This window comes from Armigeres subalbatus, unplaced genomic scaffold, assembly GCF_024139115.2.
Source record: "Armigeres subalbatus isolate Guangzhou_Male unplaced genomic scaffold, GZ_Asu_2 Contig1118, whole genome shotgun sequence".
In the NCBI taxonomy this organism is placed as follows: domain Eukaryota; kingdom Metazoa; phylum Arthropoda; class Insecta; order Diptera; family Culicidae; genus Armigeres; species Armigeres subalbatus.
In genome coordinates, this window is record NW_026941867.1 from 1 (window position 1) to 141,609 (window position 141,609).

Below are 141,609 nucleotides of genomic sequence, written 5' to 3' on the forward strand. Positions count from 1 at the left end.
TCTTCGGAAAGTTCTTCAGAAACTCATTTGTGAATTCCTCCCGAAATATTTCGGGAGCTGCTCCAGGAGTTCCAAATAATTTTCAAAAAAGTCCTCCAGTAATCCCATTAAACATTCTGCCGAGGACACCTTCGGAAAAGCCTTTGTAATTTTTTTCAAAAGTTTCTTTGACAATTTCTACGGGAGGTCCTCTGTATGTTCCAAAAAATCCAAATAAAGTTCTAGGGAAAATTCCGAAAGAATGATTAGAAGTTCTTCTTTGAACTTTCGACGGAATATCTGGAGGAAATTCCCAAAGAATTTTCTGGATTTATTTTTGAAGTAATTTCTGAGAATTTTCTAAAGAAATCCGTGGAAGTTCCGAAAGAATTCTTGGATGAATATCCAGAAAGGACATTCAGAAGAAATTTAAAAATTTCGAAAGTTCTTTTACAAAATTCTTTGGAAATTATTTTTGTTATCCGTTCGGACATTCCTAGAGTTACGTCCTAGAATTTCTGGAGAAAGTTCCAGACGAAGTACTGGATAAATTTCCGAAGAAATGGAATTTTCACTGTAGCGATTTTCCTGGGAATTGATGAAATTATTTGTGAACGAATTAAATACAGTAGGAGTTTATAAAAAAATATTACTAAAGGAATCTTTGAAAGATTTCCCCTAAAAGAATTTCTGAACGAATTTCCTGAAGATTTCCTTACTAAGCTTTTCCTATAGAAATTTCCAAAGGAATTTGTCGGAAGTTAGCGAAATTCGATAGAAACTCCTTTAGAAACTCTGCATTAATAAATAACGTCAAAATTCCTGGTGAACCAACGTTACCACAACTCTGGCACCCCCCAGTGCCAAGATACAAGATACAAGGGTCCATGATCTCCTAAGTGATGATAACTTTATCATTTGTCTAATCTGAAAAGAGATCTGCATGAATTTGAGCGAACTAAACATCAGTGACGAAGCTCAACTGGATTCTCTCCAACAGGTGCAATCAGTAGAAAGGATCCAGATTTTTTTATCTGTACAGTCTCACTCCATACCCCCTTGTGAAGCAATCCAATTTAGGCATTGCGTTCGACTCGGTCCAACGCTATCCTTGCTTATTTCGTAGTGACTGATTGTCATCGGAAAATTTCCGTCTTTAAAATAGGAAAACTTTTCTCGGGATTGTTCCCATGTAGGGTCATTATTTAAGAATGCTCCAAACTATTTGAAAAATAGGAAGTCCATAATATTAAACTGAATGTTGAATCAATAAAAGTTCAATAAATAAAATGCAAAAATGGTAGTATCAGAAAAATTTTTGGAAACAGTTAGCGTCAAAAAAATGTATAGTAACTGCCATTATGACGAATGTAGAAAACTGTATAGGGCACTGTGCCTATGAATCTCTTTCTTTTTGGATTTTTATGAAAGTTAGGATATAACAAGACCAGTAACTATAAATTTTGACGGTTAGTGATCTTGTTGTTATCTTATTTCTATGCATTGAGAAAAGTTAGAGATCTGTCGTGTAATGTCCTGTATACTAGGTTTTGTAAATGAGCGCCGTAATAGGACCAGCCAATATTATTGGGTTAATCTATGGAACCGATGTTGAAGCAATCTGACATCGCTGCCCAGTCTGATCTTTTGGAAATCAGTTCTACGGTTAATTATTTAGAGATTGGGTAAAAGAATAAAGGAGTAAAATAACATCAATTTCAACAACAAAACCTCAGTGCGTTCTAGCAAAACTAAATTATTTTAGTTTTCATTTAAATATTTCTCTCGAACGCTATAGACGGTAAGCGATTGAGTCAATAATTTGTTTATTCAAGAGGCATTTGCATTTCCCCTTATTGAATAACAATTAGTCGACTTATAATGAAATTGTTTCCCAGAATGATATAATCTGAACACAACAACACAGTGACAATGAAAAAGATCAGAAGCACTCAACTCCCACCTGAAGTGCTTTGCAGCGTCTTTGGAGTATGGCTTGGGGAAATACAATTTCCCTGCTGGCAATTATCCGAAGTCCCCCTGACTATGGAGCCGCAGTCGGAGTGCATTTGTTCCCTTTGCTATCATCGTTATCGTCGTCGATGTTGCCAAAGATAGGCATCAGCGCAAATATTATTATGATGTTGCATCGGATGCATCCTGCAGCATAGGCAGATGCAGTCAGCTGGTCTATTTTTGTGCGCCTTTATTGCACTTGTTCTCTGCTTCCGAGGCGAAGGAAGGGCAGCCATCGACAGGGCTCAGTGCAAGGCAGATTTGATTACACTGATATTGCTTTGCGCTTGGGGAAGTTTTTCTTTTATTTGTTCATATTGCATCTCTTTGCAATAGGAAATTCCGAGAGTACTGTGGGTTTCCTGATAGCTTCTGTAGAAGGTGAACAATTTCTATGGTAATTATTAATTTATTTATTTCGCTTACAATGTCCCTTAAAATTTTCAGACTAATTTTTCTACTATTTATATTTTCTTCTAACTATTCATGAAGTCGAAGCAAAATTCTTCACACAAACAATGACAGTTCTTTATGGGTTTTAGCAGTAGAGCAACAGAGAGGAGGAGATGGCGGCCATGTTTCACTCAGACTCTGACAGATAGCAATGGGATTTCCCATAGGAGGGAAGAGCAGAATATGCTTCGACTTCGCGAATGCTTTTTAACCTCGACATCGAACACAATTTAGCTTCATGATTTTAAATAGTAATGAAAATCTTTTCATTTTCGGAGAACTTGAGATATTTTTTTTAAAACGTCGACACGAAAATATGGACTCATGAAAGAAGTCTATGAGTGCCGATTACCATTTCCATCCTGTGACAGAACTACTATCCCGTTGAAAACGCTACACGTGGCTCCATGGTGCAATCAGTGAGCCAGAAGCTGTAGTTCAGATTATCAAGGTCACTGCTCTGCGGTGTTTTCTATTCGTATGCCAGATAGTTGCCTTCATATCCATAGTTGGAACTGTTCCCAAGGACAAACGGCATGTTCGAGCAGTGAGTGTTTTATTAGATTTCGTTGCTTTCATTGCGTTCCATTATTTGGCTCTCTGCGGGAAGTGTGATGGCAGTTTCTGATGGGAAACAACAGACGGCCCTGCGTGCCTCCCCACAAAAAATGTTTTTGTAATGAACATATAGCCTTTTCGTTACAACTAGGTGTACGACAAAGGCCAATACCTATCTCGCATTTTTCATTGTTTCAATCCCATCCCTCTAATATTAAAAATCATCTTATTCTGTCCATCGCATTTTGTAAAGTTAGCCTCTCACATCAGGATATTGGACTCCATGTGTATTGAACGAGGCTAGATTTTTGATACTTTTAATATGATGACGCTGATTTATTATACAAGAATGTATAGATAGTTTAACTTGCAACTCCATATCGTACCTCTTCATGCATTCACCTATTGAAAACTCATTGTCTTTTTTGTTTCTCTATCCTTCCGCAGCACTACCGTGGATCGCTAAAATCGCTCAACACCGGCATCGTTACGTTGCTGAACTACGGCAAGCACGTTCCTCCGGCCGTTTCACATGTGACCTTGGCGCACGAAATCGGCCACAACTTTGGCTCACCGGTAAGTATAGTATAAAATTAGTGCTTCAGCATTGGTCACTGCTGGTCACCGGTAATGAGTAATGACAGAGTGGAAACAGTTTTGAACTTCGATACAAGGAAGATACTGAGAACATTGGCAAATTACTTATTACTAGGCGACCCGACGAACTTCGTTTCGCCTTAAGTTGATTTATTCACTGATTAGCTCTCGAGTTGAAATTGTTAGCATTTGTATAAGTTTCTTCCAAAGAGGAAGGGTTCTTGAACCATCTTAAGAACCTTCCCCGACCTAAACCTCTGCATATAATTTTCACGGCCATCGGTTCAGTAGTTTCCGAGTCTATAAGGTTCAGACAGACAGAAATTCATTTTTATGTATATAGATAAAAATGAATTTCTATCTGTCTGAACCTTATAGACTCCGAAACTACTGAACCAATCGGCGTAAAAATTTATAGGCAGAAGTTTTTGGGGTCGGGGAAGGTTCTAAGATGTTTCAAGACCTCTTCCTCTTGGAAAGGGGCTGCCATACAAATGAAAGCGAAATTTCTGCATAACTCGAGAACTAATCAATTTTAGGCGAAACGAAGTTCATCAGGTCTGCTAGTATACAATAGAAAAAGAAGATTTGTATCACACAAACAGCTTCATGTACAAAGTGTATGGTATCTATTCTGCTCTTCTTCCTGTTTTTTTTTTCAAGGTTCTCTCAAACAAAATTTGTGGGTAGTTAGACGTCTCATTACTCACTTTGCGCTTTTCACTTTTTACTGTGAGAATTAAGACGTCTCACTACTCTTCTTCTACACACTTCTCACTGCCCACTACTCACTTTTCACAGTGAGAAGTGGGGAAATGAGTAACGAGAAGTGAAACGTTTAACATTTCACAGCTCGTTTGTCACTTTTTAAATGACTTATTCCACATGGGCTACTGCGACCAGATTTAGTCACATTGAAGTTTCTTCAACCATTTTGTCTGACTTGTGCTGATCGGGTATTCAAGCCAAATGATCTGTATGGCCAAATAACCTATTCGACCAAATGTCGTATTCAGTAGACTTGTGCGCCGCCGCGTCATGCCACCGCCGCCACCGTCAAAAATGAGTCGGCATTCCGCCGCATGAAAATCTTCCACGTCACCGAATATGTTTTACCACGACGATGGTTATAATTCATGGAGGAATTTCCGAAGGAATTCCTGGAAGAAATTCCGGAGGAATTAATGGTAGAACTTCCGGAGGAAGCCGTCGGTAAAATCTCAATCAGTGCACAGGTATAGTATTCGGCCCAATGATCTTTCGGCCAAACGAACTTTTCGGCCAATGACCTTTGCGGCCGGACTACCTGTTCGGCCAGATGGATTTCGTCCTAATGGTTTGTTCGGTTTAGTGACATTCGGCACAACATTTATAAAAGCCAATTGTTGAGCCGAAAAAAATGTTCTGTAAAGTGCAAATCATAATCGCTTGGCGACAGCAAAAATTTGGCGTCGTTAGCTGAATCACAAGCGCTCGCCAGGGGTAAAAAGCTGGAAAAATGTATTTGCATCGATGATGTCCATAGCGTATCAACGGAAAGTTATCGCTTTGCTGCTTTTATTTATAGGAAAGATACATTATAGCTTAGCTTAGCTTAGACTGACTGTACATATCAATGGTTGCTACTGGAGCTGGTGCGAATTGCACTTCAATCCAAGTGAATAGTGGTCGGATTTACCATCTATTCTCGAAGTGCACGTTCCAGCAGCTCTCGCATGTTTATCAAAACCGGCGCAGGCCAAATCCTTACAGTCATCTCCAAAATCTCTCCAAAATTACCACGGAAAGTATTTGTGTTAGTTGGACGCGATAATCAGAAACATAGATCGGGATTCACCATATAAAGCGATGTGATCTATGCAACTTCTATTTTACCAATTAGTACGAATATTTTTATATATAACAGTATTAGCATTTTCTTATCAGATTTTTTAGAATACGCGTTGAATTGTTCATCCATCGTGAGGATAATAAATCAATCACTCAAAGTGAGCGATTGTTCATTTGAATGTAGACTAAAACGTCAACGCCATCGTTATTGTTTTCACACGAGTATATAGGAGCATCCTCCTTGCGAACCAGAAGATTCAAAAAGAGAAATTATCATAAAAAGGAGAATAACATAGACAAAAGAAATACGCAAGAAAAAGCGAGATATAATATGAAAATAAAACTCCCACTTATCATCTGACCGGCTGGTATGTAACATCGGACCAAAGACTAATTATCGGACGACGCCACCCACGCAACCAGTTGAACAATCACTTATGCGAGAAGGGATCCTTGTTCGATCAACAGGATCACCCTCAGAATCGAATCTTCAAACTTCAAACACCAACGAGATTTAATAATTTAACACACGCGCATGCGAAGACCTGACTGAAATCTAAGAAAAAATTAAATTTTCCACGCAAACTACGAGCTGTCACTCCGAAAAATAAATACACCGCCGGAAACGCGTCGTGCCGTAAAAATCACGCACACTAGGATCCCAGATTTCCGGGGCCGCAACCTGACGAAATAAACAAAAAGCACAGGATAAAATTCGTGTGGACGAAACTTGTTGACGTCCACCCTCGCGAACGGTTACTACGATCCTTCTTTATTTATAGGAAAGCACATTAGGGTGGCTGTGCCAGTAATAGTGGTGTGCCAGTAATATAAACACGATTTTCGCTTGATGTAGTGCATTTTAATTTTTACAAATTACTTCATACAATAGTGCTTGCTCAAAACAGGTGAATGTGTGCGAAAAAGTTTACAAATTTTGCGGAAAAACATCGGAAAACATAATTTTTCCTTATCTTTTTGGCTCCCTTGCACCAATAATAGTAAGGCGTTCCTATAATAGTGAATCCCATAAGAAACCAATGGGATTCACTATTCTAGGAACAAAAGTTAGTTAGTACCACTATTACTTGTCCATGTGCCAGTTAATGGAGGAAGTGATTTTGAAAGGAAAACAATATTTTGAAATATCTACAATATTTTTCCTGAAAACAGCTTTCTGCCAATATATTTACATCACAGTAAATATATTCCTATCAATAGATATGAATTAAAACCATTTGGACCTGTCACTAATACCACTATTACCGATACACCGACCCTATCTTCTTCTTCTTCTACATAATAAAAATGAAATGGTCTGTGTTCGTATCCGCATAACGCGAAAACGGCCGGATGGATTATCTTATATGATATTTCCTTATTCGAAAATCACGAATAAAGTTGAGAAAATCATCAAAAACTAAAATTTAGATGCGTATGGAAACTTCGCATGGGAAGTTTACAGCGCCCTTTTTCGCCTACTATGCAGGACAACGTCTGCCCGGTCAAAAGGACACAATGGTGACATGGTAGTAAACTCAAATGTATGTTTGTTATACATTACACAGTTCAGAAACATTGGAAAATTGGGGGGAATATATATATATATACTATAGTTGCCACTGCCCGTCAAGCGGGAAAATAGGCAACAACTAAAATAAATGAAAGATTTTTAAAAATTAGGTTTTATGTAAAACCAAGGCACGTTACATTTTTGGTGAAGAGTCCTATAGGACTATAGTCGGAAAACGCATTATAAGTGAAAAACAAATTTTTTGCGCTTTTGTTCATAAGAGGGGACCCTTGGGAAAAAACACAATTTCGTCAAAAAATCTAAAACCAATTATACAGAAAGGCAAAGCTTTTTTCACGCTAATCACGTAATAATCTAACACATGAGATTCAAAATAATTAATACCAACGGGAAAAATATATCTTTGTCGTTTTTTTAATGAATTATAACTGAAAATCTTTTTTCCACTCGAAACATACGATCTGTTCGAATCGTAATCGTAAGAACAGTTTCTCAAATTGACATTTCAATTTTTTTATGGCTCAAATTCATCTGGGGTGTTACTAGGAAGCAAATAAAGCCACTACATGGGAAATAATAAGTAGATCTCTTTTTAATAAATAGAAAAAAATAATTTGTTGGTGGCAATATAGTTGCCAATGCCTTATAAAGGGTTAAGTCAAAACAGATCGTGCAACACCTCAAATTTCATGATTTCCCAAAGCAATGATGGGAATGATATTTTTAGGGTTCCTGACCCACCCGGATCCATTCCGGTTACACCCCGGAGGACCTACGGAATGACCATCCAATCCGGCCACAATCCGGAGGACCTACGGAACGGCCATTTTCTAAATTGATTCAAAATAGGTCGTGTGACACCTCAAGCTTCATGATTTTACAGAGCAATGATCGAAATGATACAAGGGCGTAGCCAGAGGGGGCAGGTTGGGTCAAACAACTTGAAAAGTTTCGGGCTCAAGAATTCTCATTGAAATCCTTCTAGAAGCTCCCCTGGGAACTTCTAAATTTTCTCGGAAAATTATTCAAAAATTCCTCTGAAAATCGTTCGAAAATCTTTCTCATGTAATGGTAATTTCTTCTTATCTAGAAACCCCTCACTTAATTTGTTTTTTTTAGGAAATTCATGAGGCAATTCCTTGAAGATTTCTTTTTATCTCCAATTTTTCCTTCTAGACATTTCTTTGGCTATTCTTCTAGAAAATTCTCCGGCATTTCCTTCAGGAATACATTCGAGAGTTGCTTCAGGAATACAAACGGAATTTCCTCCCAGAATTCCGCTGGAAGTTTCTTCAGAAATTTATGACGGAAATCCTCCGATTTCGCTCCATTATTTCGCTTGTAAATCTATAAGAAATCCCTTCGAAAATTCTTCTAGGAACTTCTCCGGACATTCCTCCAGGAACTCTTTCTTTAATTCCTCCAGGATAACTTTCAGGAGTTTTCCGGGAATACCTTCATAAATTTAATAGCGAAATCCTCTAGGAATTCATTTTGGAATTCTTTCCGCTATTACTTCAGAATATCCTTCAAGAATTAATCTAAAATTTCTTTAGAAATTTCTCCAGGAATTCGTTCATATATTTCTTCGGAAATTCTTCCAGGTATTTTCCCGGGAATTGCTTCAGGTACTTCACCTCCAAGATATTTTTCAAGAGTTCGAGGAATTTCTTCAGAACTAACCTCCTGGAATTCATCCGGTAATTTCTTCAGCATTTTATCTGGAAATTTCTGCATTAATTCCTTCTGGTATTTTCCGGGAATTCCATCAGATATTTATCCAGAAATTCCTTCATGAACTTCTCCAAGAATTAGTTCAGGACTTCCTTGTGAGAATTCTTCCGGAAGTGCTTGTGGGAGTTCCTCCGGCAGTTCCTCCAGGAGTTTTTCCAAGAGTTCCTCCGGGAATCCCTCCAAGAGCTTCACAGGGAATTCCTGGAGCATAAAATGGCAGGAAATTCACAGGAAATGGGATTTCGGAAGTTCAATTCCGGGTATTCCAACGGCTGTTCCTCTGAAAATTCCTCCAAGAGTTCCAGCAGTAGCTCTTCCGGGAATTCATTCAGGCTTTTTTGGGAATTTATCCAAAAATCCTCCAGATCCTCCAATCCTCGGAAAAATTCTTGGATAGTTCATCTTATAGACAAATCTCTCGTCTAACTGACACCTTTCTAGGGTATGTAGCTGGATCATCATCAACTCCCGGAAAATTCCTTGATGATCTCCCAGAGAAATTCTCGGTGGAGCTTCTGGAGGAGTTTCTATATAAATTCCTGAAAAAGCCTAAATGAATTCCAGAAGGAAAGCTTGAATGAATTCCTGAAATTCTGGAGAAATTCCCGGAAGAATTTTCAGAGGAACCCCCGTAGGATCTGCCGATAGAACTACCGGAATAATTCTCGGAGATTCTTTCAGGAACTGCTGGTGAAATTCCCGGAGGAACTCCAAGAGAAAACATGGAAAATTGGGATCCATCCGGATGGAATGCAACTTGTTGCGAAAGAATCGGTCAAAAAATGCGGATTTTACAGCAGTTTAGATTTTTGAAAGCCCTTAAAATCAGACGTCGGGAACGGGAAGGTTAATAAAAAATCACATCCACCATTTAATAACCATTTCTCGTTGAACCCTGAGTGTGGAATTATTGTGACCCATAAACGGACCATTGTGATCACCGGATGATCTTCTGAAAAATCAAGAATACAGTAGCCGTTCAATAACTGCAAACTGTTTACGTTTCAGTTAACGAATGCCGTTCGATAGCTGCAGCGCATTCTCATTTATTTATTTCATCTTTGGTTCAAAACCACACAGACTACAGTATCTTAATCCTATTTTTGAAGACAAGCTTACTAACAATATAATCAAACATATCACATACATCGTTAAACAATCTACAACATCTGTCAAGTGGTTTGTTGTAACCGTAAGCAGTACGGTGCGCCGAGGTCCAAAGCAATTGGGGATTGCGTAATCGGCGGCAAGGTGCGTGGAAGTTGATTTCCCGGAGCGCGCTACTGCAGTCAATGTTATCACGGATCATGTAAAAAATAAAAAGTCGATGTAAATACGTTCGGCGTTTGGAGAGTATTTGCAAGCCAATGAGCGTACATCTGTGCTCATACGGTGGCAGGTTATCGGTCCATGGCAGCCGTCGCAGTGGCGTAGTCAGAAAATTGGTCTGGGGGGGGTTTTCTGAACATTATTTTTTTTCGAAAAAAAAATCCTTCTAAAAATGTTGTTTATGGGGGGGGGGTATGCCCAAAACCTCTCCCGAGGCTACGCCACTGAGCTGTCGTAATGCGAATCTGACGAAACGTTTCTGGATGCTTTCTATGCGTGATGCATGAATCGCATGGCAAGGAGCCCATATTTGAACTCCGTACTCAAGAATGCTTCGGACCAATGAGCAGTATAGTGTTTTCAAAGCATAAACATCATCGAATTGTGGAGAGTTGCGGAGCAGATGTGCTCGTTGAACCCAAGCTTATTGTCCAAGGTAAGGCCTAGATTTTTTATGGAGTTAATAAGCGGTAACTGGTCCATCGAATGGTCAAATCTGATTGGTGAGTGAACACAGGAAAAAGTAATGATTCTGAATTTGTTGGCATTGGCTTGCATTCCGTTTATCTGACACCGCGATGATAAGCGCACAATGTCGGCTTGAAGTGCACAGCAATCTAAAGCTAACTTTACGACTAGGTAAATTTTTGGGTCATGCGCAAAAAGCAGCTTGCACGAGTGTAGCTGATCGCAAACGTCGTTGATGAATAGTGCTAAAATTAAAGGTCCTAGATTACTCCCTTGTGGAACGCCAGACGGAATCTTGAATTCATCGGAAGTGGCGTCACGAACCTTGACGGAAGCTTTTCAAAAGTCAAGTACGAATGAATCCAGTTGACGATCCACGACGGTAGACCAAGACGGTTCAGTTTCAAAATAGCAAGATCATGTGGAACTTTATCAAATGCCTTCGAAAAGTCTATATACACAGCATCTACTTGTTGCCGCTTCTCGATGCATCCAATAACACTATTGGTGAAGCTCATGAAGTTAGAGACCGTCGAACGTTTCTGCATGAATTCATGCTGGAATTCTGATATCACGGATTTAACGGCTTGATAAAGCTTGTCATGCAACAGTCTTTCGAGTACTTTGGCCAAACAGTTCAGGATCGAAATGGGTCGATAATTTTCCACGCTATGTATGTTGCCGGATTTGAAGATCGGTGTAATTGATGCGTGCTTCCAGGCATCAGGGAACACGCCATCCGCGAGTGATCGGTTGAAAATTGTCAGGGCTGGGACAGCCAGCGAGGCTGCACAGTTTTTTATGAACGACGGTGAAATCTGATCTGGATCAGGTCCCTTCGAAACGTCAACTGCATTAAGAGCGTTAAAAACCGTGTCAAAACTGAGGTTTAGCTGCGGTAGATGGATGTTGAAGCTTCGTAACTCATCTAAATACTGTTGTGGCGGTGAATGGTAATCTGACTCAAACACACTGCGAAAGAACTCAGCAAAGAGATTTGCAGAAGTGTTATCGGCGGAAGAATTATGATTGCCATAGAAGACGTTATTCGGAATGCCAGCTGACCTTTTGCGAGTATTCACAAAAGACCAGAACGATGAAGGGTTCTTTTTGAGGTTCCGTTGCATTTGTTCAATGTACTCACGGAAACGAACTTCATGCACGCTGTTATACTCAGCTTCCGCAAGTTGAACAGCATACTTATTCTCAGTTGTCCTGGAACGAAAATAACGTTTACGGGCCTTGCGTAGACGGTTCCGTAGTCTGCGCAGCTGCGGGTTCCACCATGGTTGTTGGCATTTTGTAGACATTCTTCGGGTTTTCAGCGGGACATTGTCACGAATTACTTGGTAAACATTGTCATAAAAAACAGTCACAGCATCATCCACCGTTTCGAGGTTTGATAAACACGTCCAGTCCAATGCAGTTAATCTAGCGTTGATTACATCAAAGTCACATCGTGCGAAGTTATATTCGTTCCGTGCAGCTGAATTCGACTGCGGGAGTTGCAAGTCTTCAGAGGAACATTCGAGCGTCAAAACAAATGGGTTGTGGTAAGGATCGACTTTCAAAATGGCCTACCATTCGAATTAACCAAATCATTGATTTGAGAACTTTTGAGCGATCACCATCCTCAATGCCGCCTACAAAGTGATATCCCAGATCATCTTCCGTCGTCTGTCACCATTAGTGAATGAGTTCGTGGAAGTTATCAAGCCGGCTTCGTTGACGGCCGCTCGACAACGGACCAGATCTTTACTGTACGGCAGATCCTTCAAAATGCCGTGAATACCAGGTCCCAACGCACCATCTGTTCGTTGATTTCAAGGCGACATACGACAGTATAGACCGCGTTGAGCTATGGCAGGTTATGGACGGGAACAGCTTTCCTGAGAAGCTTACCAGACTGATCCAAGCAACGGTGGATAGCGTGCAAAACTGCGTGATGATCTCGGGCGAACACTCCAGTTCGCTCGAACCACGCCGGGGACTAAGACAAGGTGATGGACTATCGCGCCTGTCGTTCAACATTGCGCTAGAAGGTGTTATGCGGAGAGGCGGGCACGATTTTCAACAGATCCAGTCAATTTATTTGTTTCGCGGATGACATGGACATTGTCGGCCGAACATTTGCAAAGGTGGCAGAACTGTACACCCGCCTGAAACGTGAAGCAACAAAAGTTGGACTGGTGGTGAATGCGTCGAAGACAAAGTACATGCTTGTGGGCGGAACCGAGCGCGACAGGGCCCGCCTGGGAAGCAGTGTTACGATAGACGGGGATACCTCCGCGGTGGCCGAGGAATTCGACTACCTCGGGGCCTTGCAAACGGCTGACAACAACGTTAGTCGTGAAATCCGAAAGCGCATGATCTGTGGAAGTCGCGCCAACGACCGGCTCCAGAAGAAACTGCGGCCGAAAAGATTCGCCACCGCACCAAAATGTGTCATGTACAAGACGCTTATAAGACCGGTTGTCCTCTACGGACATAAAACATGGACAATGCTCGAGGAGGACTTGCAAGCACTCGGAGTATTCGAGAGACGGGTGCTTAGGACCATCTTTGGCGGTGTGCAAGAAGACGGTGTGTGGCGGCGAAGAATGAACCACGAGCTCGCTTAACTCTACGGCGAACCCAGTATCCCGAAGGTAGCTAAAGCCGGAAGGGTACGATGGGCAGGACATGTTGCAAGAATGCCAGACAGCAACCCTGCAAAGATGGTGTTCGCTTCCCGATCCGGCAGGTACAAGACGGCGTGGAGCGCCGCGAGCAAGATGGGCAGACCAGGTGCAAAACGACTTGGCGAGCGTGGGGCGCATTCGAGGATGGAGAGATGCGGCATCGAACCGTGTATTGTGGCGTTAAATTGTTGATTCAGTGTTAGGTTTCTGTTTAGATGTAAACTAAATAAATGAAATGAATGAAACGGTCCGATAACTGCAAAACTTTTGCAACTATCGAATTGCAGTTGAAAAGCATTGCAGTTAAATGACTTGCAGTTATCGAACGTCTACTGTATCTGTAAAAATCAGTAATTGGTAAGTTTCATCAAACCTATTATTATTGAACCATTGTGGCTATCCGAACATCCGAAACGGAAATGGAAAAATTGGTGTCGTTGCTGAGTTAGAAGGAGGTTTGTTCGTGATCCGTCAATACAAGGAGTCGGCATCTTTGGCGACATCGGCCAGCGAGTGCGTTCATGTTTGGCATCGGTGGTTTGGTCATAGAGATTGTGATGCTATCATGAAGCTCACGGATCTGGCCCAAGGAGTGCACGTGAAGGGATGCAGTTGCAAGGAGGTGCGTGAAGCATGTGTTCAAGGTAAAATGCAGTGAAAGCCGTTCCCGAATGTGTCCGACTCCAAGAGCTCGTGCAAGATTAGAACATATTTAATATGAATTCAGACAAAAAATGACAGGATCAATAAAGATGGATGGCTTTAAATTGTTTTTTTGGTTCTCGATGATACATATAAAGTTCTGTCAACACTCACTCACAGTAATAAAACCGACAACCGTGTATTCTAAAACCCATCGTCCCTGGGCACTGCACTGCTGCTATCTGTCTTGTAACAATTTATGATCGTGATTAGCGAGCGCTACACCGACCAAAACGATTCTTTTGTGTGTAAGTGCTGGGGCGTATCCTGATGGAGATAAAACATCACGTAGCTGGTGTCAGAAATAAACAGAAGGAATAAAAAAGAATCCACGAGCAAAGCACCAACCAGCACGAAACAAAACCAAATCGTGATCAGAAAAAGAGGAACCAGTTGAAAAAAGCAAAATTCCAGCGGGGGTGGTCAGTTGGAAATTTATTACAATCATTATTGAACCATAAATTGCTTGCTTACTGTGGAGTTTCGGTTGGAAGTGTTGTGTATTAAGCGAGACGTGGGTTAGGTGGCGTCGTTGTTTCGCGTACGCGCGCGAGGGCACGTGACGATGGCACGCCTAAATTTATACTTCATACGCTGCACTGAACTCGGCACTACTGGAGCAACAGAGGCCACCCGTTCTACGGATGTTACTGCACGTACGATTCTCTTTACCCTTCTACCGAAAAGTGCAGAGAGTAATTAATTAAATATTAATCCTGATAAATTGTCTAATAAAAAGTTTTCCGACGAAAAGTTTGCCTCCTGCAAGCCCGACGCGTCGCAAACAACAGAGCATGCAAGTTGCAGATTAGCACTGCTGTACACTAACTGGTTGACAGTTTGTAGTTTTGTAGTCCGTTGCTATCAACAACCAGCGGCGACTAGGATGATGACAGTTATTTACAAATCCCCCATCACAGGCAGATGCCGTTTGCCAATTTAGACGTTGCTTCGGTACGGCTCGCGGCCAGCGACCGGTTGACGAGAACTCCACATAACGAACCACCGCACTGGAGGCAATGTAGCACAGCTTCCATTCTGCGGAGAGCTTTAGTCCTTCCTGAAGGTCAATAGGTCATAAACCGCCTGAAGTATGATGGCGGCGACGACAGCAGCAGCAGCAGCAACAACAGTAGCACCGGTTTACGGCAAGTGATTAATTTCCGAACGAACCGACGCGTAATGATGCTGCTGGATGCTGGCTGCGATCGCTTTCGGCGGACCACATTTTCCGGAAGCAAAGTGGGAATTTTGATGCGACGCTCCCAGCCACTCGGTCGTAAAAGTATTTAACGGTGACCGGCATAAGTTGGGTTAGGGCATTTTGGCGAATCGGTGTATAGCTTCCAGACAAATGGGCCACCTGGGAGAGCTTGGGTAATTTACCGCGCGGCTTCGATCTAAATACTGCCGATGCGGGGGTTAATAAATGTGTTCAAATAAGTTATGTGAACCCAACTGAATACTGAAAAGATTCTCCATAAAGTTGAGTGATGAATTTGAATCACGTCTCCCATTAAAAAACGTGTTTGGTGCTCACCATATTGAGCAACATCCTGGTACAATCTAACTTATTCTTAGTATCTATTTTAAACAATAAATTAATATTGAAATAATCTAAACTGATGTCATTATTTTATTCGAGTTTAAAAAGTAAAATTATCACTTTGTAACTCATTTTGTAGTGGAGAAACTCAAGCTTATTATTAGAATATTTCTATAACTTATTAAAATTTGTTCCTGTTCAAGCAAGTCCATTCTCATCTTTTCGCCCAAAGATCAAAATCTACCGATAGTAATTTGTTGTAACTTGTTGCGGCTGCTTGACTTGCAGCACCGTAGGAAGAACCAACACGAATAAATCCCTTCAATTTGTTGCAATGAACTTCCACAAACGTCCAGTCCGCCGCCAACGGTGGCCATCTGATTCCGAACAAAAACCACCTCCATTCCGGTTAATCCATGTTAGTATTTCAATTTTACAGCTCGTTTTTACTTTTTTTCCCTCTCCTGTGGTGGGTGGTCACACAGGTAAGCTCGGTCCTAGGTTCTGTCCGGGTTCCGATTCTTTATTCACCCATATCAGCAGTAAATTATTTTGAGTAAAACCCACGTTGAGCATGGATTAAAATAAACACGAAGAGGACTCGCTGCACGGTCGGTGGTTTGTCTGGTTCCCTCTTCCAGGCGCCTGGCGTCCACCTCTGCGGGGACTGTTTGCTAAGCTTTTGCACTTTTCCACATTTCCCGATTGTCCCCATTTGTTTCTTTTTTCCTCGAAGTGTGTACACATAGATCGAGTGCCCTACAAAATAGCGATATTTCATTTTACTACATGCAGTTCCCTTCCTGAACTCGAGAGCCACAACTCGGACACGATGTGCTTAGAAGCACGGAAAGGAATCCGTGCAACCGCCCGTGGCCGCCCTTCTGGAGTGGTATCCACGCGACCGTGCATGCAAATGGGGCTGTAGTTTTTTACTGTCATCACGCCGGTAGAAGTCATTTATTTGTACGCTATTTCTGCTATTTCCGCCTCCATGATCCTCGGATGTGTGGTTTGAGGGACAGCGGTTTCAGATACGGATGAAGTTTAAGCTGGGCATATCAACTGCCATCGTCTTCAACTCGTAATAACAGCGTTGACACGGCCTTCATCGTATCGCTGTCGTGTCGTTTGCGGCCTTTCCGGTCCTGTTTATTTACTGTCCCATACGATCCCTTGCAATTTATGGGTAAAAGTTTACTATTTTACGCTAAATCCCGAGAACATATTCAAAATTTCTATTTTCGTTGCAATTGCTAATAAGAAGCATTGATATTTTGCGATACCTATCACACAAAAATAGATAATGTGACAGCGTGGGACTAAATTAGCTTCGACAAAAACATAGATCTGAGTCTTAAGACGAGGTAGTACAACTCGATTTGATTTCATCAAGTGGTTGAATCGCATACATTTCCACCTCGAGACCACCTCGAGATTCCGAAGGGAAATCCTGTCGGAATTCCGAAGGGAAATCCTGTCGGAATTCCGAAGGGAAATCCTGTCGGAATTCCGAAGGGGAATCCTTCCGGAATTCCGAAGGGAAATCCTTCCGGAATTCCGAAGGGGAATCCTTCCGGAATTCCGAAGGGGAATCCTTCCGGAATTTCGAAGGGGAATCCTTCCGGAATTCCGAAGGGGAATCCTGTCGGAATTCCGAAGGAAAATCCTGTCGGAATTCCGAAGGGAAATCCTGTCGGAATTCCGAAGGGAAATCCTGTCGGAACTCCGAAGGAAATCCTGTCGGAATCTGAAGGAAACCTGTCGGAATTCGAAGGAAATCCTGTCGGAATTCCGAAGGGAAATCCTGTCGGAGTTCCAAAGGAAATCCTGTCGGAATTCCGAAGGAAACTCTGTCGGAATTCCGTAGGAAATCCTGTCGGAATTCGAAGGAAATCCTGTCGGAATTCTGAAGGAAATCCTGTCGGAATTCCGAAGGAAATCCTGTCGAATTCCGAAGGAAATCCTGTCGGAATTCGAAGGAAATCCTGTCGGAATTCCGAAGGAAAATCCTGTCGGAATTCGAAGGAAATCCTGTCGGAATTCCGAAGGAAATCTATACGGAATTCGAAGGAAATCCTGTCGGAATTCGAAGGAAATCCTGTCGGAATTTCGAAGGAAATCCTGTCGGAATTCCGAAGGAAATCCCGTCGGAATTCCGAAGGGAACCTGTCGGAATTCTGAAGGAAATCCTGTTGAATTCCGAAGGAAATCCTGTCGGAATTCCGAAGGAAATCCTGTCGGAATTCTGAAGGAAATCCTGTCGGAATTTCGAAGGAAATCCTGTCGAATTCCGAAGGAAATCCTGTCGGAATTCTGAAGGAAATCCTGTCGGAATTCGAAGGAAATCCTGTCGGAATTCTGAAGGGAAATCCTGTCGGAATTCCGAAGGAAATCCTGTCGGAATTCGAAGGAAATCCTGTCGAATTCCGAAGGAAATCCCGTCGAATTCCGAAGGAAATCCTGTCGGAATTCGAATCTGAAAGGAAATACTGTCGGAATTCCGAAAGGAAATCCTGTCGGAATTCCGAAGGAAATCCTGTCGGAATTCGAAGGAAATACTGTCGGAATTCCGAAAGGAACCTGTCGGAATTCCGAAGGAAATCCTGTCGGAATTCTGAAAGGAAATCCTGTCGAATTCTGAAGGAAATCCTGTCGGAATTCCGAAGGAAATCCTGTCGGAATTCTGAAGGAAATCCTGTCGGAATTCGAAGGAAATCCTGTCGGAATTTCGAAGGAAATCCTGTCGGAATTCGAAGGAAATCCTGTCGAATTCGAAGGAAATCCTGTCGGAATTCGAAGGAAATCCTGTCGGAATTCCGAAGGAAATCCTGTCGGAATTCTGAAGAAATCCTGTCGGAATTCCGAAGGAAATCCTGTCGGAATTCGAAAGGAATCCTGTCGGAATTCTGAAGGAAATCCTGTCGGAATTCCGAAGGAAATCCTGTCGGAATTCTGAAGGAAATCCTGTCGGAATTCGAAGGAAACCTGTCGGAATTCCGAAGGAAATCCTGTCGGAATTCCGAAGGAAATCCTGTCGGAATTCCGAAGGAAATCCTGTCGGAATTCCGAAGGAAATCCTGTCGGAATTCTGAAGGAAATGCGGTCGGAATTCCGAAGGAAATCCGGTCAGAATTCCGAAGGATATCCTGTCGGAATCTGAAGGAAATCCTGTCGGAATTCCGAAGGAAACCTGTCGGGATTCCGAAGGAAATCCTGTCGGATTCCGAAGGAATCCTGTCGGATTCCGAAGGAATCCTGTCGGGATTCCGAAGGAATCCTGTCGGATTCCGAAGGGGAATCCTGTCCGGGATTCCGAAGGAATCCTGTCGGGATTCCGAAGGAATCCTGTCGGATTCCGAAGGGAATCCTGTCGGGATTCCGAAGGGAATCCTGTCGGATTCCGAAGGAATCCTGTCGGATTCCGAAGGAATCCTGTCGGGATTCCGAAGGAATCCTGTCGGGATTCCGAAGGGAATCCTGTCGGATTCCGAAGGAATCCTGTCGGATTCCGAAGAGAACTCCTGTCGGGATTCCGAAGGAGAATCCTGTCGGGATTCCGAAGGGAATCCTGTCGGGATTCCGAAGGAATCCTGTCGGATTCCGAAGGGAATCCTGTCGATTCCGAAGGGAATCCTGTCGGATTCCGAAGGAATCCTGTCGATTCCGAAGGAATCCTGTCGGGATTCCGAAGGAATCCTGTCGGATTCCGAAGGGAATCCTGTCGGGATTCCGAAGGGAATCCTGTCGGGATTCCGAAAGGGAATTTTGTCGGGATTCCGAAAGGGAATCCTGTCGGGATTCCGAAGGGAATCCTGTCGGGATTCCGAAGGGAATCCTGTCGGGATTCCGAAGGGAGTCCTGTCGGGATTCCAATGGGAATCCTGTAGGAATTCCGAAAGGAATTCTGCCAGTATTCCAAAGGAGATCCTGTCGGGATTCCGAGTGGAATCCTGTCGGGATTCCGAAGGGAATCCTGTCGGGATTCCGAAGCGAATCCTGTCGGGATTCCGAAGCGAATCCTGTCGGGATTCCGAAGCGAATCCTGTCGGGATTCCGAAGCGAATCCTGTCGGGATTCCGAAGCGAATCCTGTCGGGATTCCGAAGCGAATCCTGTCGGGATTCCGAAGCGAATCCTGTCGGGATTCCGAAGCGAATCCTGTCGGATTCCGAAGGGAATCCTGTCGGATTCCGAAGGAATCCTGTCGGATTCCGAAGGGAATCCTGTCGGATTCCGAAGGGAATCCTGTCGGATTCCGAAGGAATCCTGTCGGATTCCGAAGGGAATCCTGTCGGGATTCCGAAGGGAATCCTGTCGGATTCCGAAGGAATCCTGTCGGGATTCCGAAGGGAATCCTGTCGGGATTCCGAAGGGAATCCTGTCGGGATTCCGAAGGAATCCTGTCGGATTCCGAAGGGAATCCTGTCGGATTCCGAAGGAATCCTGTCGGGATTCCGAAGGGAACTCGTCGGGATTCCGAAGGAATCCTGTCGGGATTCCGAAGGGAATCCTGTCGATTCCGAAGGAATCCTGTCGATTCCGAAGGAATCCTGTCGGATTCCGAAGGAATCCTGTCGGATTCCGAAGGGAATCCTGTCGGATTCCGAAGGGAATCCTGTCGGGATTCCGAAGGAATCCTGTCGGGATTCCGAAGGAATCCTGTCGGATTCCGAAGGGAATCCTGTCGGATTCCGAAGGGAATCCTGTCGGATTCCGAAGGAATCCTGTCGGATTCCGAAGGGAATCCTGTCGGATTCCGAAGGAATCCTGTCGGGATTCCGAAGGAATCCTGTCGGGATTCCGAAGGAATCCTGTCGGGATTCCGAAGGAATCCTGTCGGATTCCGAAGGAATCCTGTCGGGATTCCGAAGGAATCCTGTCGGGATTCCGAAGGAAATCCTGCCGGGATTCCGAAGGAAATCCTGCCGGGATTCCGAAGGAAATCCTGCCGGGATTCCGAAGGAAATCCTGTCGGGATTCCGAAGGAAATCCTGCCGGGATTCCGAAGGAAATCCTGCCGGGATTCAGAAAAAAATCCTGCCGGGATTCAGAAAGAAATCCTGCCGGGATTCCGAAGGAAATCCTGCCGGGATTCCGAAGGAAATCCTGCCGGGATTCCGAAGGAAATCCTGCCGGGATTCCGAAGGAAATCCTGTCGGGATTCCGAAGGAAATCCTGTCGGGATTCCGAAGGAAATCCGGTCGGGATTCCGAAGGAAATCCGGTCGGGATTCCGAAGGAAATCCGGTCGGGATTCCGAAGGAAATCCGGTCGGGATTCCGAAGGAAATCCGGTCGGGATTCCGAAGGAAATCCGGTCGGGATTCCGAAGGAAATCCGGTCGGGATTCCGAAGGAAATCCGGTCGGGATTCCGAAGGAAATCCGGTCGGGATTCCGAAGGAAATCCGGTCGGGATTCCGAAGGAAATCCGGTTAGGATTCCGAATATCAAATAGATCATGTAATATAGGCAGCATACTGTGGGCCGATTTAGAATGGGCGCTAGCTGAGTGGCTCATGCTAGAAGCCAAAGGGCACGAGAAAACTATGGCGCTAATTTGGACTCAATCATCAAAGGTCTCAAAAATCGGATAGATCATTGAAGAGTTTTTCAACTCTGAAGTAATTCTGTTATGTGGTTCCAGAGTGAATTTTGGTTTGAGATTGTAGTAACTACAAAGCTCAAGGAGGGTTTAGTGGATAGGGTCAGTCACCACATTAGGAGTCTTACATTGTGGAGCACACGGTGTAATAGTTTGACATCTAAAACACTTGCGGCTGGGTCAGTGTATAAAGCATTGCTTGTTGTAATAAGAAACACACACTACGTTCTTCAAATGTTAAGTGCAGCTTTGACTAACGGCTGTGAATAATTATCGTTATAATTGAATTCGCTTCTTGCATTCTATGCAGGCCTATCATGAAAAACAATATCAAATGAACGTGTCATTAATTATTTTATGTACCACTGTTTGTAATTCTGAAAGACGGCTAACATCGCTTTTGTTAAGAAAGAAAAATCGTAAACTCTGAACAATGATCATTATTTATCGAGCCTTATACTGAAACTCTCACTTTTTTCCCGTTCGTTACAGCATGATCCAGAGCAATGCACACCGGGTGGCGAAGATGGTAACTTCATCATGTTTGCTCGGGCCACTTCCGGAGACAAGCGGAATAACAACCGGTTCAGCCCCTGTTCCTTGAAGGCCATCGAACCGGTTTTGAATGCGAAAGCCCGCAGCGCTAAGGGATGCTTCACAGGTAATGAAAATCCATCACGAGTTTCAGTTAAATATGTAACAATTCTTTTGCACATTTTCCGTAGAGCCACAAGCTTCCATCTGTGGCAACGGAGTGGTAGAACACGGCGAACAGTGCGACTGCGGTTGGGAAGAGGATTGCAAGGACTCATGTTGTTACCCTGATGTCCAGACATCCACGGTTCGATCAGAAGCCATGCACGCTGACACCTAAGTAAGTATTTTCTTTTTATTAATCTCTCACGTATCTAACACTTTATTCCGAATTCCAGAGCCCAGTGTAGCCCGTCGCAAGGGCCGTGTTGTACGCTGGAGTGTACCCTCAAAACCGGAGACAAGTGTCGGGACGACAACGGCTGTCGTGATCCGGCGTACTGCGATGGCAACATGCCCCTGTGTCCTCCGTCTGTGAACAAGCCGAACAAAACAATCTGCAACAAAGAGTACGTGTGCTACATGGGCGATTGTACCGGATCGATTTGCCTGGCGTATGGTCTCGAGTCGTGCCAGTGTGCCGTTGGACCGAACGATCCACCACTTCGAGCTTGCGAACTGTGCTGTAAGCTACCGGGCGAAGATAAACCATGTCTCAGTTCTTTCGACTGGAATGAACCACCGTTCGATGTTCCGGATATGTATGCCAAACCGGGAACTCCCTGCAACGACTACAACGGATACTGCGATGTATCGCAAAAGTGTCGTGAGGTAGACCCTTCGGGACCGTTGGCCACCCTGCGGAAACTACTACTGTCAGAAGAGAGTATAGCCAGTTTCAAGAAATGGGTGATCTCTAATTGGTATGCCGTGGCCCTGATCGTGGTGATTATCTTAGCGCTATTGGTAAGTTTCCTTCTACGGTGTTCATTTCAATCACATTTTGTATACCGTCTTTCGTTTATCGTCGATTCTCAGAAGATACGACATTCTGTACGCAATTGGAAGGAGATTCCTTTGGATATTGAGAGTTATCGTGAGTTCTGAAGGTTGTCTCTGAAAGCTTCACAACCCAACTCCCAGTATATTTATATTTGCTAGAAAATCCGCTAGAAATCCGATTGCTGTGAACTCGTGTCTATCTGGCGATCTTGTGCTAATGTCCGAATTATTTCTAATCCACAGATTCTGAGCGCGAAACTGCTGGGCAAGCGGACGAATCTGAAACTCAAAACGGTCACCATAATCCACAGTGCGACGACGGAGACGGTTCGCCTACCGGAAGACAACAACGGCGTCATAGTGCACACTGCCGTCCGCACCAAGGTACCGCTGAGGAAGAAAGTCCGGGGCGAACGATCCAAGTCCAAAACGGCTCCTCTCCCGCCGGGTCAATCCGTTCCGAAGCAGCTACTAGCGACAGCTACCGGCACTGGCGGAGTAGTGACCACTACAGCAGCGGCGGCAGCCGCAAACACAACCGCCATTCTTCCATCCAGCTCCAAGGACCGGTTCCATCTGTCCAGATCGTCAACGAGCAACCCCGCCACGGTGGTCATAAAGCAGGTCAAACGGCACGTTGGGAAAACGACTACAACCACTACAGTCGCTGGCGGTAAGACCGACAGTCCGAAGAAGCTCATAAAAAAGAAAAAGAAGCGTTCGAACGCCACCCCAGGGAATCCGTCCGACGAGTCCCCAGTAAAAGAACCGATCACCAAACAGAAAAAGAAAAAGACGAAATCCAAACACAAGGAAGTAATCGACTACTCATCTAGGAGTGATGCTCACAGTCATTCCAATACATTCGGAAAAGTTCACCGATGGCTTCTGGAGTCGCCAATCGTTACGAATGCCACAAATCAATTCGAACACGCCTCCAAAGTTACGAACATCATCAATAAAAGCCAGTCAACTCCTGAGCATTTAACTACAACTACTGCAGCGGTTACGTCCCAGCAGCAACCCCGGTCACCCAAGAAAACCAGATTGAAGACCAAATCCGTCGGAAACATCAACGAGAAGGTGCGTCTTCAGGTCGTGTACAAACCGCCCTTCAAGTTCAGTCTCAAACTATCCAAAAACGATCCCTCCGTTAAAACCCACGTAGTTGTGGGACCAGTCGGTAAGCGAAAGGGCCGCATGGTGGACCGGAAACGGGTAGCCGCAGCCATCCAGTCCGAAACGCAACGAGGGCGCACAGCCATCTTGGTCCGACCTGCGGACGAATCCATTCCCTTTGTTGGCCCTCTGTCGGAGCCTAACTACGAAACCCTCAATCCACGCAACCTGCCTGAGGCTCCACCGTCTCCATCGTCCGAAACGCACGTTTATGAAAACGTGACATTCCAAGGTGATGCCGGTGGTCCGACCGAACTGCCAAACTCAGTGCCTCCTCCCATCAATACAGCCACGTTCCGCATCAACCGTAGCGCTAGTGGTAGTAACATAATGAATCCAGTGGGGTCCCACTTCCGGAACCCATCGATCACATCGGTGAGCCAGATTCGGCCCACCTCATCCGGTCTCCGTGGCAGTTCCTCGACTTTAGCCGCCACTGCCGGAGGTAGTCATAGCAATAGTAACAGTCGAGAACGTGACAAGCACCGACGCTCCTACGGTGGAGTGCTCGGTGGCGAAAGCACTGAAAGCCTCACCCGTTCCAGTACAACGAATCTGGCCAAGTCGGCGAGCAGTAAAAGAAACAGCTTCGCCGAGAAGCGCCGCTCCAGCTCAACGAGCCTGCACCAGCGACACTCGGGTTCGGCATCCAATCTGCACTTGATGAAGCGGCATTCCGGTTCGTCCAGTCAGTACCTCAATCAGGAACCGTCACGATCCGCGATGCCGCACGAAGTGCCCCTTAGTCGGAGGCACAGCACCAGCGTTAGGCCAGTAGATAGTAGCGCCGGTGCAAGCAATAGTGTTAATAGTAATAGTATGCAGAAGCAGAAAATTTCCCGCACATCCAGTAGCACGAACCTCAGTGGCGGTGGCAGCGGAACTGCAACGAAACGACGCGGCAGTATAGGCAGCAGGCAGCCTCCCGGCCATCCGCACCATCATCTGTCCCGGCAACGTCCCTCAACGTACGGCCCCAAAAGCCGAACGGGTTCGATCGGGCCGAGGACCGACGGCCGCACACATCGTCCTGTGATGAACGGCATCCGCCCACGGCGGGATTCGAATGGCCACCCGCCGGTCTGAAGCGGCCCGGCCACGACGATGACCCACTGCCATCGGACCTGGAGGTTATGGTGTCGGATGCGGAAAATCTGGTGGGCGACAGATAACCACCGATGGTTCCGCCGTAAGGCCAGAATATAGTTAGTGCGATTTAGAATGTTAGTGTTCATATCAATTTTATTGTGGGGGATTGGTGGGAAACGAAGCACAGTCCGCGGACGGTGGAGAAATGTGATTTTAACCAAAAGGTTTTAAGGCTGGTGTCACGCCACTGGCCCAACCGGCTGCAGTTTAGTTTGATTTAGTATTCTTTTTCAAGTGCCAATGTGTGTGTTAGGAAGAATTCGGGAATTACGATGGACGAGGGTGAGATGTTTTCCTGCACTTGGGCAGAATTTAGGAAATGTGAAAAGTGACTATGTGTGGTATAGATAGAGATAGCGGTATCGTGTAACCTCGCTTCTTGCTTATTCATTTGAAAATAGAAAGAAAATGGAATGAAGGCACCCAAGTTAACTAACTTAGAATCAATTTTACATCAGACCAATGAGGCAGTGATTGCATAGGCGGCAACTGCGATGCTAAAGAAAATCAATATCAAATGGCAGCATATCAGAAAATTACGATCGTAGCTTTTTAGAACACGGAACGTTGTTTTTTATTCCACCAATACTTTATCATTAACAACTGTCCACACTACATTTGTTTCACTATAAACCAACAAAAATCGCCAGTCTTTTCGTTGGCTGTATAATCAAGTAATTGGCCCTTTTCCATGATTTTATTATTCTCTCAGGTGCCTCTAACTATGTTTAAAATTGGAATACTGCTACTGCGAGATCTGCTGCTCCTTAAGGTCACTCCTGACGGAATCCAATTTTCAGAGTACTCGCGTTTTCAAGGGCACACCATTCGATACGGAAGCAACGCACAACTGTCATTTTTTTTTAACGCATGCTGCGACGCAGTAAAACTAAATCAACAAAACAGTTAGTCAGCAATCGAATCCAACGGTAAAGGCCAAATGGTATCCAAAATGTTGTTAATTGGCTGCTTTTCCTTTCCAATACTACGCGCCAGAATCCTTTTCGAACATCTGCCGTCGAGAAAACTTTCGCCTTTCCAGTTCAGGTAAAATTTCATCAATAGGCCTTTTCATGTGACACTGTGTTGTAAACAGAAAGTGCAGTCTCGGCAGTGTCACATGAAAAGGCCTATAGTGGTGAACTGCAGATGGATGGACGCATTGCTGCTCTTTCCGCTTAACCAGCACGATGTTACTGACCCATTCGGTGTGTTGTTTCGACCAATCGCATTCCAGGACCCCCAACTCCTCCTTTAACTTTCCTCGCAATGCAATCGGCACTCTGCGAGGTGGTTGGATTTATGGTGGAACTTCAGGGCATGATTCCAAAGATACGGCTCCTGCTAATTTCCTGATTCCGTGGAAAACATCCTCATGCTGTTTGACGATATCCTGAGCTTTCAAATGATAAATATTCAGCAATCCTTGCTCAGTCTTCGGTCGAGTAAAATTCACCGTGTTACAGAATTTTACAAAGTCCAAGATGCGACAAACATTTGCCGGAAGAAGTGGGCCATGTTTTACGTCGACCTCTTGGAAAATAAGACTGTACTTACGGTCTTTCCTCCGACATGGAACTTTCGCCTCACCAAGCACGGGTATGTTTGCTGCCACCGAAACCCCGAAAGCGGTAAGCTGACGGTAGCAGTCCGATTGTGTCGCTTCCGATGATATTTTCCTACCTCTCACGCCCAACAAGACTAGTGTTGGCACCGGCATCTAGTTTACATCGTGCCGTTCGCCATTTTCCAGCGAGACGCAAGTCCAATTCCGCCGAAACATTTCCTCCAATGCCAGAGTTTTCAACAATTTGCCGATGGACACACTTTTACTATCGTCCGAATCCGGGTTTTCACTTTCACAATCGGAGTTACTGTCTTCTCCCACTTTCTTCACCCGATACTTTTTTTCAACGTCTTTACATTTTCGAAATGGTTCTTTCCACCGCATCGGTTGCACCGTTTGCCGACTGCACGACAGGCTCCTTTAGAAAAATCATGCCTGCCACCACAACATTTACACTTCATCTTCTTCACCATGTTTACTTCCGCACTGGGCTGACCGACGGTAACCGGATGCCTTTTCGTAATCTCTTCCGCGCGACGCAAGCCCATAGCATGTGCTTCCGTTGTTTTCGTTGTTATCAACTTAGAACGGAGCTTCATCCACCTGATCGATGTGGTTAGCTTGTCCTTTATCATGTCTTCTTCCAAGGCATCAAACTTGCACAATTTCGCAATCGATTTTTCGCGGCACAAATAATTGTCGATACCTTCCTCGACTTCTTGAATCACCAAAAGAAATCGAACTAATCAACAAACTTATTACGTTTGCGCACAACTTTTTGCTTTTATTGCCACCAACGCAAGATCCGGATCATCCTGCTGAGCATTGGTCCGTTCGAAGTTGAAATACTTTTTCAACGCTTGTTTTCCCTAGTACCGATAGCAAAATACTCGTTTTCTGCCTGTTTTGTGTCACTTGCCACGCATCCATGCAAACCGCACCGGCATAGGTTTTCCAATTGGACTGGAAAAATCAAAATTTTGTTCCATGTCACCTTCCAGTTCGAGTGGATGCGGTAGAGGAACCGACCAAGATGCATACACCACTAGGTGTTCCAATCTGCCAAATTCACGATTCAGCCATCTTGGATTTTAGTATGGGAGAGCCAGCCGGTTTGTTGTCGTTTTGCACTGAAAATGAATTTTTCACCCCGCCTTCTTCTCTTCCACAAACTGAGCACATTGCAACACCTAGCTGTGTATTCATCTTGGAACCGACGATGCTGCTGTATTTCCAACTGCCGGCGCTCCAGGCTGCTTACTGAACTAATCAGCGCCGTCATCGCCTACTTCTGCATTTCCAACTGGGCAAACTGTTCAGCATTCATCTATAATAAATCAAACTTCCGGGAAAACACTCAAATCAACACGAGATCGATAAAAATATAGTCGTAGACAGGATCAAACACGTTTGCTTTTCACCGCACAACTGTTTCGCGATCACCGCTACTAATGATCTCCTCGCCGCTCGGACCGAACTTTTCCTCAACAATACACTTCCGCGATATCTTAATGATGCCAGAAAACAATCTAGTTGGCAATCACTTCTGACACCATGTTTTATAAAATAACCTGCTTCGAAAATGTTTAATTGAATCGATTTTATTAATCGCACATCCACTCTGGTACATATTCAGAAACAGAATAAATAAGATGTGCGTGTGAATGAAACTGACGTTTAAAGGGTACATTCAAAACTACATATTCAGATTATGTTAATAAACTACGTAACGCAACAGGCTTTAAGACCATTTGGTTGTTGGGCACTATGGGCCGAATATGCCTGAGTCCCCGAGTAACACACATGTTACACATACATCGCAGTAACTTTTATGTGACCAGAATCAGTCACAATTAAGTTGCTGCAACCATATTCGCCTGATTTATCTTTCCTTTGGTCTTTTATTTGACTGAACTGAATATTGTAGATCCAGTTGAAAACCGAATTGAGTTCTCGCGACAATCGCATTTTCTCCCATTTCCGGATGTCGCGACTGCATCGCGAGTAGTGCGCATCTGCATATGCCATTGCCGTGCACCGATTGTCGCGAGAGTTCAGTTCGGCTTCTAACTGGATCTACAATATTAGATCATTAGATCGACATCAATTTGGCAGAAAAGATCATTTAGCCAAAAATATCGTTTGGTCGAACATGTCATTTGGCCGTAAAGCTGTTTAACAGAAAAATCAATTTGACTGAAAAGTGATTTGCCCGAACAGGTCATAAGACGGTAGATGTAGTTTAACCGAACACGTCATATGGCGTAGCCAAAAATGTCGTTTGGCCAACCAATCTTCTTTTTCATCATTGGCATTACATCCCCACTGGGATATTGCCGCCTCGCTGTTATTAACTACGAGGTTTCTAAGCCAAGTTACCATTTCTGCATTCGAATATCATGCGGCTAACACGCTGATACTTTCATGCCCAGGGAGTCGAGACCGGCACCGGGAATCGAACCCAGCCACCCTCAGCATGGTCTTGCTTTGTAGCCGCGCATATTTCTGCAAGGCTAAGGCGGGCCCCGTTTTGTGCAAATGTAATGAAAACTGTAAGCAGTGAGGCGGCACTGTCTCAGTGGTGGATGTAATGCCAAGACGAAGAAGAAGCACAAAGCGCACAATCTGGACCCAATGTATTGTCGGCGTAGCACCAAATTAGATTTCGGAAGTCGGAACTTCCAAACCGAACTTTCTTCCGAAGTTTTAATTGTCAAACTAATTGATGCGTTGATTACCCAAGCAACACCTCTTGTTTCTCAGTGAGTAACAACAACTGAGGTGTGACTTAAGCTTAACGCAATACAACGGAACGGCGACGGAAACGGCAAATTTGACAGAAAATATATGGGCTAACTGTCAAATTTTCCGTTTCCGTCGCCGTTCCGTTGTATTGCGTTTGGGGCTTTACTAGAGGTCTGACTTATGCACACTGCGTCGTATTTGGAACTCCTTTGTGACACAAAAAGCGCAAGAGGTGGAGCCTATTTGCAACATCTTGCGGCTACAATGAAAATAAAAACACAAAAACCAACCGGGAATCGAACCATGGACCTTGAGATTTGCAACCTTCTACTATAACCATCACACCATCAATTCTATTTTTAGATTCTGCTACAAGTGCACTACATAAACAACAAAGTCATTTGTAACTTCATTGTACCTTATACGGAACATGCAGGGGACTGTCAAAATAAAATACTGCTCAGCTGAGCTCAAAGTGATTTGCAACATATCAGAAACATTGTTGTAACAGCAATGAACCGGAGTGTTATTAATTCTGCAACTTATCTGTTTTGTTTCTGATATGAAACACCTCGAATTTTAAACCACCCAAGAAGTCAGATTGGTAGAATATTGCGACGCCACTTTAACGGAAATGAAACATTGTTTTTTTTTTTCTGAAACTGGGAAGTGGCATTAATGTGACTGGATGTATTGCCAGTGTCTTCAATGCAATTTATTAGGAACAAACACCTATTTGAAAGATGTTGCGCGTGCTACTTGGGTAGCGCATCTTTAGGCGAATCCAGCGCACTGCTTCCGAAGTTGGGAAAGTTGCCTGCATCTGGAGACAAATCAAACTTCGGTATAAAAAGCGTTATAAATATATTTCGGATAGACAATATTGTGCGCAGACCTTGTGCGATTTTGCATTTGCGTATGCGTAATTATGCCAATCAAGGTGAGTATACAAAGATGAACAGTTTTGCGTGCGGGATTTCCGTGAAAATTTTAAACAATGTTTGAGGCATGCCAAAATGAGATAAAAGATGGAAATGCTTAATTTCCTCTGAACACGATACCAACCTGTGCTTTTCAACTCGAGGTTATTTTTATTTGGAAAATCTTCGTTAAAAAAGGAAAGAAAAGAAAAATCACATGTCACTAGGTAATATTTTTTAATTGAGGAGAACAGTGAATCGTTGGTAAGAAGAAATTGAGGAAAGGAATATTTTGGTCAACATATTTTACGTAGTCCAACTGAAGTCGAAAGCTTCAACTTCAACCTAACCGTGCTTTAACAAAATATCCACAATAGGAAGTCATTGAACACCACACAAAAAGTCCTTCAGCATTACTGCGCATGAAAATCCAGAACGAAATTGAGCAAAATGGCTAAATTTACTCAAAATATCGATACAGACAGAAAAAAACCTGCCAAAATTTTACCATTTTTACATTACGGTTGTTTTCTAAACCCAGAGTGGTTTTGAAATTGAGAATTATTCACCATGTAGATTTTTTCATACCCATGTGCATTTGAATAAAAAAGGAGACGAAAATATGGTAGCAAAACGATACAAGAAGAAATAGTAATAAGTGGTAATAACATACTTTAGGAAAACTAATTTATTAACTGGAGGAAAATGAGCGACAAGCAAAGCAAAAAAAATCTATAAATAATCATGTAAATAGAAGGAAAACCATTAGCTATTACAATTATTCCCTAACAACAGGATTGTACTTAAATCATCGCTGGGACGAGTCAAAGCTGCTGAGTGAAGCTTTTATTGTGAATACAAGCTCTGGTAACTACAATCGCGATCGTCCATAACCTACAGACTCACAAGCACTAAAACGCGATAATGGACCGAAGAAAGATTTAATTTTATACATAAATTATTCTTAGCTTAGTAAGGCATCACCACGGCTAAGACGAAAACTTATACGAATAAGTTGAATGTGATTCTAATCTTTAAATAAATCAAATTTATAAGAAATATGTGCGAAACAACAGAGGAAATAGACAAAGAATTGCTTTTTATTTTAACTGATCTACATTTTAGCTATGAACTAAAGCGACAGAAATATTCTATATTTACGCAAATCTTCTACAGAAAAGCCTGCGACACTCACTCCTGCACAACCAATTTAGTTGACCGGCCGAATGTTAACCCAACAAATCCCGCAACACGTCAATAAGAAAAGATAATGTCACTAAGGCTTCCATCGATTCGAAAACTACACGTGAAGACGTTTACTCTTCATTCAATCATAGCGGGAACGAAAGCAAAGAAAAAAAGACTTTATTTTTCTATATGTACTTGTCTTTCGCTGAATCTTGTTACACTGTACGAGTTCCTTGAAGAAAAAAAACTGAATGGAAATAAATCATTCTCAGAAATATGTTGAGCTCAGTTCGCTGGTTAGACAACAATAAATAATGAATCTATAACAACATTTTTGAAAAAAAAAAACACAATGTTATAACAATAAACTGAAGAGGAAGATTATTGCTGGCGTTGCATTTGCCCTTATTCCTCTCCTGGGGTCTCCAGTAGCTTTGCGAGCAAAGGCGTAGGATTGCCAATCCGGAGATGGCGAGTTCGATTCTCGATACGGTCTATGATGTTTTCGACTTCCTGGGTATAGTGTATCCACAGATAACAGATATTTAGGCACAAATTTTATTGAAAATCATGTGTAAACTTTTGAATTGGTATATTTACGTTGACCCACTACTGCCATCTACTCAACTGATTGTGCGGCAGTACATACGAACGCAGCTGATTATCATCCGTTGAACGCAGCAAATATATTTGACAGCCGCATTTGGGCTGCGATTTTAATAACAATGATCCTTGCACCATCTCTAATCGATTGCCAAACATGGTCCCAATTAAAAATACATTTGAATTAACGGTTGAGGATGCCAGCCTCTATATCTGTTATCTGTGGTGTATCTATTGCATTTGCCACACAAGATACATACATATGCAATGGCGGGAAGCTATCAAATTATAACTGAGGAAATGCGGGTTGAAAAGCAGGTCAAAGTTCAAGTTGGAATGTGGAGTCATTGAAGAAGAAATTTAGCTCTCCTATAGTTACGACAGCATCAATCTTCTTCATTTGTTTATTATAATCTCTATTTTTGCTTTACATAATCCATCAACAGAGAACTAATTTTATATGACTACAAACAAAAGAAGCATTTATCATCTGGTCAATGGTCATTAAAACAACATTACAGAGAGATCGGAAATAAAATATTCTATTTTATGCAAATATCGGATCTTACATTTGACAACAAAACCACAGAGATAACAATTTACAATAAAAAAATCAACATCAACGTCAAATTTTGAGTTTAGCCGTCGATCTTGAATACACGTGCACCCCTAATTTTGGTTTGTAAATATGTAGTTTGAAGAAAAACGAAACCGAAATCAAAGTCAACTAACGTTCCGCAAAATTCCCAAATTAGGAAACAAACGGCTCAAGTCCATGCCGGTAACGAAACGGCCAGCTCGTGAATGACTACTACTAGCTGCAAAAGCTGTTACGCGGACATGAAATGTAATTCCTTTCAAATGAACCTACGGAGTAGAAGTGTAATTTGAAGAATTGATGGAAAGAAAACAAAAAGAAGAATAAAAACTAGTAAAAAAGAATATCGTGTTGATTTAATTAATGCTTCGAATTCCTATTGCATTAAAAGATATTTTAATTACAGGGTAAACATTGTCACTGTCGTCACAGTCCGGAACACCTTTTGCTGGCGAGGATAAGAGATCTAAATGTCAATGAAGGAAAAATACATGACATGTTTCGAACAGCAGAACAAAGGGAACCGAAGCGACAATCTTTATCTTGTAACTAAAATATTCTCAATCCAGTTGAAAACTCAATCCAGTTAATTTTGAAAAACATGTTGATTTTGTTTATTCAGTAGATGCATAAGTACTTACAACAGGGACTATGTCCAAGGGCTTGACGATCCCTCCCCAGGCCATCTGCGAGTTGTGGCGCCTGCCTAGGATGTGGTGGGGTTTGACAATGGGCCCTGTTAAACCTCTATAAAAAGCTGCATGAATCCGCAAGTAGGCTCCGCCAAAGCGACCGTGTATAAGCGCACAAGCCCAAGTCCTGGTGTTAGGTGGGACGCTAAACAGCCCTGACACGACGGCCTCCGACGAGACAGGAGGTTTGCGCAGGCCCAATAAGCCGCCTTTAAAACAACCATTACGAACGACATAGAAGATAATACAACTCGATACAATCGACAACGACCTAGGCGACGATTAAAGGATCACGATTGGAAGCTTGGAACATGGAACTGCAAGTCGTTAGGCTTCACAGTTTGCGACAGGATAATCTACGATGAATTACATCCCCGCAACTTCGACGTCGTAGCGCTGCAGGAAATCTGCTGGACAGGACAGAAAATGTGGAAAAGCGGGCATCGAGCGGCTACCTTCTACCAAAGCTGTGGCACCACCAACGAGCTGGGAACCGGCTTCATAGTGCTGGGAAAGATGCGCCAACACGTGATTGGGTGGCAGCCAATCAACGCAAGGATGTGCAAGCTGAGGATAAAAGGCCGTTTCTTCAACTATAGCATCATCAACGTGCACTGCCCACACGAAGGGAGATCCGACGACGAGAAAGAAGCGTTCTATGCGCAGCTGGAGCAGACATACGATGGATGCCCACTGCGGGACGTCAAAATCGTCATCGGTGACATGAACGCTCAGGTAGGAAGGAGGAAATGTATAGACCGGTCATCGGACCGGATAGTCTGCATACCGTATCGAACGACAACGGCCAACGATGCATAAACTTTGCAGCCTCCCGCGGAATGGTAGTCCGAAGCACTTTCTTCCCCGCAAGAATATCCACAAGGCCATATGGAAATCACCTAATCAAATAACGGAAAACCAAATCGACCACGTTCTAATCGACGGTAAATTCTTTTCCGACATCACGAACGTACGCACTTACTGCAGTGCGAATATTGAATCCGACCACTACCTCGTTGCAGTATGTCTGCGCTCAAAACTCTCGACGGTGATTAACACGCGTCGGAGGCGTCCGCCGCGGCTAAACATTGGGCGGCTACAAGACGGTAGACTATCAAAAAATGCCACTGAGCGCTAGTGTCGTTATGCACGCAAAAGCATACCAGCGCTCTCGTGTTGTCAAAACGAGATTGTGAGTTGCAATGTCGACGTCGATGGCGTTGAGGTTCGGTGTGTTTGTTTACACATGTTTTGCAAGAAATTTTGTTCGAGCCTCCATGTCTGTTCTCTGTGATAAGGGGAAAATTAAAATTCATATTTTTAGTTCAAAATATCTGTGATCCGAGTATTTCAGTGGTATTCTTTGCATTCAGCATGAAATCAATCACAAAGGACATCTACGTGCGAATAAAATGACCAAACATTTTTATCGGAAGCTTCGCCGGAGACTAAGTCCAGGTGAAATAGCTCTGTGAACTGTCAACCTACGTCATCATGCACTGGTCTATAAAATGTTCCCAAAACAATTGCAAGTATTGTTACATTAGAGAACTATGTTGACGTATCACACACACTTAGGGTCTGTCTCAATTGGATAATTAAACTGAAATTAAACTTAAAAGTGACATTTCAATAATTATCAAATAACCCTGCTCGCAGAGCAAGATTACTTTGACAGATATCGAATCATTTTCCATCGATGTCCTTATTGGAATTGCTGGGTAGCACCAGCCACTCTTGTAATGGGGTGATTTTTAATTTTTGAAGTCACTTTTAAGTTTAATTCTCCAAATGAGAAAGACCCTTAAAAGCCAGATTTTATTTCGGTAAAAGAATTTAACGAACATGTTCTGTAAAATCGCTTTTAACCGGAATGTCGTCAAAAAAAAAAGTTTTACCGAATTATTGTACATTTAATTACCAAGAATCAACTAAATAAACGTACTACTGAGATTCGGATATATGTTTTGCGATCTTCATCGGTAAGTATACTTGTCAAACGTCAAAACGTGACAAAAGCACGTGATAGAAAAAATGAAGAGAACATTCACTTGTTTGAACTAGACAATGGCCGCAGAAAAAAAAACTTCATGTAAGTTATAAAGTTACATTTTACCAGGCATTTTACTTTATCCCGTGCTTGAGCTTTTATTTTATAGAACATACCATCATGGAATATAATGGAGAGGACGGTTATTGTAACTCAATGAGTAATACCAGCTTGCAATGGGTGTGACTTCTCGTGACGGATTCTTGAATGTGGAAGAGTATTCCAGCTCGCCATATACTAAGTGCAGCCAGAGTAGTGTTATCATATCTTAGGCTTTCGAAATAGGTACACCCGATTCTGTTTTTATACGGATTTTTTTTACACGGCCGTGTAAAAAAATCCCATACAAAATTTTGGCAAAGTTGCTCCATTTTGCATGATTCGTCGAGAAATCCTAAAACTTTTTTTACACGAATTTTCAAATTTTGAACTGAAAACTGTTTTTACACGGAACGCATCCCCCGTATAAAAAAGAATCGGGTGTATAATGATATTGTCGACAATTTGACAATTTGAAATATTTCATTAGTAGTGCGCATCATGCACGCATTGATGTACTATCATGCGCACTAATCAGAAATGAGTTGCGACGCACATAGGGGTATTTCGCCATTCTAGCCGGAATAAAGTTAAATTTTCAAAATTGTCCTAGAGCAGTCTGAATATGTCTCAAACTTCTCTGAATAGTAGACGAGCCACTCCTAGTACTAGGTTTTCTATTTAGATTTAAAGTTTTACCACTACACTTCTAGAAAGTTAGAGGTTTTTCATTGAGGAAATTACCGGTTTTCTCTGTTGAATTTGATTACGTTCGGTATGTTTTATTGTGGTCAAATATTTGTCACAGTAATCCACAGATCAGTACATACCATGAAAAAGTAGACAAAATAGTATCATGTAAACGTGTTTTTGACAAGAATAAATGATTCTGAATAGAAATACAAAAGAGTAATTCGAGGTCCATTTTCGAGCAAAAACTAGTTAATGTTCCTCATATTTTCAACAAGCATAAAACACTTATTCGATGATATTCGGTAATATTTCAGTATAGAAAGGACGCATTTATGTCTATATTTCAGGATCCCGAAGAAAAATCTTGCGCAAATTTGCGCCATTTTGAAAGCGGATGATTTTAGTTTGGTACTGTATTTTAGGCATTTATGACCTATATCATACATCCAACATCCCTATGAAAAGAGGAAGAGTCATAGAGCAATTTCCATGAAACCATCTTTTAGCTCTATGTTTCCCCTTGCAAACACATATGGTTGAACTGATTTCGGTAGAAGCGATGACGAGAACGAATTAATTGAAATTATCAATGTTTTTCAGGGCTTTAAAGGGTAAAGCACATGGGTCAAAAAGTGAAAATTAAGAAAACTGATATTTCAGCTAAATTATCATCACAGTATCATAAAATAAGGTGAAATATAGCAGTTTGAGAGATAAAATAATTTATTCCGGCTAGATTGCGAAAATACCCCTATGTGCGACGTCTGATAACTGCAGATATTTCATTTTATTGAAAACAAATTTTCGATTTTCTACTATACACGGAATACTCTCGATAATGTCAAGCGTTATTCAATTTTGTAAAAAATCATTTTTTAAAATTCATTTCACATTTTCCATTTACAAAATGCTATTTGATGCTACCTCACGCTTTTGTTGATTTTATTATTTTCCACTGAAAAGTTAATCAAATTAAAATATGTATTTACATTATCTCGGTAATGCACTTCGTCGAGCACTTCGATAACGTATTACTGAACGGAACGGCAAATTGGGTCCTAAAATGAAGAATCGATATTTGATTTTCTTTCAGGGAACGATGGTGTTGATCATCCCACAGATAACAGATATTGAGACTGGCATCCGATACGTGTGTAAACATCGGCAACGGTTCATTCAAATGTATTTTAAATTGAGACCGCGTTTGGCAATCGATTAGAGATGGCGCAATGATCATTGTTATTGAAAACGCAGCCCGAATGCGGCTGTCAAATGCATTGGCTGCGTTCGACGATTGTTAATTAGCTGCGTCCGTGTGTACTGCCGCAATCAGTTGAGTAGATGGCAGTAGTGGGCCAACGTATATCAATTCAAAAGTTTACACAGGATTTTCAATAAAATTTGTTCTAGCCTAAATATCTGTTATCTGTGATCATCCTGAATGCGTAAGTTTTTCTTCCGACCCAAAAATCGTAAGGAACATTGTTTAATTTAAAATTTGAAAATAGATGAAAAATCCTTCCTCGGCATTTTCGGTCTCGTTTGACGTATGGAATAATATGATTCAAACGCAGTAGCTAAACACCGCAGGGCACTTGACTCAACCTTTGACAGTTAATATATGGGCCTGACGTTTCGGGCTGATGGTTGATCCGTTCTGAAATGTTGCACAGCCCAAAATTTACCTTAAAATGTCTTAAACACCAAAATTTTATTTTACTGGTTAAGACTACCCGCATGGAAGAATGTCTAAAAGCGAACAGGAATCTACCTCGAAAAGACGCAAACCACCTTAGTCAAGATTCATTTATACTTGGGCCCGTATAATAGTACTTTCGGCTATTTACAATTGTGTACCGGTGCACTCGTCGAAACGGTTCAAATGCCACGCGCCACGCCATTTTTTACTTCTATCATTCGCTTCGCACGCGCACCGTACACCTTTGAATATTTTTGTAAGTTCACCATTTTTTAAAAGTTAAAAAATAGTGCGACGACGTGACCGGAATCGGAAAGAAGCGCTGACGATTATCCGCGAGTTAGCTAACGGAATGGAACGGAAAAAACAAATATATTGTTAGTGCCTTTCTCGTGCGATAATAAAAGAAAGTTGCATTGAAGAAATGTCCAAAATAGCACTGTTGGATGTACAGTCCAATTTTTCACATTTCTCCAGGAATCTCTTTCAAAAGTATTGAGAAAGAGACTTCAAAAATTCAGGAATCACAACTCCGAAAATCCGAAAGTGTCTTATAGGAAAACTTTCAAACTGTACACGTCAGTCCCACTGCTAAAATTTATGTACATATTCGTCATTACATTCAAAGTTAATTGCCTATATGCCGGGTATTAAGCCACCCGGAGTGGAAATTAATTACTATGTCTGAAACTTGATTATGCATATGTACAACATGTGATAGATTTAGTTCGGAAAAGGTATTGGAGGGTAACCGCCCCTTCGGTGGGGTTTGATCCCACGACCCCAGTTCGCATTGTGAGGAGCGATGACTACCCCTGTCAACATGGTGCTTTCAGGCACCCCTAGTGAAGTACAACCGATAAACACATTGTCAAACCCCTATGTATGTTTGACATTTCTTTTTCATTCCAAAAGCACATTTCCCAAGTGCAGAAGTATTTTTCCACTCGAATTATATACATTAACAGTTAGCTCGCGTGTTTTTATTTCACCGTAACCAAATCCGAAACTGGCTTCGCTGATCCGTTGTGCTACTCCGCCTGGTCGTATTATCGTCAGGTTATGGTCCCAGGAAGCAGTAGGATTTGAGAAATCACGGAAGAAATAGTCCGGTCAGAAAGTAACGGAGTATCGCGAAGATTCGGCGGCGTTTGCGTGTGTTGGTGTGCTGCTGCTACAGAGTGTGGGGCTACCGCTGGGGGAAAATTTTCCTAACCTCGTTCGTTAAGCGTCGCGAGTGAGAAAAAGTACAGTTGTGTGTTTGTCGTGAAGATGGCTGATTCCCGTTTCGCTTTTGCCAAGTTGAATGGCACAAATTGGCAAACGTGGAAAATTCGCATCGAGATGTTGCTGCAGCGGGAAGACTTGTGGACCGTAGTGAGTGAACCCGTCCCGGATGAGGAAGACCGAGACGATGAGTGGGCGACTGCCGACCGAAAGGCAAAAGCCACTTTGGTGCTGCTGATTGAGGACAGCCAGCTGTCACTCATTAAAAACTGTGCAAGTGCTCACGCGGTGTTTAGTGCTTTGAAATCGTACCACCAAAAGACGACGCGTTCGGTACGAGTTTCATTATTGAAGAAACTATGTGCGGTTAACCTCCCCGAGCGCGGTAATTTGGAGGAACATTTGCGTGAAGTGGACGAATTGTTCGACCGTCTCGACGCGGCGGGAACGGAGCTGGACAAAGACACCAAAGTGTGTATGCTCCTGAGAAGTTTGCCTCCTTCGTTCGATGGCATTGTTACGGCTTTGGACAGCCGCGAAGACGATGATATCTCGCTGGATATCGTAAAATCCAAACTGACGGATGAATATCATCGTCGTTTAGAGCGCGAAGGTGCCGGTACCGGATCGAAAACGGATAAAGCAATGCGTTCAGTCGATAACAAACCGAAAGAGTCTCGCGTGTGTCACTTTTGTAAGCGTGTCGGTCATTTGCGTCGCGATTGCCGAAAATTTAAGGCACAGAAAGCAGAAAGTGGTTCTGGGAAAGACACCCCAAAAGCGAAAGCTGTTCAGAGCGAGGGAAGAAGTGTTGCCTTTACCGGTAGAGAGCAACAGTGCTCGTCAAAAAGTGCGTGGGTTATTGACAGTGGGGCGAGCGCCCACATGACAAACAATCGTGAGTTTTTCGACGCGTTGAGTGAATTTTCCGGTGGGTGGATCACGCTCGCTGACGGACAAAAGACGAAAATCCTCGGAGAAGGAAGTGGAGTGCTAAACGGCGTTGATGTTTCGGGTGACAAAGTGAAGATCGAGATGAAGAGTGTTAAGTTCGTCCCGGGATTGGCGACGAGCCTGATATCAGTGGCCAAGTTGGCGGAAAAGAAGCTTGCAGTAAGTTTCGATGGCGAAGGCTGTCGGATTGCTGATGTAGGAGGAGACATCGTTGCGACGGGCTACCGCTATGGTGGTTTGTACTACCTGCGAACGGAAGAGCTTTCCAATAAGGCTGTAGCAGGCGAACATCGGGAAAACTGCCAACACCAGTGGCATCGACGCCTCGGTCACAGGGACTGGGCAGCGGCCGAACGACTTTTTAAAGAAAACCTTGCAACTGGTATTAAGGTAGGTGATTGTGGCATGCGTCTTGTGTGTGAATGTTGCCTCGAGGGGAAGTCCGCTAGACAGCCGTTTCCCCCGGTCGCCGAACGTAAATCCAAGCGAATTCTCGACATCGTCCATACTGATTTGTGCGGACCGATGAAAACCACGACTCCAAGTGGTAATCGTTACGTCATGCACTTGATTGACGATTACAGCCGCTTCACGGTTACCTATTTATTGAAGCACAAATCAGAAGCGACAGAATTAATTAAGGATTACGTAAGATGGGTGCAAAATATTTTCGGCAGGAAACCTGGAGCCATTCGCTCCGATGGTGGAGGCGAATTTTGCAACAATGAGCTGAAGAGTTTTATCGTGCCGAGGAATCTCGCCGCAGTACACGACGCCATATACCCCTCAACAACACGGCGTGGCCGAGAGGAAGAATCGGGCCATTACGGAGATGGCCATATGTATGTTAATCGACTCTGGCATGGATAAGCGCTATTGGGGAGGGGCGGTTTTAACCGCAACCTATTTGCAAAACCGTTTGCCCTCGCGGAGTGTACCGCAAACGCCTTACGAATTATGGTGGAACCGCAAACCGGATTTGTCTCATCTTCGTATATTCGGTGCAGAGGCCTACGTACATGTGCCAGATCAGAAGCGCAGCAAGCTAGACAGTAAATCGAAGAAGCTCCGTTTTGTAGGTTACTCGATGGACCATAAAGCCTACCGGTTCGTGGATTGCGAAACTGACATCGTCACCGTCAGTCGGGACGCGCGCTTTGTTGAACTGGGGAACGGTAGCTCATCGGTCGAAATCCAGTTGAAACCTGGAGCCAGCGAAGAGCGGAAAGTAATGCTCGAGGAGAGAGATCCTCTAAAGCTTGATGATGACGAGAACTCCATCATGGATCGAGAAGCAGAAGATGACGAAGAACCAATTCAGGCGGAACCAGTTCGACGCTCGCAGCGCGTAACGCGTGGTGTAGTACCACGAAACCTGGATGATTACGTGCTTGGTAACATGGCCTGTGCTTCGGAGGAACCGATCAACGTTCGTGAAGCTTTGGAAGTTGAGGAATGGCGAAACGCGATGGAGGACGAGCTCGATTCTCATAGGCGAAACGGAACATGGGAGCTTGTTCCATTGCCAAAAGGACGAAAAGCTGTAGGATCACGATGGGTATATAAGCTGAAGCGAGACGAGCATGGGCACATTGTAAAACACAAAGCGAGAGTAGTTGCCCAAGGATTTTCTCAAAAATTCGGTGAAGATTTCGAGGATGTGTTTGCTCCGGTCACTAGGCACGCAACGTTTCGTGCACTGCTAGCTGTTGCATCTAGACGGAACATGGAGGTCAGACACCTTGACATCAAGACGGCGTACCTCTACGGAATCTTGGAAGAAGAGGTGTATATGCGCCAACCACCAGGGTACGCGGAACACGGTCCGCGAGGTGTTGGCACAAGCGACTCCATGGTGTGCTGACCAAGTTGCAGTTCAGGCAATCGTCTGCTGATCCTTGCATGTATGTGCGGGAATGCGGAGGCCATAAGGTAGTTCTGCTCGTATATGTCGATGACATGTTACTAACATCGGAGAGTTCCAGCGAACTAGATAAAGTTACGGAAGGTCTGAAGAACGAATTCGAAGTCTCATGCCTGGGGGATATTCGCCATTTCCTCGGCATGGAGATTCGGCGTGAAAGAAGTGTATACACTATTCGACTACAGAATTACATCTCCCGACTACTCGAAGAAAACGGTATGAGTGAAGCTAAACCAGCCAAGACGCCGATGGATCCGAATTATATCAAGACTGAAGAGAAAAGTGAGTTGTTAAAGGATGTGTCTAAATACAGGAGCGTTGTTGGGAGTATGCTGTATCTGTCTGTTGTGGCACGTCCGGATATCGCAAACAGCGCAGCTGTTCTTGGGCGGAAGTTTGCCGCACCCACGGAGCGCGACTGGGTGGCGGCGAAGAGAGTGATGAGGTATCTGAAGGGCACAATCGACTATGGTTTAAGTTTCGAGGTGAAGAACAGAAGTTGCTGGGGTTTTCGGACGCCGATTGGGCTGGCGACGTGACCAGTCGCAGATCAACATCGGGTTTTGCATTCGTTTTGGCGGAGGAACAATTTCGTGGGCAAGTCGTGGTCAAGCAAGCGTGACTCTTTCATCGATGGAGGCAGAATATGTTGCCCTCAGCGAGGCCTGCCAAGAAGTGGTTTGGCTGAGGCAACTGCTGTCGGATTTCGGCGAACGTCAAGAAGAAGCAACCATAATCCGTGAGGACAACCAGGGTTGTATAGCGTTCGTGAAGACGGAGTGGATCAATCGAAGATCTAAGCATATAGACACCAGACAGAAATTTGTTCAGGAGCTTTGTGTGACTGGGCAGGTTGCACTTGAATATTGTCCGATTATTTTGACGAGATTCTGGAAAGCGGAGGCTACTCATCGAGGAGGAGTGTGAGGAGCGATGACAACCCCTGTCAACACGGTGCTTTCGAGCACCCCTAGTGAGTACAACCGATAAACACATTGTTACACCCCTATGTATGTTTGACATTTCTTTTTCATTTCAAAAGCACATTTCCCAAGTGCAGAAGTATTTTTCCACTCGAATTATATTCATTAACAGTTAGCTCGCGTGTTTTTATTTCACCGTAACCAAATCCGAAACTGGCTTCGCTGATCCGTTGTGTTGTGCTACTCCGCCTGGTCGTATTATCGTCATGCATGACAGGTGCTTTCCCTACTAAGCTACGAAGGACCTCCATCGTCCACCGCAGCTTAGCGGGTACTGATGAAACCAAATTCCCAGCACCAGGTACCAGCCGATCTCTCGCAATACATTTTCAGAACTAACTCTCTCAAATGTATTTTTGTACACATCATGTCAACCAAGTAGGATGAGTATTTAGTATTGTCCGGCTCCTACACACTTGCTTCATCAGCAACGGCGCTCAATTCAAACCCCACCGAAGGGGCGGTTACCCTCCAATACCTTTTCCGAACTAAATCTATCACATGTTGTACATATGCATAATCAAGTTTCAGACATATTCGTCATGTTAAACCTCACTCATAACCTTCTTTTTTATTTGTAATCACAGGCAAGAAACCCCAGCCAAATATCGTAGCCGTACCTTGGAGTGGCCAGTTTGAACGACGGCGCCATCGCCTATTTACCGCCGAGGGGTTCTGTCTGCTGCGCCTCATCGATGTCATGCAGTCAAAGTAAACAGCTCTCGCAAAAATGTAAAAAAATACTAATAAAAGATATTCATTATAAAATTTATTAATTTATTAATATTATTAACAAAATGATTAAATAGTTTCCAAAGTAAACAAACCGAAAAAAAAACAAGAACAAAAAGAAGAAGAATTACTAGGTACCCATGTCTCTACCACATCTAGCAAAAATCTAGAAGAACTGTGGTACCCTTGTCTATTAGATATCTCTGCGTTATCTAAGAGAATCGATATGTCAAATCCCTTCCGGTTCAAACGGTCTACTCGTCTAAAATTTGAGGTAGACACCGGTTTAAACAGTTGTTGCATTTGAGGCGGATTTGAGGTCTGACAGATTCTAGAAATCGACCAAAATATCTAGGAGACTCATTTTTTGTCTCTGAGATATCACGGGAGATTTCTAGAAGACGTTTCCGAGCGGGATAGGAACCCTATAACCAGAGACCGGCGGAGTGAAAAACTGTCGAAATGGCAACTAGAGGCCTGAATAAGAGAAACGCGGATAGATATGTGCCGCCAATCGAACCGTCAAAAAAACAGCAGCCAATCGAGCAGGAGACCTGTCAAGCAGCCAAAATATTGGCTCAGATACTGAAAACGGCCAAATTCGATTTTATGACATTTTTAAATAAACAAAATTTAATTTATTTTACATTAGTTTGCAATAATATATGCAAGTCATTTATAGATTATGAAATGAAATTCCATTGTTTATTGGGTTCTAATGTTATGTGATGTGGACACATAAAATAGCAGATTGTGAGATTTTATCTACATAAACCATTTCTTTCTTTTCATGTGTTGTTCTTTGATGAAGAAGATTAAATGCAGTGTTGGCAGAGTCATATTTTCTATCCGCGTTTCTCTTATTCAGGCCTCTAATGGCAACGTATGAAAATGCATGAAATCGTGAAAATAATACTGGCGGCCCTTGAACTTTTTGCTTGCTTCTTATGGATGCAAAAAGTAAACAAATCGAAATGGAACCGTTTTTGACGGTTCGATTGGAAACAAGATGGCGTCTTTGCCGATCTCTTATTCTAGTATTTCTAGTGAAGACTTTTACCAGAATTTAAATATCATCGGTTCAAGTGTTCATGACCGATGCACTATGGTTTGCGACCATAAACGAGGTACACGCTTACTCCAGTTCACCTAAATATGGGTGAACAATACCTATAATCGCCAAAAAGTGCACATACGTATTTTTGGGTAAATCGTCATTTACCTATATATGAGTAAACCGACTTCCCCCGAGCTTCACCCATAAATAGGTACTTGAATGACAGCGGTTTATTGGTAAATTTCACCCATATTTGGGTAATTTTTCTTTGTTTTGCTTTTGCTTGGGACATTCAAAATATTGGATCAATTATTGTCGGATTAAGCAGAGTAAAAATGTATTTTTATTTAAATAGTATTTCAAATCGATACAGTACAAAATCCTTGATTTAAATCGTAAAAAAACTAAGTGGCACACCATATCGGAGCTACTGGTTACTGTTGGTCCGGAAAAAGCAGGAGCCGTACCTCATGGAGTAGCAGTATGCGTCAGATTTCCGGTTGCTGTATTGACGAAAGTTTAAGGATTACATATGCCCATTCTCGTCTCGACGACGATCGTGATGAGATAAATGTTAATGATCGTTGTAATTATTGAAATGGTGACTGTTTCTTCCGTGCGAATCAGAAATCTAAATCGTTTAGATCTCGGAGGTCTCGAACGCGCTATCGCGAATATTTCGCACTTTTTCTCAGTAATTGTGGCTATTATCTTGTGCAAGATAATCATTACTTTCCGGTGCATCCATATCTGGTCGGCAGTACCAAGACACATCCAGTGACCACTGCCAAAACGTCGTTCTCTGCCTCCAACGATGTATCGTTCAGTGCATAGCAGCCCTCCTCCGCAGTTCAAGATGCTCAAGGTACCAGTGTTGGCAATTGGAGCTAATTGCTTTTGGAATCCAATATCGAACGATCTACTTTGAGGCGGAAGAACAATCTCTTTAGGATTGTTTGGGCATATTCCCCCTAAACGATGTACTTCCATTCGACCGCTTCTGCTCGACACAGTATCCGCGGTTCCACCATCAGGTCCATTAGTATATACAACGGTGTACATAATTCTAGAGTGCTTTGAAAATAGGTCGTATGTGCAAAAGAGAGTCTCTCTTTGGATCTATTCTCTTTCGGTAATTACGAAACTATACAAAGTTAACTTCAAATTTCTTGGCAGAAATCCAAAGACAATAGTTTTGTCTATCATGCTGAAGTGGAAATGTAGCAAAACATGCAAAACTAGCCGAAATATTACCGAAAGAGAGCGTGATCAAAGAGAATCTCTCTTTTGCACATACGACCTATTCTCAAAGCAATCTAGAATTTATGGTGGTACCATTTCCACCTTCGTTGTCATCGTCGAATGCGGTGTCTGCAGTTATACCCATCGCCAGATTCCTTGGATATTGCCGAAGTAGATAGAAGCGCGCGATCCACGAAGATTGCAAGCACTATCTTGGGATGTGGGTATAATCTGGTTCTATGACTGTTTCCGTCCCTACAAGAAGACGGATATGAAGTTTCATGGTAAGGGTTAGAGGGGTTAGAGTCACGAATCATTACAACTTACATTTTGACAGAGTCGATCCGAAGGTTGTTGATGGGGTGGGTACCGCTGGCTTGCAAATCAGGTGGACCATACATTTTTGAGTACTCTTGAGCAGGATGTCATTTCGTTCCGGCGGACTATATTTCTGCAAGGTGGAAAAAGTAGTGTTTTGTGCACACGCTTAGATGAGATTACCTAAAAATAGATTTTTATTTTACCTAAAATTAGGTAGTGGATGTTTACTGAAAATGTCGATAAAAATTAACGATAATAATCGTTAGTTTTTACCGAATTTTGAGTATTTGACGATTTCAGATGATGACGTTAGTTTTTACCTAAAATTTGATAATGCTTGACTTTGTCAATAAAGTGTTTCTTTTTTCTGCTGTCTCTCTGTTGTGCTTGTGCCTATTTCCTGCAATCGCTACTTCCTGTTCCTGCTATGTACTGCATTCGCCAGACTAATTTATTTACGATCGAAAAATTTACGGTAAGTGATCCACTGTTAAGCGCCAATTTCCAAGGCCAATACAGGAACTTTTGTATATTCGCAGGAATCCGGAGAATGGTTTTCTGGCATCATGTTCCTCCTGGAACATTGAGGCGGCAGATCAGTGTAATATCCACACATATTTACTGGGTGGTTTAAACCAGCTGGCCATTCAAGCATGCACATCTAGCTGTGACCACAAAAAAACTAAGGCCTTGGAAAGTTTCCCACCCACAAAACTTTGAGATTGCATCAGGATTCGAACCCAATAAGGTCTGTTTTAAAAAGCGCGATTATCATCTATTTTTATTATACATCTAATACATTTCTACAGATAACACTGAATCAACAATTTGATGTCAAAATATTCGGCTCTCGGACGCATCCCTTTATCTTCGGCTGCCCACCACGCTCGCCAAGTTTTTTTGAATATTGTCTGCCCACTTAGATCGCTGCAGTTCCCTTTGTACCTCCCGGATCTGATGCGAACACCATCTATTCAAGATTGCTGCGTACAAAATTCTTGCAACATTCCCTGCGAGCTCGTCGTTTCATCGCTACACATCGTTCCCGAATAATACGAGTGCTTATCATTCTTCAATCTTCTAAAAGATTCTATCCGTGAAGGACTACAGAGTTTTTTGCTATATGGTACATTAATTTGATGTTTGTGAATCTCCTTTGCCCACAGTTGTGGAGCGCGAATAAGTTCCGAAGTATGGACAGCTTTTAGTGTAACAAATATATATATTTTTTAAACTATGTACCGCACTGGTACATCTCTAGCTCCCATATTCATCATATTTAAAAATAAAAGAAATGCTTGAAAGAACTGTTTTTCTTATTAACAAAACACCAAATAAAAACCTAATAATAGGTAATTTTTAACGTTTTCACGAAACCAAACAAACAATATTAACCTATTTTTCGGTAAAAAATAACGTCCGAAAATCGGTAATTTTTAACGATAGTTCTTGTTTACCTCCATTACCTAACTTTAGGTAATCGATGATTACCTAAATTTTAGGTATGTGCACTTTAGTTCGATTATCGGTATTTTTTACCGACTTTTAGATTATCCTACACAGTGAATTTCGATTACCGAACTCAGTAAAATTTTACTGGGTTTTTGAACAGCTGACTAAAGTCGGTAATTAGTTCAACTACTGAAAAATCGGTAATACAAAATGCTCCTGAATTGTCAAAAAATACCGATCAAACCAGTAATCGGCATTACTGAGTTCTTCGGTAAACTGTTTGTTTACTTTTTGTATGCTGAGTTTTCCAGTGAAAACTATTTTCAATATTACGATTCGAAATTAAAAAAAAAAAAGTTTTGAAAGTAAAGCCCCAAACGCAATATAACGGAACGGCGACGGAAACGACAAATTTGACAGAAAATATATGGGCTAACTGTCAATTTTTCCGTTTCCGTTCCGTTGTATTGCGTTTGGGGCTTAAGAATCTATGGAACATTTACGTCTGCGAATTGGACAATGCAATGCAACGAAATGATTGTGTCTTCCTAACCAAGGCCTCAAACATTTGGATTCAATTCGTTTTCCTGAGTTTTCAAAAATACTCGGTTTTTGCAATAGATAGTGGAATATATAGATTCTACTATCTATAGTTTTTACGTATACATATTTTATAGAGAAATGCTTCTGTATTATATGTTTAAAAATATGTTAGCCCCGGCACTTTTCATTTTTGTCAATAAGCAATAATTGATGTTGCGTCAAATTGGTATTAGGTTCTGGGCCCCAATCTGGAGTCCTGGGATAACGAAAAAGTACCTACTTCTAAAAATTTCTTCGAGACAATTTCACAGTGTGCTATTCTAGTAAGTTCCACAAGCACATCACTATTCCAGCTTTTTTGGTAAACGTGGCAAACAATGAACAGCGTATGAAAAGCCAAAAGCGCCTCAATTTGCTCCAGTTGCGTGGGATAAAATATGAGTCTCGATGCCGTCGTGACTTGACACCGCGCTAAAAGTGATTTGATTCAAGTTGTCATTCTTATTTGAAGAAAACTCAGTAAATCATTGTGAATACCGAAAACTCAGTGATAATTTTTACTGACTTTTGGTGCAATGCCGTAAACATCAAGCATTGCCGAAAACTCAGTACTAAAAATTACTGTAGACTGTAATTTATGAAAACAATCACAGGAGATCAGTAATTTCCAATGAAAATACTGATTTTCCCGGTAATTTTTACGGTTTACGGTACAAAACTGCAAAAGAAATTACCGAACAAGAGAATCGATAATAAGTGTGTACATAAGCGTGCATGTTAGAAGCATGCATAATAATTCAAACTTACCTGTTAACAGGGTGTGTGGTTTCTGGATCCCATAACAGGTGCAAGCTCTCCACTGCAGCTGAATTCGCTGAGATGATAAAGGAGAACTGCTGCACTGCTGGGTTGGGGTCCGTTGTGGATGCTCCACCGTCGCATATGACACTGTGGCACCACTCGCAAGAAAGGTTATTTGATACCTAGAATTTATAAAATAATAATGTGAAAAAGAAGATGTAATATTAATCTTCGGAATTATATGTTGACTTACATTTACTGGTCCACGAGCCGCCGGACCCGGAACGGAACAGTTTTCAGGTTTGATCTCGGAGTCTTGGATTATGTTTGAAACTTGACAACAAAAACAACAAACACAAAGACAGTTTTTTCACCCAAATATGAGTAATCTCATTCACTCATAAATGGGTAAGGTCGCTTTGTCAACAATATGAGTGAAATTTACCGATTTTCTCGGTATATTTTACTCATAATATGGGTGAAATGTGCAATACCCAAATATGGGTGAATCAAGTACTCATAAATAGGTAAATTGATCTAAGCGTGTACACGCATAGATAAGAGTATCTAAAAGTCGGTAAAAATACCGATAATCGAACTAAAGTCACAGAGAACAGACGTTGAAGCTGCACTCGCTATGTTGTGATAACTTTTTACTGTTCATTTTGAAATAACTTTGGAATGTCGCCGTTATCCCGTACATAATCGGCGCTAGCGTCATTAAAAAATGCCACTGTGCGCTAGTGTAGTCACAGAGAACAGACATGGATCCTCGAACAAATTTTCGGTAAAACGTGTGTAAAGATTTAAATCACACCTCAGCGCCGCCAATGCAGGCTGCCCGACATAAAAACTCAATCTCACTAAGTGATGGCAATGGCATACACTACATAAACAATGTAGTGCTGCCACCCAGGAGCGAGACTAGAGCAATTCGAAGTGAACACTAGCGCTGAAAAGTAAAACACGGCAAATTTTAACCATATTTATCAGCACACTAGCACCGCGCACCGGGGGCATAACGACATACTTCAAAATGACCAGTAAAAACTTTACACAAGCACGCGAATGAAGATGAACGTCTGTTCTCTGTGGTGTAGTTATGCATGCAAGAGTATAGCAGCGCCATCGTGTTGTCAAAATGAGATTGTGAGTTGCAATGTCGACGTCGTTGGCGTTTCGGTTCGGTTTGTTTGTTTACACATGTTTTGCAATAAATTTTGTTTGAGCCTCCATGTCTGTTCTCTGTGCTAAAGTGCACATACCTAAAATGTAGGTAATCATCGATTACCTAAAGTTAGGTAATGATGGTGAGCAAGAAATATCGTTAAAAATTACCGATCTCCGATCGTTACTTTTTACCGAAAAATAGGTTTTTTATGTTTGTTTTGGTTTTGCAAAAACGTTAAAAATTACCTACAATTAGGTTTTTATTTATTGTTTTGTTTAAAATAAAACTAAATTGTTCAGTTTACTATAATTTTTATTAGCAATAATATTGTAGCAAGAGCATATTTTCACCATGCAGTATCACGAGCAGTTAAGTATTCTTGACTGGAGCTCTTTATCAACATAGAATCAAAACCACAAGCAAAACCATTTATTCTGATCAAACTTCCCCATAATCATTTTCATCACAGCTAGATAATATACTATGACACTATGTAGTTAGCTCTTCCAACAGGAACTTGGCCTGCTTTTAACTTAGTGTTCTATAACCATTTTCACAACCATTAATTGGAAATTTACTATGCCTATGAATACATTTGGCTGAGGAAGCAGTGAACACTTCCTAAATACCCGAAAACAGATGTTCCGTTGCTCAGCGGTTTATGACGTACGCCGTAGACCATGCTGCAGATGACTGGGTCCGGATCCCGATCCGGTCCAAGATTTTTTTGGTTGCAGAATTTTCTCGACTATTTAATGGCTTGTATGTTCGTGCTAGCCGAAAACACGCAGCTACTGATACCTAAAGAGCACTGATCTGCGGGAATATTCCTGTTGAGGAAACGATACTAATAAATCAGGGTCCTCATTTCCAGATCACTGTAAATAGACAAAATATCCACAATAGTGCGCTTTAAATTGGCTCTAAACGAGCGAACACTTACCGTATTTTTTGTTAAATAATCCTGAAAACAAGGAAGAACAGGAAATTGTATGAAACAGAGCAACGCTTTTTTGACAAACACCAGAAATATCTACTTCTAGGTAAAAAATAACGACATCTTCTGAAAATACCAAATACCTAAAGTCGGTAAAATTAACGATAATTATCGCTAATTTATAACGATATTTGTAGATAAAATCCATTACCTAATTGTTACCGACGCCAATCCCAACCGAAGGAATTGAGGGAGCAGGGTAACTTTGTTGGAAATGAACGTAGGTAGGAGCCTTGGTGGGTATGATGTTCGAAGCAAGCTAACGTCTAATGACGGTAGCTGGTTTCAAACTTGTTCTGGTTCTTGCTTCCAGCTCAAGAATGCCCAAGTGCTACATGCCCGACTATGGAGGGGCAGTATGTCAATCTTGGAGAGAAACTTGAAGTGGTTGGCAAGTATTAGAACTTGACCCTGGTGAATAACTCAGGATTCAGGCTAAGAATGCCCAGGTGCTACTTGCCCGACTATGGAGGGGCAGTATGTCAATCCTGGAGAGAGACTTGTCCTGAATAGCTGAGCTATTCAATTGAGTTCCTTGAAGATGAATTTTCGGAAGGAATAATCATCCACGACTTGATCGTTTTCCAATCAAGAAACGAACTGATTTATTCTGGTCACATTTTTCTTATTTATAGTCAAAATCGAGATGGGTGCTCAGTATGTAAGTACAGTCTAAACTACCCACGCATAGGCCCTAAGCTCACCTTTCTCTTTTACACTTATAGCTTATTCTTGTCCTTTCATAAATTGGTGAGGTGAAACCTAACGTGTCCTGATTTCTAATGTGTGGGTCTGAGCACCTCATGTTATCTTATTTACACATATTTCCTAATTCTGAGCTGAGCCTTTCTAATACATTTCTTATCTCTATTTGCTCACATCCTAAGGATCAATGTAAATGCATAGGGCCTGTATAACTATTTCGAATAGCCGTCTTCTAATCACGATTCTGGTTGGTATTTAACACAATTTTACTACATCCGTCAAAAATGCCTACAAGCAACGTTCCCATCGAAGTGCATGTGCAATAAAAACTAACTTATCACGAGACGCCAAAAAACGTCGTATTGGTGTCTTACAATACGTTCCCAAGAACGACTGCACCATGCACCCGACCGAGCGCAAGCGTGAATTACTATATTGCACCCGGGTGCTTAGACCTGGTCCTTACGTTCTCCACGTTAGGACCATCACGCTGCTGCTGTGGAGATAAGGAATAGGCGATAGGACTCGTCTGTGGTACGGTGCATATTCTGAGCTAGAGTTGCGTGGCGAGGGCCAGCAATAAAAAGGAATTGGAAAATGACCCGAATCTGGGTGCTGCTTGATAGGCGCACGCTATGGTGCGGACTGCTCGTGGTGCGTAGAGCCTTTAATTTTAATTCAATGCTATACGAGCCTATGTTGCTTTTGTTTCAATTAGCATGTCCTTTTCGGAGAATTTAATTTTGCATAGAAAGGGCAATGACCTACGAGAACCGTTATAGAATTGTAAATAATTTGCAATGTTGCGTTCGTAACATTCCGGGCCCGGTAAATCGGTTAGATTTACCAAAATTCTTGAGATAAGCTACATTGCTACAAGTTTCCTGGCAATTTTTTTTTTTTTTATTTATTTATTTTTTTTATTATTTCGTTTTTGCCATTATAATTATTTCCAAATATTTTATTATATTTTTTTTTATCTAGCTTCTTTATTGGTAAATTATTCCTTTCTATCTTCATGTAATTTTATTTGTGTATAAATTCAATAAATTTTCGAAAATATATATATTTATATTACTATTTTATCTTATGTAATACAATTTGTTATTATTCACCATTATTCACTCTTATTATTATTATTATTCGCCGTGTTGATGTACACCTTCTGTTGAAACTCTATCTCGTCAGCTGGCTGTAGGAATTTTGATCTAACTTGATGATTTGGTTGATACAATTGTGATATGGTTACGTTGCACTGGAGTACTTAGTCTTGTTGATTCTACTTCTTAGCGATCGGGTCGACCACCTTTCGGAGCTGATGTTTTTGTGATAATTGTAATACATGAGTGCAGCATCTGATGACTCTTCTTGACAGATCGGTTGATTTGTAGTGAATTTGTTATCATATGACATAGCATTAAAACGTCTGGTCTCGTACATCCTCATGGTATATAGGTCCTTGTACCGCGAGCTCGGGCCGTTTCTAACGACCGCATCCTTCAGGTGTGTTGAGAGGTCCTTGGTAGTTTCTGGAACTTGTGATATAAGATTTCCTGGGTCCATGAATTGTTGAGAATACAGTTGGTGAGCACTACATTGCTTGGTGTTTGAGTGAATTGTGATATGATAGTTCATGGGTCCTCGAACTAGCGAACGTCTCCAACAGCGACGTCTTCGATGGTTGATAAGGACTCCCTTGTCCTTGGCAGCTTTTGAAATTGTGATATAATAGCTCATAGGTCCTCTGAGCAGGAACTGATGGCTGTCTCTAACAGCGGCGCCTTTGATGGTTGATTCGACTTCCTTAATCCTTGATTGTCATCGGAATTGCGATATGAGAGTTCTTTGGTCCCCGAACAGCTGGAAGAGGTGCCGCTTCCGTCAGCGGAGTTATTTCCAGAGGATCAGATTGATCTCCAGACGTCTTGGCATCATATGTTTTAGGCGCTGTTTTCACGATGTTCCGCAGGGTATTTCGATGAGTAAGGAATGTTGTCAGTGAATCCCAAAAGGAGCAAATTAGTTGCCAACTAAATCCATATATTTCGTACAATATTCGTCCATGCATCAAGGTATCTATGGCGAATTTTATGATTCTTCCAATCAAATACAAACCGATTGCGGTTGAAGTGATATTTCCTAGCCATGTTGACCAAGAGAGTAATTTATCCCAATATTTTGTAATCATATTGTCGATTATTTTTTCAGATACTAATGCGTCGAAGTGAAATCCTTGTATGCTGGGATTTTGTCCTGTTAATATTCTGTGTACTACATTCGATGCAATTCGGCGATTTCCTTGATCGTAAATCATAGACCTCATCTTTTTTAAGCTGTCCGCATCATAAACTCCACTCTCCATTAAACTCGGTAGTGGTGTGTAAGTCCATTTTGTTACTATATCCGTTGTCAACTTCTGAGGTGCGATAGTTTCTCGAATTTTTCCATCAAATGTATACCATCTGCCGTTGAACTGGAATTTCGCTGGTAATAACGGCGTGCATTCGATTTCGGTCCCTCTCATCTGAAGCGTGCGTGTTACGGGTGACAAAAACATAGTAATGTTTCCGTATCTTACTGGCAACTCTTGATAGCATATTTCGGAGGCAAATGGTTGAACATACACTGGTTTACATTCTAATACGTGTAATACTTCGCCTGCGACAACTGCTGAAAATCCGCTTCGCTTCATTATACTATTGACGAATTCCGTCGGATTAATTCTGGCCAATGTAAGCTTGGTCTCTAACAATGCCTTATCAATCTTGCACATTTCAGTCATTACTGAATTGTATACTTCATCCAATTTCTGTCCGACATAATTTTCGACGAGTGTTATTTTCGAGTTAAAGTACGTGAAAATATCATGATTTTTAGCAGTGGTTGGTTTTCTTGTGAACGGTGCTTTGAATTCTGCTGCCTCTAAGATAAATATTCTAGGGTGATCGGTACCATATCCATTGTAGCCACATATTTTTGCAGAATCCTTTGTGCGAATAGAAAACAAATGCGTATCCGAAATTGAAGTGTACACTGCTTTTCTCTTATCCTTAGAAACATCTAGGTTGATTGTTTTATTCACCTTCCTTCGAAAATCACTTCAAATTCTGTGTCTTCGCATCGTTGATTCATACTCACATCCCACGTCGAGTAGCCATCTTCGGAATCGAGGCATTTCCCATGAGAATAAGGACATATTAGTCCATGCCGTAACATGATCTGATCGTTTTCGGTGTCAACTGACGCTTCGTAATTGTATAGCGCAATTTCGTATTCGAAATACACTAGTGCATTTGTCCATGTATATTCTGGGGTTTTGAAAACTCCTCCGCTACAGGAACTAGATTGAACGCTCCCAATAACTAATGTTTCGCCTCTTGTAGTATGATTCCGTTTCAATTGATGAAGTCCGGTATTGAAGGTTAGAGGAATCGCACCCATTAGTTGTGTTTTTCTGCATTCTTCTGGGTAAAATCCTTTACTATATAAGAGTATCCATTTCGTAATCTGATGTATGAGAGTGCATTCCACAATGTCTTATGGATCTTTTTATTATCAATTTGCACTGGTACACCATTGCAGAGCTTTTCGCGTTCCGTTGTAGTACTTGTATGGGTACTTCGTTGATAGATAAATTTCTAACAGATGGTAAACATGATGTTACGTCTAACAACGAGTAGCTGGTCATATTCACATCTGGGTTTGCACAGTCATATGCAATTAATCCAGAAGTTTGTAGCCCAAGGGCTGACATTATCAGGAACATCATCATTAGAATTACCATATACCAAGGGGCGGTGATTATGGATTTTTTTACTGCCTTCTTTTTTTGTTGTTTAGTGTTCATTCTATCGCGTAATTCCTTTACCTTTTCGACATCGATTTTACATCTTTTGCCCCAGGACTCAAAGTTAATGTTCGCCTTCTGTCGCATGGTTATTTCAACTGACGCTGATGCCTTTGTTTTTGCACCTGACTGTGTAGTCACTGTGTTATCTTCACGTTGTTGAAAATGTGAGATCCTCTTTCTCCCTCTTGGCTGGCCATTAAAGTTTTCAATAATAACTTCACGATGGTGATTTATGTGATGAATTTCGTGATGCTGCTTGGATATCATGTTTTCAATGACCTTTGGTTTGAGATTTTGAGGTTTGGGAGTTCTTATTGATGTTGGTCTAGGACTTGTGGAATAGAGCTGCGATTTGTTGAGTGGATTTGTTATTTCATCTGTACTCTTTGAATGATTTCCTGTAAATTCATTCGTTATTTCTCCTTTACGTCTAAAATTGCTACCTTAGCTGCAGCCCGAGTATAGATTCCTTGTTTTGTTTTTATTTCAACTGATCTAACTTGACCATCTGATGCTTCGTTTACTTTCGTTACTCTTCCTTTTAACCACTTGCCCGGTGGCATGTCCTTATCAGTTATTATAACGATGTCATCCACTTTTATGGGTTCTATCTTCTTGGTCCATTTGTTTCTTTTTAATAATCGTCGGTAAATATTCCTTCTTCCATCTTTCCCAAAAATACTTTGCGTAATGTTGAATGCGTTTATAATGTTCCTTGCTTAACTCTCCTACATCGATAGAATATGGTGGAGCATATTCACCAGCGCGACCAATTAAAAAATGGAATGGAGTCAATGGTTCATCATCAATGCTGTCGATTGGAATGTGCGTTAGGGGTCGAGAATTGAGAATGAATTCTGCTTGAATTAAACTGGCTCTTAAATCTTCAACGGTCGGTTTATGATGTTGACGGGCTCTAGGGATTTCGTAGAGACATTTTTTAATTATTTGAATTAAACGCTCCCATGCTCCCCCGAAATGTGGGGCTACTGGTGGGTTAAAAGACCATTGTATACTCATCGAGGCAGCTATGCCCTTTCCCATTTTCTCATTTATTTCATTTATGGTTTGGCGCATTTCACGTTCGGCTCCTACAAAGTTCGTGCCGTTGTCGCTATATAAATGTTCAATTTTTCCCCGTCTATGTTGGAAATTCCGCAAACAAACTAAAAATGCATCAGTATCTAGACGCTCGGCGAGTTCTATATAGACGGCTCGGGTTGTCATACAAGTGAAGATTACTCCCCATCTTTTTTCAATCGATCGCTTCACTTGCACTTCCAAAGGTCCAAAATAGTCTACTCCAGTATGTGTGAATGGATTGGCGTACATATCAAGACGACACTTGGGTAGTGCTGCCATTTGGGGTGGAATTGGTGAAGCCCTTTTTATTTTGCAGTATTGACAGTTCGTCTTTACTTGTTGCAACACTTGCCGAGACCTGATAACCCAAAACCTTTGATAGACTGCTCCTAAAACCACATTATCTCCTTTTTGATGAAGGTATTTCTCATGATACATTCTGACGATAAGTCTTGTAATGTGTTGTTTATATGGTAAGATGATCGGTTGTCGCATAGAAAAGGGAACTATATTGGATTTTGGAGGCGACTACGTGAAATCATTACTCCATATTCATTAAGCCCAGGTATAAGGGAGCTGATTTCTGAAGATTTACTTAAATCTTAAATCTCCAATCGGAATAGCGTTGCTCTTGGATAAATTGAAATTCTTGTTCATTACTATGCAACAAAAGTGTGTTTTAATTTCCTCTTTAGTTTCCTTTGCATACTTAGATGTCGGCCATTCAATTTCATTTTTCCAAATAAAGGACGGACCCTTCAACCATTTTGCTTCTCCTTTAAACTGTTTCGTTGCTTCATCTGCTGGATTGTGCCCCGTGGGCACGTAACGCCACTGGTCCATTTTTGTTGTTTCTAATATTTCACCGATTCGATGTGCAACGAAGGTCGTATATTTACGATGATCTGAAAATATCCAAGATAATACAGCCTGTGCATCTGTCCAAAATGTAATTTTAACAGGGTGCTTGCGCAACTCTTGTTGAATCGTATTTGTTAACCTTGTACCCAGGATTGCTGCTTGTAATTCTAGTCTGTATTGATAATTTTCTAATTGGCGCCACCCTTGCTTTGGCGGCCATTAGCCTAATGCTTGTAGTTTGTCCTATCGTATCTATACCTCTTACATATACAGCGGCTGAAAAGGCTTGTTCGGACGCGTCGACAAAGGTATGTAACTCGAACTTCGATGCCTTGCTGGTCAACATCCATCTAGGAATTCTTATGTTCTCTGCTTCCTTGATAAGTTCGATCCATTGTTGCCATAAGTTGTAAGATTGTTCGGATATTTCTGAATCCCAGGAAGAAGTTTCTTTATGTAATTCTTGCATTAATACTTTGCCATGGATAGTTAAATTAGATATTAATCCCATTGGATCATAAATACTCATAACGAATGATAACACTTCTCGCATTGTAGGTCTTCTTTTTCCATTTCTGACATCGTTATGTAATCGATTAAATTTAAGTTCAAAGCTTATACAGTCAAGGTTTGTATTCCAAAATACGCCTAGTACCTTTTCGCTATTAGATTCCTTATCTTCGAACATCTTAACGCTGTTTTCTTGAATTCTATCTGTCGGTAGTGCAGCTAATACTTCCTTGCTGTTTGATACAAAATTTCTGATGAAGAATCCCGCCTTGTCATGAATTTGCATCACATCCTTAATTACACCAACGGCGTCTTTTGCTGAATCAAAACTATCAATATAATCGTCAACATAATGTTGTTTAACAATGGCTTCTGCGGCTATTGATTTCGTATCCTTAAAAAGACTTGCATTGTGATTTTTGACAACTTGAGCACATGCTGGGGAGCAAGTTGCACCGAAGATCATAACTTGCATTACATAAATGTCAGGATCCCGGTCTTCGTCAAAATTACGAAATAGGAAGCATTGTTTCTTCTGGTCAGAATCAATTATTCTAACTTGACTGAACATTTCCTTGATGTCTCCTGCTGTAGCAATAGGTCCTTCCCGAAACCTAGTGGTTACACCGAAGGAAGAGGTTGTTGCATCGGGTCCTGATATTAAAGCTGCATTCAGGGAGACTCCTCTTGATTTTGCTGCTGCGTCAAATACTAGCCGTGGCTTTGGGGGCGTTTTATTCTTGTTAATCACAATAAAATGTGGAAGATAATAGGCATCCTCCGCCCATTCCCTTATTTCTCTTGAGTTTAACTTTCGAGCGTAACCTTTCTGTATATAATCTTCTATGGTGCTATTTACCCATTCCTTCAATTTCTCATCTTTTTGAGTTTTCTCTAAACCCAATAATCTTTTGTAAGCTTAATTGTAGCTTTCGGGAAACTTAAAGTCATCTTCTTTCCATAGTAACCCAATTTCATATCGGTTATCGGTGTACTTTAATGTTTTTTTTATAATTTCCTCGGCTCGTGCTGCTTGTTTTGATTGAGGTAAATTTTGAGAAATCTTTACACCAAAATCTTCCGTAGAAAAATACTTTTGCATCATGGCATGTAAATCTTCGTCTTCTTGCAGTATAAACATATGTTCCTCTTCAACCACTTCCTTTATATTGCCAAATATTAACCAACCGAGTTTTGTTCTAATTGCGATGGGGTTATCCGCCTCCATTGATCGTCTCTCAAGGGGATACAACAGGTGACTATGATCCAATCCGATCAACAACTTTGGTTGGGCATTTTCAAAATTATCTATTGGTAAATTCTCAAGGAATGGATAATTCCTCTTCAAATTTGTATAATTTATCGTTTGGGTTGGTAGATGTAAATTTGCTGCAGTTCTTACATTTGATAATGTGTATTCAATGTTTGAATTTCCCTTTATTTTGATCATTACTCTTTTACTAGTTTTTTCTACCCTGGATACATTCTGAGTCCATTTGATTTTAAGTGGAGCTAGTTCTCCTTCTAATTGTAATTCTTCTGCTAACTCTTCATCTATCAGTGTTAACGATGAGCCTGGGTCCAGGAAGGCATACGTGTTTACTGAACAGGTTTTACTTCTTAAGGTTACTGGTATTATTTGATAAAATACCTTCGCCTTCTGTTCTTGATGTAGATTAGATGTTTCTTCCCTTATAACCGGGGATCCTTCAGATTCATTATTTTGATTCTCATTTCTCCAGTTAATCCTTTGACTTTCTAATGGTCGGTGTATGTGTAATAGTTTATGGTGATTTCCGACACAATTTCCTTGTCCACATTTCTTCGGGTATCTACATCTACCTACATGCTTATTCAGGCATATGAAGCATGCCCTAATTTTAGCCAGCTCCTTCATCCTATTGTTTGGAGCCAATCTTAAAAAATGTTTGCAGTCTACAATTTTATGAGCTCCTTTACACATTAGACATCGATTATATTCTTCCTGATGGAAGTTTATCCTATTTTTGCGCTCTTGGTGTTTCATCGGTGTGGTCAATTCTCGATGAATGTCAGCTTTAGGTTTGATCCATTTATACAAATCTTGTAAGGTTGGCATACTGTTTCCTTGTTTTACATTGCTATCAACAGTTTCCATCCATTTTATTTGAAGATCATACGGTAATTTATTAATAACTTCCTCCACTAATCGAGGATCTTGTAAGTATGCGGTCTGATGTGAAGCCGTTAGGTGAGCTACTAGCCCCTCCAGTGTATTTGAAATTTCTACTATTGCTAAATGGCCACCTGGTTTGATCCTCTCTAGATCTTCACGTATTTCTCTATAGACTCTTTTCGGTTGTCCAAACTGTTTTTCTAATCGTTCAATAATTAATGATACATTCTCTTGATCAAGCATTAATGACTGGACGCTTTTGGCTGCCAAACCTCCAAGTGCCTTTTGTAATCGAATAAGATTCTCCAGTTTGGAATACTTTCCAGATTCAGTTGTTGCTTCAAATATCTTTTTAAAGGCTGGCCATTCCTTGGCGTTTCCAAAAAATTGAGGTAGGCTTAATCCTTGTCTACGCATGTATAAAACCAAAGAATCCTCGGATGGATTTCTATCATCCTCGCTATCTGAATTTTCCAGTCTTGATTTATTTTGATTAGTTTCCGATTTGATCTTGTTCTCTTGAATTACTCTTGCAATATCCAGCAAGATGTCATGCTTATGACCTTCTTCTTCATCTTTTGCTTTTAATTCATCCTTGCATTGAGCAAGCTCTGCTGCCATAGTAAGTGCATGAATTTCTGCAGATTTTGTGCCAAAGCACGCGCATCGATCTCCGTTCTTAAACCTTCTATTTGGTGCTTCAATTTGTCGAGATCAGTTAATTGTTGTCTCATAGCCTGTTGTTCAAGCATAAATTTAGAGCATTTTATACATAACCAGTGGTCCTTTTTATCCGGTAGTTTGGGCAACCCGGCACATCCAAAATGAAACCAGCGATCACAGTGATCGCAGGAGACCATGTCTTGTACTTCATCTCCTTGAGTACATAGACGGCAATGTCCGTTTTTATTTTGTGTGAATTTAAATTCCATGGTGACGTAATTTTCTGCTCGAAATCGTTGACGAGATAATATTGCTAATTTTGTTCAATGTTCTGTTCGATCCGTTCAATCTCAATAAGTTTTTTCATATATTGTGGAATCGGTTTATTTTTTTGTTTTGTATATTTTGATATTGAATGAATAATTATCTCTTCTTTTGATGAATCCTTCCAAAGGATTAATGTAATTTTTTTAGATTGACTAATTTCCCCAGGTGGGAGAGGTTTCTTCAACCACCTTTTGTAACCCTTGGAAGCTTTTATAATTTCCAGCTGCCGATCAATTTCTTGAAATCTTTCTACAAGCGAATTGATTTCAAGTATTAAATCTTGCATTATAATTGAGAGTATTTTAGTTCCAATTACCTTTTACCTTGCTGCGTAACGAAGTGCATGTCCAATAAAACTAGCTTATCTCGAGACGCCATAAAACGTCGTATTGGTGTCTTACAATACGTTCCCAAGAACGACTGCACCATGCATCCGACCGAGCGCAAGCGTGAATTACTATATTGCACCTTTGGTGTGTACGCGGGTGCTTAGACCTGGTCCTTACGTTCTCAACGTTAGGACCATCACGCTGCTGCTGTAGAGATAAGGAATAGGCGATAGGACTCGTCTGTGGTACGGTGCATATTCTGAGCTAGAGTTGCGTGGCGAGGGCCAGCAATAAAAGGAATTGGAAAATGACCCGAATCTGGGTGCTGCTTGATAGGCGCACGCTATGGTGCAGACTGCTCGTGGTGCGTAGAGCCTTTAATTTTAATTCAATGCTATACGAGCCTATGTTGCTTTTGTTTCAATTAGCATGTCCTTTTCGGAGAATTTAATTTTGCATAGAAAGGGCAATGACCTACGAGAACCGTTATAGAATTGTAAATAATTTGCAATGTTGCGTTCGTAACACTAATTTTAGGTAAAAAAATAATGTAATTTTAGGTAATGCTATCTAAGAGTGTAGGGCTTTAGGACCCAATTGAACCCAACACGGTTAGATGATTTTACCCATTAATGGAGTACTGTTATTGTTGATATTATTCCCACCGTGAAAATTCACCCATTTTCTTCAAAAGCGCCACTACTCATTAAAATGGGTAGTGGCACTTTTACAAGAAAATGGGTGAATTTTCACGGTTGGAATAATATCAACAATAACACAGTACCCATTAATGGGTAAAAGTCATCTAACAGTGAATGGTAGAAAAACCGACGCTTGTCTGTGATGTGCTTGCACGCAAGCTTGCGTTCAAACAATCAAACGCAGAAATGCACGCTCGTTGGGATATGAATGAAATGTCTTCAAAGTATGCAGTCATTTACTGGAATGTAAACAAAATCTTCAAACTGTCGAAGCTGTCATACAAAGCGCGCTGTGTTCCCGCATCAGTTCCTGAAAAGCCGGTGAATTTCCTTCGTATCGGGTTGGACATTGCTCTCGGAAAACATAGTTAGTTTAAAATTATTCCCTAATCCATATGCTAAATTGGCATATGGCTATGCCAACGAAAGGTAAAATAATCACATCCAACTCTTGTAAGAGCAGATAATCTCCTTTCAGCGCGTCAAGAATGGCCACCGCCGTGGGTCCAGTACCATCGCGGGAGCTGGAAGGTCGCAAAATCTGCGTTGAACGGTTCATCTATGCTATCGTGTGCAGTGTCGGAGTGCAGTTTGTGCTGCTCACAATCTTCCTGCTGCTGGTAAATTTCAGTTTGCTCCACCCGATCGGTTGGATTGTGGGCTCATTCCGATTGGTGGTTTCATTGTCGACCTGGATGTGGATTTTGCCGTTGATCAGTGCGGTCATTGTGCATGGCATATGCTTGGCTAAGTCATACTTGGCCGGAATTCAGTACTGTCCAACGCGGTTCCAACAGATTTACAGGTGAGTTCAAAAGTAGCTTAATAGTAACAGGGCTGGGAGCGAACTGTATCTGCAGTTTCCTCCGATGTCGTTGTTTCACTATCTAATGAATCGCAAAAAATCACAGCAAAATCAATTGAACCAATTTCACTATTTTTCAGATCGATCATCACACAATCTGTCATGCTGGTGGTCAATTGCGTGGTTGGGTTTTTGACGGCTTGGTTCTACACACGTTTTCTACGGAATGATTATAGCGTATTGTTCCTACCGAAGGAAAACGGAATCTCAATTCTCAACGAGAAGTATCTGTTCCTTCTATTGGGTGGAACATTTGCAGGAGTTTACTATTTTGTGCGCATCCAGTCAAAGAAAACAAGTCTTAGCTTTCCCGTCGTCCAGCAGCCACGTTACCAACAGATCCGATCACATCTCTACAGCATCATTTACCGATCTTTGTTTAAATCATTCGTCCCAACGCTGGTTTATGTAAGCTTCTACTACACCTTCAACTGCTTTTACTTGCGCTATAAGTTGGCCAACATGTTCCATGGCGTGGTACTCGCTGAAGAATCTTCATTGGGAGCCCTCTATTCCGTGCTGATGGACATTCGATTGGTTCTGTACTGCTGGATTTTGTCATCGCAAATTCTCTCCAACATGAATCTAATGCAGGTACTGTTCCACATTTTTCTAACGGAATATCGGCAGTTCCCCGTTGAGAAGCAAGCAATGCTCAATGACTCCCAAATAACGCTTGTCGAAGGTCTGGCATGCGAGAAAATCCCCGTTATTCAGCAACTGGCCGCTCTAGATTTGTTCACAATCGCGGAAAGTTGCAACCCAAGTCGCCGGGCTCGTCTCTATGCTTTGTCCGTCCCGGGAGGTCATCCCTACAATTGGCGACTCGTTTCCGGCGAATGCATCCGGCTAATCAAAGACTACACCACCCAGCTGGCAAAATCGATCGAAGGTGCCACGCTCAAACCTGTACCGAACGTCGCAAAACTGCGTCCCACTGCTTCGATGGACGCCGAAAAACTTCTAATGAAGCAATACAACGAAAGCTTCGGCATCCGCAGTTTGTCCTCGTCAGTTCTGCCGACGGAAGCCCCACAACAGCCAGACGTTATTTCAAAAGCTGTCGATCGTCATCTGGATGCCATTCGTGAGTCCTTCCGGAATATTCCAGGAATTTACTACTTCTTTGGAGAACCAAAAACCGCCAGAACATGCCACCTGCTGACCACGCAGTCGCAGCAGATCGTTTGGATAGCCCAGGCGCTGGCTTCTTTGGCAGCGCACTCAATCCGGGAGGACCAATTCGGGGTGGTGCAAAACGATCTGCCGGCAGTCATTAGGACGCTGCTGCAATTGAAGCTGGTCGTCGATAAGGTGGGTTCGATCCAGCTGGACGTGAAGAAAATCGACCGCAATTATGTGGCACTGAAGACGGCCACCAAGCGAAGTCTATACCGGATTGCCACCGTATTTGCCGATTACTTGAATGACATCGTCCTGGAGCCGAGCGACGTGAAAGCACTGCAGGGATTCGTTAACTATAGGGAAGCTTAAAAAGAAGTTTTTGTAGTTTTGATGTTTTTCACGATTTTTTTGTTAACAATCATGCTCTAATAATAGGTTATCTCATTTCTTCAAATGGTAAATGAAACATCATTTGTTATATTGTTTTATCAAAGCATTTGTATTTAAAAACAGTCAGACTTTTCTATAAAAGTAGTTATACACACGGCGTCAGTAATTTTAGGTAAATTTATTTGAAAAAAAAATGAAATTTGTAACCACTCCTGTGTTTGCATTCTTTTCTTTATCCGAACCAGTCTCTATTATAGGAGTTATATAACGTTGCGCAGAGAAGAAGGGACTACGTCCAAGGGCTTGACGACTCCTCTCCAGGCCACTGCGTGTTTTGGGGGTTTGACAGTAGTGGGCTCTGCGGCTCTGCTAAACGATTCTATGACACTGCCCCGAATGTCACTAACCCGAACGCCAGTACCCCGAAAGGCTATTGCCCCGAATAACCCATTACCCCGAATGGTCACTACCCCGAATGACCATAACCCCGAATTTGTCAAAAATTTAAAAAAAAAACATGTACTCACTTTCTTGCTCACTTTATTACTTTATTAGATTGCGTTTCAATAATTGAAAATAGAAACTAATCAGTCAAAAATAACATATTCAAAATAATTAAAGTAGGAGCTATTTACTCACCCGCCTCATTGCGGGGTACCACGTAGTTTAAAAAAAGGAAACAAGGATGTTATCGATCATTCAGTAATCTGCGTTCGATCATTTAGTAGTTTCTCAATAACTTATTCCAGAGGCCTAATTTTAAAATGTGTTGTATGGTGGACTTTTAGTGCGAAGGTTTTTCTACAACTCTCCTTAACAGGTCGATGTTCGAATTCCACTATTAAAGGAGTTACGGTGCTAGTTGCTATACTTATACTAAATGATAACAAAATACGCAATCATTTAGTCTACGTTACTGCTACTAGCACAGAGAACAGACATGGATGCTCGAACAAAATTTCGTTAAAAACGTGTGTAAAGATTTAAATCGCACCTCAGCGCCGCCAACGCAGGCTGCCCGACATAAAAACTCAATCTCACTAAGTGATGGCGTTGGCATACACTACATAAACAATGTAGTGCTGCCATCTAAGAGCAAGCCTAGGAGCAATTCGGAATGAACACTAGCGCTAAAAAGTAAAACACGGTAAATTTTAACCATATTTATCAGCACACTAGCACCACAGAGAACAGACGTTGAAGCTGCACTCGCCATGTTGTGATAACTTTTTACTGTTCATTTTGAATAACTTTGGAATGTCGCCGTTATCCCGTGCATAATCAGCGCGAGCGTCATCAAAAAATGCCACTGTGCGCTAGTGTCGTTATGCACGCAAGAGCATACCAGCGCCATCGTGTTGTCAAAATGAGATTGTGAGTTGCAATGTCGACGTCGATGGCGTTGAGGTTCGGTGTGTTTGTTTACACATGTTTTGCAAGAAATTTTGTTCGAGCCTCCATGTCTGTTCTCTGTGCTAGCACCGCGCAACGGGGGCATAACGACATAAGGTACCCCGGGGCAAGTGGGACCTAAAAAAACGCTAGTTTAACAAAATTGTTAACGCATACTTAGAAAACAGGGTATTTCAGGCACAGAGAACAGACGTTCATCTTCATTCGCGTGCTTGTGTAAAGTTTGTACTGGTCATTTTGAAGTATGTCGTTATGCCCCCGTTGCGCGGTGCTAGTGTGCTGATAAATATGGTTGAAATTTGCCGTGTTTTACTTTTTAGCGCTAGTGTTCATTCCGAATTAATCCTAGGCTCGCTCCTAGGTGGCAGCACTACATTGTTTATGTAGTGTATGCCAACGCCATCACTTAGTGAGATTGAGTTTTTATGTCGGGCAGCCTGCGTTGGCGGCGTTGAGGTGCGATTTGAATCTTTACACACGTTTTTAACGAAATTTTGTTCGAGCATCCATGTCTGTTCTCTGTGTTTCAGGACATTAACCACGGATACATCATAATATGCTTCCGTTGTTGAAGTGTAGACGTGTTGTAAGCCATTTATTCGATTACAAAAATATTGGTAGTGAAAGAAATAAATTCACCTGTAGGACCCACTTACCCCTTCAAACGGGGCAAGTGGGACCTACTCTGTTCTATACTGTCGAACTAACCTCCTTAAAGGAATCTGCAATGTTCATGTTACTCCTGAGTCGTAGTATTTTCAGATCATTGAAGGAGGTTTGTTGCCTGTCGGATTTTTGTTTTTGCTACAAGGAAGGGATTATAATTTTAGCAAATATGAACACCAGACAACAGCCGATTTACTGTTTAATTGGTTCTTGTTTTGCTCTTCAATGGTTTACTTTTGTACCAAATGTTTTAGATGGAAAGGATAAGCAATTCTTTATTCACCATTCAGTGAATGTTTCTGTGTTTAAAGCACAGATTATTACATAAAACAGTACTTTAAAAGAAACGTTTTTATTCAGGCTATGCGCACTGCTATAAATTTGTAATAGAACGAAATTGCCAATTTATGTGTTGAGCACTTTATTTATCTGAAAATCTGTAAATTTGATGCGCAATTTGAAAATAACAAAACACAAGACAAATTTTGTTGACCTATCGTTGAACAAATAGATTATTTGCACTGTAAATGGAAAAATATCGCATTGTTATAACTATTGCGGGAGATAATTTTTAGAATGAATTTTGTATTATTGTTAATCAACTGTACAATCATTGACGAATTCGAATTCGAATTCGTCAATGGTACAATACTATTTAACAGCAGAAACCAACAATAAGCAAACTACATCTGATTCAGATCCATATGATATATGAGTGTCGAAGTTATTTATCACTAGACAACAATTTAAAAACAATTAAAAGGGCTCTATCGAAATTGTTGTTCAAATATGTCCCACTTGCCCCATGTATGTTAAAACTAAAGGGTAAGTGAAAATTGCAAATTTTGGCTTAAATCAAAACTTATAAATCATTTTCGATGTCACACAATTATTTGATTGCTCAAATTATTCACCTTCCACATCAATGAAAATTTTTTAAAACGACTATTATGGTGGAAATCCATTGAATTAAAATATAAGTAATAGATTTTCCCGGTAGTCTAAAGTCATGATCAAGCAATAGCATTAGCATGGTGCCTCAAATGGTTTTGATTCCAAATATTTTTTGTATGGGCTGTATTCGTTGATAGTCCTGCTTCATATTTCTAGAAGATTGTTACCACTAAAAACGTTTATCGATTGATCAGCAGCCATAGTACCCACTTACCCCGTATTTTCACTTGCCCCGGAGTACCTTACTTCAAAATGACCAGTACAAACTTTTACACAAGCACGCGAATGAAGATGAACGTCTGTTCTCTGTGGAAGAAAGTAATTTACTCTCTCGCCTTGTCCAGGTAAGTGCGTTTATTGTACCACAGATAACAGATATTTAGGCACCCATACAACCCATGTGTAAATTCTCGCAACTGTCATTTTAAATCAGATCCGCAATCGAACTCCAACTAGCAACAGTTTGCAGATGGAGCTGCAATCGATGGCTTGCAGCAGTAACTTATCTCTAGTTTGCTATTTAAAAATATCCTATATTTTAATTCAATTCCATAATCGAGAAAGTGCAACAGTAGGCGAATTTCAAATAATATAGCGTTATGCATCTAAACCTAAATTACTTATAGAACAATTTAAAATAAAACTTTTTTCCTATTTTCACGGTATTTGGCGTGCTAATAAATATATATCTATATTATTCATTCTATTTGCAGCCGATTGGATATCTTCTGGCTCACAATAGTCTTGGCAGTGAAATACAAATGAAATTTATCAAGAAAACTGTTAAAGCTATTCGTGAAACAAAACTAATTCCGATTGCCCTTGTGATGGACCAGTCCACGACCAACCAAAAATGGCACGTGAGGTAGGAGCAACAATGGACAATCCGATAATCAAAATTCACAACGAAAAATATTGCTATCATGTTTGACACACCACACCTATTGAAGAACGCTTGAAACGCCCTGTACAAATACAATGCAGTTTTCGACAATCAAATAGCATCGTTCAAACACATTAAATATCTTTATGAAATAGATGTGACATCAACGTTGCGTTTGGTACCAAAAATTCAACATAAAACTATCAATCTTCCGCCATTCACAAAAATGAATGTAGCAATGGCAACAAGAACTTTAAGCGAATCCACAGCAACTGCCATTAAGCATTACGTAGAAGCACAATCACTCCCGAACGAATCGTTGCAAACATCATCGTTTGCTTCTCTTCACGATAAGATCTTCGATACATTCAACTCGAAAGAACGTTATGCTAATTCAATTGGCAAGGTAAGTTAATAATATGAAATTTGGTTTAAATCCATTTTTAAGTTAACAGTCTATCAACTCCTTCAAATTTATGCGATCGCCTTAAGCTTAAGCCTTTGTATAAACTAATGGAACAATAAATTGCCGTTGTCAATCTCTTCGCCCCGAAGTATTATTGATTAGATTATACGATTCTTTACTCCATGCTTTTCGTGCAGAAAATTATATCTAATGATTGACCATTCCGCACAATTTCATCAGCATGATTTTCTTCCTATAGCCTTACAGAGCTCCGATCACGGATAGATCAATACATTTAAATTTCCTCGATGATACGCTGAAAATCTTCAAGACAATGTACTACACAACAAATACATGCTTCAACATAAAAAGGTAATACCACAGATAACAGATATTGAGGCTGGCATCCGATACGTGTGTAAACATTCGCAACCGTTAATTTAAATGTATTTTAAATTGGGACCGCGTTTGGCAATCGATTGGAGATGGCGCAAGGATCATTGTTATTGAAAACGCAGCCCGAATGCGGCTGTCAAATGCATTGGCTGCGTTCGACGGTTGTTAATCAGCTGCATCCTTATGTACTGCCGCAATCAGTTGAGTAGATGGCAGTAGTGGGCCAACGTATATCATTTCAAAAAGTTTACACAGGATTTTCAATAAAATTTGTTCTAGCTTCAATATCTGTTATCTGTGGTAATGAATTCAGTAAATGAAAGTATGACGAATTGTACAAAATGTGATTGACTTAATTTACATTTATTTTACAAAAAAATAATATCTTGAATTCCAAAGGTGTGCTGTGCAGTATGATATTTTACTAATTAACACTTTTTCCCTAATAGTATACATCATATCATGCGGTAATAGTAGTTTGTGCAACTAGTTGCAAAAAGATGATTTTTTCAGCACGAGTTGTACGTTTATCCAACGAGGCTTGCCGAGTTGGATAAATCACAGATAACAGATATTGAAGCTAGAACAAATTTTATTGAAAATCCTGTGTAAACTTTTGAAATGATATACGTTGGCCCACTACTGCCATCTACTCAACTGATTGCGGCAGTACATAAGGATGCAGCTGATTAACAACCGTCGAACGCAGCCAATGCATTTGACAGCCGCATTCGGGCTGCGTTTTCAATAACAATGATCCTTGCGCCATCTCCAATCGATTGCCAAACGCGGTCCCATTTAAAATACATTTAAATTAACGGTTGCGAATGTTTACACACATATCGGATGCCAGCCTCAATATCTGTTATCTGTGGATAAATACTACGAGTGCTGAAAAAATCGAGTTTTGCAACGAGTTGCACACGCTATTTTTTGCAATGACGAAAAATGGGCTTTAATATGATAAATCTATACCAAAATTGTACAATCGAGTTTACTCCACATGATCATTCATGTCAATAAATTATGTTGCGGCAGAGAACAATAAGATTCCATCTTATCATGCCAAATTCCATAGCTTGAAAAGCTATGAAGCGATGGATGCAATTGCCTTTGGAAAATTGTGATGTTATGTCCAACAAACCATTTCATTTATTACGAGACGCTTAGAGTACACTATTTAAACACTCACCCAAACTAATTCAGCTAAATGTAGTCAAGTAACTACTGTCCCAATGTAGGTTTTTCATTATAGCACCCAAATGAGTGCTATAATGAATATTATGCAACCCATTTGAGTTGCATAATGGTCATTAAAGCACCCATTCTGTTGGTATGGAAAAGTAGGCCGTTTTATCACTCAAATGACAACTGTAAACCAGGTATTATGATCAGGAATTGCAAAAATTCATTTTATTACCTACACGGAAGAAAAAAAGTACCCAAAATTGAGTATTTTTAAACTTACTTTTGAGTTATTTTTCTCTTCTCTTTCATCCACTCTTTCTTTTGTTGTCAAAACAAAAGAGCCAAACAATCCAACGACGCCAGTTCAATACGGGAAGCCAACTTTGAGTTTCATTACCTGAGGTCGAAATTGAGTGAATTAAACTTACATTTGGGTAAATGAATTTTCCGTTGGGTTCTTTTTTAACATGGGAGTAAAGGCAAACTACTTCGACCCTACTTACTCAATTTTGGCTTCCCGTACACGGACAGATAAATCAACCCAAACTTTGAGTTCAATATACGCACTATTGAGAATATCGCAGAAAAAAATTACCCAAATTTGGGTAGTTTTCCCTTTCTTTCCCATGATTGCTATCAAAACTAGAGCAAGATGCAAACACCTCACCGAGGTTGCTCAGCCCAATAACCCAAATTTGAGTAATTTCAATATTCTCTATTTTGGGTTGATCAAGGTCCGCTTTGAATAAATTAAACTCAGCTTTGGGTAAATTGTTTACATGGGATTAAAGGCAAACTACCTAGTGCCAGAAAAGTCATTTTACTCAAATTTGGGTTATTGGCCCAAACCACGGTTTTGAGTGCAAACAACCCACTTTTGGGTAGTTTTGGTTTTCAGTGTACGGATGTTCGAGGTTGGGTGAATTAAACTCACTATTGGGTAGTTTATTTCTTCCGTGTAGGTTTTTATTATTTTGGCAACAAACAAACGTTTGATGTGTGGATTTTTGGTCAAATATCCATAATAATCAGACTTCAAAACGAAGAATTAGGGTCTCGCCGACATTTCTCACCAACACGAACGCAGGTTCGTGGTTGCAAACAATCCCATTTGATTTTGCCGTGACAGTTGCTCGTGGTTGCAAACAAACCGAGTAAAAGTGTGAGTGAAACGTGCGTGTACGTACACGATCGCTGAAAGCCTAATTGAAACACATGTTGTGCCAATCGTTTGTTTGCGATTACGATTAATATAAAAGCGTATTGTCAATAATTGTATACCTTACTAACAGCGATCTTGATTATTTGCAGGCTAAAGAACAATCCAAGATGCTCACTGCAGCACAGCGACATCCTGCTTATTTGAAAGGATTCATTGGAAATATAACTGCTCTGCTTTGGATTTGGAACTTATTGAGAACCGAATACCTTTGCAATTATCTATGCACCAATCCTTTCTGTCAGGATTGCCTGGAAAATTTTTTTTCAGAGATCCGTCGTCGGTGTGGGTTCAACGATGCTCCAAACGTATTTCAATTCAGCAGCGCATTTAAATATGCCATGGTATCAGCTATTCATGATCCCAACAATACATTCAACGAAGGTGCAAATTGTCAAGACGACAAAGTGCCATTTCTTTTAAACGAAAATGATATTGAAAGTATTCAAACACAAAATTTGAAAACCCATTCGTTCGAATTTGAGTCATTGAATGTAGATGAACCCTTTAGGTTTCTTAAAAAGGATTTGAACGCGCTAGTATATGTCCTAGGATCAGCAGTACGTAAACTTGTCCATGAAAAATGTCGCTCGCGATTGAAGGCCAGCAAAAATGATGAATGCTTGCAAAATGAGGAGTACTCTTTTGTTAAGCTAAAAGCACAGGCATTGAATAATCATATTAACATTCCCAACAGTATACTGTATGATGTAGGAATAGTAGCATACGCAGTGTTCCAGAAATATTTTAAGAAATTTTTATTTGAAAATCGCAAAGATGTCAAAGCGCGTATGAAAGAGTATGTCACATATGAATATTTCGGCACAACTATTTGTAAAGCGTGTTTTCACAAATTGATGGATTGTCTTTTAATACTTTTATTCAAGGGTTTTTAAGAGAAACCCGTTTCAAAAGTAAGTTAGCGAAGAATACTAAACTTAGAGCAAAACGGAACCGAAAAGCTAACCGCATGAGTTTGCCGGAACGCCCATGAGTTATTTGTAGTATTGTTTGGTGCCAATGGAATTGATTGTCTTCTTTCTATTATACTTTCAGTCAAGGTTATTTTTAATATGTCTCAGTCTTCTTTTCACATATAGCTCGGAATTCTTGTAGGAGTGTTTTGCCTTTCTCGTGCAACCGTTTTTTTTTATTTATCGTCTGTTTATTGTTTCACATGTGCTACTGTTATTTGAATAATGAAATACAATAATAAAATAAACAACTTCCTTTCGTGAGAGCACTTATAATCTTCTTTCCTGTTTTAAGACACATAACTGTATATCGGACTCAAAATCGATCATCACATATTTTATGCTTCAGTGTCTCGAAACTATTGGATCTTCACGGTGTCTCAAATGAATCGCCCACTTTGAGCGGCACACTAGGAGTTAACTTCCGGAAATCAGTATGGCGAAAGGCATCTGAAGGTTAATATCTCAAAAATAATCACCCTAATTGAAAAAATATTTGGTAGGCGTAGTAGCATACACCTTCCTACATAACTGGTACCAAATAGATTCTCGTGAAAAGTTCCTGTTGTTGAGAAAACCTGCGTTAGATGTCTTTCGCCATACAAACTTCAGGTGGTTAACTCATGCTGGCTATTTTTACATATACGATAGCGCCTGGGTTCTGGCAGCGGTAGGTAGGGAACCAGCCACTGTATGTGATTCATTATAAGTGCAATAAAATTGGTCGTTGAGTTAAACTTCGTTTTCGTAATTCGAGGTCCTATCATAGGTACATCATACACCACTAAGAAACCCGTTTGGTCGTCTGCAGATCTGATGATTCCGTCGCTCTGACCAGGTTCTGACGTTCGATGTATTTTGTATTTCCATCGGATCCAGTGCATTGCCACGAACAGAACATCGCACTGCTTCATGTCATTGCTAGCAAGCGTTTAGCTACAAGATTCAATATAAACACTCGGCATCTACAACGTCGATGAGCAATCTTCTTAAACTTCCTCCTTCCGGGCGGCCATTCCTTAAAACTGCATGATATTATGATTGTTCTGAATGCATCCGTGTTCTTCGGGTAACTAGGTACACAAATTTAGACACGTCCTCCTGCAAAATGCAATACAAACACCAAATTGAACTGTATGAATCATCGAGTTCGATTATATTTCTGATTCCACTATGATTGTACATACGCATTCCATTGCTATGGATGAATAGTTGAATAAGGTTGAATGCTGTTGAATGTATCCGTTGATAGTAATTTATAAAAAGCACCTAATAAACACGCGAAAACTTTTTTCCGTCCGCTGCACTTGAAGAACATTTTTTGTTTTGCTAAGCGCGTAATGTTTTTGTTGGCAATGTTCGTGAGTGAAGGTCATAGATGTCAGATCCTGATTCTCTTCTTCTTCTTTTTTTTAGATGAGATGTAGCAATTAGTTGAGTAGATGGCGGCAGTGAGCTGATATTTGCCAACGTATTTTATTTCAAATATTTACACAAGTTTCTCGAAAAATTTGTTCTAGCTTAAATATCTGTTATCTGTGATTGTACTAAGCGCATTAACATTAATTCACAGAGAAACAGACGTCTCACTTAGAACAAAATTCAATAAAAATCATCGTCACGAAAAACATTACCGCCCAATGCTAAAAGCACTGTAGGTGGACAAGCGGCAATCAGATGGCGGTAGTGCATAAACGTCAAACACAAGCGAAATCGATGGAAGCGCCATCAGTGGCCGATCGACCACCTACAAAAAATTGAATCCACCGTTAAAAAGGTGAACCGTGGAACATGTGTTGAGTGAGACGTCTGTTTCTCTGTGGCATTAACATTTATTGTTGCTGAAGATATTAATATCCGTTCCATAGACAGGACATGTATTAAAGAAAAAGAAATAATTGCTTATACTAAAAGTCACATCACAAATTTCTCGTGAAGGTCGTGAAGCCAGATTTGCTTTCATGTATCCGTAAGCAGGATGCAGCAAAACGACCCACAGTGAACTTTTTGACGTAGGACTACCTTTGCGATTGCAGACCCTCGTGCAGACCGTCACGAAAATATAATAGACTTTGAAAGTTCTAAGCCATTTCTCTATAGATTTCCAATATTTTTGAACCATTCAATCAAGGATAAGTCAACGCTTCATTGTATTGCTTTTAAAATGCAGATTTTCAACTATTTGTTATTGTAAATTGTAAACAATTTAGAAATAGTAAAACATCCAATCCAGTGCATGCATCGCAACACCAAAATCTAGCAACTTGCGGGCAGGGTTGCCACATTTAAATCTGTATTTTTTCTTCAGGAAATCTTTATATCTGTATGTAAAGTCGAAAAATCTGTATCCATCTAAAGCAGATGAAAAAGGGTTTTTGAACAAACTTTGTTTTGAAAAAGATGTAAATTTGATAATTTTTTAATGAAATCTGTCGAGAGTTCGTCTTTAACTATTGTAGCCTCTTTAGTGGACCAATCACATTACTCAGTCACACTAAACCCGCAAAACTGATGATTCTCTTTTAGTACTGCTTTAGCTTTTTCGGAGACCCCTGTATTCAAATAAAGTCTGAACATTTTACGGAGCATAATCTGGTTTCAAAATCGTTGATATGCATGAACTGTTAATAAAAAGTAAGCCCTGCTAGATGTATTATGGTCTGTCTTTTGCAATTAGGATTTTGCTAATATGAGAATGGTCTGTAATAAGATCAATTTGGCGAAGAATCTAATTTTATAAGCCTCAAATCTTATTGAAAACAGGTATTCACTAATAGCAAACTATTTATATATATACGAACTAGTTCCGTACTGTACTCTTCAAGAAATCTGTAAAATCTGTAATTTTGCTAAAAATCTGTACAGTATACCCCCGCTGATCCGACAAATGTATGGCCGGACTATCAGGGGTTTCTCTCGTTAATCCGACTGTCAAATCCATACAAATGAACCAAAACAAAATCACAGCACAAATTTGAAAACTGACAGCATAATGTGTTTAAATGGGTGTTGATACTTTTTAATCCGGAAAATTCCGAATTAGCGAGATCCGGACTAACGAGTCGTCGGACTAGCGAGGTCCGGATAAGCGGGGAGATACTGTATATCTGTATATACAGATTCTTGGTCATCGCTCTACCCCAAAAATCTGTAAAATACAGAATAATCTGTATATGTGGTAACCCTGCTTGCGGGTTTGGATTTAATCCGTTCCAAGAAGATTTCACACAGAGTAGACTCAGCGGAGCGGAAACAGCAGCACGATGTCACTGGTAGCATTTTCAAGCGTTAATGGTGGTTGTCGGCGTCGGTGGTGGTCATCATTCAATCTCAACGAACCAACATTTTATGTGAAGAAAGGTATGCTCATTGACGAATACATAGACCGAAATGTCCGGTACAAAGCCATCAGAAAATCGGGCACCATGTCTTCTTCTTCATTTTGAAGAAAATACCCCTCGTGGGTGACGAATTACATAAATATTTTACGAGCGCTGACTTACCCCTCTTGACGTTTTGACAGTTTGTCTGTTTGTTTTTCTCCCTCACCTTGCGACGTCGTTTCGGTTCGTTTCGGCAGGAACTGGAAATGCTTTTGTTGGACATGGCTCACCGAGCTAAGGTTGAGTTGTCCGGTCAGTACATTGGCAAGTTCCAGTGCAAGCTAGGATACGGTAAAGCTACTCCGACGACCAGAATTTGGGTTGGTGGTCTGGTAACATAGAGGAAAACCAGCAACTGCGCGAGAAAATCCTACCCGGCCGGCACCAAACTTCAACAAGGTGGAAAGACGGAAAACGTCCGGACGAATTTACCACTTTTGTAACGCCGAAGCAGATGAAGCCGTATCGAATGCACTTCATAAAATTGGTGAGGCATGAATAAAATAAAAGTTGTGTAATTAATGTTCATGTAATCGACAAATACTCTATATTCTAGAAGGATTGCACCTGAGACGCTGAACGTTTAATCCATACAAAAAGTTTTTGGCGATGCCGGATTATACGTAAGAAGAACAATCCAAGCTGCTATGATCAAGACTTGTCAGAGCCTGTTCGAGATGAGGGTATCCTTGAAGGAACAAAAGAAATAAGATAAAGCGCGCTTCAGGAGAAATAATGCCACAGCGAAGCGGTGATAATATGGCTGGGGCTGGCTGAGGGACACTCAGGGACTTGAGGGGCATTAAACTATTGCCTGAACAGAAGAAATTTGTAGCCAACCTCATCCCGTTCAAGAAGGTAAGTGATTGCTTTGTGTGAATGATTTATTAATTCAGAATGTTTCGATTATACGACCTTTTGTGGTAAAAAATTCTGATTAATAAAAATACATTTCTTCATTTTCAGGCGCTCAATCGAAAAAAAAACACCGTTATCGACTTAGTTGTGGGCCTTAGTTGCTTAAGGAAAATTCCAGATTGTGGGGAATAAGACGTATGTAAGCAGTGAGGTTAATATTTAATTATTTTACATATCTGCATATGTCCCTGAATATGTGTATAGAATTTTCAGCTACATCTAGTACCTCAATGAATAGAGGCGGAAGTAGATTTCTCTTAATAAAAGAGCGAGGCTTGATATCACTCATTAATTATATCCGACAGAACAAGAAAAAAGAGAGAGAAAGTTAAAAGTCGACCGAGAGTACATATGTATAATCGTGCTGCGAAATTTCTCCTTCTTTCTCTAAACGTACTGCTTCGCATCTCTCGGATCGAATTGAAATTTGAGGGCCAGAAACTTGGCATTCTCTCGACGACGTTTGCAGTGAACGGTTGGAACAGTATTCCATCCGCTATGGATCGGCGTTTTAAAAAATCGGCTGGTGTTCACCACAGACTCAACTCGACCAAATTGACCAAATAACAGCGCTACTATTTGATAAACTATCAAACGTCGAACGTCACCGATACGGAATGCAGCCACCAAAATGATAACCGAAAATAGTGACCGATGCGAAAAAGAGTGACTAATCTAAAATGACAGTACAGTATGCTCTAACGCGCTTCAACACTTCAGATACTTACCACGGTACAGAAGCCGTAGTGATTTACCGCTTGCCCAGCAGCAGAAATTGTGATGAAAAGACACTTTCTGCACCATACCATTGACGAATACATAGACGGAGTGGTGGCCATTTTTCGGGCACCACTTTATACCCCTGGGGAGTGACGGATTACAATTATTACAATCACTCGACCATTGAGAAGCCCCTCAATTCAAATCACGTCAGTTTGACAACAGTTGTCATTTCCATTTTTGTTTACCTCCTGTTTCTGATTCAAAAATCAATTCGGCATCAACATTTCAAAAGGGCGGAACTGACAATTGTAAACAAATCTAGTTTTCATTGTAATTAGATATAAAACATCAAAATTAATAATCTAAATCAATATGTTTCAAAAAAATATCTAATACTATATCCGCACTACGATTGAATAACATGTTATTCGCGCTTTGGTGTTATTCGGCCAATAACATGTTTTTCGAAGGTAATATTCCCATACATTTCTGACAGCCGAATAACACCTTTGAATAACATGTTATTGCGAATAACATGATACAACTGATCGAATTTACTGCTCGATTGAGGACCGAAGGCCCTGCGCATTTTTTCTTGACATAAAAAGGACACATTTTTGCATGTTTTCGATGCAATTAAGGTTATGGATGGGTAAATAGTGCTGATTATGTGCTTTTAGGAGTTTATGCTGCTTAAAATATCATAAACCTGGGAAATAGAAATAGAAATTGTGATGCATTTTTTTCGAACGGCATTTTCTCAGTATTTACGTTTTGGCTGTAGGCCCTTTTCAAATGTTACGCGAGAATTGGATTTGTTTGTTTATTATTGCTGAAGCGGTTCGCGTCGTCCGCGTCAGTTCATTGAAATAGTGCGAGAAAACGGTAAACAAGTGAAAAATAGTCACAATCTGCCAAAAGCAGAAGCAGAGTAACTTGCTCATGGCGTCCCGGTAATAGATCCCAGTAAACTGGTTACAAAACGGTGCGAAATTTGTCCCAAATTGCGATTGCCTGACAGTTTCCGTGGTTCAGCGGACCGGACGAAAGTCTGCTCAAAAGCATCATGGATTGGAATGTTCTGCTGAAGGGTATTTGCATGCAAAGATCCTGCTCTATCTAACGCATCTTAATCGTTTGGTGCAGTAGTCGGCTCTGCAGGCCTGGGATTTCTGGACAAATACGAAATTTCGCAGGATCCGGAACATCTGGCAGACATTCAAGTTCCCCCGCTTCTATGGTATTTTCGACGAGAGCAGAAGGTGAGTAAATGCTTATTTTTATTACCGTCGTGCGGGGCGGGACTTCTTTTGACTCCGGGTGCTACTTTGAATTTATAATTTTCAAAAAAAAAACATGTAAGAGAACCATCAACTTAAATGATATTAATAGCAAATTGATAGTACAGTCGACTCTCTACATCTCGATGTTCTATAACCTCCCTATCTCGATATCTCTCTATCTCGATGTGTTCTGATCATATTTTGCTCAGGATTCACTCTCCTTATGTCGATATGTTCAAATTTTTAGGCTACTATACCATCTTTGAACAGTAACAAAAAATCAACAACAGGAAACGACATTTGTTTTGTTGTCGTTTTTCATAGCAACTAGCTTTTTTGGATCTAGTACCCATTTCAATTTTCCTTCCATTGCTCGATCTCTCCCTATCTCGATGGTCCCTTCAATATCGAGATGTGGAGAGGCGACTGTAATTTACATTATCATTTGTTCCAAAATGTTCAAAATAGCCCCCGATTTGCCAAAAGAAGCCCCGCCAACGTTAGTTCATACACGTTATAATAATTTATATTTCAACCATTCCAGTTATTTCCAACATTATCAAATAACTGGGAGGTATTCAATCATCGTGTGAGTGGCATATGTGACGCATTTTCAATCCTGGATCACAAAGTAATAGTGCGTGTACTCCCGTCAACCGGCTATAGGCTAGAGAAGAAAAAAGAGTCGTTGGAGAATGTGATCAATCAGAAGAGAAGATTTTTAGGAAATGTTTAATGCACAAAATTATGAAATTTGAGCCGTCACACGACTTGATGTCCAAACACAACAATAAAATGATCATCTCATGAATCCAGGCATAGGTCCTCTTAGGGGTTAATGAAAAACTAGAATAATCATAGTTTAAAATAAAAGAGAATAAAATGAGGATGAAATGGAATTTTATTTAAGGTGAAAATCAAAAAGAAAATTCGAGATTTAATTTAAATTAGGATTGATTTAAAACTCAATTGAAATTAAATAAGAAATAAATTAAGTCGAAATATAATAAAAATAAACTACGAATATTGTATTACAAACCATGCACATAGGAATTCCAGCAAACAGTGAACAAATATGCGTATGACGACAGCGCAAGTCAAGAGGTATGGAAGTTTATGATGATGAAAGACTTCTGAACGTTATGCATTGCCTCCAGAGAAGCCAGATTTGAAACGGAAGAACTCTTGGGCCAACTTTACCAATTTGACATTATTCTGTTGGATGAAATGGAGCCTTGATAAAAACAACAAACCCATTCAGGAGGATTCTTTTGGTGCATTTTACGGAGTTTGTATTATCATTGTGGGCGGAATATAGAGAGTAGAGAGAATTATATGTTTTCTTTCTCAACTCTGACAGTTATTCATGTTTTCACAGTGGGGATAGATTGGAATATGAGATTGCAAGGAAATTCCCAAGTATAAGTAAACATTGATGGATTTCAATGAGTTTTTAAGTTGTATTGGTTAATTTTATTAAAAGTAAAACCACTAAAACTATATGTTTATAGCAATGATACCACATGATACACTTCACGTAGGGAGCCAGGAATTCAAATTTATTTAATTATATTTGAATAGTATTCGTCATTGTACAAGTAAGTACTATACATATTCTATTCAGTGGTGTAGCCAGAAAATTAGGGGGGGGGGGGGGCCGTTTTCTGAACATTTTTTTTTCGATAGAAAATTTCTAAAAATGTTGTCTCTGGGTGGGGGGGTTATGTCCAAAACCACCCCCGTGAATACGCCACTGATTCGATTTAATTAAATGTTATTGTAAACAGATTCATTACTTTGAAATCCAAGTCCATAATGTTGCACAAAGTACATTCAAACTCCTTCATATGGAATAGCATGCTGATATGCAATTTTGCATTCGACGTTTTATTTAACTTAACACCAAAAAGGCCAAGCTCTTCAGGAAGGCGAATTTTGAAATTGAAAAAAAATTAATACCTACGACATGGCGTTTGGGGTATTGCAATGGAAACTTATTTTTTCCTTTCTCGTATACAAAATATATTGTCGGCGTAGCACCAACTTAGAATTCGGAAGTCGGGACTTCCGAACCGAACTTTCTTCCGAAGTTTTATCTGACAAACTAATTGATGCGTTGTTCAGCGCATCTTTAGGCGAATCTAGCGCACTATTTCCGAAGTTGGGAAAGTTGCCTGTATCTGAAAAAAAATCCAACTTCGGTATAAAAGCGATCTAATTTTTATCCGGATAGACAATACGTAAAAGCTATTATAGTAGGATCATATGTTCGCTCCAAAACCAAACTTTTTATAGAAGGCTCGGAGACCCATAGTGTTTTATAACAATCGACTCAGCTCGACAAACTGAGATGATGTCTGTGATGAGATTATGTGTGCGTGCGCACCAAAAGTGCAAAAAGTTTAGCTCACTTTTTTGGTACTTTTCCTCAACCGATTTACTTGCAACAAATTCCATTCAACGCGGAATCCTGTCCCATTTTTCCCTATTGAAAATTTGGCAGATCGGACTATGGGCTCAGAAAGCATGGCCAAAATACTTTGCGTTATAAAAAAGCTTGTAAAAAAGTGTAGCTCACTTTTAATGCACTTACCCTCAGCCGATCTACTCGCAACAAATTGCATTCGACGCATAATCTCATCCCATTGATCCCTATTGAAAATTTAACAAGTTGGACTATGGACTTGGAAATTATGGCCAAAATACTATTTTTATAGAAAATCATGAAACAAAAATGTCACTCATTTTTCAGGCACTTATCTTCAATTGATTTGCTCGCAACAAGTTGCATTCGACGCAAAATCCTGTCCTAATGATTCCTCGGACTATGGGCTCAAAAGTTATGGTTTAAAAACTAGTTTTATTACACACGAGAAGGGCTCCATCACCGCTAGGTGGATTAATCTGTTTTATTTTTAATATGGAACTAGTCTCAAACATTAGCTAAAAACAAATCCACACTTAATACGATTCTAAAAGTGATTTTCCAAATTTTTCAAAGCGCTGGTGAGCGTCTCTAGGATGGTACAATTTTATTTTTAGTTCAAAACATGTCATGCTACAGCTCTTTTTTCATGATTTCTCACAAATAAACTTCTGATAAGTCTGTAAAGTGCGAAAGAATTCAATGGCCGCTTCCAGTGCCTCACGGAGTGCCCCATTGGAACCTGTAAGAAGGATCATTTTCGTTTGTAGAACAAAACGTTTAATGCGACAGCTCTATCCTCATGGTTTCTCATGAATAACCTTCGGTTGATTCTCAGGAATCCTGTAGTAGGGGACATTATCGTTTGCGAATCAAAACGTGGCATCCGACAGCTAATTGTTCGTGATCTGGGAGGGAGATTCAGATTCAAAAAATATGAATGTCAGTGCAGACCTAACTTTAGTTGTCATGAAACGTCACCGCAGACCTAGCTGAAAATGTTTAATAAATGGGGAGTATCGATACTGATAATTTGCTTGAAAACTATAAAAAGCAGGAAATTATATTGAACATTATCAATCTATATTTGAAACGACGGTTGTTGAACAAAAAAAATGCCTAGTACAATCGAACTGTTCTTCTGTTCTTCTGTTCTTCAAAGTCAACTCAATCTGCAGCTACAATAAAAAAAAATTTCGTAATTTTAATCGTGAATAGTCGGATTTTGACGATTTGAAAAAATCTGTAAAGTGTTCGTCGTCCGAATCTGGCATATATGGTGAAAGAATGGAAGAGAGATTTCGCTTTGCAACTTCTGTCTTTTCCCACCCGTTATGAAACAAGCTACTTCGAAATGCAAAAGAAAACAAAAACACATTTGCCATCATGAATAATCAATCCTTGCCAACCATTTCTTTAAGTTTCTTCAAAATTATTCATATCCAATTTTAAAAGTTTCCTTATGAACCATCGATAGCGATAGATGTCGTTTCATAAAGAATTTTAAATTTCTCAAAAATTACAAAGGATCTTTTCCAAAATATCGATACCGTTAAATCGGTTAAAACGATATGATTTTTCATTGTTACACTTTATCGATATGTCAGAATTTTTGATTTAAGGGTTCTTCAGAGGAACATCGAGAGTTATCTTTTATGCAGATTTTTATTTATTTATTTTTTGCTCAATCGTTTATCGAACCTGGAAGAAAGAATACTGTAGAACCTTTGCTCAGAGATCTTAATCATTAGACCACAATGAAGTTTTGATTGGTAATAGCTAAATTGCATTAACATTCTATCCCATATAATTTTCATTCAAATATAATCAATATGTTAGGGAATTATTTTCCTTGGGGTAAGGATCATCAATTACCGGTAATGTCCTTGTGAAATGATTCTTCATGACGACAAGGCTATCCCTTTATAATCAAAAAGCTAATGTCATTTCTTTCAATAAATGTTTATCTAAAAATATAAGCAAGTTAACGGTGATAAACAAACGCCAAAATACCGATGATTCGATGAACAAAAAGGGATAAAAGTGTAGTGGTAATCATTTATGAAATTATTTGCCAAAATATATCATTGGATTGATATCATACTTTCCAAAAATTATATAACGATACATTGAAATTTATATCATTATTAGGAATAAATTAGTGTGAAAAAATATCGACAAAATTATTAAATTTTATATAAATGACTTTGAATGAGTTTTGGTTGTTGAGTTGGTCGAGATAGATGCTGACAAGAGATTCGTATTTTATTTATACTGAATTAACCTTTTGTCTGTGCTCTGGGGTCAATATGACCCCAGGCCACTTTGAGTGGCTGCCATTTTTTTAGTTTTCAACCGATTCTCCTAATTTTTGGTAGTTTGGTAAAACTCACCGAGATCTATCTCCTAGGTGCAAATTTGCTTGAAAAATCTTGAAAATATGCGCTACAGTGTACTTTTTTCAAAAAACTTACGTTGTCTGTGCTCTGGGGTCAAATTGACCCCAAATTGAAATTGCTATAACTTTTTTAATGTTTGGCCAATTTTGGATTTTTGGGGCTGTTTCGAAAGATAATTTAATCATCTTTCAGGTCGTTACTAAAGATTGACTATAGGTGGGCGGGTACATTGCGGGGAGGGGTTTTAGTGAAAAAGGGTACAAAACAGTGATTTTTTATGCTTATTTTACTTATATCTGAAAATCCTACCCATTTTGAACTGCACTTTTTCAAAAAGGTGCAGGAAGGCTGTGCTTTGACATTGATAAGTTTAGAGCTTGGTCGCTAGGTAGCGGTATATTTGAATTCATTATTTTAGACTACTCAAGTAATTCCGATATATGGAATTTTCCTCATTGTAAATATTCTTATCGCACACATTTGAAATTTGTAAAGATGACGTCTTCAACAAAGTTCGTCTGGTGGGAATGAACTGTCATGTGACGGAATAAATAATTAGGAAATTAACAAATAGGCGGCGCCAGTGTACTTGCAATATTCTTGCATATTTGAAATATTTCTTTAGCTTGAGATCCCTCATACCTACACCCAAGTTGTATTCGGCAACATTGTTCGGGAAGTCCAGGACTTCAAAGCGGTGCTCAATATAATGAGCACTTCTTCCAATTTTTAAATTTGTGCGATAAGAATATTTACACTGAGAAGAATTCTATATATACCGGAATATCTTGAGTAGTCTAAAATAATGAATTCAAATATACCACCACCTGGCGGCCGAGCTCTAAACTTATCAACGCCTCATGCCAAAGCACATGCCTTCCTGCATAACCTTTTTAAGAAAGGAGCAGTTCAAAATGGGTAGGATTTTCGGATTTGAGCAAAATAATCACGAAAAAATACTGTTTTAGTACCCTTGTCCACTAAAACCCCTCCCTGCGATGTACCCGCCCACCAATAGCCAATCTTTGGTAACGAACTGAAAGATGATTAAATTATCTTTCGAAACAGCCCCAAAAATCCAAAATTGGCCAGACATTTAAAAAGTTATAGCAACTTCAATTTGGGGTCAATTTGACCCCAGAGCACAGACAACGTAAGTTTTTTTGAGCACAGACAGAAGGTTAAATCCATCGCATTTTGTGATTCCCTCCATAGGGAAGCGAAAAACGACTATGTTCCGGACACTTCTCAATAATAGAGGAAATAAACTATAGAGGAAGATTGTCGCTGTCGTCACTGGCGAAACATCTTTTGCTGGCGAGAATAGGGCACTGAATGTCAACGAAGGAAAAATCATTACGTTTTGACAGATAGGTACCAAACATGTTTGAGGACGATAACAAACGGAACTGCAGCGACAATCGTCCTCTATAGTTTATTAACTCTATTTTCTTAATTCAATACTCCGGGAAAGAGAGTTTCACGAGACACTTCGTATTTCGAATTCCCGCACTCGGAACGTTATATGAAACTTGAGAAAGTCACGCACCGGCTTGAATGAAATCAACGAAAACATCGATGACACGCAAAACAAAAATTGGTCAGTCCGTGTGACGCTTGCTTTGCTATATTTTGCTCGTCGATAATTTTCTTGCGTCATGACGTTTAATTTTATTGTTATTTCTTGTGTAGTATCTGGATCTCCCTCCCAGTTCGTGATATATCACGAATAAACTTCTGAAGCCTTTGTATAAGGTGAAAGACCTTATAGCCAATTCAGGTTACTCACATATTACTTTGCATATTAAGGGTAAAGAAACTTTACTACTAAGTTGAATGAATTTCGATTTTTCAAAAAAATATGGTTAATACGACAGGTTCATTTTTATTGCATCCAATCAAAAGTTCTTTACTAAACTAGGGATAGATCACTTATCTTTCTGTATATAATCCTACACTTATGAGCTTTCAGATATAGAACAAAGCATAGTAAAACAGTTGAAGTTCTTAAAAATACAACAAAGTAATTTTTATCATTTTAGCTTACAATTCCAAATGACCCTTGTTCTTATTGGTCCAGTTGCGACTGCAATCCTCGGAATTGGTACAGATGAACCATAACAGCACATAACAAATTTCATTGTTGAAATAAACTAGATCTGTGTGGTGAACACCAGCCGATTTTTAAAACGCCGATCCATAGCGGATGGAATACTGTTCCAACCGTTCACTGCAAACGTCGTCGAGAGAATGCCAAGTTTCTGGCCCTCAAATTTCAATTCGATCCGAGAGATGCGAAGCAGTACGTTTAGAGAAAGAAGGAGAAATTTCGCAGCACGATTATACATATGTACTCTCGGTCGACTTTTAACTTTCTCTCTCTCTTTTTTTCTTGTTCTGTCGGATATAATTAATGAGTGATATCAAGCCTCGCTCTTTTATTAAGAGAAATCTACTTCCGCCTCTATTCATTGAGGTACTAGATGTAGCTGAAAATTCTATACACATATTCAGGGACATATGCAGATATGTAAAATAATTAAATATTAACCTCACTGCTTACATACGTCTTATTCCCCACATTCTCTTTCTTCTCTACACTTGCGTAAGTTAAACTCTGTTTTTTTTTTTTTTTTTAATGTGCAAATTTTAATTGCGAACCATCATTCAGATAAGACCTTCTTTGGGAGAAAACACAAGTTAACAAAAAAATAAAAGTTAACACTGATGCTGTTTAACCTTGTGAAATTACCTTCGTTTGCTTTGCGAAGTGCATACCAACCCTATTTTCGAGGTTGTTACGTGCCCTGTTATTGTATGATACGAGTGAGGCGTTATGACATATGTTCAAGCATAACGGTAACGTCGGTAACATCCGATCTAACGCATATCGCTCAAAGCATATCCTACCGATTACACCGCACGATATTATATACGACTTGTCTCACGCACACTTTTGTAAGTTTATTCCGAATACACTGTGTATAGCTCTCACCTGAGTCGCTTTCATGGTAAAATCAGAAAATAGATTGTTTTCAACCATGAACTATGTGTTCGTGTTTGTGTGGTTTTTAGTTTTTCTTTTTTTTGACGTAAACCGGCTATTCGTCTACGCCGCAATTACTGAGATGTCATAACAAAACCGCACAGAAGAAAAATTTCGGAATCAACCCGTTTGGGTTGTTGGATTTATTGGTTCCGGCACAAAATGTGGCAAACAATCTCTTACTTCGAGCTGATACGATCAATTTCGATCCCGAACCGACAGTCGTTTCATTCCCTTATCCAGGACCAAAGAAGGAAGCAAGTTGAAACGCACAACCAACCAAAATCCGTATGACATCGCCGCTATTTACGAGTTCTGATATGTAAAATGAACAAAGTGTATGCTCAGGAACGACTGCTTGAACCGAGGAAGTTAAAATGATTTGAGAAGTATGCAAGATTTGATGGTAGGTATTATTATTTTTATTCATTTCGATCATTGATAGGAAATAATGTGCAAACTAAGTTATTTTCTGTAGATTATTGTTTTGCCTACAAGCAAAAAAGTCGCATATTTCAGAAATCTCTTCATATGTGCCGAGATAATGTTGGAAACCTTCAACAATAAATGTTGTACACAAAGTTTCCATCGAATCGTCATGGTTTATGAATATTTCCTCGTTGCCGTAGAACTCTAGACGTCCCAATTTCCGTATCTGGAGTGACATGAAGTTTCAATCAATCCTGATTCAAATTGTTCCATATCAGTTTCTTGGGGCGGAGTCAATGTTCGTCAAACTGCTTGACTGGTGTGTACGTTGCATTATATTCACCACCGGTAATCTTGCTCTTAGAAAAAAAAAATCTATTTTCCCCTCAAATACAGACAATACAGATTTTTTACGCAAGTCAATACAGATTTACGAAAAAATCATCTGACAGCCCTGATCAAAACAAAGACCGAGCCGTCCACTCAAAATTTCGATCAGCTGTTCGAATCTGTCTCATAAAATGGCTTATAATGAAACTGTATGGTCATTGACGAATACATAGACCGAAATGTCCGGTACAAAGCCATCAGAAAATCAGGCACCATGTCTTCTTCTTCATTTTGAAGAAAATACCCCTCGTGGGTGACGAATTACATTACATAAATATATTTTACGAGCGCTGACTTACCCCTCTCGACGTTTTGACAGTTTGTCTGTTTGTTTTTCTCCCTCACTTTGCGTTGTCGTTTCGGTTTTAAATCGTGCATAAACAAAAAAAATTGCTCTCGCCATTATCTTTTTGCAAACGCTTTTGCCAGTGCGTGTTTGAATTTTTCGGAAATAATTGAATAAAGAAATCAAATTTACAATTAAGTATTTGGCTAATAATCTAGTTATGATCTTGTGTTTATAAAATACTGTTTAGTATAGTATACTAATTGACCAGCAGAAGTATTTTCCGTGATACAGTATCCGTATAAAGTTTCGTATATCTGGAAGCAACGTTCTACGTCATTAACCCGGATACTGGATATATTCTGCTATTGCGTCCTCCAAAAGTGCCCCCCAAACGGTAACTAATACAAAATCTACCTGCTAAGTTTGATCATTAGATGCTCAATTATTTTTGCTTGTATTTTTGATCGTGTGATTTCGGCTTGCCACCAAAATCTTTGCAACATGTTGTCAAAATCCTTTTCATTTATGGCGGTAAGCTCCAACGAGGATAATACGCCAATCTCGTATTATCCTCGATTTTCATAAGCACCAACCAGTATTATCTTTGATTTTAATACTGGTATTAACTTTAATACGCCGATTTCGGCGTATTAAAAGATAATCGGAGATTTACTTATGATGGTTGCGTGCTTACAAAAGATCACACACATACTAATGCGTGTAGAAAGATGCCAAATCATAACAAAACAGCTGACATCACCGCGAACGATATTTTGTTTTCTTTTGTGGCTCTCACCCGTGGCTGGCTGGGCGAAATCGTTCACGGCCATCGGATTTTTACCCTGGAGTCTTCGGTTGGATATCGCAGCTCGCAAGAAGGAACAATGTTGCCGACTACCGGAAGAGAGCATTTGCACATGAAGGTATGTTTTCTTTATTATACAGGTGATGGAGAACTTTATGCCATGCGTTTATTTTCAGAGGATCAGTCTTATTCACGGGCGTGATTTGTTGATAGAACCGAAACGTAGTCCAATTATCTTTAGGTGCACCCAGCTGTAAAAAGTGAGCTGAAGTTAAAATGATGCTTCTCAATTGCACGGCATTCAAGAGAGGCAACAACTGCATTCGATAACCCGGAACTCGGAAGATTTCAGAAAAGATGGATCAGAACGTTATTAAAATATTGAAACAAGCTGGGCAGTCAGCCTGGTCAACTTAACCGAGAACTTAGGTTAGGTTTAATTAAAGACAACTATATTTAAAATAAAAATGTTTTTCAAGAAAATAGTCTTGCTTTTCAAAAGTCAATTTTTCCATATGTATTAACTTGAAAATTTAACGTATTTCCTTCCAATAATAAGTTGAAAATAAGGAGGTATTTGTTGCAATTCCAAGAGAAACTCCTGGCAATCTACGACAAACATTCCTAGAATAATTGCATAAGAAATTCCTGAGAATTTTAGGTAGGGGGAATGACGGCTTTGGCAGGTTTTGTTCTATTATTGGCAGGGGGGTTTTTTATGACTGACTAGGCTCAAATTTGGCCTAAACATTCTTTGCATATCAAAGAATATTGTGGCCAAATTTCATAAAATTTGGTCGACAAAAACCCCCTGCCAATAATAGAACAAAACCTGCCAAAGCCGTCTTTCCCCCTATCTTTATTGACAATTTAGAAAGTTTTCGTTTGACGATTCCTCATGATATTTTAGATATTCTACAATAACTCCCAAGCGTTTCCTTCAAAAATACCTAAAAGAATTCTTTCAGAAATTTCTCAGAGGATTGAACCGAGAATTTTGTCAGAAACCCAAGAAATTCCTACAGAAGCTTCACCCGGAATTTCTCCTCTAACTGATTATGGAGTTCCTCAAGGAGTATCTCCTGAAATTCCCTCTTAAGTTCCTCCAGATGTTCCTCCTGGAATTCCTTCGGGTTTTCCTCTTGGAATTTTTCCAGGGGTTCCTACGCAAATTCTACTAGGAATTTTTCCAAGAGTTTCCAGGGATGCTTTTCAAAACTGGCTGTGCATGTGCTAAGACAAAATAAGACAAGAAGTTCCTCCTGGGATCCTTCCAGGAGATTCTCTTGGGATTCTTCCAGGAGTTTCTTCAGGGATTCTGCCATGAGTTTCTCCTGCGATTCTCCCAGGAGTTCTTCCTGGAATTCCTTCTGGAAATCCTCCAGGACATTCTCCTAGAATGCCGTTAAGAGTTCCCTGGAATTACTTCAGGAGCTCATTCTGAAATTCTCCCAGAAAGTCCTCCGGAAGTTTCAGAAAAGATTTTAGGACTTTCAAAAGAAATCTAGAGTAGAACATTCTAATTTCAATCCAGGAGTAATGAAAGAGGAATTTCGGGAAGAATAAATGTTTGCATACCATCTAGGATTGCTGGAGAAATTCCAAGAGGAATAGCACAAGAATTCCTCCAGCAGTTCCTCCTGGAATTCTTCTAGCAGCTCCTCCTGGAATTCCTCCAGCAGTTCCTCATCAAATTCCTCCAGGAATTCTTCCAGGAGTTCCTCTTGGAATTCCTCCAGGAGTTCCTCTTGGAATTCCTCCAGGAGTTCCTCTTGGAATTCCTCCAGGAGTTCCTCTTGGAATTCCTCCAGGAGTTCTTCTTGGAATTCCTCCTGCAATTCCTACAGGAGTTCCTCCTGCAATTCCTACAGGAGTTCCTCCTGCAATTCCTACAGGAGTTCCTCCTGCAATTCCTACAGGAGTTCCTCCTGCAATTCCTACAGCAGTTCCTCCTGCAATTCCTCCAGGAGTTCCACCTGGAATTCCGCCAGGAGTTCCTTCTGGAATTCTTCCAGGAGTTCCTCTTGGAACTCCTCCAGGAGCTCCTCCTGGACTTTCTTCAGAAGTTCCTCCTGCAATTTCTCCAAAAGTGCCTCCTGGAATTCCTCCAGCAGTTCCTAGTGGAATTTCTCCAGCAGTTCCTACTGGAATTCCTTCCACGAGTTCCTTCTGGAATACCTAAAGCATTTCCTCCTGGAATTCCTCCAGCAGTTCCTTCTGGAATTTCTCCAGGAGTTCCTCTTGAAATCCCTCCAGGAGTTCCATCTGAAATTCCTCCAGTATTTCCTCCTGAAATTCCTGCTACAATTCATCCAGGAGTTCCGCCAGGGGTTCCTCCTGGAATTCCGCCAGGAGTTCCTCCTAGAATTTTTCCAGGAGTTCCTCCTGGAAATCATCCTGGAAGTCCTCCTGGAGTTCCTCCTGGAAGTCCTCCTGGAGTTCCTCCTGGAAGTCCTCCTGGAGTTCCTCCTGGAAGTCCTCCTGGAGTTCCTACTGTAAGTCCTCCTGGGTTTCTCCTGGAAGTCCTCCTGGAGTTCCTCCTGGAAGTCCTCCAGGAGTTCCTCCTGGAAGTCCTCCAGGAGTTCCTCCTGGAAGTCCTCCAGGAGTTCCTCCTGGAAGTCCTCCAGGAGTTCCTCCTGGAAGTCTTCCAGGAATTCCTCCTGGAAATCCTCTTGGAAATCCTCCAGGAATTCCTCCTCGAAATCCTCCAGAAATTCTTCCTGGAAATCCTCCGGAATTCCTCCTGCAAATCCTCCAGGAATTCCTCCTGCAAATCCTCCAGGAATTCCTCCTGGAAATCCTCCAGCAATTCCTCCTGGAAATCCTCCAGCAATTCCTCCTGGAAATCTTCCTGGAATTCGTCCAGCAGTTCCTCGTGGAATTCCTCCAGCAGTTCCTCCTAGAATTCCTCCAGAAATTCTTCCAGGAGTTCCTCTTGGAATTCCTCCTGCAATTCCTTCTGGAATTCCTCCAGGAGTTCCTCCTGAAATTCCTCAAGGAGTTCCTACCGGAAATCCGCCAGGAGTTCCTCTTAAAAATCCTCCAGGAGTTCCTCCTGGAAATACTCCAGGAGCTTCCCTAGAATTCTTCGACGAGTTCCTTCTGGAATTCCTAAAGCATTTCCTCCTGGAATTCCTCCAGCAGTTCCTTCTGGAATTCCTCCAGAAGTTCCTCCTGGAATTCCTCCAAGAGTTCCTCCTACAATTCATCCAGGAGATCCGTCAGGGGTTCCTCCTGGAATTCCTCCGGAAGTTCCGGAGGAATTCCCAGAGGGACTTCCGGAGGAATTCCCAGAGGGACTTCCGGAGGAATTCCCAGAGGGACTTCCGGAGGAATTCCCAGAGGGACTTCCGGAGGAATTCCCAGAGGGACTTCCGGAGGAATTCCCAGAGGGACTTCCGGAGGAATTCCCAGAGGGACTTCCGGAGGAATTCCCAGAGGGACTTCCGGAGGAATTCCCAGAGGGACTTCCGGAGGAATTCCCAGAGGGACTTCCGGAGGAATTCCCAGAGGGACTTCGGAGGAATTCCCAGAGGACTTCGGAGGAATTCCAGAAGGACTTCGGAGGAATTCCCAGAGGGACTTCCGGAGGAATTCCCAGAGGGACTTCCGGAGGAATTCCAGAGGGACTTCGGAGGAATTCCCAGAGGGACTTCGGAGGAATTCCCAGAGGACTTCGGAGGAATTCCCAGAGGACTTCGGAGGAATTCCCAGAGGGACTTCCGGAGGAATTCCCAGAGGGACTTCGGAGGAATTCCCAGAGGACTTCGGAGGAATTCCCAGAGGGACTTCCGGAGGAATTTCAGAGGACTTCCGGAGGAATTCCCGGGGGACTTCCGGAGGAATTCCCGAGGGACTTCCGGAGGAATTCCCGAGGGACTTCCGGAGGAATTCCCGAGGGACTTCCGGAGGAATTCCAGAGGGACTTCCGGAGGAATTCCCGGGGGACTTCCGGAGGAATTCCCGGGGGACTTCCGGAGGAATTCCCGGGGGACTTCCGGAGGAATTCCCGGGGGACTTCCGGAGGAATTCCCCGAGGGACTTCCGGAGGAATTTCCCGAGGGACTTCCGGAGGAATTCCCCGAGGGACTTCCGGAGGAATTCCCAGAGGGACTTCCGGAGGAATTCCCAGAGGGACTTCCGGAGGAATTCCCAGAGGGACTTCCGGAGGAATTCCCAGAGGGACTTCGGAGGAATTCCCAGAGGGACTTCCGGTGGACTTCCCCGAGCGACTTCCGGAGGAATTCCCCGAGGGACTTCCGGAGGAATTCCCAGAGGACTTCCGGAGGAATTCCCAGAGGGACTTCGGAGGAATTCCAGAGGACTTCGGAGGAATTCCCAGAGGACTTCGGAGGAATTCCCAGAGGGACTTCGGAGGAATTCCCAGAGGGACTTCAGGAGGAATTCCCAGAGGGACTTCGGAGGAATTCCCAGAGGGACTTCGGAGGAATTCCCAGAGGACTTCGGAGGAATTCCCAGAGGGACTTCCGGAGGAATTCCAGAGGGACTTCCGGAGGAATTCCCAGAGGGACTTCGGAGGAATTCCCAGAGGACTTCGGAGGAATTCCCAGAGGACTTCGGAGGAATTCCCAGAAGGACTTCGGAGGAATTCCCAGAGAGACTTCGGAGGAATTCCCAGAGGGACTTCCGGAGGAATTCCCAGAGGGACTTCGGAGGAATTCCCAGAGGACTTCGGAGGAATTCCCAGAGGGACTTCGGAGGAATTCCCAGAGGGACTTCCGGAGGAATTCCCAGAGGACTTCGGAGGAATTCCCAGAGGGACTTCGGAGGAATTCCCAGAGGACTTCGGAGGAATTCCCAGAGGGACTTCGGAGGAATTCCCAGAGGACTTCGGAGGAATTCCCAGAGGGACTTCCGGAGGAATTCCCAGAGGACTTCGGAGGAATTCCCAGAGGACTTCAGGAGGAATTCCCAGAGGACTTCGGAGGAATTCCCAGAGGGACTTCGGAGGAATTCCCAGAGGGACTTCGGAGGAATTCCCAGAGGGACTTCGGAGGAATTCCCAGAGGACTTCGGAGGAATTCCCAGAGGGACTTCCGGAGGAATTCCCAGAGGGACTTCGGAGGAATTCCCAGAGGGACTTCGGAGGAATTCCCAGAGGACTTCGGAGGAATTCCCAGAGGACTTCGGAGGAATTCCCAGAGGGACTTCGGAGGAATTCCCAGAGGACTTCGGAGGAATTCCCAGAGGGACTTCGGAGGAATTCCCAGAGGACTTCGGAGGAATTCCCAGAGGGACTTCGGAGGAATTCCCAGAGGGACTTCGGAGGAATTCCAGAGGGACTTCGGAGGAATTCCCAGAGGGACTTCGGAGGAATTCCCAGAGGGACTTCGGAGGAATTCCCAGAGGGACTTCGGAGGAATTCCCAGAGGACTTCGGAGGAATTCCCAGAGGGACTTCGGAGGAATTCCCAGAGGGACTTCGGAGGAATTCCCAGAGGACTTCGGAGGAATTCCCAGAGGGACTTCGGAGGAATTCCCAGAGGACTTCGGAGGAATTCCCAGAGGGACTTCGGAGGAATTCCCAGAGGACTTCCGGAGGAATTCTCAGAGGGACTTCGGAGGAATTCCCAGAGGGACTTCCGGAGGAATTCCCAGAGGGACTTCGGAGGAATTCCCAGAGGACTTCGGAGGAATTCCCAGAGGGACTTCCGGAGGAATTCCCAGAGGGACTTCGGAGGAATTCCCAGAGGGACTTCGGAGGAATTCCCAGAGGGACTTCGGAGGAATTCCCAGAAGGGACTTCAGGAGGAATTCCCAGAGGGACTTCGGAGGAATTCCCGGAGGACTTCCGGAGGAATTCCCAGAGGGACTTCCGGAGGAATTCCCAGAGGGACTTCCGGAGGAATTCCCAGAGGGACTTCCGGAGGAATTCCCAGAGGGACTTCCGGAGGAATTCCCAGAGGGACTTCCGGAGGAATTCCCAGAGGGACTTCCGGAGGAATTCCCAGAGGAACTTCAGAAGGAATTCCCAGAGGTACTTGGAACTCTTTCAGAAATACTTCAAACTCCTAGAGGAATTTTTGAAAATCCTGAAGGAATTCTTGGAACTTTCTGAGTTGAGCCAGGCTAGGGCTGAAAGCCTCTCTAATAATGCCACAAAAAGAAATTCTCGAAACTCTTGGAGAAATTCTGGGAATACTTGGAAGAATTCTTGGTACTCCTATAGGAATTCTTGGAACTCCTGGGAGTATATACTTGGAACTCCTGGGAGCATATACTTGGAACTCCTGGATGAATTTTTGAAACTCCTCAAGGAATTCTTGGAACTCTCTGAGGTGAGCCAGCCTAGGTCTGAAAGCCTCTCTAATAAAGACACACACAAAAATCTTGGAACTCTTGGGGAAAGGCTGGGAATACTTGGAAGAATTCATGGTACTTCTGTAGGAATTCTTGGAGCTCCTGGAAGTATTCTTTGAGTTCATGATAGAGTTCTTTGAACTCTAGGAGAAATTCTTGAAACTCCTGTAGGAATTTTAGGAACTTCAGGAAAAAATCTTGGAACTATTGTGGGATTACTTGGAATCACTTGAGGAATTCTTCGAACTCCTGCAGGCTATCTTGCAACTCCTGGAGAAATATTCAGAACTATAGAAATTAGAATTATTTACAAATATTTGGAAGAATTCTTCGTACTCTTTTAGGTATCCCCGGAGTTTTCTGTAGAAATTATTGGAACTCTTGAAGGAATTCTTAGTGCTTGTGCTTGTAACTTATGTGGGAATTCTTGGAACTCCTGGAAAAATTTATGTTGCAATTTAGGGAGGAATTCCTGGTTAATTTTTTGAGCACTCCTAGTGGCACTCATGAAGGAATTCCTTTTTGGAGAATTTCTGGTGGAACATTTTTACGATTTCCTTGGGTGATTTCTTTTGGAAATCCTATAGAGAAATTTCTGGTAGAATTTCAAGAGGAATTCGGGAAGTAGCTACAAATGGAACTCTTTGATGCATTCCTGGTGAAACTTTTAGAAGGATTCCTAGTGGAACCCGTGACGGAATTCCTGGAGGAACTTTTTCGGAATTCCTGGAGTGCTTTCTTCGGGTCTCCTGGAGGGTTTGTTACGGAAGACTTATCCTTACGGAGTTTGTGGAGAAATTCATTCAAAATTCCCGGAGGAATCTCACCAGACTCAATTCATAGAAGTCTCTTTTTGGATTTCATGAAGAGCTCTAAACTTCTGAAGGAGAAATTCAATCGAAAATTCGGAAAATGAAATATTCTGATGTGTTTTGAGCTTCCTCGGAATATTCTCTTAAAACTCCTGGTGGAATCCTTTTTTTACAAAATACGTGAAGCTTCCATTTTTTTCTTACATTGTGATGTTTTATTTAAATAAACGTAACTAACATATAATAAAACTGTTAACACTTTACTCAACTTTATCAGCTAATGAGTAATCTTCTTCATCACTTCGCCGGTCTGGAGGATCGGTATCTCCATTACAATTCATCTTTGCCTTCTTCGGTGCCGAAATGGTAAAATTCCGTCTGAAAAAATCGTCGACTATATTTGATTGGATACCCCGGAGGGATATTTTGCCGCCCGATGAAGTGCCGCGAGAAGTATCCGTGGTCGTCCTGCTCTTATCGATTTTCTTTGATGATAATGTTGTTTTCCGAAATTTTCACCGAGACTTCGTTCGGTTTGAACTGCGGAACTTTAAGGTTTATTTGTTACTGATCCTTGTCCGAACTTTCCGTCGATCGGATGTCTTGTGGAGTGGCGATCCAAACATTGTGCCATATACTTGCACCTGCGTACTTCATGCATCTGAAATATTCAGCCGATCAGCTGGTAGAGGTGATTCCGCTTCGGAATGGCTGGTCCAGAATCCAAGATTGGCACAACGGAGTATACCAGTGGTCATCCCACCAGTTGCGGAACACACTGTGTTATCGAAACAAAACACAGGAAGGTTCTTTCACAAATTTTAAATGGACTTTAAAATACTTTACGTGAAATCAGGATCAACGCAAAATGTTTCCCAATATTACGGAAATGATAACAAAACAGAACAGCAAACGTCATCGTTTATTATTTATGATTTTATCTTCTCACACAAATACACTCTCACTATCGTGATGAGCGAAAAGTGGCTGCGTACTTAATACCGGTTTGATGCTTACCGTTCGAGGTATTAACTTTAATACCGGACTATTTCAAATCCGTATTAAATCGAGTATTATCCTTGTTGGTGCTTACCGCCATTAAAGAAAAATTACATGCTAATTTATTCGTTAAACATTTAGAATGAGTGCAAAATTGGAAAAACAATGTAAATCGTGTAAACACAGAATCCAGTGTATATACTAAAAGTGGAACTTTGTTTGTAACAATATTTTACCCTTATTATTTTCCATAGTGACGGTGAAGATGCCCTAATATAACATTGGAAATCTGACGACCGGGTCGACGGATAGACAGCGATGCAGATCTGCGCAGAAAATAGTAAATATTGTTGAACGTAGCACGCCTTCCGCACAGTCAACAAAAGTGTTTCGCAACCCAGCAACAGCTACTACTACCGACTATAGAAAAAAAACCCAGATTAATCCACCTAGCGGTGATGGTGCCTTTCTCGTTCGTTCAAAAGGTTTGGAAAAATCTAAAATAACACCAATATGTGGATTGGTCTTATTTTTCATATTTGTTTATATGCATAAAAAAAATTCTCGCCAAACGCAATTTGTTGCAAACAAATCGGATGAGCATAAGAGCAAAAAATGGCATTTTATTTTGTAGTTATAAAATTAGTATTTTCGCCATACCTTTTGACCCAATTGTACGATCCGGCCAAGTTTCTATAGGAAACAATGGGACAAGATTCTGCGTCGAATGCAATCTGATGCGAGAGACCTGAGAAGCACACATATTGCACATCAATCACAGTAACTTATATATGACCGGATTCAGTCACAATATGGTTACTGCAACCAGATTTGTTGAACTTGTGTTGCTTGGGGAATAGATGAAGTATAAGTGCTAAAAAAGTGAGCTAGACTTTTTGAACTATTTTCACAATAAATAGTAATTTAACCATAACTTCTAAGCCCATAGTCCGATCTGACCAATTTTCAATAAGAATCAATGAGACATTCTGCTTCGAATGCAATTTAATGCAAGCAAATCGGTTGAGGAAAAGTACCTGAAAAATGAGTGACATTGTTAGCGACTTTTCCGTAAAAAAATATGGTAAAAAATGGTAAAATTTTTGATTCCATAGTCCGATATGGCCAATTTTCAATAGGAAACAACAGGACAGGATTCTACGTCGAATGCAGCTTGTTGTGAGCAAATCAGTTAAGGATAAGTGACCAAAAATGAGTGACATTTCTAACGCGATTTTTCGTATGAATTTGTATTTTGGCCATAACTCTCGATCCCATAGTCCGATCTGGCCATTTTTAAATAGGAAACAATGGGACAGAATTCTGCGTCGAATGCAACTTGTTGCAAGCAAATCGTTGAGGATAAGTGCCCGAAAAATGAGTGACATTTATTACGCGATTTTTCCGTATGAATTTGTATTTTGGCCATAAACTTCGATCCCATAGTCCGATCTGGCCAATTTCAAATAGGAAACAATGGGACAGGATTCTGCGTCGAATGCAACTTGTTGCGAGCAAATCGGTTGAGGATAAGTGCCCGAAAAATGAGTGACATTTTTTTTGCGACTTTTTCGTATGAATTTGTATTTTGGCCACAATTTTCGATCCCAAAGTCCGATCTGGCCAATTTCAAATAGGAAACAATGCGACAGGATTCTACGTCAAATGCAACTTGTTGCGAGCAAATCGGTTGAGAATAAGTGCCCGAAAAATGGGTGACATTTCTTACGCGATTTTTTCGTACGAATTTGTATTTTAACCATAACTTTCCATCCCATAGTTCGATCTGGCCAATTCCAAATAGGAAACAATGAGACAAAATTCTGCGTCAAATGCAACTTGTTGCGAACAAATCGGTTGAGGATAAGTGCCCAAAAAATGGGTGACATTTTTTACGCGATTTTTTCGTACGAATTTGTATTTTGGCCATAACTTTCGATCCCAAAGTCCGATCTGGCCAATTTCAAATAGGAAACAATGCGACAGGATTCTACGTTGAATGCAACTTGTTGCGAGCAAATCGGTTGAGAATAAGTAGGGTAAAGTGCCCAATAGTGGACCCCCAACCAATAGTGGACCCTCCTGACATTTTTTCATTATTACAGCAAAATGAAAACATTTGACTATGAAATTCCATCGGGAGAACCTACCTTACAGTCCTATGATTTGATTACATGCATTGAAAATGCTATGGAAAGTAAAATTGGTTGATTTTTTACAATTCTATAGAAAATAAACACAAGAGTGTCCATTATAGGAATATTTTGGGGGGTCCATAATAGGGAAGAAGAACGTTCCGAAACGAAACATGAAAATCAAATGAAGTGTCGGCTATAGGGAAGCAATTTCCTATTATGGACCCCCAGGGGGTCTACTATAGGGCATATTTAGTCCGACTTTACAATGTTAATTTCAATGAATAACGTCGTGTATTTGAGTGTTTTATGCATGTATCGTGAAGAGGAGATGCAGGGCTTGATATTAGATAGCACGCAAAATAATTATTTTAAAAATTTCCACTCCTTATGCCAGGAAGAGAAAAATTTCGCTACTAGGGGGTCCACTATTGGGCATTTTACCCTACCCGAAAAATGAGTGACATTTTTTACGCGATTTTTTCGTACGAATTTGTATTTTGGCCATAACTTTCGATCCCATAGTCCGATCTGGCCAATTTCAAATAGGAAACAATGGGACAGGATTCTGCGTCGAATGCAACTTGTTGCTTGCAAATCGGTTGAGGATAAGTGCCCGAAAAATGAGTGACATTTTTTACGCGATTTTTTCGTATGAATTTGTATTTTGGCCATAACTCTCGATCCCATAGTCCGATCTGGCCAATTTCAAATAGGAAACAATGGGACAAGATTCTGCGTCGAATGCAATTTGTTGCTTGCAAATCGGTTGAGGATAAGTGCCCGAAAAATGAGTGACATTTTTACGCGATTTTTTCGTATGAATTTGTATTTTGGCCATAACTCACGATCCCATAGTCCGATCTAGCCAATTTCAAATAAGAAACAATGGGACATTATTCTGCGTCGAATGCAACTTGTTGCTTGCAAATCGGTTGAGGATAAGTGCCCGAAAAATTAGTGACATTTTTTACGCGATTTTTTCGTATGAATTTGTATTTTGGCCATAACTCTCGATCCCATAGTCCGATCTGGCCAATTTCAAATAGGAAACAATGGGACAGGATTCTGCGTCGAATGCAACTTGTTGCTTGCAAATCGGTTGAGGATAAGCGCCCGAAAAATGAGTGACATTTTTACGCGATTTTTTCGTATGAATTTGTATTTTGGCCATAACTCACGATCCCATAGTCCAATCTGGCCAATTTCAAATAGGAAACAATGAGACAGGATTCTGCGTCGAATGCAACTTGTTGCTTGCAAATCGGTTGAGGATAAGTGCCCGAAAAATTAGTGTCATTTTTACGCGATTTTTCGGATGAATTTGTATTTTGGCCATAACTCTCGATCCCATAGTCCGATATGGCCAACTTCAAATAGGAAACAATGGGACAGGATTCTGCGTCGAATGCAACTTGTTGCTTGCAAATCAGTTGAGGATAAGTGCCCGAAAAATTAGTGACATTTTTACGCGATTTTTTCGTATGAATTTGTATTTTGGCCATAACTTTCGATCCCATAGTCCGATCTGTCCAGTTTCAAATAGGAAACAATGGGACAGGATTCTGCGTCGAATGCAACGTGTTGCGAGCAAATCGGTTGAGCATAAGTGCCGAAAAATGAGTGACATTTTTTGAGTAGTTTTGCGCACACACACACACACACACACACACACACACACACACACACACACACACACACACACACACACAGACATCACCTCGATTTCTGCCAACCGGAATCGTCGGACCGACTTCGGCACTCGATCAGTCAACCTGCTGAAGAAAGAAGAAAGAAGAAGGAAGTGCTTCGGGTATGTAGGGCACCGCCAGTGCGGACGTTATCCACCACCGGAACTGTCGGACCACCTCTGCAACCCGAAGACGAAGTCGGCGCAATGCGAAAGCGTCCCCTGCGATAGCCGCCGGTAGTCGGGGCACCACCAGTGCGGAAGTTTCCTTCCGGAACTGGTGGGCCACCCTCGACGCCGGGGGAAGTCAGGAGGATTCGAGTAAGGAAGTTTGTGGCACAACCGCCGAGGGATCGAGACAACGTAGCAGTGGATCTCAGCAAGCCAGTCGGCGAACTAGCTTAAAGCTAGGGGCCGGAATTTTAGAAGAAGTGCATGAGCACAGCCCCCCCCGAAGTAGTCGCAGCATCCAGTGGTCCCGGGGGATCGAGGCAAGGAGGATAAGGGACCCGGTTTATCCGGGAGGCACATTTTTAGCAGGTCGGGAGGAGCCCATCCCTGTTCGCCTTCGAGCATAGTGTGGATGCTCGAGGTGTCTGTCGCGCAGATTTTTGATGGCCTTTAACCATTGTAAAAAAAAAAAACACACACAGACATCACCTCAATTCGTCGAACTGAGTCGATTGGTATATAACACTATGGGTCTCCGGGCCTTCTATAAAAAGTTTGTTTTTGGAGCGATCATATAGCCTTTACCGTATACTTAGTATACGAGAAAGGCAAAAAACGTGCGGGTATTCAGGATGGAAACTTTATTTATCTACCCCAGGATGGTAAGTAATTCTTTTCACTTAATTTTGGAATGCTAAAAACTAATTTTCTAAAATTGATTCAGCTGAATCGTCGTCAGGTAGTCTACATTGCAAAAAAACGAGCAGCCCAACGGCATTATGCTAGTCTCCGGAGCTGTACCTAATCTGATAGGATCAAATAGAACTTTTGGTTCGAGTTAGACATTGCTGAGGGAGAGCAGATTACTCATTAATACATGAGCTTTCTAAGCTTATCAACAGGATTTAGTGGACAACCCAGAGCCAATTTTGACCATGACCATCAAGTGACACCAGTGACTTTCGTCACGAACCAGAGATTCATCTGCGGCAATAAAAATTAATAGCTTTGGAAAGTTATTTTCCGTACGGGGAACTATAATTAGAGTTTGCAGGTAAGAAACTTATTTTAGTCTTTAGGGGAAAAATATTTCTAAAATATTATTTTATTTTTTTAGGTGATTATTACTGACGTTCTCATTATGCCATGATATAGGATGGGAACTGCAAGTTGTACGGCGAACAAATGGAATGTTTTCCCTTCCTATATCCTGTCAAGAAAGATGTAAAGCTAGGAGTAATTCTATCCCCCAGCGATCATCGATTTTTACACGAACCGAAGCCTTTCAAATTGTTCGACTGCCGGAATCCATACCCGGTGCTCGTTTGGGACATCGTCAGGTTTTTTAAAGAATCGAGATATATAGCTCACTCATGAGCTAGAGGATGCCGTTTGTCTGGACGATTACGGTCACCATCACTGGATTTATGAAGAGTCGGCGGAAAATAGTTCGAAGGCTCGAAATACTCGAATGTTCGATTCGATCGGACCCATGCCCGTTGTGTCCCATGATTTACGGCCTGAAATTAAAAGACTACGCTATCACTTGGCTTATTTGTCGGAGCGTACATTACTGAAGATCGCCGGTTAGAGATTCATGTTCTCATTATTGGCGATCCTGGCATTGGAAAAAATTCAAATCATGTGCAGTAGTGTCTCCAAGGAGGGGAATACATAGTACTTCTAACGCTGGACTGATGGTGGTTGCTCGCACAGAAAAATACTTAGGGGACCCTTGAAAGTGCGCGCATTAGTACTGGCAGATCAGAGTGCTTAGAGTATTGATGAATTTGTTAAAATGTCCGGAAACCATCAGATATTGCTGGAAGCCATGGAGCAGCAAGCTGGCTAGAGGAGTTATTTGTTTACTATCCGCAGGTACTTGTATCTTAGCGGCAGCCAATCTTTCTTTAGGTCATAACGACAAATCAAAAAGCGTATGAGTAAATCTCCGAATAAAACCAGCTCTCTTGTCTCGATTCGATTTTCATTCAACTTGATCGACCGCATGCCTACCTAAACAACTAGCTAGCGCTCACGTTCAACGACTATGATACTCCAACAACCACAACCCCGGGTTTCTCCGGAATGGGTATAATAACTATTCACAATAAGGAGCACCTGTTAACGAACGATTGAAAATCAGAGCTAATGAAAAATGTATTTATTGCCGCTGGAACTTATTCAGAAATACATGCCGTATGAACGCAAGAAGGTCCATCCCAAGTTGACGAAATATGCGGCATTAGAAATAAAACATTTTACGCCAAAATGCGTCAGGACCAGCAGAGTATGGATTCTATTCAGGTGACGACCCGTCAGCTTGAGACTTTTGTACGCCCTCACACAAGCTAGAGCCAGGATGGATTTTGAAACAGCAACTCTACATCACGCTCAAGACGCGATCCCCATCCTGCGGTACAGTATGATAGATGTGTTCTGCAACGATTTTGGTGATCTAGAGCCGAATCGTTTGATGAACACCGGTATCAGCCAGACCGGTTTAGTATAGCGTTTCGAGAGAACCTGCTCTAGCCTAAGGTGGAAACGCAGAGAACAAGACCATTTTCTCACTGGCTGAGCTGATGGCTGGTGTTTGACCGGATTTAAATCGGCTGCTGGACGCGTTGTTCATTCAAGAATTCCTGCTCAAAAAAGGACGCGATTTGTTTTAAAATTCATGTTTGATTAGGGGTAAGTAATGTTATTGTGGCCAATTTGTTCCAACTTTTTTTTGACTTCAAGTAATCAAACAGATTGATTAAAAATAATGTTATTATTTTCCGTAAACTAGCAAAAGAAAAATTAAAATTGAATTGAAATACTAAATGTAGCTGGTACTACTGGCATACAACTGGCGTTAATTAAATTGTCAAAAAAAATTTTGAAGAATTTGCTTATCCCGTTTTGGTCTGACTTACACCTGTGCTCAGAATAATATAAGCGAAGGCCGATTTTCATACAAAATGGTTAACTTTGACAAGCTGTAACGTCGTACTCCGATATCCGATTGAGCTAAAATTTTGGCCGTGAACTACAAATATGTTGAATTTTACATAAACTAATTTTTCCTTTCTCTCGTTAAAATATTACACACTAGGCCAAATTGTTCAAAATAATAGCTAAAACTGCTATTATTTTGAACAGTTTGACCTAGTGTGTATTTTTTTTAACGAGTGGAAGGAAAGATTTGTAGTATTTGTAGATATTTGTAGTTCACTGCCAAAATTTTAGCTTAATCGGTCATTGGAGTACGAAGTTACTACTTGTCAAAGTTGGCCATTTTGTTCGAAAATCGTCCTCCGCTGATATTATTCTGAAAACAGGTGTATAAATCAATATAGAAATAACCCGTGTGGATTCAATTTATGTTCGATTGCCATGAAATTTTCAAAGAAGAGGAGTTATCTTGTCTAGATTTTGGTACAGGGCCTGACTTGACCATGGTGTTAATCTGGTCAGATTTATAAAATTACTAGCTGACCCTGCGAACTTTGTCTCGCCAAAAATTGATCAGTTTTCGAATCTAATTTGTTGCGTACACTATTTATCTAGAAAATAAATCGATTCTTCAGAATGAATTTTTTTTACTGTTTTGTGAAAACATGGAAGAATGTTGAGTAAATTGACTACACAAACAAAACTAAGCACATATCGATCTTTCCGTTATCGAATGATAATGCCATCTTCGTGTTATAAATATACAAGTCCTCGGAACATCCGGAGCCATGTTCTGGTGAACCAATTGTATCAAAACTGACTTCTGATACTAATTAATAATGATTTAGCACGTTTGCATTTCTATTGTGGGCACTTCACTCCAATACATATATCAATCTATTTATCTATATAATCTATATATCAAAACGACCACGCATCACTCAAGAACAGGCAGCTCAATGTTTATTAATTTATCGGTAGTCAAGTTGAAACCCGAAATGGGGACTATCGAAGTTGGATTTTTCTCGCCATCCGTACGTTAACCCTAACTTCGCTAGTAGTGCGCTAGTCTAATTAGGCCCTATTTAGACTAGCGCGCCACTAGCAAAGTTAGGTTTAACGTACACGGATTGCGAGAAAAATCCAACTTCACCGGTTTTCAACTTAATCGAGTATATATATTTATATTTTCTTCTTTACGAGGAAAAATGTTGTGATTAAACTGGAATACTTTGAAAACCAAAACTCAATTTTTTCGATGAATTGGTTTTGTACAATTTGCATGGATTTTATTTAAATTTTGTCCATTTAATTCTCAAAGCTAAGACCAACAGATGAGTTTATTTGTTTGTTTGATGCTCACAGAGTAACCAGAAGTTCAAATTGAAAAATGAACCCCTGTAATATGACTGAGGTACCGTTCAAATTATCGAAGGTTCACGGTGCTGGTAATTAGTTTAGCGCCTACCACGTTAGAATTCAATTCATAGAAAGAGAAATGGAAGGAAAGAAAGAAAGGGAAATGGGAAAATAACACAGCAAATAATTTTGAAAATTCAACGAAGTGTAAAATTGCAGCTTATCACATCAAACGAATTAACATTCGATGTTCAATTGAATTTGACTGAATTTTACAAGCAAGCACAATTTAAATTTATTTATGATTCAAAAGAATGGTGAGATCGATTGAATGTTACGTGTATTTGCATGCTCCGAATATGTGCATGAAAATACATTTAAAATCACAACATATTTTTATCTGTGAATGCTGCAATCACTCGCACCAAGGATGTTATCGATTATTTAGTAATTTGGCTTCGATCATTTAGTAATCAATAAATTCACTTGTCATAAGACGAGTTTGTACAATTCCATTGAATTCCACCACTTAATTGTATCTTGACAGATACGTATTTCGACCTCAACAGTAAGGCCGTCTTCAGTGTCTCGTACTTGACTCGACTTAAGTGGTGGAATTCAATGGGATTGTACAAACTCGTCTTATGACAAGTGAAGACATTCCACTAAAAAGCTCAAAATAATTTTCTTAACAATCAATAAATTATTTCAAAAGCTAAATTTTAAAATGTGTTATATGGTGAACTTAAGTTTGAAGGTTTTTCTACAACTCTGCCTAACAGTTTGTTGTTTGAATTTCTCTAACAACGGAGGTATAGCGCTAGAAGTTGCAATAAAATCATATACTGAATGATAACACAAATTCAATCATTTAGTTAAAGTTACTGCAACTAGGGCAATAACTACGTTATTAGTGGAATTCTAACAACGGCTGTTAAACATAGTTGTAGAAAAACCATCGCATTAGATGTCCACCATATAAAACATATTGAAATTCCAATTATTTCCAATTCGGCTTCGACTTGCATATTTATATTCTATGTTTCTAATTGTTTTTCATCCACTCATCTTTTAGGGTGACCACATATGGATCAAACCCGTTTGAACGTAAATTTGATGTAGCTAACGGAGTTCGGATTATCTCGGCCGTCGTTTTCATGTCCGAGGTAACGATGGAAATGCGCTGTGACTTTCATTCGAGTGGCGTATCAAAGCATCTCGTTATCTCGCTAAAATTGTGCACAACTTGCTCATCCGATACAATGACAACTTGATGTAGGTATGTACATTTATAAAGTATAAGCGTATAAGCAGGAATGACCAACTTTTTTTCAAAAACTTTTGCAGACTTATTCCAGATTTAACACTCGCCATACCCTCTCTTCCACCTAAGCTGTCCACGTGGTATATGGACAGCCCGCATATATGTTCTGTTTAATAACTCTGAGATGACTTCGAGGGAGCTGTAACCGAGGAATACTTGCTATACGAATATTGGATTATGTTTCACAATGATGAAAAGGCGAAACTACTACCTACATGTTTAACTGTTCGCTGGCCAGTTTTTCATCGGAAAAATAGACACAATCAATCAATCAACCATTTCAATTAATTTATCAATCAATCAATGAATCATTCAAACAATCGATCAAGACAAGCAATCAACCCGATCAATTAATCACTCAACCAACAATCATCTCAATCAATTAATCTATCAGTCATTCAATCAACTATCAATAAACTAATCAACCCAATTATTCAATCAATCAATCCAATCATTCCATCAACTAACAACCCAATCAATCATTCGTTCAATTTATCAATCAAGCAATCAACCCTATCAATCAATCAATTTAACAATCAACCCATCAATCAATGATTCATTCAATCAATTCCTGAACAATCATTCAATTAAACCAATAAACCAATAAATCAACCGTAATCAACCGAATCAATCAATCGCAATAAACGCAAACAATCAATCAATCAACGAATTATCAACCCAATCAATCAATCTATCAATCAATATTATTCGATCAATCAATCAATCAACCCAATCATTCAAGCAATTAATCAATTAATCATTCATTTGATCAATCAACTGCCGTCATACGCATATTTATCCCATGTTTGCTGGGACTGTCATGTACATGGGGCAGTTATGCGTATAACGGCAGTCCATCAATCAATAAAGCCTCAACCCATTAAATCAATCATTCAATCAGCCCAATCGCAATAGCAATCAATCAATCATCCACTTTGTGGGTAGTGTAAAAAAATCCATTCAGTTTTTGTGGTTCTTGTATAAGTTGGGCCCTCCTTAGCCGTGCGGTAAGATACGCGTTTACAAAGCAAGTCGAAAGGTTCAATTCCCGATGCTGAACTAAGTTTTATTATAATAATATTTGCTTTAAAAGGAACAATTTTTACTTATTTTCTTTAAAATGAACATTTAGATTGGCGGAGACGAGCCAGCCTAGGGCTGAAAGTCTCCTTAATACTAAGGACACACCTGTCAGGACCGGATTTAGCCGAATGGGGCCCCGGGGCCGACGGTACGTGGGCCCCAAAATGTACAAAAAAGGTTGGTTTTGGTACATAAGATTTGTGGGGGCCCGGGGCCACGGCCCCCCCGGCCCCCCCATAAATCCGGCCCTGTGTGGTACTTGTACCATGGTACAAGAGAACAAGAAAATTATTCCAAGATTATCTTTGATAAAGACAATAATTAGTATGGTACTCATTTCAAGAATCTTGTACCAGGGTACTTATACCACCAGTGTGTCATCAGTATAATAGACTTAAAAAATGGGTTTAATTGTTATGCAATGTTGGTTTCCAGTATTATTGGATTGAACCGCTACCACCATACTGGTCAAACAACTTCACAATCTGATGTGCGCAATGCTAGGCTAGCGAATGGAACTTTGTATTGCATATTGTCCCTACTAGTGTAATACAGATACTCATCAGCGCGCAAGTATTGTGAATATACTCCAGCACGCGTAGATCAAAATTTTACTATCATGGTATTGAACACTGTTATTCACCTGCATTATCATGGGTACTGCGGCAGCGGAAAACAAACCGACAAACGCTCCGCTGCCCGGTACAGAAAGTAAAAACACTGGAAAAGTCTATGCCTGTACCTGAGCAGATATATGCAATCGGACAGAAGGGCTCCGATCCTTCCATTCCATTGGTAGAGGAAAAGTGTGGAACAAGATTCTGGTTCTTACTACGAGTACGTAATAAACAGTAAAATCGATTTCTAACCTCTTAAAACAAAATACTCTGGACGGAGTCAGGTGTGTATAAACAACGGGTAAAATTTCCTTGAGTTGTCGTTCTATCAGATAAAATGGAATGGATTTTGTTAGCTTTCAGTTTGTATGTTTGTATGTACTAAACAGATAAACCGTTAGGCGAACATTTGTCTGAACATGAAACTTAAACCTATAAGGCACACAAGGCTCACTGCCGAAATAGTGACAGATTTCGCCGCATGGTTGCAGCCATCCTGGGCACAATAGCACTCCTCCCAGTAGACCCCCGTTCTCGTAGACGCCCCAGTTGCACACGCCGGTGACACCAGTTTCCGATACCGAGGCGCACCGTCGGATCACCTGACGCCATCGGCCGTCCCAGATAAATCCTCGAGGGCTCTGATGTACCACCTTCATGCAGAACGAACCCGGCATGTTTGACTCATCGCTGTTGCACTCGATGGCAATATTCTGCGTTCGATTGAATTTCTTGTATGCGCCACAATTGTCCACTCCCTTGGGATCCGTCGGTGAGGAACACTGATAGCAACATATGGCGAGGGCTGAGCTAAACAAAATAGAGATGACAACGGCTATTAGTGTAGGATTCATTTTCGTAACGGATATTCGACAAAAACGGAGAGATTCTTAAGAAATTCAACTAAATCCTGCGGGATCAAAACAAACTGCATTTCGTCGCCATGAATGTTTGGAGTCGTTCTGCCTGGAAAGGGTGTTTAGGAAGACTCCAACACTTACTTGTTGTTTTGTCTTGTGGTCGTTTCGGTGATCTACTGATTTTGAATCAGAAACACCATCAGAGGTAAACAAAACGGAAATGACAACTGTTGTCAAACTGACGTGGTTCGAATTGAGGGGCTTCTCAATGGTCGAGTGATTGTAATAATTGTAATCCGTCACTCCCCAGGGGTATATAGTGGTGCCCGGAAAAATGGCCACCCCTCCGTCTATGTATTCGTCAATGGTTTAACCATCACCAGATAGTGGTCAGAGTCGATGTTAGCGCCACGATATGTTCTGACGTCGATAATGTCGGAGAAGTGCCGTCCATCAATCAGAACGTGGTCGATTTGTGATTCTGTCTGCAGTGGTGATCTCCAGGTGTACCGATACGGGAGGCTGTGTTGGAAGTAGGTGCTGCGAATGGCCATATTCTTGGAGGCGGCGAAATCAATTAGTCGTAGGCCGTTTTCGTTCGTCAGCCGGTGAGCGCTGAACTTTCCAATAGTCGGTCTAAACTCCTCCTCTTGGCCAACCTGAGCGTTCAAATCTCCTATGATGATTTTGACGTCGTCATCATCATCAGTGCTTCCGGAGTGTGGGCTATGGACGTTGATTATGCTGAAGTTGAAGAACCGGCCTTTGATCCTTAACCTGCACATTCTTACATTGATCGGCCACCACCCGATCACGCGCCTTTGCATATCGCCCATCACTATGAAAGCTGTTCCCAGCTCGTGTGTGTTGCCGCAGCACTGGTAGATTGTATGATTACCGCTAAACATTTGCATCATTGATCCCTTCCAACAAACCTCCACTACGATGCCGAATCCACGGTCATTGAGCACAACAGCAGTATGCGTGTGCTCCCGATGAAGTTGAGAGATTTGCAGTTCCACGAACCGAGTTTCCAATCGCTAGTCCCTTTTCGTCGCAGTGGACTACGCCGATTGTCCCAGTCCGTACTCTCTTGTTGATTATTCGTTGCGTAAGTTTTTTTTATAGGCTGGCTTGTAGGGCCTGACACCAAATCCTCTTAATTTCCGATGGACAATGGTGCACAGTTTCACCTAGAGTCCCTCGCTGGCACTCGGACGATGATCAGCCGCCCCTTACATGGAGAACAAACGCTGTTGTGAGCCGCTCCTAACATGGAGAACAGACGCTCAGTAAGATTTGTACCTCCGGCGAGGAACAAACCCCTTTCCCTGTCAGCATACGACCATGGTTCCCACCGGGGTTGGACCGGATCTTCCCTAAAGTTGCTCGTAGCCCGGCCAGTGCCACGAAGAGGTAGGGATAAGAGTTGCTGGGTAAGAGGCTAAGGACCGCTAGATGGGGTCTATTTTATTCCTTCAGGTACGCGAAGTACCAATGGTACGCTTTACCCAGCATTTGCCGAGCCAATTAGTGACGTGCTATAACGACATTACCCGCGAGGTGAAAAGGCGTATTGCAGCTGCAAATAGGTGCTTATTACGGACTTCGTAACCAGCTTAAGCTCCGTAGTCTGCAAACGAAAACAAAACTCGCGCTTATACTACACTCTGATTCTTCCGGTGGCTTAATACGGCCGTGAGACATGGACGTTAAGGGAGGCTGATCGGAGAGCTTTCGGACTGTTTGAGCGTAAGGTGCTGCAGACAATACTCGGCGGTAAACAGGAGAACGGTATCTGGCGGCGTCACATAAATCACGAGTTGTACCAGGTGTATAAAGGGCTGCATATTATTAAGCTTAAACAACACGGCAGACTACGGTGGGCTGGTCACGTTGTTCGTATGCCGGAAGAACGTCAAGCGAAGATATTATTTAGTAGAGAACCTGGAAGAGGCCGCAGGCTTCGTGGAAGGCCGCGTACACGGTGGCTTTTTGCAGTTGAAGAGGACTTGAGGGCGCCCTTAATGTTCAGGGCGACTGGAAGCGGTTGGCCCAGGATCGAGTCCAGTGGAGAAGGATACTCCATTCGGCGTAGGTTCATCGAAGAGCTGTAGCCCATCAAGTATCAAGTATATATTGATTAATTATAATTAACAATAATTCAGAGTAGAGGTGGTGAAGGATGTAGGGAATAAGAAAATAATGTTGACAGTATGATAATACTAACTTATTCATTAAAATAAAATAATATTTAAAAAAATAAGTAAGATACTACTCAAATTTGTTATTTAATTTACTAGAGTGCAGGAGCGAATAATTTATTGAAAAATAGCACTGAGCGGAGAGGAAAGAAGAGCGAAAAACTGCGAGTAGACTAAACGTGTCTACGTGGCAGCTCATTTTTCGTAGTTTTTCTATGTTCGTTTTGAAGCCTCCGTAATCTTCATGGTTTTATAGAAATAATTTTCTGATGATTGTATAAAAGACAATTGTCCTTATTGGTCACTTCCGTAAAAAAAGCGTTCATGAATTCGTGAACTAACAAGTTCACGGTGTATTTTCGTGAACATCAGTCACGGATTTGGGAACACAGTCACGTTTTCTGGAACGTTCTGGAAAACGTGACTGGTGTTCCATGCGGCCAATCAATCTAATTTAAGATCAAACTCAATGTCCTCTTCCACAGGCTATTGTGGGACATTCCGTAATGTTTCTGAAATGGTCAACTGTTTTTTACATCAGTTACATCAGAAGATTATTCGATTGAAACCATGAAGATGAGGCTGTCGAATAACACATTTTAATTTACAAACGGAAATGCCCCTTCCTATATGTTCACTTGGGGCACTGCGTATGTTCCGGAAGTGAATAATGACGTCGATTGTCCTTTATAAGATCATCAAATGATTATTCGTAAGTAAGCCAAAGGCCCTCCTTAGCCGTGCGGTAAGACGCGCGGCTACAAAGCAAGACCATGCTGAGGGTGGCTGGGTTCGATTCCCGGTGCCGGTCTAGACAATTTTCGGATTGGAAATTGTCTCGACTTTCCTGGGCATAAAAGTATCATCGTGTTAGCCTCATGATATACGAATGCAAAATGGTAACTTGGCTTAGAAACCTCGCAGTCAATAACTGTGGAAGTGCTTAATGAACACTAAGCTGCGAGGCGGCTCTGTCTCAGTGTGGGGATGTAATGCCAATAAGAAGAAGAAGAAGCAAACAGATATAGCTACCGAATGATGGTCTACAAACGAAAATGTACATACATGCAGGTGCCCTCAAAGCACCCCATGAGGTTCCGAGAGTGATCAATGAGACTTTCACTCTTCAGGAAGGCTTCAGAAGTTCGTTCTTGAGAAATCATGAAAAATAAGCTGGCGCATGACCCGTTTTAGTCTAATATCGGGAATATCCATACCTAAAGGTTCCGCCGGCGCACTCTGTGATGCTTCGGAAGTGGCGAATGATTTCCCTTACACATTATCAGAAGTTCATTTGTAAAAAAAATATGAACAAACGAGCCGCCGCATGACATTTTTTGGCCTCAATTCGGAAATGTCCTGTTCTACAGGTACCCTGGGACACTCCGTGATAATCCGTAAGTGACCAGTGAGGTAAATTGTTATTTATAGAATCATCTGAGACATTGAAGATAGAGCTATCGCATGACATGTTTTGGTGCAAAAACAAAAATGTACGTTCCTACAGGTTCGGCCGGGGCACTCTATGAAGTTCCGGAAATGACCAATGAGTTTTTCTGCACTTTTCAGACTTACCGTTTATTTGTGAAAAACCATGAAAAATGAGTTGACAGAGTTGAGTCGCATGACACATTTTGCTCTTAATTTGGAAACTTCCCCTTATATAGGTTCCCGGGTACTCCGTGGTATTCCGGAAGTGGGCGATGAGGTCCTGTACATCCTGTACAAGATCTTCAGATGATTATTCGTGAGAAACCATAAAGATAGACCTATCTTATGACATGTTTTAGTGCAAAAATAAAAATATCCATATCTATAGACTCTTTCGGGGCACTCCGTAATATTCCTGGAGTAGCCAATGAGTTGTTTTACACTTTGCAGCCTTACCAGAAAATTATTTATGAATATCTCTGAAAATAGAGCTGTCGCACAATACGTTTGGTCTAAAGTAGTAAACGTCCAGGCTCCCCCGGGGCACCATGCAATATTCTGGAAGTGGCCAGTGAGGTCAATCTTCATTTGTGAAATCACCAGAAGATTATTCATGAGAAATCATGAAGATAGAGCAGTCGCATGACATGTTTGGGTCAACAAATGAAAATGTCCATTCCTGCAGGTCCCCCCGGGGCACTCCATGAGGTTCTGGAAGTGGCCAATGAGGTCTTACAGACTTTTCACACGTACCAGAAGATTATTTGTGAGAAATCATGAAGAAAGAGCTGTCACATGACATGTTTTGGGCTAAAAACTCAAATGTCCTCTTCTACGGCTTCCCCGGGGGCATTTGGAGACATCCTGGAGACGATAAAAAGCGCTTCAAAAAATCTAAAAAAATCCTAATAGAACCGTATTTAGTATAGCTTTGTTTTTGGTAAAAGTTTGAGAAGAGTTCCATATGAAAAAAATATAAGTTTTCATCGAAATACCCCAAATGCCATATCGGGGGTACCCCAATAATAACAATATATCTGGAATAGTTCCGGAACAATGCGGAGTCTGGACACCGCTCTGAGTGGAATCAAAACTAGAATAAAAACTGGACCTTGTCTCAAGGTTTTACATTGATCGGTTGAAAGCGAACAGAGTAATGATATTTTCAATTTCAAAATCTGCCTTCTGTAAGAGCTTGGTCTTTTGGGTGTTAACCTCGTCCAGCGTTGGTGGTTCCACAGCTTGACCGTCGCCGACTGTCCATCCTGCTCCTTAATACACCTTCATTTTCACCGTTCAACAAATCTTCGAAGTGCTCCTTCCACCTGGCTGCCACCATAGTCTTGTCTGTCAGCAAATTCCCCTCTCGGTCATTGCACATGGCGGGCACTGGTGCAGTCTTATGCCGCGCGCCATTGACAGTTGCGTAAAACCTCCGCATATCGTTTCTATCCATGTTCTCCTGCGCTTCAGCTATCACACTCTCTTCGTGTTGCCTTTTTTTCTGCGGTGGATTCGTTTCTCTTCTGCCCTTGCTACACTGTACCGCTCTCTGTTGGAACGGGTACGAGCCACTACCCAAGCAGCACACAATTTGCACATAGATTGCAGAAACTTATATGTGACCAGATGTAGTCACAATAAGTTGCTATAACCAGCTTCACTTGCCTTGTGCTGCTTGGGTAGCATTCGACTCCTAGCAACATTTTCTCGTCTGTCACTTCTTATCAAACCAACCATTTCGTTGGCGTCAATGTGCAGTGCCTAACACTTCATGCGCTGTTGTAGTGATAGCTTCCTGGATATTTTCCCACAATTTGTTGACGTCACCAGATGCTGTGGCATCTATCCGCTCGTCCAGCTTCTGGTGGTACTGTTCAGCAAATCCTTGCTGACAAGCGTTGGATATTGAAACGCATTGTTCTGTTGTTTCGTGAATTCGTGACGCTGGAGAGTCGCGCCCGAATTTTTGCAACCACAAGATAGTGATCAAGTCGATGTTCGGACCTCTGAAGGACCTTACATCTAGAACATCCGAAAATTGTCGTCCGTCGTCCAGCACGTGGTCTATCTGTGAGCAAGTGTCTCGGATGTTGCCAGGTGTGTTTGCGGATATTCTTACGTGTGAAGTAGGTACTGCTTGTTGCCACCCTTCTAGCAGCAGCAAAGGTTACAAGTCGCAGACCATTATCATTGGTAGCGGAATGATGGCTTTCTGTACCAATGACAAGGCGAAGGAAACTTTCTCGTCCGATCTGCACATTGGCATCCTCGATGACAATCTCTACATCGTGTGTTGGGCACTCTCCGTAGGCCTTATCATGGTTCTATCTCAATTCTATCTCATTCTTCACGTCATCAGGCTTATCGTTCGTTGGGGCATAAATGCTTATCAGGCTGCAGTTGAAGAATTTGCCCTTCATTATCAACACGCAAATTATCGGCTTCCACTGGATCACGCTTCATCTGCTTCCCTATCACCATGAAGGCAACTCCTCGTTCTGCTCTGTCACCGCCGCTATAGTAGATTTGATTGATTGAATGAAGTGTTCGCTATGGGATCCACCGCCCGGAATTCACTTTCTCCAGTTTTGGGTAACCGTATTTCCTGGATGGCTGCCACCTCACGCCGACCTTCTGCAGCTCACGAGCCAGGAGCCCAACACGTGCAGGTTCATTCAAAGCTCTAACGTTCCAAGATCCGACTTCCAATCGTTTGTTGCCGGGTCTGTTGCCATTGCATCAATCCGTTTCCTCTACTTTTGCCTTTCTTGGTAGCTGTAGAATCTTCGGTGAGGCTACCTTACTAGGGTTGTGCTACCTACATCGCGTTGGAGGGGCTGCCTTCTCGATGCCGACACGATGCAACATGGTGTGCACAGTTTAGTTAGAGTCCCTCGCTGGCAGTCGGACGATGATCAGGCGCCCCTGACATGGAGAACAGACACTCGGTAAGATTTGCACCTCCGGAAGGAGCAAATCCTCCCTTCCTATCAGTATACGACCATAGTTCCCACCGGGTTGGTTACCCGATCTTCCCTAGAGTTGCTCGTATCCCGGCCAGCCCCACGAGGAGGTAGGGATAGGAGTTGCTGGGTAAAAGGCTGAGGACCGCAAAATGTGGTCTATTTTATTCCTTCAGGTACGCGAAGTACCAATGGTAGGCTTTACCCAGCATTTTCCGTGCCTCTGGGAAATACTTACTTCTAATATTAAATAGTTTTGTAAATGCATTACAATTTATCTCCTACGACTGAAAGATGCTGAAAATGTCAAAAAAATTTGCGCTGTTTCGGTCATGTAAAGGTATTGTAGATCCAGTTGAAAACCGAACTGAGCTCTCGCGACAATCGCATTTTCTCCCATTTCTAAGTGTCGCAACTGCATCGCGTTTGGTGCGCAGGATGGCGCACGGCTATGGCATAGATGCGCACTACTCGCGATGCAGTTGCGACATCCAGAAATGGGAGAAAATGCGATTGTCATCAGACCTCAGTTCGGTTTTTCAACTGAATCTAATAATGAAACAAGTTTATTGATACACTGGTATACCAAAACATAACCACCATATATGTCTGAAAAATGTATTTTTAACTCTTATTCAACAAATTGTGTTACATGGGATCAAATTTTATAATGCAAGACAAAATAAATAAATAATGATTATGAACTGCATTTTCGGATAAGAAGAACAAACCTATTTATTTCATTACAAATATTTAATGAAATATATTCACAGAAGTCACTACATCCATGTCAAAGAACTACGTATACGTTTCTTCTACAATTTGGAACAAGTGCATTGGACCCATACGGATTCTATATTTGACTACAAACATCATTCAAGTGGTCGTTACGTCCAATGTTTTCCTACATTTTCAATCCCCTTCCTGTCACTATCTGTCACAAATTACTAATAACCCTCCCCCTCTGTACGTACATCTGTCATTTATATTATGGTTTGACGTTTTCGTACTCTATTTGTACAATAACATAGTGAGCATTAACTTCAGTATTAGTAAATTTAAATATTTTCCGTAGATAAACAAATTGGTGCTGAAATGCAATCAGGTATTTTTTTTTTCTAGTTGTACGTTATACGAAAGGAAAGGAGAAAACCCCCGCCCCTCCCCCTGTCTCAAATTGGAAACCCTACTCAAACATTGAACGTAATTTTCGAACGACCCCCACGGGTGACCATCGAAAACCTCAAATACACTCACACACTGATAACATCAAATCGTTTCACGAAAAGTGCGCTTCCTCAACTTGCTGGCCGATTAAAGATTGTCCGGGTTGTCGTTCAGTCAGTAGATGATTTTGCAGGAAGTCCGGCTCGGTCACCACTTCGGGTTTGTAGATCAGGATGACCGTATCGGGTGAAAGATGTTCGTATGCGGTGTGCCCCACCAGCCAGAACGTTTCCATGGATCCCTTTCCTTTGACTTCGATCGTGCCGCGCCGTTTGATCTTGAACCCACCGAGCTTGTCCAGGATCGCTTTGGTGTTCTCCGAGAGGTGGATCTTCATGGCTGTTGATGGGAGAGAACGAATGAGAAGGATTAGGGGAAGATGTTGATATGCCCGTAGTACTTATAATGACGCTGTAGTCTTGTATATTGAGCTTGAGCTTGAGCTTGATTGACTGCTCGTAGTTGCTACTCCATTATGACCAGATCAGCTGTTCTTGCACAGGGAACCAACAGATGTTTGCTTGGGACTAGTACACATCTTCAATGTAATACAAGTACTGGTGATCTCATTTGTTAGGTCATACTGGCGCCTGCCACGTCAGAATGCAAGTCAATGTAGGGAAGGGAGGAAATGATGATGCAATCACTCGCCCACTGCAAGCCGAATATACCTCTGCACTTGCCACGAGTTCATGCGGAATTTGTTGGAATTTTTGGGTTAGGTTGGAGAGGCAGAGGTCCGTCTTGGTTAACGAGCTGCCAATGTGATAGATAGAAGGTAACTGATGGAATTTCTAATTGGATGTAGGAAACGAGCTCTATAGTCAATTTCCAATTCTAGCAGATTACTGTTAGAATACTCAACTTGAAGGTACAGGAATATGTAGTAATGGAAACGGTATGGAAGTCCATTTCCAGTTCTAGCGATTGTTAGAACATGAGAAATAAAGAGAAAGATACAAAGTAGAAGAATGGAACGGACCTGGGATTGAACCCACGACCTCCTGCGTATGAGGCAGAAGCAGTAGCCACATGACTACCAAGCCCTTTGACGCTGTAGTCTTGTATATTGTGGATTTACTCGATGTCAAGATTTTCCAGATTACTTTTACGGCTACTTAGGCTTGGGTTCCGGACTTCCAGGGAATTCTTCAAGCCTATCCAGGAATCCTTCCAAGCCTCCCAGGAACCCTTCCGGGGCTCCTGGGAATCTTTTTGGGCTTCTTGTGGAATCCTCGAGAGACTTCAGGGCTTCCCGGAGAATCCTTCCAGGCGAATCATTCCAGGCTTCCAGTGGAATCCTTCCGGGCTTCCCGGGGAATCCTTTCAGGCTTCTCGGGGAATCCTTCCAAACTTACCGGGGAATCCTTCCGGGCTTCCCGGGGAATACTTCCGGGCTTCCCGGGGAATCCTTCCGGGCTTCCTGGGGAACCCTTCCGGGCTTCCCGGGGAATCCTTCCCGGCTTCCCGGGGAATCCTTCTGGGCTTCCTGGGGAATCCTTCTGGGCTTCCCGGGGAATCCTTCCGGGCTTCCCGGGGAATTCTTCCGGGCTTCCAGGGAATCCTTCCGGGCTTCCCGGGGAATCCTTCCGGGCTTCCCGGGGAATCCTTCTGGGCTTCCCGGGGAATCCTTCAGGGCTTCCCGGGGAATCCTTCCGGGCTTCCCGAGGAATCCTTCCGAGCTTCCCAAGGAATCCTTCCGAGCTTCCAGGGAATCCTTCCGGGCTTACCAGGGAATTCTTCCAGGCTTCCAGGGAATCCTTCCGGGCTTCCCTGGGAATCCTTCCAGGCTTCCTGGGAATCCTTCCAGGCTTCCAGGGAATCCTTCCAGGCTTCCAGGGAATCCTTCCAGGCTTCCAGGGAATCCTTCCAGGCTTCCTGGGAATTCTTCCGGGCTTCCAGGGAATTCTTCCGGGCTTCCTGGGAATCCTTCCAGGCTTCCCAGGGAATCCTTCCAGGCTTCCAGGGAATCCTTCCAGGCTTCCCAGGAATCCTTCCGGGCTTCCTGGAGAATTCTTCAGGCTTCCCAGGGAATCCTTCCGGGCTTCAGGGAATCCTTCCAGGCTTCCAGGGAATCCTTCCAGGCTTCCAGGGAATCCTTCCAGGCTTCCTGGGAATCCTTCCAGGCTTCCTGGGAATCCTTCCAGGCTTCCGGAGAATTCTTCCAGGCTTCCCAGGAATCCTTCCAGGCTTCCAGGGGAATCTTTCCAGGCTTCCAGGAATCCTTCCAGGCTTCCAGGGAATCCTTCCAGGTCTCCCAGGGAATTCTTCCAGGCTTCCAGGGAATCCTTCCAGGCTTCCGGAGAATTCTTCCAGGCTTCCAGGGAATCCTTCCAGGCTTCCTGGGAATCCTTCCAGGCTTCCTGGGAATCCTTCCAGGCTTCCAGGAATCCTTCCGGGCTTCCAGGGAATTCTTCCAGGCTTCCAGGGAATCCTTCCAGGCTTCCAGGGAATCTTTCCGGGCTTCCAGGGAATCCTTCAGGCTTCCTGGGGAATCCTTCCAGGTCTCCAGGGAATTCTTCCAGGCCTCCCAGGGAATCCTTCCATGCCTCCCAGGAATCCTTCCAGGCTTCCTGGGAATCCTTCTGGGCTTCCCGGGGAATCCTTCCGAGCTTCCCGGGGAATCCTTCCGGGCTTTCCGGGGAATCCTTTCGGGCTTCCCGGGGAATCCTTCCGGGCTTCCCGGGGAATCCCTCCGGGCTTCCCGGGGAATCCTTCCGGGCTTTCCGGGGAATCCTTCCGGGCTTCCCGGGGAATCCTTTTGGACTTCCCGGGGAATCCTTCCGGGCTTCCCGGGGAATCCTTCCGGGCTTTCCGGGGAATCCTTCCGGGCTTCCTGAGAAATCCTTCCAGGCTTCCAGGAATCCTTCCAGGCTTCCAGGGAATGCTTCCTGGCTTCCCAGGGAATCCTTCCAGGTTTCTGGGAATCCTTCCAGGTTGCCAGGGAATCCTTCCAGGTTTCAGGAATCCTTCCAGGCTTCAGGGAATCCTTCCGGGCTTCCCAGGAATCCTTCTGGGCTTCCAGGCTTCCTGGAATCCTTCCGGGCTTCCCAGGAATCCTTCCAGGCTTCCAGGAATCTTCCAGGCTTCCTGGGAATCCTTCAGGGCTTCCTGGGGAATCCTTGGCTTCCTGGGAATCCTTCCCAGCTTCCCAGGGAATCTTTCTGAGCTTCCCAGGAATCCTTCCGGGCTTCCCAGGAATCCTTCAGGCTTCCCAGAATTCTTCCAGGCTTCCAGGAATCCTTCCAGGCTTCCAGGGAATCCTTCAGGGCTTCCTGAGGAATCCTTCCAGGCTTCCTGAGGAATCCTTCCGAGCTTCCCGGGAATCCTTCCGGGCTTACCAGGGAATCCTTCAGGGCTTCGGGGAATCCTTCAGGGCTTCCCAGGAATCCTTCCAGGCTTCCTGGGAATCCTTCAGGGCTTCCCTGGGAATCCTTCCAGGCTTCCAGGGGAATCCTTCAGGGCTTCCCAGGAATCCTTCCAGGCTTCCTGGGAATCCTTCCGGGCTTTCCGGGAATCCTTCAGGGCTTCCGGGGAATCCTTCCGGGCTTTCCGGAGAATCCTTCCGGGCTTTCCGGGGAATCCTTCCGGGCTTCCCGAGGAATTCTTCCGGGCTTCCCGGGGAATCCTTTTGGACTTCCCGGGGAATCCTTTTGGACTTCCCGGGGAATCCTTCCGGGCTTTCAGGGAATCCTTCCGGGCTTCCTGAGAAATCCTTCCAGGCTTCGAAATCCTTCCGGCTTCCAGGAATCCTTCCGGGCCTCCCGGGGAATCCTTCCGGACTTCCCGGGGAATCCTTCCGGGCTTTCCAGGGAATCCTTCCGGGCTTCCCGAGAAATCCTTCCGGGCTTCCCGAGAAATCCTTCCGGGCTTCCCGGGGAATCCTTCCGGGCTTCCCAAGGAATCCTTCCAGGCTTCCTGAGGAATCCTTCCGGGCTTCCTGGGAATCCTTCCAGGCTTCCCAGGGAATCCTTCCGGCTTCCTGGGAATCCTTCCGCTTCCTGGGGAATCCTTCCAGGCTTCCTGGGGAATCCTTCCAGGCTTCCAGGAATCCTTCCGGCTTCGAGGAATCCTTCTGGGCTTCCTGGGAATCCTTCAGGGCTTCCTGAGGAATCCTTCCGCTTCTGGGAATCCTTCCAGGCTTCCCAGGAATCCTTCCGCTTCCCTGGGGAATCCTTCAGGCTTCCAGGGAATCCTTCCAGGCTTCCTGGGAATCCTTCCAGGCTTCCAGGGAATCCTTCCAGGTCTCCCAGGGAATTCTTCCGGGCCTCCAGGAATCCTTCCATGCCTCCAGGGAATCCTTCCGGGCTTCCTGGGAATCCTTCCAGGCTTTCTGGGAATCCTTCCAGGCTTCCAGAAATCCTTCCGGGCTTCCAGGAATCCTTCCGAGCTTCCTGAGGAATTCTTCCGGACTTCCAGGGAATCCTTCCAGGCTTTCCGGGGAATCCTTCCCAGCTTCCGAGGAATCCTTCCAGGCTTCCCGGAGAATCCTTCCGGGCTTCCCGGGAATCCTTCCGTGCTTCGCGGTGAATCCTTCCAGGCTTCCAGGGAATCCTTCCAGGCTTCCAGGGAATCCTTCCAGGCTTCCCTCGGGAATCCTTCCAGGCTTCCCGGGGCATCCTTCCGGGCTTCCCAGGAAATCCTTCCGGGCTTCCCAGGAAATCCTTCCGGGCTTTCTGGGGAATCCTTCCGGGCTTCCCAGGAAATCCTTCCGGGCTTCCTGGGAATCCTTCCAGGCTTCCTGGGAATCCTTCCGGCTTCCCAGAAATCCTTCCGGGCTTCTAGGGAATCCTGCCAGGCTTCCCAGGAATCCTTCCAGGCTTCTGGGAATCATTCAGGCTTCCCAGGAATCCTTCCAGAGCTTCCAGGGAATCCTTCCAGGCTTCCCAGGAATCCTTCCGGGCTTCCCTGGGGAATCCTTCCAGGCTTCCAGGGAATCCTTCCAGGCTTCCAGGGATACTTTCCAGGCTTCCAGGGAATCCTTCCAGGCTTCCCAGGAATCCTTCCAGGCTTCCAGGAATCCTTCCAGGCTTCCTGGGAATCCTTCCGCTTCCCAGAAATCCTTCCGGGCTTCTAGGGAATCCTGCCGGGCTTCCCGGGGAATCCTTCCGGGCTTCCAGGGAATCATTCCAGGCTTCCTGGGGAATCATTCCAGGCTTCCTGGGAATCCTTCCGGCTTCCAGGGAATCCTTCCAGGCTTCCCAGGGAATCCTTCCAGGCTTCCAGGGAATCCTTCCAGGCTTCCGAGGAATCCTTCCGGGCTTCCAGGAATCCTTCCAGGCTTCCAGGGAATCCTTCCAGGCTTCCTGGGGAATCCTTCCAGGCTTCCTGGGAATCCTTCCAGGCTTCCCAGGGAATCCTTCAGGCTTCCTGGGAATCCCTTCAGGGCTTCCAGGGAATCCTTCAGGGCTTCCAGGAATCCTCTGGGCTTCAGGGAATCCTTCCAGGCTTCCAGGAATCCTTCCGGGCTTCCTGGGAATCCTTTCAGGCTTCCCAGGGAATCCTTTCAGGCTTCCAGGAATCCTTCCAGGCTTCCAGGGAATCCCTCTGGGCTTCCTGGGAATCCTTCAGGCTTCCAGGGAATTCTTCCAGGCTTCCCGGGAAATCCTTCCGGGCTTCCCGGGGAATCCTTTCAGGCTTCTCGAGGAATCCTTCCGGGCTCCCCGGGGAATCCTTCCGGGCTTCTCGGGGAATCCTTCCAGGCTTCCGGGAATTCTTCCGCTTTCGAGGAATCCTTCCGGGCTTTCGGGGAATCCTTCCGGGCTTCCCGGGAATCCTTCCAGGCTTCCCGGGAATCCTTCCAGGCTTCCAGGGAATCCTTCCAGGCTTCCTGGGAATCCTTCCAGGCTTCCAGGGAATCCTTCCAGGCTTCCTGGGAATCCTTCCGGCTTCCTGGGAATGCTTCCAGGCTTCCTGGGGAATCCTTCCAGGCTTCCCGGGGAATCCTTCCGGGCTTCCAGGAATCCTTCCGGCTTCAGGGAATCCTTCCGGGCTTTCAGGGAATCCTTCCGGGCTTCCGGGGAATCCTTTGGGCTTCCCGGGGAATTCTTCCGGGCTTCCCGGGGAATTCTTCCGGGTTTCCCGGGGAATCCTTCCGGGTTTCCCGGGGAATTCTTTCGGGCTTCCCTGGGAAGCTTTGTGGGCTAATCGGGAATCCTTGCAGGCTATTGATTCGGGCTTTCCCCGGAATTCTTTCCCAGAAAGCTCGAATTGGTTTCCTATTCGGGCTTTTCGAGGAATGCTTTCTCAGAAAGCACGAATGGGTTTCCTATTCGGTCTTCCCGGGGAATCCTTCCGGGCTTCCCGGGGAATCCTTCCGGGCTTCCCGGGGAATCCTTCCGGGCTTCCCGGGGAATCCTTCCGGGCTTCCCGGGGAATCCTTCCGGGCTTCCCGGGGAATCCTTCCGGGCTTCCCGGGGAATCCTTCCGGGCTTCCCGGGGAATCCTTCCGGGCTTCCCGGGGAATCCTTCCGGGTTTCCCGGGGAAGCTTTCTGGGCTAATCGGGAATCCTTGCAGGCTATTGATTCGGGCTTTTCAAGGAATTCTTTCCCAGAAAGCTCGAATTGGTTTCCTATTCGGGCTTTTCGAGGAATGCTTTCTCAGAAAGCACGAATGGGTTTCCTATTCGGGCTTCCCGGGGAATCCTTCCGGGCTTCCTGGGATAACTTTCGGGCTTCCCGGGGAATCTTTGGGACTTCCCTGGCAGTCCCTCCGGGCATACCGGGGAATTCTGGTACGACTTCAAGAGGAATCCTTCCGAACTTCCTGGGGAAAAGCAATCCTTCGGGACTTTTCGCAAATCTTTTCCCGGCTTCCTGGAGTATCTTTCTGGGAAACCTCCTAGAATATTCCTCGGACATACAACTGGGCTTTCTAAAAGTTGAGAGGCTTTCCGGAGAATTCTTCGTAGGTTTCAGAAGGCTTCTGATTTTTTGTAATCCTGCCGGAGGTTCCGGCAAATTCAACCGGTCTTTCCGCAGAGTACTTTTGCGGGTAAACCCATGAAGTCTTTCCGGAGAATCTGTTAAGACTTCCTGGGTGCTCATTTCAATGCACACTTCATATCATTCCATGGAATCTGATTCTGTTTAAATGAATAAATGTTTCTTTGCTAAAGCGGTGAAGATTGTAGTGAATAAATAAACATATAAAGGATAAGAGGCTGATCCGTTTCTTCATTCAATTGTGCCACACTAACTGAAAGAAAGTCTTCGCTGCAGCTCAAAGCATATCATACTCACGCTCTCCAGTGGATTCCATTCGGGATGCAGTGTTGATAGTGTCCCCAAACAAACAATAGCGAGGCATGGTCGTCCCAACCACTCCGGCCACACACGGTCCCGTATTCACCCCAACGCGAATCTCCAGCGTGCGGTTCTTCATGTGCGGTATGATAAAGCCAGCAATGCCACAAAGCAGATCCAGCGACATCATCGCTATCTCCCCCGCGTGCTTGTCTCCGTTGCGCTGCGGAAGTCCCGATACGACCATGTACGCATCTCCGATGGTTTCCACCTTGTAGACGTCGTACTTCAGAATGATGGTGTCGAACAGCCGGTACAGCGTGTTCAGCATGGTAACCACCTCCATCGCGGTACTGACGGCCGAGATGTACGTAAAGCCCACGATGTCGCTGAAAAAGATCGTTACCGATTCGAACGTCTCCGCTGGTACCTGGCGCTGTTGTTTCAGCTGACGGACGACCGCCGGTGGCAGCATCTGATAGAGCAGGCGATCAGATTTGCTCTTTTCACAGCGTAGCTCCAGGGTTCGGGTGATAAGCTCTTTTGAGAAATCCTGAGGGAATATGGAGGTTAAAATATATTAAGAGCGAGATTGCTATTGTCGGATTACCTGAATTGTGTCAGTAGCGTTTCGAACCAAAATGACTAGGATCGGACTGACGACGACGATCAGAAGTACAAGAATAATGGAGATTGATTGGTAAAGTCTAGCCTCACCCATCTCCAGGTCGACAGTTTCTAAAACCATTTTCTGAAGGTGTTTCTGAATGGCAATCATGTCCTGGATCAACTTGTTCACGGATTGGTAATATTCAGCAAGGCCCTCTTCTCGACCAACAGTAGTCGAATTTGTCATAACTTGATGCCGCCACTTGCTCAAGACGGCATATTCTTTGCTTTTTGTGATTTCAAGGTTATCCATAAAATTTTCCGCAGATCTTAGATGATCCATGGCTGCGGCGTCTCTCCGTACAAACTGCGAGAAGTCATCCAAGCCCAGACGGCTTCTTTTGATGAACTGCAAAACCAAAATGGCGGCTATGTTGATGTTTTCTATAGCTTCGATTAAGTTCTTGTACACGACGAGTTGTCTATCAGGTGTTTTGTGGAAACAGGAAGAAAAGAAATCAACTTAGGCAGGCAGTTATTAGGACCTTACACTCTTACGAAGTTACCGCCAAACTACTCCACTCAATGAGTACCCACGCTTTGGCTGATTTGATCCAGCAGGTGCCGATTAAGGTCGTTGTAGGGTTCGAAGAAGTTCGCAACAGAAATGTTCAGATCTTCTGCTGGTGAATCGGGCCTGTCGTGATGAGAAAATCATTAATTAGTACGCATGGCCCTAAAACAAACGATCATTCAAATGAAGGTCTGTTTTTCTGAAGAGGTTAACTGTCACCTTAGCAATAAATCCCTAGTTTCGCTTGAAAATAAATTTGGCAAATTTTTAGTCTGCATCTCAGTGAAAATCAATAAATAAATACCAAATTTCAAAAAAGACTTACCTGCTTAAACAAAGATTCAAACGTCGATTTGACAAATTCGGCAACGACGTTTGAATCTTTTTTTTGCAAAAGCAGATAAGTCATTTTGAAAATTTGGTATTGAAATATCCCAAAAATCCCTCCTTTTACCTCAAATCTCCGGCGATTGTTTGGTTGGAGCTCTCGTTGAACTCGATGTCCCATTGCTGGTTGAGCGCAATTAGTCCGCTCAGGATTCGATCCGTGTCGATGAAAGCCTCCTCCACGGCGGTTCGGTTCTTCCGGGTCAGCACAAAGTAGGTTAAAAGTTTGCGCTCATTCTGCACGACCCGCACCAGCTCGGTCATGTTGATGGTCATTCGGATCTGTGGAGGGTACACGACAAAGGCGCGGATAAATCTAGACCAACATTTGAAAAGGGCGTAACGGCCAAAATTTATTCCTGCTGATTCTTCGTCTACATATATAGCTATATGTGGACGAAGAATCAGAAGGAATAAATTTTGGCTGTTACGCCCTTTTCAAATGTTGGTCTAGAAATAAAAGGATTGGGTTTTAATTTATAAGCATTGTCGAGCAAACCGACCTCTTCATGTACACGTTTGGTCGTCTCGTATTTCGTCATTTGCTGCCGCATAAGGATGCTGTTCTGCAGCACCACGGCCACGATTGGTACCAGCAGCACTACGAGTATGTGGCACATAAACAACCGGCGGCCTTCTCTGGAATGGAACGATAGGACATGGTGAGATTCAAAAAAGGTACAATTAGTATCTCTCCATCTATAAATACAGACAACAGACATCCAGGCAAGAACAAAATTTCTTTAAAGGTCAGTATAAGGATCATGTTTATATTTGGCTCTTAAAATAAATACGTGAAGAGCAGAGAGAGAGTATAGTTCTTACGCTCCATGTAGTTCTTTAAAAAATCGTTTGAAAGACAAATTTACTATGAGAGCTTGAAACTCATGTTGGATCTCTGTTTTCTGTGCTTTGAATCGTGTACATTCAGAAGCAAGGATATTTATTATTAACAGAGTTGAAATGTGATTAGTATGTTCAAAACTAAAATCAGAACCACGATACCAGACTAATATAATCAAAATCACAAAAGCAAACAATATGGATAACATCTCTACTGAACTAATGAATAGAAATTTGAGACACATCACAAAAAGTCGCCACGGATCAATATTTATCCGTTATTGAAAGCGCCTTCCAAACGAATAGAAGATCTGGAACACGCGGCCTATGGCAGTAGGGGGATGTGGGGTGACTTGATCCCTTGGGAAACGTGTTCCTCCCTGTTTTACCGGGAACCAAAGTAATTTTGATCTATCTTCTTTTTTGAAGATTCTCTACACCAAAATTTCATTTCTCGTTCCAGCAAAACAGTTTGCTGAATTTTAACACGCAATCAACTTGTTTGCTGAAATGCAGCAATCGTTTGAATGATATGCTGAATATTCAGTGACCGTCTTTATATGTCCAATTATAGCCATGTGGCAGAGCAAAAAAAAAAATTCGCAAAAAGAACTTGGCCGTCATAATTCCCCATCTCCGCAAGCTTGCAATGTAGTCTGCTTTTTAATTTAAAGAGTTAAAATGGACCCGAAACTGCAGACGGAAAAACCAGAGCTGTTAAAAAAGCCAATGAAAGACTGCACAAAATTGCAAACCTTTCGTAAGTCATCGTTAAGTGTAAGTGGAAATAACTTATAATGGAAATCTCGTGAAAATCATTATCATTGTATTCAACAAGCCCTTTCTATCACAGCCGGAGCTGCATGTCTTGGGCTATCAGAGCGCCTCAAATTCCGTGACGCAGTATGAAGGCGATTGTATTGGAAAATGTTTTTTTCCCTAGTGTCCGGATTTGATAAAGCATGTGGACATGTTTTTGAACTATTTTTAACACAACTAAGCCATAGCGAGAAAGATTGCAACTGTAGAGTTGATGAAATATAATCATGACCAACCCTATAACAAAATGTCATTGCATAGCCCCTCGCTGCGATATTCAAAAGAGCGAACGGTAAATTAAAAGAAAGAGTAAAAGAAGAAAATCTAGTTTTGGAGGCAGAGTTGTTTGAACTACGGTTGAGAGTGGTCGCGAATAAAGTTGTTCTCTGTGAATAAATTGTATTTTATTACCGCCCCGAAAAGTGTACCAAAAACCTACGTCGGTGAGACTCTACAATTTGGCGCAGCCGAACGGATTTTTTTCCCAAGGTAAGTTCAGCTAAATGGAATAATTTAGTTTGTTTTCTAATTTTCAAAACGTAAGAGAGATAATTTCGAGGCATTGAAGAAATACTAGTGCAATTATAATTCAATATAATATCACAGATAACAGATATTGAAGCTAGAACAAATTTTATTGAAAATCCTCTGTAAACTTTTGAATTGATATACGTTGGCCCACTACTGCCATCTACGCAACTGATTGCGGCAGTACATACGGACGCAGCTGAATAAGGTTTTACATCAAATAAACATAACCTCAAAAATTCAATCGAATGAACTCAATTTGACATTTATCGGTGGTAGGTTCATGAGGTTCATCCTATCTCCCGCTGCAAGCGGATGAACCTTTGTTTATATACAAACCACCGATACCTGTCAAATATGGAAGAAATTCACTAGGACGCAGCCGTGGCTACATACGTGTGACGTCACACTGTGAAACCATATTAACAACCGTCGAACGCAGCCAATGTATTTGACAGCTGCTTTCGGGCTGCGTTTTCAATATCAATGATCCTTGCGCCATCTCCAATCGATTGCCAAAAGCGGTTCCAATTTAAAATACATTTGAATTAACGGTTGCGGATGTTTACACACGTATGGGATGCCAGCCTCAATATCTGTTATCTGTGATAATATTATCGAAGAAAAAGTTATGAAATGAAGCGATGATTATGAATTGTAAAAAAAAAATGGAGGTAATAATTTGAAAACGTGGTTGTCATACAAAATGGCGGAATGAACAGTTCGTTCAAGGTTACATCCATCAGCAACGATTAGCGTTGAATGTATTGTGTGGACAAATTGTGCAAAGAAAAAGAACTGGCTGAAGACCAACTGAAACGTATTTAGTAGTGCAAGTGGTTTGAAGACCTGGGACTATTGTTGATTGAAAAACGAATACATTCAGAAAAGATGCGAGACCGGTTGGAAACCGAAGCGCACAAAAAAAAATGGTTGAAGCCCTACACTACTCCGTGCTCCAAAAGATGCGAGTCCGATTGAAGATCGAAGCGCACACATAAGAGGAAAAGATGCGAGACCGGTCGTAAACCGAAGCGCACACGAAGAAAGAGATGCAAGATCGATGAAAAAAAAAGTTGGCTGAAGACCAACGCTGCTTCACACACTCACACATACATACCAAAAGATGCGAGCCCGAATGATTTAGGTTCAAGAGTATTCCGAATGATGCACTTAATGTAGGCATGAATGTAAGAAAATATTAAGTGGAAGCTTTGTGTTTATTGTTACAAAAGACTGACTATAAAAAAATCCGATAAGAATGAGTACCAATGACGATGTGATGTAATCAAACAATTATTTAAATGATTTTCAGATGGACTACGACAAAAGTTGCCCGTTAGCACCATTCAACGACGCGGTTGATGCATCGGATCTCCGCCGAGAGTGGGAAGAGTGGTTAAGGGCGTTCGAACTCCTGCTGGAGTTGAAACAGGTTGACTCGCAGCACGAAAGACTGATTCTTATGCTGGCACGAGGTGGTCGTGGTCTTCAGAGGATTTACTTTAATCTGAGACCAGTGCCTGGTGATATTCAACCGGGACCAGCAAAAGTCCCACTTGCACCTCAGGAGACCCCGGAATACGATAACGCTGTCAAACGCTTGAATAACTTTTTCGTTGGAAAGCGTAATGAGCGAGTTGAACTGGAAGTTTTCCGTTCATTGAAACAGTCTACTGAAGAATCCTTCAACAACTTCATTTTGAAGCTCCGCACGCAGGCGAACCGATGTGATTTTCGAGAGCGTGAGGAGAAAAGAAATACTGCAGCAAGTAACGATGGGAGCACGAGATGACAGAAGTAAGAGATAAGGTCTGGAGAATGTAATGAATCTTGATGAACTGACTAACTACGCTGTTAATCGAGAACTCTTGGCAAAACAAAGAGAAATCACACCCGTTTAAGGTAGACGCTGAACCGGTTAGTGTATCTGCAGTGAAGCAAGTTTGGGGCAGAAAGTATCAGCCCAGAGAGAGATCTTTTGGAACAACCGTATACAAGGGCGAAAAACCGTGGAATGATGGAAACCGTACTCGATTGGAGTGCGATCGTTGCGGTTCGTGGAAACATCACAAAGATTCACCAAGCTGCATCGCTCGAAACTCGAAATGCAACAATTGCGGGCGTACAGGTCATTTTGCCCGAAAATGCAGAGCAGCACGGAAGAAACAACTCAAATCCCGCAGCACCTGGAGACGTACCGAGGATGAAGCAAACGCGCTACGATATGATGACTGCGGCGAGATAGAAGCATTGCAACATCGTCCGACGTCGGAGGAATCTTTGAAGGTAGAATGATTTTTTATTAGCATTTACATGTTTGTTTCTTTTCTTTTGTCATATAAATCTTTAAATACTCTCATAATAAAAATATAATAATAATAATAGTGCAGAGAAAAGTTACGTTTGAGGGATTGTAGCGTCTCGCACATGTTGAAGAAAATTTAATTCACCCACTCACGAGCCCTGAGCAAGAATAATGTGAGGAATCATTTAACATTTTCTCGTTTACTTAGATGAGCCGAAAAAGTGATGGAATTATTACATGCATGATTGATCAACATCCCGTCATTTTTCTTATCGACTCGGGAGCAGCAATCAATACTGTAACTGAGCAGGTTTGGAAAGAGCTCATCAATACAAGTGCAACACTTTTCAAGAAACGATTTCATTGTGATCGAAAAATTTTGTCTTATGCTTCTCAAGAACCGCTTCGTGTTCTAACCATTTTTGAAGCATGGATCTCGGTAAACGAATCCAAGCAAAAAGCTACGCCGAATTTTTCGTCATCGAAGGATCGCAGAAGTCTCTCCTGAGTAAAAGAACAGCAGAAGATTTGAAGGTCTTGAAAGTCGGTCTTGAGGTCCAAACATTGAGGTGAAATCTGAAGCTTTTCGAAGTTCCCCAATGTCCAAGTTAAGCTGTCAATTGATGGACGTGTACTTCCACGGAAAATAGCATACCGTGGACCCCCGGTAATATGACCGCTTTTAATCTGAACACTTTTTAATTTGAACCCCAAGTTGGGTTGAACATCGTTCAAATTAAGAATTGTTCAAACGTCATTCAGCACGTGGAATCGAGAGAAGAAAAATGAAACATCGTGAAACGGAACGCAGAATCAAAACAAACCAGCAAAGAGCGGCCAGAAACCAGTTTTTCTGATGCAAATAGAGTAACCAGAAGTTCAAATTAAAAATGAACCCCGTTAATTTGAATGAGGTACCGTTTAAATTATCGGGGTCCACGGTACTTGAGAGTACCTGCTGCAATGGAGTGAAAAGGTGGATCAGAAAATACTAGAGATGCTGAACAGTGATGTAATAGAGCCGGTTGTGGGACCGCCGGAATGGATATCGCCCATGGTTGTGGTGCCTAAGGGAAAGATGATATTAGACTGTGTATCAACATGAAGTACCCAAATGAAGCGATACAACGTGAACATTATCCTCTTCCTATGATCGATACTCTTCTGAATAGGCTTAGAGGATCGACCATTTTCTCGAAACTTGATATCACATCTGCATACTATCACATTGAGCTCCATCCGGAATCTCCGGGGAATCACTACTTTTATGACGAGCAGGGGGCTTATGCGATTCAAGCGATTAATGTTTGGAATTAATTGTGCCCCCGAGATTTTCCAGCGGGTAATGTTCGAAATGTTATCTGGAATTCAAGGTGTTGTGGTGCATATCGACGACGTTGTGGTAGCCGGAAGTACCCAAGAGGAGCATGACGCTCGTTTGCAACAAGTGTTAACCGTCCTGAAAAATAATAATGCTACGTTGAATAAAGCCAAATGTTTGATGACTTGAGATTCTGGGTTTCAAAGTTAGCGCAGCGGGTATATCTCCATCAGATGAGAAGATTTTTGCTATCAGAAATTTCAGGAAAACCAGAATCTAAAGAAGAAACTCGAAGTTTTTTAGGTCTGGTGAACTTTGTCGGGCAGTTTATCCCACACCTGTCAACGAGGTCTGAAGCACTGCGTAAATATATAAGAGGAGGAAGTTGAAGTTTTGGGGTAGATCAGCAAAACGCTTTTGATGATTTGCGAAATGAGCTGTCAAACACTGTTCGCCAACTTGGATTTTTTGACCCGAAGGATAAGACAGAACTCTATGTAGACGCATCACCAGTGGGCCTTGGAGCAGTACTCACACAGCGGAACAGTGAACATATTTCAAGAATCATAAGCTTTGCTTCAAAAGGATTGACAAAAACAGAAAGAGGTACTTTCAAACTCAGCGCGAAGCGTTGGCGGTCGTATGGGCTGTCGAAAAATTCTACCCTTATCTGTTTGGAACCCAATTTACAATATTCACCGACCACAAATCTCTTGAGTATATCTTCGGAGGAAAGCATCAACAAGGAAAGCGAGCTTGTTCAAGAGCTGAAGGGTGGGCGTTGCGTCTCCAGCCATATGATTTCTGTGTGAAACATATTCCTGGTTCATCAAACATTTCAGATGTGCTCTCCAGGTTAAGCGTACAGGCCAATTCGATATCAGATACACCTTTCGATGAAGCAACGGAACAATACTTGTGTGCAGTTGGTGATGGCCCGGCAGCAATTTCTCTACAGGAAATAAAAATGGAAACTGAGCAGGATGAGGTCCTCAAAACAGTGTTGAAAGCAATACATAGTCAAAACTGGCCATCAGACCTTTTTCCGGTATCAAGCATTCTCGAAAGAGTTAGGAATAATTGATGGCATTATAGTCAGAGACGAAAGGATTATCTTGCCAACAATTCTAAGACGAAGAGCCCTGATAATAGCCCATCGGGGGCATCCCGGAATAGTCACAATGCGACGTAACCTGCGTGAAAAGGTATGGTGGCCACGCATGGACCAAGATGTTGGAGACTATATTCAAGAGTGTGCTGGATGTGCAGCAGTAAGTGCTCAGGGGCCGCCAGAGCCTATGGTGCGGAAACAAATGCCGGAACGAGCGTGGCAAGAAATTGCAATTGATTTCTTTTCGGCTAAGTGCGCAACATTTCTTATTACGGTTGATTACTACAGTCGCTTCCTTAGAGTTACGGAAATGAAAGGAACGAACGCAGCGAAGACGATCGAAGCGCTGGAATCATTATTCCATGAGCAGACATACCCAGAATCGATCCGGAGTGATAATAGGCCACCATTTTCAAGCGAGGAATTTTCAAAATACTGCAAGGATAAGAACATTTCTTGACTCATTCGTACTATCCATATTGGCTCCCTAAATGAATGGGTTAGTAGAGCGCCAAAACCAGGGTATTTTTGCGGACTCTGCGAATCGCAAAGGCAATAAATGCAGATTGGCGTAAAGCTGTTCGAGACTATGTTTACGCATACAACACGACCCTCATTCTGTTACTGGAAAAGCTCCGATGGAATTGATGACCGGTAGACCAGTTAAGGATCTATTGCCGTCGCTTAGAACCAGAATCTCATTGGCAGCGAGATGAAGAAACTCGAGGAAAACGATGCGATCAAGAAAATGCAGGGAAAAAATATATGCGGATCAGCGCAGGGCATGCTAAAGCGTCCGATATTGATGTTGGAGATGAAGTTTTACTAAGGAATTACGAAACTGGAAAACTAGAGCCTAAAGTTTAAACTGGAAAAGTTCAAAGTTGTCAAGAAAACGGTAATGACGTGATAGTCACAAATGATGAAGGTGTTATTTACCGTCGACCAGCAACTCATCTTAAGAAATGGTCACCCGGTAAAGAAGCTGGAACCAATACTTCAACTATGAGCCGTAAGTACTACTTTCATTTGATTATTTAAAAAATGTTTTACGTTACGTTTTTTTTTCTTCGACCAAGAACAACGTACAGTTGAAATTCAGTTACTTGCTTGGTTTGACGCTGACGTATTTTGGGTTTGAGAAATGCATTGTTGGATCTTATTTTCTGTGGTCCTACTCCACAGTCATGATTCAGTCTCCTTAATCGAATCTTTTCGACTTTATAACGTTCTGCACATATCCAATGTTGTAATTGGCCCGCGATTCTTCACAGAAGTCAGTTCTTTAAAATTCTTTAAATTTTTGCTATTTTAATGCTGAATTTTTATAACGTAGCGCACAGGTAAATACTGTAAACCAGGGCTGTCAGATGATTGTTTAGTAAATCTGTACTGGCCTAATATAAAAATCTGTATTGTCTGTATTTGAGGAAAACGGCATTTTTTAATTTTAATGAACTTACAAAATAGCTCTGATGGTTATAATTAAATATGCATCAGAACTGGAAAATAACATGATCTGACAAATCAACATTCTTCTTCTTCATTGGCATTACATCCCCACACTGGGACATTGCCGCCTCGCAGCTTAGTGTTCATTAAGCACTTCCACAGTTATTAACGGCGAGGTTTCTAAGCCAGGATACCATTTCTGCATTCGTATATATCATGAGGGCTAACACGATGATACTTTTTATGCCCAGGGAAGTCAGAGACAATTTCCAATCCGAAAATTGCCTTAGACCGGCACCGGGAATCGAACCCAGCCACCTCAGCATGGTCTTTTACGCTTTTGTAGCCGCGCGTCTTACCGCACAGCTAAGGAGGGCCTCAGGACATTATTCCAGAATTATTCCATTATTTTGAAATATTGTTAGGAGTATTTGAAGCTGCCATATTTTTTGTCTTTATTATCGAGACTTTCAGCCTGAATTTAATTTTATCTGTTGTTTTAATAGTTAATAGAAAGGGTTAAACTTTTCTTGCAATAAGCGTCCAAAAAAGCAAAGGAATTCAAATTAGGAATTCCAGGATAACCTTTAGAATTTCTCAAGAAGCTAAAGTGTAATAATGTAGCAGTATCAGAATAGTAATTCTTCTTGGTATTTTAAGATTTATGTTTAAAGTTTATAATTTTCTGGAATTAAATCCATATCACCTCAATTTATTACAAACATGAATAACTAATTGAGTTCAACAAACTTTTGTCTACTTCCATCAAGAACTTTGTTAGCTATCCAGGCTCTAGTTCAACAAGTAATCTTTTTTCTTCTTATTACTATTAGTATTACAGCCCCACTGGGACATTGCCACCGCGCAGCTTAGTATTCATTAAGCATTTCCACAGTTGTTAACAGCGAGGTTTCTAGCCAGAGTTACTATTATTTTGCATTTGTGTATAATGAGGCTAACACGATGATACGTTTTATTGCCCATGGAAGTCTAGAAAATGTCCTAGAAGGGGCACAACCTCCTTCAGTATGGTTTTGCTTTTGAAGCCCGCGTATCTTATATATGTAATATATTACCACAGACAAACAGACATAACACATTGAACATTTACTCATCAAATTCATCGTCGTTCAAACACTAACGACATCTGTTGATTTCAGTTAGTTGGGCAAATCAGAACCAGATATGGCGGTAGTGAGCGAACGTCAAACTCGAGCAAAAACGATGCGCGCGCTACGAGTGATCGATTGGCCAACTAATGATTATTTGAATTGACTAGTAAATCAGTGAACGATAGAGATTTGACGAGTGTTATGTCTGTTTGTCTGTGATATTACCTATAATTCTGGAACAATGATTTTTTCATGATCTGAAGGAATATTACTGAACTCTTGATGAACTTTTATGCCAAAGTCTCAGCAAAGATGTTTGAAAAGATTCATGATCAGATAAGATCAAAATTTACAACCTTTTCTATGTTTCAAGACGTCTTTCAATTTCATTGGGAATCACAGTTGTAAAACTATTGGAAGTTCGCCAAAACTGCATAAATTAATCACAACTAGAATTCCTTTGGTTATTCATATTTTAAAAAGACAAGTTTTTTTTTTATTAAATTTAAGTTTCACATGGAAATTGTTATTTTTTTTTATAGATAACTGATTTTCGAGATTTCAGCCCAATTCGGTAGAAGTTAATCTTCGGGTTGATTGAATGCAAGAATCTTTTCACTTTAAGACAGATCAAGATTACATGTACAACATTTAAATAGAAAATCTGCTTATAAATCTGTATTGGATTAGAAAATCTGTAGAAAATCTATGAAAATCTGTATCAAGTCTGTATTGATGTTCAAAATCTGTATAATACAGATAAATCTGTATATATAAGGCAGCCCTGCCGTAAATACACTGAATTTTCTTCACTGACTTGCGAGAAAGGATATCTAATATTCCGTTAATATAGTAGAAAATCGGAAAATTTGTTTTCAATCAAGTAATGAAATATCTACAGTTATCAGACGTTCTGCAACTCATTTCTGAATTAGTGCTCATGATAGTACATCCATGCGTGCATGATGCGCACTACTTTTAGATGAACATATTTCAATTGCTCGCGACTCGCGTCGCAGCGCGAGTGCTCAATCGCGCGGTCCCGGTTTTGGTGGCGGCCCGACAATACTAAAGACACACTGATGGTACAAGTACCACGGTTATATACCTCCTAGTACATATTGTACCATGGTTTTCCACGTTGTACCAGCATTAAGGCTACAAGGTGATACACTAGTGGCTAACAACTTGTGCCCATGGTACTTATACTCACCAGTGATGTCATTAGTATAAAATGACATGCCGTGATCCCCAGGAAACAATTTGCAGCGAGATGTTAAGGGTATTGTTGTTAGGTATGTTAGATATGTTGCTGATCAGAAACATATCCATTTTATGCTTTATGTTGTTGAAAAATGATTCTTGTTTATTTTCAATTTTGACAGTTTTGTTTCTTGACTTAGTTTTTTGTTGATTGACGCACTTTGAAGTGCAAAATAAAAGAAAAGTCACCGTTGACTCAATTTGGAAATTGGGAAAAGTGAACGCTGATCAAGCTTTACTCCTTCTGATGACGGATGCTGACGATTTGCTGTGATAATAGAAGGTTTCCAACGAGCTACCCGGATATACGGGCTGTCAGACGAATTCTATCAGGTGAGTTTTTGTTGCTATAACTAAGTTCATGAAAATTTTAATTTCATAACGAAATTGAATTGACTTACACAGAGGCTCGTGCTGCTGGTGTCACTCATAAGTTGCCTCCGGAAAACATAAAAAAAACCGAGAATTTCGGTACTGACATTTTATGGAATGAATCCTGAATACGAATTTCAACGAAACTAGCGGATGGTCTGTTGCTGCTGATCTGACGTTATTTAATGAGTGAGTTTTGCGTTGCTCTTTAAATTCATGAAAATTTATATATCATATACCTCATTCACAGCGATTGTGGGGATCCCGGTATTAGGCATCCGGAAGGCATAATATGCAGGGAAGAAAACTATCCTTTGAGTGATGAGTGCCGACAATTTGCAAACGATTTCAATTTCCAAGATACCTTCCGGATGCATACAGCAGTCAGAGGATGTTTACATTGGTGAGTTTTTGTGTTTCTGTTTATGTTCATAATAGATGTTAATAAACGTGAATTACCAATTATCAGATTTTCCGTATGGATGTTGATATGAAGCTTGTCTGCAGAACGCATATACAGCTGAAAGTAAAAAGACACCAGATCGAACCGAATTTCAACTTTGATGCCGTTAATGTTTTGGCACCAGTCGAACCAGAACTTCGTGTTTGATGCCGGTAAATGTTTTGTGAGTTTTGTGTTGATGTTCTGATTAAGTTTATTCCAATTGATAAAGATTTTTCCATTCACAGACATTATGGCCAAGCTGACTCCAGGAATCATCCGGAAAGCGTCGGAAATGTTTAAATTTGAGCCTTTCATTTTCCTATTTTCGGATCGTGGATCAATTTGATTTTTTGATGCATGATTTTTTCCAGTCGGGATTTGGATTGCTGGTTCATGTTGGGGAATTTCTCGACTTCCCTCGACCTTAGTATCATCATGTTAGTCACATGATACATAAAAGCCAATTTTGCTAAGCTTGGCTTAGTAACCCTGTGATTAGTAACTTAATATATTAACACTGAGCTGCCGAGAGGCCCAGAAACCCAGAAATAGAGAGCTGGAATTGTCAGAGAGATACCTAGAGGAATTCCTAAAAGAACTACTAGAAGAATACTCAGAGAGGCACATCTGAAGGGAATTTAAGAACACCAAGTTAGTAACTGCCACCAGAAGTTTATCTATAGACAATCCCTCCAGTAGTTCCCTTAATTTCCGCTAGAAGTGATTTTTTTTCTAAATTTATCTATAAATTTCTGGTCAGGAGATCTTGAAGTATTTCTCCAGTGGCTTTTTGAATTCTCTAGAAGTTCCTCTGGAAATTCTTTTTTAAAAAGTTTTTTTCTGGGTATTCCTCCAGGACTTCCCTCTACAGAGAATTGTTTCAAAACTCCTTTGAAGGAACTCTTCAAAAGATTAGTCTTGGAAATCTACTGGAAATTCTAGAAATTCAGGAGATCTTTCTGGGTATTTCATCAGTTGTTCCTGAATTCTTCTAGCAGTTCCTCTGAAAATTCTTCCAAAAGTTTTTTCTGAGAATTCCTTCAAAAGTTCTTTCTGATCTCTTGCCATGAGTTCCTCTGATACACTCTCTACAAAGAGTTCCTCAGCTTTGGAATTCCCAAGAAATTTCTTCAGTAGATCGTTCAAAAATTCTTCCAAAAAGTTTTTTTTTTTTATCTGAGATTTCCTTCAGAAGTTTCCTTCAGAGGAATTTCTCAAGGAGTTCCCTTACTCCTAAGAATATCTTTTAAGCCGTTCCTCTGGAAACTCTTCCGAAAATTCCTCCGATAATTTCTTCCTGGAGTTCCTCTGAGAGTTCCTCTCCAGGAAGTCCCTCTGATAATCTCTCCAAAAGGTTATTCTGGGGAATCTTTCAGTAGTTCTAGAATTTATTTCAGGAGGATTCTCCGGTTATAAGCCTTCTTCCAGTAGTTCCTAAATTGTTTAGAAGTTCCTGTGGGAATTTTACCACAAAAGTTTTTTTTCTGAGAATTCCTCCAAAAGTTCCTTCTGAGAACATCTACAGGAGTCTCCTCTGGGAATTCTTCCAAAAGTTCCATTGATGATCTATCCAAGAGTTTCTTCTGGGAAATCCAGGAGTTATTTTAGAAATTTACTCCAGGTAGTTTTCTCTGAATTGTTTCTTCAGGGGTTTCTGAATTCATTTTGAAGTTCCTCGGAGGTTCTTTATGGCCTGAGAATTTCTTCAGGAGTTCCGGAGTTCCTCTGAGAATATTTACAGGAGTTTAAATGGGATTTGCAATTTTTCAAAGAGTTCCTTCTGGGAATATATCTTCTGGAGTTCCTTGTCGACATTGTTTTCTCCTCCAAGAATTCCTCTAGATCGTTCCTCCAGGAATTCGGGCCGGATGTTCCTCCAAGAATTCCTCCAAAGTTCCTCCAGGAGCTTTTCTTTTCTGAGAATTCTGGAGTTCCTCTGAGAATATTGTGCCTTTCCGTTTTATAAGGAATAATCCAACGCTGATGGTTTATCGTAAATGTCCAAAATGGCACGACTTACTCTGTTCGTGTGTTGCCGGAAACGATGTTCGCTGCTCAACTGACGCTTTCGATCTTGCTTTCGCGTGTCGCTCTTCAAGCGTTGAGTGTCGACTTCCGACGCTGTGGCGATTCAACCACAGGTTATTGAATGGAGAAGGTGCTACCATTCAGCCACAAATGCCACAGTCGCATGTGGCTATTAATAACTCTAATGCACATCACACATCTTCCCTTCTCGAAAAAAAGTGTTAAACCCGCATTTAAATAATGTATAAGCTTTATTTTATCGTTTGACCTTAATGCGCAAAATTACTAAATTACGTTTCCGTGTACTAATTTGTGCAGATTCATCCATATATTTTTCTATGAGGTAATCTGTCTCGTGACATTTTATGAGTTATGTGACGTATACACGTATATGCGACAGCCGGAGATTTAGAGGAAAACAAACTAATTTTTTATGAAATGACGCCACTTGTTTGGTACGGCATTGTATTTTCATCAGAAATATTTATGAAACTTCGCTACCAGGATATCCGTATTGACTTATGCATGAATTGAATGTAAACAAAAGTTGTAACGCTAAATTCAAAGAAAAATGAACCCTTGTTTGCCTTGCTTTTTTATTTAAATAAAACCTCAGGTGAAAACAAAAAAAGCAAAAGTAAGTAAAATGGTAATTCCTCCATTGAATAAAACAAATCCTCTTTTCTACAGGAAACGCAGTGTTTACTCCAGGGATAAGGAATTTCAATAGGTAAAGATCAACATATGCTTTCCACAAGACTACTTATCCTAATCTGCTACAGACCGGATGTAATCCGACAAAAGTTCAGCATTCCTTTTCCGATTCGGTAGAGAAGTATTTGCATCGGAACTTACCAGTTCATTATTTGAAGTATTTGTTCCTTCTTTCGCCAATGGGATACTTTCCTGGTCTGCGAAATGTGACGCTTCAGTATTTGACCTTCATCGTTGTTAATGTTGTGCCATTCCTGTCTTCGGTTACAGTATACCTTCTTGAGAAACCGCGATTCCCTTCCCTCGCATGTTCCTCCACTATTACTACATCGCTCGGCTTTACTCGACTAGGTCGCCTCGTCTTTTGTCCTCTCTTTCCTTTGCTGCTATAGCACTCTGATCCCTTCTGGACAATAACTCCTCATCAATTGTAACTTTTCAAAGTCAATCAGGTAGACCTCGTTTGACCTTCCGTCCAGCATGATTTCTTCTGGTGGTAACTTTGTCACGCTATGAGTCGCAGCATTATGTGCGGATTGCTGCGCGAAGCTCCTCGATGTAATTAGTTTTATTCGTAGCTGCATTTGTCATGGCTCGATTTATAACCTTCATATAGCTCTCCACGTTTGCGGAAACAACGAGGTGGAGAAGATCACTGATTGATCGCTCTGTACAGTAACGCCTATATTCTTCGCCATTAAAGGGCGGTCCGTTGTCCGTTTTTATCGTCTGGAAATCCTTCTCTTTCGAAAACCCTCTTCAATACTCTTTTGTGTTCTCAAAACTTGTTGTTTTGACCGGCGAGCAATCAGATATCTCGATCGGTAATCAACGATTACAAGTATAGATACTCCATTGAATTTAAATACGGACATTGAAACAACGCGATGGTCTCCACACCGCCTTTGGGGCCATGATACGCTGCATCGGGGTGGTTTTCCGGTCTACCGTTTATTGCGCAAGCCGAAGATTCCACCCACTTTTCAGTGTCAACTGCCATGTTGGGCCACCACACGTTGGCGCAAGATGCTCTTCTGTTTGCCGCAGAAGGTGTCCTTGATGTGATATTTCTAGACTCGTTGCTGTAAAGCTTCAGGAATAACAACACACCCCGTTTTCACTACCATGCCACACGAGTAGACAAATCTTTCTCAAGAAGTTGATTTTTCGTAGTTGAGCCGTAGCCATATCTCTGAATGTAGAGCATCAATAACAGCTTGAGAGTGCGATCGTCTGTTGTGCTATCTTGATTTCCTCGTCAGTAGAATTCAACGCTGTTTGCTTCCACTGCTAATTTCCCATGGACTCGAGTTGTCATTGAATGGTTTGTCGGCCAACGTACAATCGTGAAGAAGAATCTGCAATTTTCTGATCCTCGAACATATTCAACAGAATAGCTGTAGACTTAGTCTTACTCACCCGTCAGCACGCGTTAACGCTCTTTTAGACTCTTCTCGGTTCGGATTAGCACGCAACTGAACGGAAGCACATTGAT

General features: G+C 41.8%; 4 protein-coding genes, 5 long non-coding RNA genes and 2 pseudogenes across 10 annotated transcripts; 7 read left to right on the forward strand and 4 right to left on the reverse strand.

The window, feature by feature from the left end:
• Positions 1 to 3,453: 3,453 nt before the first annotated feature.
• On the forward strand, positions 3,454 to 28,472 carry LOC134202255 (uncharacterized; the record flags this gene model as incomplete). Its single annotated transcript, XM_062677298.1, is given in 7 exon segments — positions 3,454 to 3,582; positions 21,523 to 21,691; positions 21,756 to 21,853; positions 21,855 to 21,904; positions 21,963 to 22,530; positions 22,810 to 24,697; positions 24,700 to 28,472. Coding segments are annotated over 7 exon segments (3,120 nt in total), but the record flags the coding sequence as incomplete, so codon positions are not given.
• Positions 28,473 to 41,828: 13,356 nt separating this feature from the next.
• Positions 41,829 to 42,332, forward strand: LOC134202260 (uncharacterized). Its single transcript, XM_062677300.1, has one exon. It carries the CDS (start codon positions 41,829 to 41,831, stop codon positions 42,330 to 42,332), a length of 504 nt encoding a protein of 167 aa, XP_062533284.1.
• Positions 42,333 to 45,902: 3,570 nt separating this feature from the next.
• LOC134202264 (uncharacterized) lies at positions 45,903 to 49,372 on the reverse strand. The gene is made up of 4 exons (XR_009977191.1): positions 49,178 to 49,372; positions 48,931 to 49,106; positions 46,135 to 46,258; positions 45,903 to 46,062 (listed from the first exon to the last, which is right to left on the reverse strand). It is a non-coding gene; the product is annotated as an uncharacterized LOC134202264 (long non-coding RNA).
• LOC134202266 (uncharacterized) lies at positions 46,408 to 47,324 on the forward strand. Its single transcript, XR_009977192.1, has 3 exons — positions 46,408 to 46,603; positions 46,668 to 46,876; positions 46,938 to 47,324. It is a non-coding gene; the product is annotated as an uncharacterized LOC134202266 (long non-coding RNA).
• Positions 49,373 to 50,509: 1,137 nt separating the features above from the next.
• Positions 50,510 to 51,995, reverse strand: LOC134202258 (uncharacterized). Its single transcript, XR_009977189.1, has 3 exons — positions 51,244 to 51,995; positions 51,039 to 51,175; positions 50,510 to 50,973 (listed from the first exon to the last, which is right to left on the reverse strand). It is a non-coding gene; the product is annotated as an uncharacterized LOC134202258 (long non-coding RNA).
• A 10,547-nt stretch (positions 51,996 to 62,542) lies between these two features.
• Positions 62,543 to 64,852, forward strand: LOC134202265 (nucleoporin Ndc1-like). Of its 2 annotated transcripts, none has more exons than XM_062677302.1 (3): positions 62,543 to 62,643; positions 62,755 to 63,081; positions 63,222 to 64,852. In XM_062677302.1, the coding sequence occupies exons 2-3, from the start codon at positions 62,765 to 62,767 to the stop codon at positions 64,633 to 64,635; spliced, it is 1,731 nt and encodes a 576-aa protein (XP_062533286.1). In that variant the 5' UTR covers positions 62,543 to 62,643; positions 62,755 to 62,764; the 3' UTR covers positions 64,636 to 64,852. The 2 variants fall into 2 exon arrangements, with proteins under 2 accessions (XP_062533286.1, XP_062533287.1); XM_062677303.1 differs by having other exon boundaries at positions 62,555 to 62,643; positions 62,740 to 63,081.
• An 11,289-nt stretch (positions 64,853 to 76,141) lies between these two features.
• Positions 76,142 to 77,176, forward strand: LOC134202259 (uncharacterized). The gene is made up of 3 exons (XR_009977190.1): positions 76,142 to 76,625; positions 76,695 to 76,996; positions 77,105 to 77,176. It is a non-coding gene; the product is annotated as an uncharacterized LOC134202259 (long non-coding RNA).
• Positions 77,177 to 78,361: 1,185 nt separating this feature from the next.
• On the forward strand, positions 78,362 to 79,956 carry LOC134202268 (uncharacterized). Its single transcript, XR_009977193.1, has 2 exons — positions 78,362 to 79,041; positions 79,607 to 79,956. It is a non-coding gene; the product is annotated as an uncharacterized LOC134202268 (long non-coding RNA).
• Positions 79,957 to 102,357: 22,401 nt separating this feature from the next.
• On the forward strand, positions 102,358 to 103,647 carry LOC134202261 (DNA helicase MCM8-like; annotated as a pseudogene).
• A 4,477-nt stretch (positions 103,648 to 108,124) lies between these two features.
• On the reverse strand, positions 108,125 to 109,249 carry LOC134202256 (uncharacterized; annotated as a pseudogene).
• Positions 109,250 to 116,670: 7,421 nt separating this feature from the next.
• On the reverse strand, positions 116,671 to 126,520 carry LOC134202262 (uncharacterized). Its single transcript, XM_062677301.1, is given in 8 exon segments — positions 116,671 to 117,322; positions 124,226 to 124,781; positions 124,839 to 125,319; positions 125,404 to 125,434; positions 125,437 to 125,534; positions 125,631 to 125,654; positions 125,866 to 126,080; positions 126,302 to 126,520. Coding segments are annotated over 8 exon segments (1,911 nt in total). The 3' UTR covers positions 116,671 to 117,035.
• Between the last annotated feature and the right edge of the window lie 15,089 nt (positions 126,521 to 141,609).

Coding starts and splice junctions, on each gene's coding strand:
- LOC134202260 (XM_062677300.1), top strand. CDS start 41,829: ATGTTACTAACATCGGAGAGTTCCAGCGAACTAGATAAAGTTACGGAA.
- LOC134202265 (XM_062677302.1), top strand. CDS start 62,765: ATGGCCACCGCCGTGGGTCCAGTACCATCGCGGGAGCTGGAAGGTCGC. Junction 63,082..63,221: donor CGGTTCCAACAGATTTACAG/GTGAGTTCAAAA, acceptor ACTATTTTTCAG/ATCGATCATCACACAATCTG.